Source organism: Dama dama, chromosome 27 (genome assembly GCF_033118175.1).
Source record: "Dama dama isolate Ldn47 chromosome 27, ASM3311817v1, whole genome shotgun sequence".
NCBI lineage: Eukaryota > Metazoa > Chordata > Mammalia > Artiodactyla > Cervidae > Dama > Dama dama.
In genome coordinates, this window is record NC_083707.1 from 2,814,736 (window position 1) to 2,932,356 (window position 117,621).

Below are 117,621 nucleotides of genomic sequence, written 5' to 3' on the forward strand. Positions count from 1 at the left end.
AGGTTCTCAGGTACTCCACAAAGGCACAGACTCGGTTGGGCCTGCGTTTTGTGCCCTTTCCAGGTCCAAGGAGCTCAGGCGACCAGGTGCTTGGTGAGCGCACTGTCCCAGGTGGACCATGCATCTTAATCACCTCCCTGGTCCCAGCTGCTCAATTTCCCAGATGCGCCATAATAGCACCGCCTCAGGTGTCCCATGTGTCTCCTCTGGGAAGCTGGTCTCAGGCTATGACCCTCCTGGCAGATGTCAACCGTCCAGGATCCCAGGAAGACTTCATTAGCCTGCTCACAGTTTGGTAAAGGATGCTATCTCTGGGGCCGAGTTTGCCCTTTGCCTTCCGGCTCTGGCTGTCTCCAGCCTGCCTCTCTGCCTCCAGCATGGGGATGGGCCAGTCTGCAGCCCGCTAGCTCTCCTCTGGTATTGGCCCAATCCTTTGTTCTGTGAGCCGGCCAGACTGTGCCTTGGGTTAGAGCTTTTCATGGGAAAGTTCTCTCTCTCACTCTCTCTCTCTTTTTCTCTCTCTCTGACTATCCCATAGTTTGGGTTGCTATCTTATGTTAGCTCCTTCAGACTGTCCTCAGGGCATTCATGCCCAGTCCTTACCCTCATCATGCAACCCACATCTCCCCTGCTCGCTGGTGGCAGACACAAGCATCTGGGCTATTTCTCCACTGGGAGTTGCAGTTAAAGCACATATTCTATGGGGTCGTTTTTTTGTTTGTTTGTTTGTTTGCCCCCTTCCAGTTATGTTGCTCTCTGAGATTCCAAAACTCTCCACAGACCGACTGGTGAGAGGGTTTCCTGGTGTTCGGAAACTTCTCCTCCTTCATGACTCCTTCCCTGGGACAGGTCTCTGTCCCTAACTCTTTTGTCTCTCTTTTTGTCTATTTTGTCCTACCTCCTTTTGAAGAGAATGGGCTGCCATTCTGAGTGCCTGGTGTCCTCCAGGCACCAGGCACTGAACACCTCCACCAGTGTTCAGAAGTTATTTTGTGGAGTTTGCTCAGCATTCAAATGATCTTTTGATGAATTTGTGGGGGAGAAAGTGGCCTCCCCATCCTATTCCTCCACCATCTTAGGACCACCCCCACCCCTTCTGTGTACTCTTGCCACCTCTTCTTAATATCTTCTGCTTCTGTTAGGTCCATACAATTTCTTTCCTTTATTGTGCCCATCTTTGCACGAAATATTCCCTTGGTACCTCTAGTTTTCTTGAAGAGAGCTCTAGTCTTTCTTTCCCATTCTATTGTTTTCCTCTATTTCTTTGCATTGGTCACTGAGGAAGGCTTTCTTATTTCTCCTTGCTATTCTCTGGAACTCTGCATTCGAGTATATCTTTCCTTTTCTCCTTTGCCTTTAGCCTCTCTTCTTTTCTCAGCTATTTGTAAGGCCTGCTCAGACAACCATTTAAGACAAACCAGAGTTGGGCAGGAAGAAATGCTGCCGCCTTGTGGCCATTTCCCATAACAACAATTTTAAAACGGGTGCAAATGATCTAGCATTCAGAAAACTAAGATCATGGCATCTGGTCCCATCACCTCATGGGAAATAGATGGGGAGACAGTGGAAACAGTGTCAGACTTTATTTTGGGGGGCTCCAAAATCACTGCAGATGGTGACTGCAGCTATGAAATTAAAAGACGCTTACTCCTTGGAAGGAAAGTTATGACCAACCTAGATAGCATATTAAAAAGCAGAGACATTACTTTGCCACCAAAGGTCTGTCTGGTCAATGCTATGGTTTTTCCAGTGGTCATGTATGGATGTGAGAGTTGGACTGTGAAGAAAGCTGAGGGCCGAAAAATTGATGCTTTTGAAGTATGGTGTTGGAGAAGACTCTTGAGAGTCCCTTGGACTGCAAGGATCCCACCTAGTCCATCCTAAAGGAGATCAGTCTGGGTGTTCATTGGAAGGACTGATGTTGAAGCTGAAATTCCAATACTTTGGCCACCTCATGCGAAGAGTTGACTCGTTGGAAAAGACCATGATGCTGGGAGGGACTGGGGGCAGGAGGAGAAGGGGACGACAGAGGATGAGATGGCTGGATGGCATCACCGACTTGATGGGCATGAGTTTGAGTAAACTCCGGGAGTTTGTGATGGACAGCGAGGCCTGGCGTGCTGCGATTCATGGGATCACAAAGAGTCAGACACAACTGAGCGACTGAACTGAACTGAATGATCTCTGAATATTCACAAGGCATGCAGGGCTGGAAAGGACACTTGCTTTCACGTAAAGTCCTTGGGGTAAATCACCAAAAAAAGAATTCAAAACAGCATCAATGTTCAAGAAGCCAATTTCAACAGCACACTGTACTCTCACTGTATAAGATCAAAAAGCACACGGAAGCATACTCCACATGACTAATTATCAAATCAATGTAAATCAAAACACAGGGAGGAATTACCCCACTATGGTCAGAATGGCCATCGTCAGAAAGATCCACAAATAATAAATGCTTCAGATCTTGAAGACAAAAGGGAATCTTCCTACACTCTTGGTGGGGGTGTAATGGGTGCAGCCACTGTAGAAAACAGCATTCAGTTCAGTTCAGTTCAGTTCAATCACTCAGTTGTGTCTGACCCCTTGTGACCCCATATACTGCAGCACGCCAGGCCTCCCTGTCCATCACCAACTCCTGGAGCCTACTCAAACTCATGTTCATCGAGTCGGTGATGCCATCCAACCATCTTATCCTCTGCCATCCCCTTCTCCTCCCACCTTCAATCTTTCCCAGCACCAGGGTCTTTTCCAGTGAGTCAGTTCTTCACATCATGTGGCCAAAGTATTGGAGCTTCAGCATCAGTCCTTCCAATGAATACTCAGGACTGATTTCTTTTAGGATGGGCTGGTTGGATCTCCTTGCAGTCCAAGGGACTCTCAAGAGTCTTCTCCAACACCACAGTTCAAAACCATCAAATGTTCGGTGCTCAGCTTTCTTTATAGTCCAACTCTCACATCCATACATGACTACTGGAAAAACCATAGCTTTGACTAGATGGACTTTTGTCTGCAAAGTAATGTCTCTGCTTTTTAATATGCTGTCTAGGTCGGTCATAGCTTTTCTTCCAAGGAGCAAGTGTCTTTTAATTTCATGGCTGCAGTCACCATCTGCAGTGATTTTGGAGCCCCCCAAAAATAAAGTCTGTCACTGTTTCCATTGTTTCCCCATCTATTTGCCATGAAGTGATGGGACTGGATGACATTATCTTAGTTTTTTTAACATTGAATTTTAAGCCTACTTTTTCACTCTCCTCTTTCACTTCCATCTAGAGGCTCTTTAGCCCTTGTTCACTTTCTGCCATAAGGGTGGTGTCGCTTTCTGCCATAAGGGTGGTTTCATCTGCATAACTGAGATTATTGATATTTCTCCCAGCAATCTTGATTCCAGCTTGTGCTTCATTGAGGTTCCTCAAAAAACTCAGCACACAGGTACCATATGATCCAGCAATCCCACTCTTGGGCTCAGATATGGAAAAAATCATAATCTGAAATGACTTGTGCACCCCTATATTCAGAGCAGCACTATTTATTAGAGCTGAGATAGAGAATCAACCAACAAGATCAGGAATGGAAAAGTGAAGACTAAGCAAGACAACTAGATACTGGAATACTCCTCACTCATTAAACAGAATTAAATAAATAATGTCCTTGGAGCAGCCGAGATGAACCAATACATGACCATGCACAGTGAAGTCAATCAGAGAGAGAGAAATATCATCAGATATCACTTACAGGTGGAATGTATCAATTTATACCAATAAACTACTATACAAAAGAGTAACAGACTTACCAACTTTGAAAACCAACTTACAATTACCAAAAAAAAAAAAAATTAGGAAGAAGGATAAATTAAGACTTTTGCATTGTCACATAAACTAATATATATCCAACAGATAATCATAAAGGACATACTGAGTTGCACAGAGAACCCTACTGAACACACTGTTCAGAGAAAGAATAGATACACATCGACATATATCTGAATCAAGTTCCTGGACACCTAAAAAAACACATTGGACACCTAAAAATCCACATTATTCCAATATATAATAAAGAAAGTCAATGAAAAAGAATATTCAAAATACCATAAAATTGCACTCATTTCACATTCTAGCAAGGTAATGCTCAAAATTCTTCAAGTTAGGCTTCAACAGTACATGAACCGAGAAATTCAATGTACACACTGGATTTATGAAAAGCAAAGAAACTGGAGATCAAATTGCCAACATCCATTGGATCATGGAAAAAGGAAGGGAATTTCAGAAAAACACCTTCTTCACTGACAACACTAAAGCCTTTGACCATGTGGATCACAACAAACTGTGGAAAATTCTTCAAGAGATGGGAATACCAGACCACCTGACCTGCCACCTGAGAAACTTGTATGCAGGTCAAGAAGCAACAGACATGAACAGTTGCTGGACATGGAACTGGACATGAAACAACAGACTGGTTCCAAATTGGGAAAGGAGTACATCAAGGCTGTATATTGTCACTCTGCTTGTTTATCTTATATGCAGAGTACATTATGTGAAATGCTGGGCTGGATGAAGCACAAGCTGGAATCAAGATTGCTGGGAGAAATATCAATAACCTCAGATATGCAAATGACACCACCCTTATGGCAGAAAGTGAAGAAGAACTAAAGAGCCTCTTGATGGAAGTGAAAGAGGAGAGTGAAAAAGTTGGCTTAACACTAAACATTCAAAAAACTAAGATCATGGCATCCAGTCCCATCACTTCATGGCAAATAGATAGGAAAACAATGGAAACAGTGAGAGACTATTTTCTTGGGCTCCAAAATCACTGCAGATGGTGACTGGAGCCATGAAATTAAAAGACACTTGCTCCTTGGAAGAAAAGCTATGACCGACCTAGACAGCATATTAAAAAGCAGAGACATTACTTTGCCGAGAAAGTTCCATCTAGTCAAAGCTATGGTTTTTCCAGTAGTCATGTATGGATGTGAGAATTGGACCATAAAGAAAGCTGAGCATCAAAGAACTGATGCTTTTGAACTGTGATGTTGGAGGAGACTCCTGAGAGTCCCTTGGACTGCAAGGAGATCCAACCAGCCCATCCTAAAAGAAATCAGTCCTGAGTATTCATTGGAAGGACTGATACTGAAGCTGAAGCTCCAATACTTTGGCCACCTGATGTGAAGAATGGACTCATTGGAAAAGACTGATGCTGGGAAAGATTGAAGTTGGTAGTGTTGCCGAAACCAGTACTTGAGAAACCAAGCACCACACTTGGAGAGCTGGAGAACTCAGGTTTATTATGCCGCCGGGCCCAGAGGAGTTAACACTCCAAATTCTGAGCCCCAAACAAAGGGATTACAGAGTTTTTATAGACCTACTATAGAGGGCAACACTAGCTGTTAAAAGGCTGGTTTAAACTAAGGGGTTTCATGCACGCGGGAACAGTGGTCAAGATGGGGAGGTGGATGCCTGACCTGGACAGCCATGATTAAGCAGGTTTGCAGGGGTTGGGTGGCTGCAAAGAGTGTGTGAGATAAACTCCGATTCCTATTATCTCAAGTCCCCACTTTCTAAGACTGCTTGACCTATGTGATCCAGACTTTGCAAGGAGGAAGCTGAGTTACAGAGGCAGAAGAAGGTACAATTTTAACTTTTTCTCTTCATTCCCTCCTCTTGATGCTTCTATCACTCGTTGTAGAAAGCATCATCTCATGTTTTAGTAGGACATTCAGAGCTCCCCATTGTTTAGGGGGCTATATTGAGCTATTACCATTTGTAACTTTATGGATTCAATCTGAGAGGTTATGAACTGGGTAATAGTATTGAGAATAAATACAAGGGCCAAACAAGAGCACCACAAAGAACATGAGGAGAGGACTGGTTAAAGGGAGAAGCCACGATGTCCAGCTCGAGATATTAGTCCAGTTACCCCAGGAATTTACTTGTTCCTCTCTCCTTTTTATGGTTCATTTCCCTCAGCTGTTGGGTTATGTCCCTGATTATGCCTGATTGGTTTACATAAAGGCAGCATCTTCGTTCAAGGAGAGGCAGAGTCCTCCCTTTTCAGCTGCCAGTAGATCTAACTCCCTCCTACTCTGTAAAACCACCTCAGCCAGGGAATCCAGTTGGTCCTGTAAGGCCACTAAAGATTTGGCTACTCTCTCAATGTCATCTGTGAAGTCCTTGGACAGTGTAAGGTAAAAGGTGGTTGATGAAGCAATTCCTCTTATTCCCAAACCTATCCCAGCTGTGATTCCCAGACCAACTAGTAGGGATATAAACTGGATGGCTCTTTTTGACCATGTATGTGCTGTGAGAGGCACGGTGAGAGTCTGGTTGTTAGGGACAATATTCATCTGGGGAGTGAGGAAGGCTAAGGTGCAGATACCCATCTAATTGTCAGGTAGACATAAGTAAGCATCTGCCCCACAAACAAAGAAAAGGCCTTGATTGGGGCGACACCATCTGTTATAGCAAGGGACACCAAAAGGCTGCAAAGCAGCCTGCACATAAGACATAACTGAGCACTAGCAAAAGGTTTTCTCCCCGTCTTTGGGTTTTCATGGCTATAGCAACTGAGCCTATCATGAAGAGCGGTCAGTTATACTGTGGGGCAATTTAGTTAATAGGGAGAATTTATCATAAGAGACATCTAATAAGAATGGGGCTTCCCACTACAGTGAGATAACAGACAGCTAACCACAGCTTCTGACCCAAATCCCAGTCCCAGTGTGTGACTGAAGCTAGTCTTGTAGCAAAGAGCACAGCAATAATAGCAATCAGGAGGAGAGTCCAGGGTTGACAATGAAAATCCATTGATATTTTGATAGCCAGACTCTCAAGCTTCCACTGTGCATTGATCAGTCAGCTGCTGGAGTGTGGCTGGAGCAAGGCTGTAGAATCCTCAAGCTTCTGCCGTGCATTGTCTAGTCAGCTCCCAGAACGACTAGAGCAGGGCTCAGCATCCTTCGTGGGTGAGGGTCGTTGTTTTTGGAACCAGACCTTGAGGAGGTTTTTGGGGTCCCTAACTGCTTTTCATGTGTCCTCATCACAGGAAGCTGTTGCCTCCTTAACTCTGGTGTGGTGGATCCAAGGGATGACGCCTGTAACTTTATCAGCAGTAGGGGTTGCCAGGACGACCGTGTGAGGGCCTGTCCAAACTGGCTGAAGTCGTTCCTTTTTCTAATCTTTAACCCATACCTCATCTCCTGGCTGATAGGGATGAACCCAATTACCCAGTGGAATGGGTGTCCTTTCTCAGGTTTCTCAGGTGATATGGCAGAAGACTGTTCCCAGGGCCTGGAGGTTGGGACATCTCCAGATCAGCTAGTTGTTGGTGGTCTCCCTTGAGCTTTTTTATCACTGGGGGTGGTGTGCCATATAAGATCTCAAAGGGAGAATAGTCTAAGGACCTCTGGGTTGATTTACAGAGGGCGATGAGAATAAGGCAGCTTGTTCTGGCAGCACCGTCTGGGTGTTGTCCGGGGGATATTCTTGTCGTACTACTACTTGGAGAAACAAACTTAACAAGAAAGTTAAAAATATATGGCCCAAAGATTAATAGAAGTAGGAAAGCTGCCAAGGCACTAGCTAAGAGAACCAGGTCCAGACACTGGTTCATGACATTAGTGCTTCTCTAGGCATGAGAAGATGTAAGATGAAATCCTTACCTGAAAACATCTGACTATCCAAAGGCCTGTTTTTCTGGGTTTTCCCAGAGCATAGAATGCCTTATTTTTTGAACTCCTGAACTCCTTTCAAGGCAGCTTTGAAGGTTGGCATCTTGTAGTGGTCATGATTTAATCTTTGTAGAGGCAGCTGGCAAGGGCCAACTTCCAGTCAGCAGGGCCCCTTCATAGTCATATTTGACCATGTTTTGGGGGCATTTCATGGTCATTGTGTCCTGCAGTGATGGGAAGGCTCATTCCAGAACTAACAAAGATTCCATTGACAGGTCACTCAATGTGCTGTCACTAGACCAGGCCTTGTAAGTAGCAAGTCTCTGGACCATACCTGTCTTACTAGCCTCTTGGTCCAGGAAAATATTTCCTCTTGTTGCTTCTTCCCATATCTAGAGTTACATTATTATAATTATTGATCTCATATGGAACCGCATATCAGCATTTTATCATAGGCTCAGTCACACGTTTGGTAACATAAGAAATAATCTTCTGAAACAAGCTACATAGAAAATAATATAACTAGCAGTTATTAGTAAGGTCACAAGCAAGAATTTATGTCAAGAATTTTCATTGGGTATAGCCCAATATACCCCAGGTCATCTGTCTCAGTTAAATGATTATAGCCAAGTGTTAATCTCCTGGTTGTACATCATGGAGCATCTGACCTTTATCCAAAGACTGGTTACTGAGATAAGCTTTGGAAACAATCCTAGGGTGTCCTTTTTAATAACTTAATTAAAACTTTTAGCAAAATAACATAACAAGGAACTATCTCAGAGGTGAGTCTTAGAAAGCACAGACCTTAATTAACAAAACTAGAACTTAATATTTAGTGACACATAATTTTTTCTTTTTTCTTTCTTTCTTTTTTTTTTTTTTTTTTTTTTTTTTTGGAGAACTCATTGTGAGGGCATTAACAGTGTAGCCAGGTAAGGCTTTAACCCATCAAAGAAAAATAAGGTCTGTCAGGGAACTGGGAAAAGCCAAGCAGCCATCTTGGATTTCCCATAGCCCTGGATCTTTGATTTTCAGTTGTTGTTTATTCATTTTTAATTTCCTGATTTAAGAGCAGACTATCACCATGTTTTAAGGACATCAAGATAGCAAAAGTCTAACCATTTTGCAGAAGCAGAATGAGCTTTGTCCACATATACCATAATCTTAAATAATGTTTATTTACTTTACCAAAGTAACAAAAAGATTTTTAAAACAAATATAAATCACTTAAAGGCAAAGAAATTCATAATCTGTTATTGAAAACTGCACTTTAAGAAAACTTTGTTCTCTAAACAGAGAGAAGACAAAATTCCAGTCTGGTACCAGTTTACTGTTAATAACAAAATTTGTTTATCTGTTTAATCTTAGAAAGTCTTTTCACCGAGGAAACCAGATCTGAAAGAGACACGTGCAACCCAATGTTCATCGCAGCACTGTTTATAATAGCCAGAACACGGAAGCAACCTAGATGCCCATCAGCAGACGAATGGTTAAGGAAGCTGTGGTACATATACACCATGGAATATTACTCAGCCATTGAAAAGAATTCATTTGAATCAGTTTTAATGAGATGGATGAAATTGGAGCCCATTATACAGAGTGAAGTAAGCCAGAAAGATAAAGACCAATACAGTATACTAACACATATATATGGAATTTAGAAAGATGGCAACAATAACCCTATATGCAAAACAGAAAAAGAGACACAGATGTACAGAACAGACTTTTGGACTCTGTGGGAGAAGGCGAGGGTGGGATGTTTTGAGAGAACAGCATCAAAACATGTATATTATCTAGGGTGAAACAGATCACCAGCCCAGGTTGGATGCATGAGACAAGTGCTTGGGCCTGGTGCACTGGGAAGACCCAGAAGGATCGGGTAGAGAGGAAGGTGGGAGGGGGGATCAGGATGGGGAATACATGTAAATCCATGGCTGATTCACGTCAATGTATGACAAAAACCACTACAATATTGTAAAGTAATTAGCCTCCAACTAATAAAAAATAAATGGGAAAGTCTTTTCCATAAATCTTGAAGAACTAGCAATATTCTTCTTTTTTTTTTTATTTTTTTTTTTGGGGGGGGGGTTGTCATACATTGATATGAATCAGCCATAGATTTACACGTATTCCCCATCCCGATCCCCCCTCCCACCTCCCTCTCCACCCGATTCCTCTGGGTCTTCCCAGTGCACCAGGCCCGAGCACTTGTCACATGCATCCCACCTGGGCTGGTGATCTGTTTCACCATAGATAGTATACAAGAAACTAGCAATATTCTTCTAAAAGCATGAGAGTAAAACCATAGAAGACATGTTTAAAATCTGATTCTATTGCAATTGACAAAGAAACCTGGTCATAACACTTTAAAATGATAACTAGAATTATAATTGACCATATTTTATCAGGGCATATCAGATCTATATGAATTTCACATAATTTTAGAATATTTGTGTTAGTAACATCAACCATACAGTATAACCTGAAAAGATTTTTCATCCCTTTAACAGTACTTCCCGTGTAATTTAACATGTCCAATGAACCCAGGTAGCTTAATAGCTGTTTGGGATGTCTCAGGGGCCCTCTGAAGCATCCCAAAGTTAGCTAGAAGTCAAGTTATTTAGGAAGTTTTGTCAATAAATATCAAAAGGGTTTATAATACTCAGTCAGGTAGGATCATATAAGTGAAAGTGAAAGAAAGTGAAAGTGAAGTCATGTCTGACTCTTTGTGACCCCATGGACTGTAGCCTACCAGGCTCCTCTCGCCATGGGATTCTCCAGGCAAGAATACTGGAGTGGGTTGCCATTTCCTTCTCCAGGGGATCTTCCCAACCGAGGGATAGAACCTGGGTCTCCCACATTTCATATAAGTTACCATGAAATAATAGTTATTTACTTAGCCAACGTTAACAAAAGATTTCAAAGACAAATATAGAACAGGTCAATTAAGAGGTTAAAAAAAAACTTAAATCTATTATTAAAAGCAGTTCAACATCTGAAGAAAGTATGTCCTCTTAACAGAGAGAAAGGCCAAATTAAAGTTTTTCCACCAGCTTACTTTAAGCTCACTTAAGTAAACTTAATTAAATTTATTTTAAACTTAGTCAGTCCTAACCATGCACAAAACTTTTTCAGGGTCCACCTTCCACAAACCTTTTAATCACTTTCTGTAACAGCCACCTGTAAATCAGACCTACTTTCTTTTCCTTTATAAAATGTAATTTTATTTTTTATATTTTCTTTATTAAAAACATACATCCTACTTTCTTATTAGATTACCAAACATTAATACTAGATATTTAACATTGAATATTTCCCAGTTCACTTGAATCTGAAATTTATTTAGGTTAATTTTTCTTGTATTTAGAGTTGTTTGATTTGTAAGGGCTTACTCTTCTTTAGGCCAATTAAATTAGAACTCATTTAGAACTTCAACAATATTATCAGAAAAAAAACATATAGTGAGACGTACATAAATCCAGACAGACTGACTGACAGAGATCTTATAGTTTTCTGTTTGAGATTTAAAATATATCTTTGACCCTTTTTTTCCCTTTGGTTGAAGTTCTAATTTGCCCAAGGTTGAGGTCTCAGGCAAAGCTGGCTGTGTATTTCAAGGACATGGAAAGGGTTAACTTCAAGCTTTTCCCTGGGTAGGTTTTTTTACAAGCTAGTTGTTTTTAATTGCATATGCAAAAAGAATTGGTTTTGCAGTTTCCAAAAAGAGAAATTTCTCTCACTCTGTTCAATCAGCAATCACGCATTCACAATCATTCAGAGGCTATCACAATGCTTCCCTTACCCTGACTCCCCAGGTCTCCCTATCTGATGCTCCCTTCCTGGGAGCCCAACGAGGTGATCAGTCTCCTCTTCTGCCACTGGGGTAGGTTCCTGCCTGGGGATTGGCCCTGGCGCCCTACCTTATCCTGTGGCCATCCCCGGTGAGTTGGTCCATCCCTCCAATGAGTACAGTTGGGGCTCAGCCATCTGGAGAGTCGGATCACCAGTCCAAAAGAGAACCCAGAATACCATCAGGTGGCACGCCTCCTCAATCTCCTCAGGGTCCCTTCACTCCGGCCTGACCGAGCCACCAGTCTGGCACCTCAAGGGGCTGGCGTGGTTGGAATCTTGCTGGGGCCTTCAGAAATGTTGCAGAAACGAGTACTCAAGAAACCAAGCACCACACTTGGAGAGCTGGAGACCTCAGGTTTATTACACCAGCGGGCCCAGAGGAGTTAACACTCCAAGCTCTGAGTCTGGAACAAAAGGATTACAGAGTTTTAATAGACAGACTGTAGTGGGCAACACTAGCTGTTAATAGGCTGGTTTAAACTAAGGGGTTTCGCACACATGGGAACAGTGGTCAAGATGGGGAGGGGGATGCCTGACCTGAACAGCCAGGATTAAGCAGGTTTGCAGGGGCTGGGTGATTGCAAAGAGCAAGACAAGAGTGTGTGAGATAAACTCCAGTTCCTAGTATTGCAAGTCCCCACTTTCTGAGACTACATGATCCAGACTTTGCAAGGGGCAAGGTGAGTTACAGAGGCAGAAGGAGGTAAAATTTTAACTTTTCCTCCTCAGGAGGAGAAGGGGATAACAGAGGATAAGATGGTTGGATGGCATTACAAACTCGATGGACATGCATTTGAGCAAGCTCCGGAAGTTGGTGATGGACAGAAAAACCTAGCATGCTGCAGTCCACAGTGTTGCAAAGAATCAGACACATCTGAGTGACTGAACTGAGCTGAACTGGACAGCAAAGAGATCAAACCAGTCAATCCTAAAGGAAATCAACCCTGAATATTCATTGGAAGGACAGATGAGGAAGCTGAAGCTCCAATATATTGGAACCAGATTTGAAGAGCTGACTCATTGAAAAAGACCCTGACGCTGGGGAAGACTGAGGTAGAAAGAGAAGGGGGCAAGATGGTTGGATGACATCACCAACTCAATGGACATGAGTTTGTGCAAACTCTTGGGTTTAGTGAAGGACAGGGAAGCCTGGTGTGCTGCAGTCCATGGGGTTGCAAAGAATAGACACAACTTAGCAACTGAACAGCAATAAAAATGAAATTACCAAAGAAAAAAAATTGGCGCATGAAGAAATGCTGCCACCTTGTAGCCATTTACTGTAACAGCAACTTTTAAGGTGTGTTTGTGGCTCAGTAGTGTCTGATTCTTTGCGACCCCATTGATTGCAGACTACCAGGCTCCTGTGTCCATGGAATTTCTCAGGCAAGAATACTGGAGTGGGTATACATTCCCTTCTCCAGGGGATCTTCCCGACCTGGGGATCGAACCCAGGTCTTCTGCATTGCAGGCAGATTCTTTGCCATCTGAACCACCAGGGAAGCATTTAAAAGGTGTGCTGATGGGCATTTAATGTTCACAAGGCCTGTGGGGCTGTAAGTAAAACTCACCTGCCCTCAAGAAATGTCCTAGGCATGGTCATCAATTTTAAAAAATCCAGAAGTTCAAGAAGCCAACTTCAAAAGACATGTTTCACTCACACCCTTTTAAAAAATCACATGAAAAGAAAGATGTCAGCATTGCTAAATATTAGAGAAATGCAAACCAAACTACACCAAGGTATCACCATAGAGTGGTCAGAATGGCCATTGGCAGAAACCCTACAAAGGATAAATACTGGAGACAATATGGAGAAAAAGGAACCCTCCCACACTGATGCCGGCAATGCAAATTGTGAATAGCCACTCTGGAGGACAGAGTGAAGCTTTCTTAAACAATGAAAAGGCCAGTGAAATTAGAATGCTCCCTAACACCACACACAAAATTAAACTCCCAACAGTTTAAAGATCGAAACCTAAGGATGGGTACTATAAAACTCCTGAGAAAATATAGGGAGAACACCCTTTGATGTAAATCACAGCAAGTTCTTTTGGGATCTACTTCTTACAATAATCAAAAACAAAGCAAGAATAAACAAATTGTACCTAATTAATCTTAACAGCATTTGCACAGCAAAGGAAATCCTAAAATAAATTCATTTCTTCTTCTCCAAAAGATAATTTAGGATGCACTGTAAATGTAACCACAAACTGAGTCAAATATTACAGTAATGCTTTCCTATTATCCAGACAAAACATATCTTAGAGATATTTTCTTAGGAAACATATATATATGTCTGATATATATACAGATCTGTGTGTATATATATATATATATATATATATGTCTGATATATAGATAGATAGATTACAGATATATATATACATATATATCTGTAACAGATATTCAATCATAGAAGAGTCACCCACTTGATTTTTTCCTAACCCCTACCTTTACAGATTAAAGCCTTGGTGACCAGTGACTATTTAATAAATACATTTAAGAAACTGTTGGCAGAGATGGCTCTTTTAAACAATAACTTAAACAAAATCCCTTGCATTCCTATATGCTAACAATGAAAAAACAGAAAGAGAAATTAAGGAAACAATACCATTCACCATTGCAACAAAAAGAATAAAATACTTAGGAGTATATCTACCTAAAGAAACAAAAGACCTATACATAGAAAACTATAAAACACTGATGAAAGAAATCAAAGAGGACACAAACAGATGGAGAAACATACCGTGTTCATGGATTGGAAGAATCAATATTGTCAAAATGGCTATTCTACCCAAAGCAATCTATAGATTCAATGCAATCCCTATCAAGCTACCAACGGTATTTTTCACAGAACTAGACCAAAGAATTTCACAATTTGTATGGAAATACAAAAAACCTCGAATAGCCAAAGTAATCTTGAGAAAGAAGAATGGAACTGGAGGAATCAACCTGCCTGACTTCAGACTCTACTACAAAGCCACAGTCATCAAGACAGTATGGTACTGGCACAAAGACAGAAATATAGATCAATGGAACAGAATAGAAAGCCCAGAGATAAATCCACGAACCTATGGACACCTTATCTTTGACAAAGGAGGCAAGGATATACAATGGAAAAAAGACAACCTCTTTAACAAGTGGTGCTGGGAAAACTGGTCAACCACTTGTAAAAGAATGAAACTAGAACACTTTCTAACACCATACACAAAAATAAACTCAAAATGGATTAAAGATCTAAATGTAAGACCAGAAACTATAAAACTCCTAGAGGAGAACATAGGCAAAACACTCTCCGACATAAATCACAGCAAGATCCCCTATGACCCACCTCCCAGAATATTGGAAATAAAAGCAAAACTAAACAAATGGGACCTAATGAAACTTAAAAGCTTTTGCACTACAAAGGAAACTATAAGTAAGGTGAAAAGACAGCCCTCAGATTGGGAGAAAATAATAGCAAATGAAGAAACAGACAAAGGATTAATCTCAAAAATATACAAGCAACTCCTGAAGCTCAATTCCAGAAAAATAAATGACCCAATCAAAAAATGGGCCAAAGAACTAAACAGACATTTCTCCAAAGAAGACATACAGATGGCTAACAAACACATGAAAAGATGCTCCACATCACTCATTATTAGAGAAATGCAAATCAAAACCACAATGAGGTACCATTACACGCCAGTCAGGATGGCTGCTATCCAAAAGTCTACAAGCAATAAATGCTGGAGAGGGTGTGGAGAAAAGGGAACCCTCTTACACTGTTGGTGGGAATGCAAACTAGTACAGCCGCTATGGAAAACAGTGTGGAGATTTCTTAAAAAACTGGAAATAGAACTGCCATATGACCCAGCAATCCCACTTCTGGGCATACACACTGAGGAAACCAGATCTGAAAGAGACACGTGTACCCCAATGTTCATCGCAGCACTGTTTATAATAGCCAGGACATGGAAGCAACCTAGATGCCCATCAGCAGATGAATGGATAAGGAAGCTGTGGTACATATACACCATGGAATATTACTCAGCCATGAAAAAGAATTCATTTGAACCAGTCCTAATGAGATGGATGAAGCTGGAGCCCATTATACAGAGTGAAGTAAGCCAGAAAGATAAAGAACATTACAGCATACTGACACATGTATATGGAATTTAGAAAGGTGATAACGATAACCCTATATGCAGAACAGAAAAAGAGACACAGAAATACAGAACAGACTTTTGAACTTTGTGGGAGAATGTGAGGGTGGGATATTTCAAAAGAACAGCATGTATACTATCTATGGTGAAACAGATCACCAGCCCAGGTGGGATGCACGAGACAAGTGCTCCGGCTTGGTGCACTGGGAAGACCCAGAGGAATTGGGTGGAGAGGGAGGTGGGAGGGGGGATCGGGATTGGGAATACATGTAAATCCATGGCTGATTCATATCAATGTATGACAAAACCCACTGGAAAAAATAATAATAATAATAAAAATTAAAAAAAAAATAAATAAACAATAACTTGTAGTTATATCTCAGAAAATAATTTGCCTACAAAAAACACTTTAAGTATCGGGAAAGATTGCTTCTGTTTCCCTCGGCTGCAGGGATGGCTACAGTGGGGTGCAGTCTCCCCTCACGCATCACCCTGGGCAGGCCTAACCTTTGGTCACCCGCTGGAGCTCAGCTACAGGGCTGGCCCAAGGCGTCTTGAGCCTCTTCTGTCGAGGGGGATTCAGACTCATGCTCCCCTAAGAGTCCACAAAAGGTGGAGCTAAGAGATCTCACTGCAGCCCCCAGGCACCACATGGTCTCATGAGGAGCTACTGTGGGAACAGAGGCGGTTCAGGCCTACACTCCAATTTACCAACTCTGATTTGTGTCCTGAACTGCTTTTCTTTTCTTCTTCTTCTTTTAGAAAGCTATTTTTCTGGTTTTATTTATATTTGTTTATTTATTGGTGTCACCATATGGTTTTTGGGATCTTAGTTCCCTGACCACACTGGTGCCCCCTGCAGGGGAAGCAGGGGAAAAAACCACAAGGGAACTCCCGGGAACTGCTGTTCTTGGGGTGGTACTGCTGTGTCTTTCACCGTTTAATTTTACATAATAACCATTAGAACAAGTTTGTAGTTGAAGACAAAAGGATGATTTTTCACTGGGAATTAGCCAGTTATTTTGCAAATCCCTTGGGAATTTAAACAGTGGTGGGTATTCCTATTTGCAAACAGTTATTTATGCAAGACTAAATGCCATGTTACGTGGTTAGACGATGTTGTCAGGCAGAATCCACTTGCATACAACAACTTGCACCTGGAAGGACCCAGAAATCCCAGGCCTCACCTTGTCCCAGGCCCTGCACCCACCGAGGCTGGGGACATGTGGAGAGAAAGGTTTGCCCTGCATATCCTGTTCTAGGACCGCCAGCCCAGGATCCAGGCAGCTGCCCATCAGTCAGCCAGCACACCCAAGGGAAATTTACATCCAGTGGAAAGGATGGACAGAGAAACAGAAAATGACACTGTGGTGTGGCACGTGCTATGAGAAGAGACATTCAGGGGAACAACTCAGACAACAGGAGGGCCAACGGGGTGTGCAGAGCCGGCCAGACCTGGGTGGAGCTGTAGAGGCTCGAGGAGGTAGACACAAAGGTTTCCTTGAACAGCTACAGGGGTCGGTGTGACCAAGAAACGACCAGCAGGGGGGACGCTGAGGGGCTGACCAGGCACCAGGAGGAGACGACAGCTGACCCAGCTCAAGACAATCAGCCAGCACCTTGGGTCACCCAGGCCTGCTCTGGCCTTCTGTTTCCCCGGACATAGGCCACCGAGACAGCTCTGAGGAAAACTGTGTCCTCACCCACCTCCACCCAACTCCCTCCTCACCCACCTCAGGTCTTACTGAGCCCAGAGCACCAGGGATGCCCACCATCCTCCCAGTTGAAGCCCACTAGCCAGCCCTCCGGGGTTCTGCCAACACACTCATATGGGTGGTCACAAGATGCAGCTGGAGTCCAAATCTCACAGTCCACTCATTTCACCTTGAGTTAGTAGGAAACAGCTCTTTACCCATGAATCATGCTTTGCATTTGTACTTTCATGCATCTCTGGTCCTTTACAAAACACATTTTCTTAGGGACTTTTACACCAAAGTGTCTTTTGCAAAGCAAATGTTCAGCTATAACATTTATTTCAATATAGTTTCATTTTATGTGCATAGATATGTAGTTAAAGAGGGCCATGTTTAAAACGAGCTGCTTAGTTTACCATTTCTTTGAAGTCTGAGGCACCTGAGGGTGAGCTTGCCTGGTGTTTAGGATTGTTTTCTTAGAGTACTGTCTTCCCACCTTCATCTCCAGACACAACGGAGATGACAAAACAGGTCTGCATGCTGCAAAATGCCTTCAGGAATCTTCAAACCCAGCTTCTTCCAGGAGTTCAAGGTTAGGAACCAGGACAGCAAAAGGGTGTGTGTGGGAGGGAACAGCAAGTCACCGAAACCAGGTGTCTGTGACCAGCCCACCTTCTGTCAGGAGAACCACCTGGAGCTGGTCTCTGCAGGGTCTAGCCCTTGTGCTGAGATGGGGGGAGCAGCTGACCCCAGAAACCACCAGCTAAGTGCCTGTGAGACCAACTGTCAGCTCCGAGCTAAGGTTAGACCATAACTATATTTACTTGTATATTTACTGTGACCGGCAATGTGCTCAGTACTCTGGGTGACTGTATTCTCCCCTATTCTATCTATTTTCTATAAACCCATTTTAAGAAGGTATGACTGACATACAGAAAGCTGAGTTTGGAGATAGGTTACATCCATGAAGCCATGATCACAGTCTACACCATAAAAATTTATTGATAATTACCAGTATCATCATCATTTATGTGTACGGTAAGAATACTTAAGATAGGATCCATCCTATCTGTAAATTTTAAGTACACAGTACAGTATTGTGAAGGACAAGACCCATATTTAACAGCCAATCTCCAGAACTTATTCATCTGGCATCACTGAAATTTGTGCCCTTGCACCAGCACCTCCCAACTTCTCAGGGACTCAGGAAGGGTAAGTATTGCCTTGGGCATTTATAGCTGGGATTGTAGCAGCAGAGACTTGGTGTCTTCTTGCTCTGTCCAGACCTACTTGAGGTTGGTAAATGCCCTGCTCCCAGCCCCAGCCCCTTGCTCACACACTGTGGTATAGAGCCCCAAGTTTGGACCCCACGCCCACCCATGCACAAGCAACAGAAGCCCTTGCTCCCTGGACCTCTCTGCTCCTGTTTCCTGGTCTTCTCTCCCCCTAACATGCCCCTCCTTGCTCCCCACCGGAGAAGGAGCAGGTGGAGAAAAGTGAAGCCAGCAGGCCACAACAACAGCTCACACGTGGGTGTTTCCCAGCGTGAGCGGATGCTCTGTGTGCCCTGTGGGGTCACACATTTATCTTCATGACAACCTCGTGAGGGGAGATCTCATCATTACGTCCACTTCACAGATGAGGGCCTGAGGCAGGGCAGTGCAGGAACGTAGCCAACCTCGCACACAATGAGACCCAGACATCCTTCACCTGTGGCTCACCTGGCCTCAGCCACTGCCTCCTCGGGTTCTTGGAGACTCTGCTGGGTCCTTTCCACAAATCCCCTCAAGACTTACAGGCTCTTAACTAAACTATGCGGGCAAGTTACTTCAAGTTTGCCTGAAAAACAACCCCAGGCAGGTTTCTACCCAGCTATGAGCACACAGAAAACTGAAGACAGATGGGAGAGCCCAGCTTCCAGCAGACAGGAAGCAGCTGCTTTCGCTGGAAAAGCAGAGGCAGGCCTTGGGACTGGACAAGAGGAAGTGGGCCTGGGGAGGAGGGGCAGCGATACCCCCTCACAGCCCCGTTCTCCACTCGAGCACAAGTCCACAGCAGTGTGCTGGCTCCACAGTCAACACGCTGAAGACGACACGCCCTGTGGGCCAAGGCCAAGTGCAAGCCAACGTCCACAGAAGCGAAGAAAAATATAAAACAAAGAGCTGTGCTCTGAGTTTTTGAGACTGAACTGTGATGGGCAACACCAGCATCACCACTCTCTAGCACATGTCTGTGCCCAGAGCAGCATTCTCCAAGGGCAATTGTGGACATCTGTGGAACATTGTTGCTGCTGTTGTTCAGCTGCTCAGTCGTGTCCGACTCTTTGTGACCCCACAGACTGCAGCACCCCAGGCCTCCCTGTCCCTCACCACCTCCCGGAGTTTGTCCAAGTTCATGCTCATTGCATCCGCGATGCTGTCCAGCCATCTCATCCTCTGCTGTCCTCTTCTCCTGCCCTCAATCTTTCCCAGCATCAGCAGCTTCTCTAGTGAGTCGTCTGTTCCCATCAGAGGTTCAAAATCCTAGAGCTTCACCTTCATCATCAGTCCTTCCAGTGACTATTCAGTGCTGATCTCCCTTAAGATTGACTTGTTTGGCCTTCCTGCTATCCAGGGGACTGTCAGGAATCTTCTCTAGCCTTCTTTGAACCATGGTTCAAAGGCATCAATTCTTTGATGTTCTGCCTTCTTTATGGTCCAGCTCTCACACCCGTACATCACCACTGGGAAGACCATAGCCTTGACTATATGAACCTTTGGCAGCAGAGTAATGTCTCTGCTTTTCAACACTGTCTAGGTTTGTCATCGCTTTCCTGCCAAGAAGCAATCATCTGATTTCATGGCTGCAGTCACTGTCCGCAGTGATTTGAAGAAGCTGAGAACCACAGAACTCAAGTCTCCCAGAAAGGAGCGTGCCCTGTCTACAGGTTGTAAGTTGTTTCAGAAGGTCAGCACTGCAGGCTAGGCCCCAACTTCACACAGGGGATCATGTCGGGCAGGATCCCTTTGCAAAGCTGCCCCACTAAGCTTCCACTCTAACATGGTCTTGATTACAGAAATGTATACTCATGCAGATGTTTTTACAATGCAGAAAATAATGGAGAGGAAGTCAAAACTCCCTATGACTCCATCCCGAGAGATACTCGACATCAACCTCGGGATCCATGTCCTCTCCGCCTCAGGCTGACTGACCCCTCTGACCTGGACTTTAGTCTGGGATGGACATCACATCCCTCACTACCCATAGATGTCCAGGGCAGAGCTGGCAACACATTGAGGGTCGGGGTAGGGGTGTCTAGCTGGGAGAGCCGTCTGAAGGGGCATACTCTGAAGGACCTGGGCTGCAGAGTGTGAGTCTGTGTCCTCATCAGACCTCTGTTTATCAGCTGACCCCAAAGCCAAGTGACTGAAGGGTGCTCCACAGAGCAGCCACGACCTCACTACTAACTGGCCCAGTCTGTCTCTTTCTACCCCAAATTCTACACTGTGTACTACCAGTGAGACCAAGACCAAGCCTGCTAGCACCAAGCCCAGCAGCACCCCCTGACTTTTCAGACCCTGCTCCACAGCAGAGGGGAGGGCAAGGAATCGGGGGGCTAACCAGGACCCCGATTTCCAACTCCTGAGGCCGGGCCACCAGGTCACTCACAAACACTGGACAACAAAAGGTCCTTAAGTCTCACCAAGCTACAGGAGAGGCTTGTCCCTGACTCGTGGGCAGGGAGAGGAATGGGCTGTCCTCCTTCTCTGCAGGCCGGCACTAGCGCATGCCTAGGTGTCTCCCCCTCGGAGTTGCTGACATTCTGGACTGAACTGCTCTGTGTAGGGCTGTCCTGGGAGCAGCGAGGGCCACATGGTTCTGCTCTGGAGCCCCACACTTGCGCCCCTGCTCTGGTCAGCCCAGGGCGCCCTCAGGCAGGACTCACCAGGCACTCTGGAGTTGGGGGTGGGACTGGAGTCTCTTCTCCACTGCAGTTGGCATCCAAAAATCCTAACCTCTGATTCATGTGAGGTTGACATTTCTCCTCTCTGTTATCAGGGTCTTAAAAACAATTTATCTCTGTGTTTTCATTATTAAATCCCTTTTCATTCTGATGAAACACCTTTGGTCTTCAAATACATAGAAGTTTTTTTTTAAGATATCCTTTTTTTTCATTTATTTATTTGGCTGCACCGGTTCTTAGATGCAACATGCAGGACCTTTAGTTGCAGGATATGCTCTCTGGGTTGCAGCCTGTGGGATCTAGTTCCCTGACTAGGGATCGAACCTGGGCCCCCTGCATTGGGAGTGTGGAGTCTTAGCCATAGGACCACCAGAGCAGTCCCTAGAGGTTAAGATTTTAAGTCTATTGCTACTTCCATTTTGGATACTGACAACTGTGAGGGCATACCCAGGACTTTGGGGAAACATATTTCCCTGGGTCTGTAGCATGTTTCCTTTGATACTGAGGGGATGGGGTACCAGTTTCGGATGGGTTATTTGAAGCCATAGACACGAGGAGGACTGCACCCCTACACCTGCCCGTTTTCCTTCTTGGTCTCTGTCTGTAACTAGTCTGTAACCATGTACACATGGGGAGTGTGCATCTCTACAGCTGGGCCTTCCGTGTAGACACACCTCTGCTGGGCCGTGCACACTCCCAAAACCCTCTCCACACGACGCAGCTGTGGCCCAGGGAAGGTGCAGCCACTCTGACTGACAGGCCTCTTTAAAGACTTCAAAGTGGGGCCACATGGTGTCCTTTTGCTGCCAGGATACGGCCATAAAGTGGGTGAGCCACTTTATGAGGGAAGAGCCACGGAGCCCACCTCACAAAAAAAGAAGGCCAAGGCTCAGCCGAGAGGACAGTCCAAGCTCACCTAGACCCAGGCCCCTCATAGTTGCCTGCAGGATGCACAACTGAAGTAAAAGGCCTCCCCACGCTCCCAGCCCTCTGCTGAGGGCCTCCTCATTTAACTGCACTCACAGCTCTGGACACCTCACTGATGCAGCCAGCTCAGTGATAACTAACAGAACTGCATCTTATGTCAGGCTTGTGGGGCAAGTGTGTACCTGCCAGCCGCAGACACCCTCCCAGTGAGGCCTCCCAAGGCTCCGTGACCCCATGGTGCCAGTCAGGTCAGGATGCACAGGGAGGTTTTCAATCAAGCTTCTGGACTTTGAAGAGATTTTCCCACTGGAAGACTCTGCTAGGCAAGTTGATTGTCTACACTGAACCCACACACAGGCTTGAAGCCCTCAATGACCTTGTTCAAGTCTCAGCTGAACGCTCAGCCTCCACGCGCAACCAGCCAGCGTTCCCAGCCTTTCCTCCTGCTGATCGCACCAACCAACGAGAGACTACAACAGAGGAGAGGAGAGATGGGTAGGAAAGGCCACAGCGGGCCTGGGGGTCACTGACAGTGCCAAGCAGACATGGCGGGGCTCTGACCACAGGCCACCAGCATGGCAGAAGTGACCGCTGCTCCACCAAGTCCTGTGGCCTCAGCCTCCTCTCTCCCCCACCGGGGGAGCTGGCATCTGCGCTCAGCCTCTTTCCCTCCTTCTTAGAATTTTTGGGCGGGAGCACCCCATGAGCACGCCCGGAGCTGCTCCTACCCCCAGAGGACGAGCGGCAGCAGCAACCTGCGACTGTCTGTGGGGCCAAAAACCTGCATTCAGCTTAGGAAATTTCCCTCTCAGAGAAAGCCATCACTTCTGTACACAGTTTGCTCTGCTACTTGCCCAATGTGTATCTTTGACATTTTTTGGTTCTACCTGGAATGTATGAGACTTCTTGTAGATGACAGGTTGATCCCAGTCCTTTCTGGCTGTCAGAACAACGCTCATGCTCAGTGTGCTGTCTGGAATAGTCTCCTCTTGACTGCGGAAATCTCTCAGCATTTCTTCTGTCTGTCTGCTTACTTCGCTTGTTCTGGAACTCAAGTTCTGGCCAGCCTGCTGTTTCTCTTAAGAGCAGGGACTGTAAATCGTTGCCTCTCTGATCAGAGTCCCTGGCATGCAACAGCATATTTATTAAAAGGAAATAAAAATTAAGTTTAAGTACTGCAATTCTGCAATCTGTATTGAAGAGGTTAGAGATATGTGTGCTTTATGGCCTAGTATTTTCATTTTTAGGAGTTGATTCTAAAGAAATCAGAAATAAGTAAATTCAAGAAACAGCATTATATAAAATCTAAACATTGGAAACATTCTAAATATCCAGTAATGGAATGATTAAAGTTATATCTATATTCAAATATTAAAAACAATATTTTCTAAGAACATTTAAAGAAAATGCTTTTTATATAACGAGGTAAAAAATAGATCAAAATTTTGTAAGATATATCAATATATATGCAGAGAAAGAAATAAAGATAAAATATACCAAAAGGTAATAGAATTAATTGCTAAGTAGTATGACTATAAGTGATTTTAATTTTTTCTATTTGGTGTTTGAATTCTCCAGATTTATTTCACAATGAATTTATGGGCTTCCCTGATGGCTCTGCAGGTAAAGAAAGAAAGTGAAGTTGCTCAGTGGTGTCCGACTCTTTGCAACCCCAAGGACTGTAGCCTACCAGGCTACTCCATCCATGGAATTTTCCAGGCAAGAGTACTGGAGTGGGTTGCCATTTCTTTCACCAGGGGATCTTCCGACCCAGGGTTCAAACCCAGTTCTCCTGCATTGCAGGCAGACAGAGGTTTACTATCTGAGCTGCCAGAGAAGCCCCAGTGGGTAAAGAATCCACCTGCAATGCAGGAGACAATGGAGACACAGTTAGATCCCTGGAGTGGGAAGATCCTCTGGAGGAGAGCATGGCAACCCACTGCAGTATTCTTGCCTGGAGAATCTCACGGACAGAGAAGCCTGGCGGGCTATAGTCCATGGGGTTGCAAAGAGTCGGACACCACTGAGCAACTTAGCACTGCACAGTGCTCTTTAACAAAGGTACAGTAGTTAGTTTCACATTCTATTTCCTGTCATTTTATTTTGTGAATGCTAATCAATGCAGTATTCACATGTATTAGATCTTCATGTTGGCATACCACCATTTTCATTATAAAGGCTCATCATGTGTGTGTGTCCCAAAAAATAGAGCCTTTCACTTAAATACCATGTAAGAGATTCCAAAGTCTGGTGAAAAGAGTTTATACCAACTGAGTAAACTTAACAGGAATAAGGAATAACATTATCATTAAAAAAAAATTTTGTCCATATAAGTTATTTTTTTTTAAATCCTCTCATCTGTGGTATCTCATTTCCATTAAATAGGGTAATGTCTTTGTCCCTAAAGCCACATAATCTTAAATTAAAAACCCCATTTTCTCTCTTTCACTGACATTTTAAATTTCATCCTTTCTATGTCACTTTCTTGTAGTTGTATCTCCTTTACCATTTTTGACTGGGTATTACTTAATGAACAAACCTGAAAGTCTTACACTAGGTGTGTTTTATCCCATCCACGTTTATAGGCATGCAGATATATATACTCTCAGTTCCTATTTATTTTACGCTGTGTTTTCTGTCTGTGGAACTGCTTTCTGGCTGCAGGGCTCTGCACTACAGTCTGCAGCTCCTCCTGCTGCACATGCACCTTTAGTTGCCCAGCAGCATGTGGGACCTCGGCTGCCTGGCCAAGGATAGAAACCCCGTCCCCTGCATTGGAAGGGAAATTCTTAACCACTGGGCCACCAGGTAAATCCCTATCTAGAGAATTTTATAAGTATTTCACAATATGTTTGCATTAGTTTCACACTTTATATATACACAGAATGTTCTGAAATTTTGGGAAGGCTATATTTTTGTTCTAATTCTGTTTTTTATTACATTTAAAACCATAAATTTAACTAATACACCCCTCTGTATGTATAATTAACACGTTTGTATTTCTTCTTCCTTTTTCTCCTATGAATGCAACTACGAAAAAGTGATATAATCTACTAAATTGGATTGTAAATTTGTGTAGCATGCTTCACAGCAGTGTTGAAGCACCTACTTGTCCTGTGTTCTTGGATTCATCAGAGATTCCTCTAGAGCGAGGATTTCGGTTTCCGCAGCCCCGCTTCCAGAGCGCTCTAGATAGGAAGCACCCATGACATTGCTCACAACTGACGACGTCTTTCTTCTAACAGTGTCTTGCTTCTACCAGCCCTGGCAGAAGTCTTCCTTCTCATCAGACAGGCCTATAGGTGCTTCTGACCCTTCCGAACCCTTTTCCTTTAGCCTGTGCTAGACTACGCCTTAGGATTTTGCCTCCTTGCAGAACCTCTGCCCAAACCATCTACCACCTGTCAGCTCTAACGGACAGGTGGACCCAAGGGGGTCAGGCCTCCATGAGTCCGGTATCACCCAAGACAACGTTAAAAATCAGCCAAAACAGACCCCTTTCCTGGACGACAGGAGGATGCTAACAAAATCTGGGCGGAAGCGAGCAACGGAGAAAAAGTGTGGGCGCCGAGGTGGGAATGGGGCGTCCCGGGTGGGTCAACCGGGCTTCTCTCCCCGGCTCTTGATTTTGCGGACGGGAGTGAGCACCCACCGGGGAGTGGCGTCCTCGGGGGCGGACCCGTGGGCGGGGCTCGGGGAGGGGACTGGCGGTGACTTCTCCGGGGGCGGGCCGACGAGCCCTGGGTGGGGCGTCTGGTGAGTCCTTGGGACGGGGGGCGGATCCTCTAGACTCGGAGGGTGGGTCCTCAGGGCGGGAGGCTGGGCCCTGAGGCTCGTGGGGCCGGTCCCCGGGATGCGAGCCGGGTTTTCTCGGCGCCGGGCCGGTCCTCGGGGAACCGGATTGGCGGCTGGTCTACGGGGCGCCGAGCGGGACGTGGGCCCTTGGGGCTCGTGGGGCGGGTCCTCCGGGCTCCGGGCGGGTCCTCGGGGGACCGGTGCTCTGGGCCCGGGGCGGGGACTGGCGGCGGGTATTCTGGGCGCTGGGCAGGGATTGGTGGTGGATCCTCCGGGCTCGGGGCGGGACGTGGGTTCTAGGGTATCGGGGGGCGGGTCCTTGGGGCGGCGCGCGCCGCCGTACCCCGCTCCTCCCGCGCGCGGCCCCTGGAGTGCCCAAGGCGCGCGGCCAGCCCTGCTCGGGCCGCTGCACTCGAGCTGCCCCGCGGCCGAGCGAGCGCGGGCCGGGGCCGGGGCCGGGGCCGGGGCCGCGGCGGCGGGTGGCGCACCCAGGGTCCTTCTGCAGTCCCCATAGCGAAGAGCGAGGGCGAAGCCGAGGCTAAGCGGGGCCGGAACCATGAACCGGAGTTTCCACAAGTCTCAGACCCTGCGCTTCTACGACTGCAGCGCGGTGGAAGTCAAGAGCAAGGTGAGACGGGGGCCGGCAGTCTGCGCACCCCCCCGCCCCACGAATGAATGGGCACCCCGAAGGGGACTGGGCGGCGCGAGAGGGGCCGGCGCCGGCCACAACTTCGGAGCGCGGCGCGCGTCCGTGAGATGCGCCGGGGTCCCGCAGTCCTTCCCGCCCCTGCGCGCGCACAAAGCCCGGCAGCCCGGTAAGGTTCGGCTCGAGCCTCGGCGCTCGGAGGGCCGCGCGGCCGCCGGACCCTTCGCGAGAGTGGCTCTTTTGTTCCACAAGCCGGCGGCGATCCGGCGCACCGCGCGGTGGAGGAGCGATGTTTCCGGGGCGACCCGGGGGGCTGAACGGATTCAGGGCCCTGGAGGGGCCTTGGGGGCCCGGGCCGGGGGAGGGCCCTGGCTGCGCCGCCTCCTACGCAGCGGAGGAGCCTCGGAACCGGCGAGGGGGAGACAGGCAGCGGGTCCTCGATCCCCGGACCGGACCCCCGGTCCCCGGCACGGCCCTGCGTACCAGCCCCTCAGCCTCCCGACGCGCCCAGGCCCAGATTCCCCGGGCGCGCCGGACCGGCGGCCCCTCCCGCTGCCCGCGCCCCGGCCCAAGCGTGCCCAAACTTGCGGGTGGCTGTGCGCGTTTGGATAATTGGCTGATAGGATCTGGCGCTTCTGCCCGTTGCGGGGGCGGCACCTTCGCGGCAGAAGCTTTTGTCTGCTAGGGTCTCAGGGGTGGACCTTGCCGCAGAGGAAGAGCAGCAGTTGTTCAGGGTCCTGGAGGAGGGGCCCTCGGGCTTACTGCTGCCTGAGATGCGGCTTTCGCCCTTTCTCTGCGCTCCCCCAGCCTGGCTTGGTCAGGCAAGGAGGAGAACCTGAGTGGTGGCAGAGGGGCCAGACCCGAGGGTGGGCTCTGACCTCCACCTCTGTGCACACTTGGTCGCCGGCGTGTGTGCTGTCTGGTTAGTCTCTGGGAAGACTAACCCGGTGGCCTCTGTCTGGGCTGCCCGTACCGGTCAAGGTGGGGTCCTTTGGCGTAGGATTTCCAGGGCTTCCTCCGAGGATGGGGGTTCTCTGCGGGAACATATTGTTGGGCAGTCTATTTATGAAGCCTCATATCTAATTACCTCCAATGCTAATTCTGTGACCCTGGCCCAGCACTCATCTCTTTTTAGCCCCAGAACGCCCCACACCCCCAAATCAAAAGTGACTGCTGTGAGTTGTGTGGGGGGAGGAACCGACAAGCCTGAGTGGGAGCACCAAATAACTGACGTTTCTTCAACTCAGTGGGAATGTGTCTTCTTAGAACTCATTGTCCCTTGACAATAGCCACTGAGCACCCATGGCGTTTCGCTTTAACTATGTTTTGAGATCATCCTAGATTAACAGGCAGTTGTGAGAAGAACACAGAGACTTCCTCACAGGTGCCATCTTGTATCACAGTGTCACATCCAGGACCTGCGGTGTTTTCAGGTCACAGTTTGTCATGCATGCATTCCTGAGGCCCAGCAGTCTCCAGGAGGACCACTTCCATCGTGAGGGGACCTCCTGGCGGCCTTTCACCCTTGCAAGGTGGCTGTTTGGTTGTAAGTGATGAACAGCACAGGCTGTTCACGAATCTCACTGGCCGAATTCCCTGGGCTCCGCAGCCATGGTGGCCGGCGTCTGCCTGATCAGATGCAACTCTGGAGGGCTAGCCCTGGAGGAAATGCCCTCACCAGCCTCTATCCTGTAGTCCTGCACTCTGGACACTGTGGACCCCTGAGGCCTGTAGAGTATGAGTCTGCCTTTGCGTCTCCTGGGGAACTGGAAGCCGTGGGTGTGCTGGTGGCCCAGTGGGTTACCTCAGGCTGCCCCTCCTCCTTGATCCCGAGTGAAGAAGGAGGGCTGCCCCATGGCCTGAGCCTGGGTTCAAGTTCAGATGCAGTAACTGCTCCGCCAGGGGTGAGTGGCAGAGGGGGGAAGTTTTGGTTGAATTTGGGGACAGTCCTGGAGGGCCACAGCAGGCTGGGCCCTGCTGGGCTGGCTGGTTATACACACACCACCACCGCCCCAGACCCTTTAGGATAAGGTGGCTTGTCTTACTGTTTGTCCAGTGGGGCCACATGGCTCCCCGTTCTGTACCACTCTCTCACCCACTCACAGGGTCCATCTCTGCAGGGAGCCTTATTCCAGCTGCTCTTGTCAAAATATGGGAGGCAAACCATTATGACAGTGAAGTCTTTATCCAATCTAAATGTTTCACCGTAACACCTGGGTTTGCATATGGAGAAAATCGTGCCAAAATCCAGCCAGTTCTACCACCAACCTTGTGAGCTTTCAGGCAAGTCATTTAACTTTTCTGAGCCTTAGCTATTTCATCTGTACAATGGTCATTGAACCTATTCTGGTAGCCTGGCAGGATCAAATGAGGCAATGAATGGGAAAGCACCTCTAAACTGCAGAGCACCCACAGTTGTAAGAGCTAGGCACTGCAGATCAGGACTCTGTGGCATTTTAGGATATCGGGTCTGAAAATTGTCTCTGATCCTCTCAGAATTGTTGGTGTTAGCCCTCTACCACAGCTGGTCAATTCCCAAAGCCTTGAGACAGAGAAACTGTCTGGACCTGGTGGCTCTCCCCCATCAGGTAGTCCCTAACTCTACCCAACATTTCTGTCAAATACTTGTGATTTGTCTGTTCCTCTCCCAGCCAGCTGCATGCACTTCTGACTCCCCAGTTCTGGTAACGGGGCTGCCATTTCACACTCAATCTGACTTTTTCCTCTCTTCCCAGAAGACCTGCAGTGGGAAGGGGCTATGCAGATGTCTGGGGAGAATGTCTCAGGCCAAGGGGAACAGTCTTGGCCCTTCAAAGGTATAGCAGGAAGTCCAGTGCTGGGGAGGAGTCTACAGGGGCCAAGTAGTTGGAGTTGACTGGCAGTGTGAGGGGAAGACAGAAGGCCACACAGGGCCATTGTGAACTCTGTAGTGGCTTTCACTATATGACTGTCTCATCAGCCCCACCAGTATCTGCATACACCTGAAAAGTCTAAAGGAACGCAGCTTCCCCATCTCCACAGTGCACTCTACACTGCGCCCCCCCGCCCCCGCCTTAAGGGAGGTCCATGGTGTCCCAGCTTCCTTAGCAGGCAGGTCTCTTCCATCTTCTCTTTGGCCTCTGGGGCCCTGGTTATGTGGCTTCCCGCACCTGAAGTGTTTTCTCAAAGAATAGGCGCTATCCTGACATTCCTCCTGCCAAGCCATCTGACGTCTTTGCAGGCCAAGCATTCTCCATCCTGCGCCCCTTCCCCATGTTTCTCTCGTTTTGTGGCCTTGGTACTGATGACCAGGGCCCAGGGCTATGTGACACACCCGTGGCCTCTGGTGTCCATTGTGTGGGGGGAGAATAACACCACTAAAGGTTTTAATCCAGTTTTGGCTGCTTGGTTTAGATACTGAAAAGTGAAAGTCGCTCAGTCTGACTCTTTGAGACCCCATGGACTATACAGTCCATGGAATTCTCCAGGCCAGAATACTGGAGTGGGTAGCCTTTCCCTTCTCCAGGGGATCTTCCCAACCCAGGGATTGAACCCAGATCTCCTGCATTGCAAGCAGATTCTTTACCAGCTGAACCACAAGGGAAGCCCAAGAATACTGGAGTGGGTAGCCTATCCCTTTTCCAGCATATCTTCCCAACCCAGGAATTGTACTGGAGTCTCCTGCATTGCAGGCAGATTCTTTAACCAACCAAACTATCAGGGAAGCCCAACTGTTGGAGGCTTTTCTGGATTCTAAACAAATACACTATCATTGTAGAAAATGTAGAAACCACAACAGGCACAAAACAGAGGTAATTCTCACATTCCAAGTGTGGTCGCATGTCCTTCTGACCCTTTATGTGCATCTGTACATGCAGATGTCTTCGTTTGACAGAATCAGGGTCATGTTTTATAGGTATATTTTTCTGTAGCCTTCAACTTTCCACTTTCAACTTAACAGTGAAGTGTTTTGTTTTATGTCATTAATATTTTCAGAAGACATATTTTTGAAATGACTACATAGTATTCCATCTTATATGTGAACAATAATTAACCTAACCAATATCCTATTTGGGTTATTTTCCATTTTTTTAGAGTAAACAATGTATTGAATAACAACTTTGCATTTGAATGTTTGTATAAACAGTACATATAGAATATATATCATATAAAGTATATAAAGCATCTCAGGGATTGAAGAAGGAAATGGCAACCCACTCCAATACTCTTGCCTGGAAAATCCCACAGACAGAGGAGTCTGGTGGGTTACAGTCCATGGGGTCACAAAGAGTCGGACGCGACTGAGCACACTGAGTTTATAAAAATATTGATTCTCTTACTTCACTGCAGGACTTTTATTGTTTCTTTAGGATAGATTCTTAGAAATGAAATTACTAAGTGAAAAATATGCAAATTTTTAAGACTTTGAATACATATTGTTGAATTTTCTTCCAAAAAGTCTCTTCTATAAACGTATACACCCTGCTTCATGTCTATCCCCTCCCTCCCTCTCTCTGGTATAGCCTCCAGTACTGGGTATTTTCTTATTCTTTCCAAATTAGATAAGTGAAGCACTACCCCACTGTTTTAATTTGTAGTCTTGGGTTATTGGTGAATAGAAAATTCTTATGTGTGTTAGATATCTCTATGTCTATTTTTAGCTGCCATATTCTTTCCTGCATTCTTTTGTCAGTGATCTTATTCTTCATTGAGTTATGGACCTGCTCATCCGTGGGGGATTTTCCAGTCAGTGCAGATGCTGCTAGGTGTCAGTGTCCCCAGTGGTCCCAGATCTTGTCTCTGCCTGGCCATGCCTTTCCATCTGGGGGCTGGAGTGGGGGCCATTCCCTCCCCACTCGATGGTTGGGCACTTGCCTCCCGTGGGCCAGATGAGAACCGCCTGACATGGTTTGACTCACCTCTGTGTGCGGCTACACCCTTTTAAGATTCTGGTTTTGTTGTATCGTGCACGTCTGTGTTTAAACAGGTTCGGTGACTTGATTTGGGAAGTTGAGTCCAGAGGAGACTGTCATCAGAGACCCAGGTGGGGAGTGTCATCTGGTGGGCATGGACGGTGGTGCTGCCCACACCCTGTGAGCAGCAGAAAGCCCCTGTGGACCTTCCTGGGGGCACCCAGTTAGCAGAGGTTCCAGCCCTTTCCTGGGACTCGTGACATTTCAAATAGAGGGGTCTTCCAATTTTAGGGCAGGGAAGGCATGTCAGGGATTTGGAGATGCAACCATTCAAGTTGCTTTGAGGAGTCAGAAGGTTAGGGTCAGGGTTAGGGTTAGGGCTACTGTTTGTGAATCAGCAGAAAGAGCAGCATCTTGCCCCTTTCCCACAGAGGGGCCTCCTGGACTTTTAGAGGCAAGCAAGGAGGGAGCCCAGAGTGACATCAGAGCATCGCTGAAACAGACCTCGGGGGCCAGGGAGGTGCAGCACGGTTAGAGTCCAGTGGGCTGCGTACCTGCTTACTGCTCCCCACGTCCTCTCGCAGGTTTCTCCTACTGTGATCCTGAGGAGCAACGAGAGGTGCTGTACACCTTCCAAGCCCCAGTACATACCCTGCAACCCTCCTCTGAGGCGCCCCTGAACACAGGGTCCAGGTTGGACACTGCCCTCTGTGAAGAGATTGCCTCCAGAAGTATTTCTTTATACATATATATATATATATATAGGCTTCCCAGTTGGCACTGTGGTAAAGAACCACCTGCCAGTGCCTGATACATCAGAGACATGGGTTCCATCCCTGGGCTGGGAAGATCTTCTGATGGAGGGCATGGCAATGCACCCCAGTATTCTTGCCTGGAGAATCCCATAGACAGAGAAGCCTGGCAGGCTATATAGTCCATACGGTCGCAAAGAGTTGGACATGACTGCTTTGTTTAGATACTGTTTATATATATAAACATATATATATATATATATGTTTTTAAATTTTCCTGCACCAGGTGTTAGTTGTACTGTAAAGATCTTTTAGTTGTAACATGTGGGATCTAGTTCCCTAATCAAGGATTGAACCCAGGCCCCCTCCATTGGAAGCATGGAGTCTTAGCCACTGGACCATGAGAGAAGTCCCAGAAGCATTAAAATAAGTTTAACCACATATATATATTCATAAATACATTTTAGTTGCAAATAATAATTCATTACCCTCCATCATAACCTTGCCAGATAGGTTCTGTTATCACCCCCATTATACCCTGAAAAGTCCGGGGGGTTCCACTCAGCTGGCCCAGGTCAGAGAACTCAGGCAGTTCGGCTCCAGCCTCCAGTCTCTACCATGCACTGTCTGTGGCCCTAGTGAAGGAGAATTCCTGCCCCGCCTCCTCTGACAAGCCCTGAAGTCCGGTCCAGATACTGACACAGGTATTCCTACGTAGAATGAGACAGACCCCTCGGGCTCTCTGGATCCAGAGTTTGAAAGGGTTTGGACTAGTGCTCTGAGGAAGGAAGTTCTATTTTGCTTCCATCCCTGCAGGAGGTTTTAGCTGTGTGACCTCAAGGGAAGTACACTCTTCAGTAGTTATTCTTAAAAGTCTACCATCCGGGAGCCTTCCCTGGCGGTCCAGTGGTTAAGACTCTGTCTTGCAATGCAGGGTACGTAGGTTCAATCCCTGGTCAGGGAACTAAGATGCCACCTGCTGTGGGGCAATCCCTCACACCACAATGAAAGATCCTTGCAAGAGGCAATGAAGATCCCACATGCTGCAACTAAGACCCAATACACCCAAATAAATCAATAAAGTTTTAAAAAAAAAAAAAAAGTCTACCATCCATTCGTGTACTCATTTACTGAGCACCTACTGTGTGCAAGCCATGGGGTTCATGCTGGGATACAAAGGTAACCAAGGTAGCCACTATTCTCAGCTTAAAAGTGAATGGCCCAACGACGGTCCAGCCGTGTGTGGGCAGACTGGAGTGGGTGGGCGTGGGCGTCCTTTATCCTGATGCCCAAAGTATCGCCAGAGCCACAGGGTCGCAGCTGGAGGCTGAGGTCTCCGGTCCGCCTGCCGCCCGCCTGCACAGCAGGAGCAGGCATGGTGCTCAGGCCTCCAGGAGCTGCTCTCAGCTTCTTTGGAACCAGCGGCAGCGGTGCCTGCGTGGGCCACCTGGAGCTGAGGCAGAGCGCCCTCTCCCCTCCTTGCTTCCAGGAGCAGCTGGGCTCTGGTCTCCAGTTTTCCTCACCCGGGGACTCTAGTTCTCTCCCAGCCCTGCGTTTCTCAGTAGTATGCTCCAAGGAAAGATTCAGCATCTAAAGTGACCAGCAGGGCTTTGCATGCAGTAAGTGCCCAGTAAATGTCACTCGAGTTAAATTCAGATGAGAAACAACGGGTTTTCCAGATAGCTACTAGTGCAGGAGATAATGAAGAACAGGGGACCCTGGTGTGCTGCAGCCCATGGGGCCTCAAAGAGTTGGACACGACTTAGAGACTGAACAGCAATGGCTAGTTCAGCAGTGGTCTTTTACGGTACTTTAGAAAGGAACTGCTTTCTGAAGAAGGTGACCAAAGCGGGATTCACTAACTGACTTAGCCCCAGGGCATCTCTGAGAGGGCTCAGGGGCCTTGTCCCCTCCCCACTAGTGCCATGGAGGGAAGGAAAAGAAGCGGTACAAGATGAGCTAAACAAAAAAGAGGAACTTTGGAAGTCCAAAGGAAGCTGATTTAAAAGTCCATGTTGGGGGCTTCCTTGGTGACTCAGGCAGAAAAGAATCTGCCTGCCAATGCAGGAGACACAAGTTCGATCCCTGGTCCAGGGAGATCCCACAGGCCAGAGAAACTAAGCCCATGTGCCACAACTACCGAGCTTGCGCTCTAGAGCCTGGGAGCCGCAACCAGAGAAGCCCCTGCAGTGAGAAGCCTGCGCCCCACAACTAGAGTAGCTCACCGCAACTAGAGAGAGCTCACGCAGAAATGAAGACCCAGCACAGCCAATTAAATAAATAAAAAAAAATTTTTTTAAAGTCCACATTGATAATGTTGCCTAATTTCCTTAGTTCTAGACTCTAGGCTGACAGCTTCAGGGGCTCAGGGCACCTCCTCAGAGCCAGCCCCACACATCTCCCTGCACGGTGCTCACTGGCTCCTCCAGAGCCCCCAGGCTGCCCTGTTACCCGCAGGATGGGGTGGGGCAGGACTGGGCACTCACTGTTACAGCTGGGGCATCAGTGACCTTTAAAACCTCCTCTCCCCATCCCCTCGTTCAGTGCTCCTCTGGTTCCTGGGCTCTGGGAGGTGTGTCCCACACCCCACCGTCCAGCTCTCTGACTTCCAAAGGCTGTGCTCCTCTGGGGCTCTGTGAAGGTGCTTGTTGGCAGAGAAGACAAGGGAATGGCTCCTTTCACCATCCCCAGCCAGAGCATCTACTCTATATTTTGGGGAAAGTGTGTAGCATTTTACTTGAGGAAAGTAAAAAAAAAAACAAATGTTGCTGCTTAAAGAGTTTGAAAACCACCTGGACCCTTCTGCACTGCCCATCCCTGTTAATTCTTCATTTGTCGGCCTCCCCAGGTCCACAGGCCACCCTTCTGCACCTGATCCTCTCCTGCATTTCAGTTCAGTTCATTCAGTTGCTCAGTTGTGTCTGACTCTTTGCGACCCCATGGACTGCAGCACGCCAGACCTCCCTGTCCATCGCCAGCTCCCAGAGTTTACCCGAACTCATATCCATTGAGTCGGTGATGCCATCCAACCATCTCGTCCTCTGTCATCCCCTTCTCCTCCTGCCTTCAATCTTTCCCAGCATCAGGGTCTTTTCAAATGAGTCAGCTCTTCGCATCAAGTGGCCAAAGTATTGGAGTTTCAGCTTCAACATCAGTCCTTCCAATGAACACCCAGGACTGATCTCCTTTAGGATAGACTGGTTGGATCTCCTTGCAGTCCAAGGAACTCTCAAGAGTCTTCTCCAACACCACAGTTCAAAAGCATCAATTCTTTGGCGCTCAGCTTTCTTTATAGTCCAACTCTCACATGCATACAAGACTACTGGAAAAACCATAGCCTTGACTAGATGGACCTTTGTTGGCAAAGTAATGTCTCTGCTTTTTAATATGCTGTCTAGGTTGGTCGTAACTTTCCTTCCAAGGAGTAAGCGTCTTTTAATTTCATGGCTGCAGTCACCATCTGCAGTGATTTTGGAGCCCAAAGAAATAAAGCCAGCCACTGTTTCCACTGTTTCTCCATCTATTTGCCATGAAGTGATGGCTAATAGAGTTTTGCCAAGAGAACACACTGGTCATATCAAACATCCTCTCTCAACAACACAAGAGAAGACTCTACACATGGACATCACCAGATGGTCAACACCGAAATCAGATTGATTATATTCTTTGCAGTCAAAGATGGAGAAGCTCTATACAGTCAGCAAAAACAAGACCGGGAGCTGACTGTGGCTCAGATCATGAACTCCTTATTGCCAAATTCAGACTTAAATTGAAGAAAGTAGGGAAAACCACTAGACCATTCAGGTATGACCTAAATCAAATCCCTTATGACTATACAGTGGAAGTGAGAAATAGATTTAAGGGACTAGATCTGATAGAATGCCTGATGAACTATGGATGGAGGTTTGTGACATTGTACAGGAGACAGGGATTAAGACCATCCCCAAGAAAAAGATCCTCTCCTGCACTTGCCCAGAAAGCTCTGCTGTGCCTCGAGGCTGAAACTGCTGCCTTTCAGGGACCTGCTCACATGTGAAACCGGAGTCATTCCTGTGTGGAGTTCAGTGTGCATGGCAGTGTGTGTGTGTGTGTGTGTGAGTCGTGTCCAACTCTGCAACCCTATGGGCTGTAGCTCACTCACCAGGCTCCTCTGTCCATGGGATTCTCCAGGCAAGATACTGGAGCGGGTAGCCATTTCCTTCACCAGGGGGTCTTCTTAACCCAAGGATCAAACCCTGGTCTTCTACATTGCAGGTGTATTATTTACCATCTGAGCCACCAGGGAAGCTATGCATGACAGTAAAACACACTAATCTCAGGTGCGCAACCTGATGAAATTTTACGTTTGCACACCTGGTGAACACTGTGCACATCACAGTAAGTGTGCAACATTCCAGTGTTTGAGAAGGTCCCTCCATGTCAGCACCCACCCCCATTGTAACCACCATCAGGGCTCTGTCACCAGTGAGCGTGCTCAGACTCAATGTCACAGTGCACTCTGTGTCCAGAGGGTCCACCCATGTGTGTGCATCCAGAGATCAGTTTTTTTTAATGGATTCAGAGTATTCCTTATGCATCTGTCTGTATGGATGGAGATTCAGGGGCCCAAAGCCTCCTGTGAGCTCCTCTTCAACACACTTGTGGATTCCACTAGCGGTTCTCGATGCTGCTGTGAGCTAGCTGGGCGTAGCCCTGGTCAGCCTCCTCCCAGCCCAGTGTGCTGCCCCGGAGCCCTGTACAGACCCCAGCCCTGGACTTGAGTGGACCGGGGTGGAGCAGCTGCTGTCGGAGGTTTGAGGGTTCAGGAGTTCCTGAAGGCCTCAAACCACAGCTTATTAATTACTTGTCGATTAATAAATCAAAACAAATCAGGGATTTGTTTACAGAATTGAAAGGCTTTCCTAGCCCTTCCTTTAATTCTGCACTTTGAGTCACAGCTTTCATGTCGTCCTGTGCATTCTGTCACCCTCTGCAGCCTTCCTGGGGGCCAGGTGTCATGCGAGGGGCTGAGACACCAGGTGAGCAGGGACGAGCCTGGTGCTGCTCAGTGGGTCCAGGGCAGCACGGGCCTTTTGAAAGTTGTCTGAGTTTCACGTATGGAATAAAGACCCCACAGCAGCCTTGATGGTGGTGGGCTGTGGGGCCACGCATTTCAGGTGGCCTTCACTTGGGGTTTGCCTGTGTCATCCTGCAGCTTCCCACTCGCACACCTGAGGGTGTTGGTGAGTCACATCCTTTGCCTTTGGGAATTTGTTTGCTCCTCCTAAAAGGCCTGCCTAGTGATCGGGTATGTTTATTTTCTGCTTCATCACGTCAGTGTGTCTGTTGAAAGCTGGACTGTATGTCCGTCGGTCTGTAGAGCGTATCTCCCTGTGCCTTTGCTTCTGAGACAGGACACAGGGGACTGATCCACAGGCCCAGAAAGCCCCCTCAGACAGCCTGTCCTGGGAGGTGTGCTGTTGTGCATGGGCCCTGGGTAGGGGCCATGGAAGAGAACCACGCGGGCCGCTAAGGCTGTCGTCTTTACACGGTCGTCTGTGCTAGAGGAACTGGGAGACTAAAGCACTGTTCACATCCTGTTTTCCGTGGCTTGGGGGCTAAGCCACTGGCTCCCCGCCCACACGTCGTGACCTTGCTTCCCTCGCCAGTCTGGAATAATACCCGGGTGTTGCTATGGGACAAAACAAACGCTCTGCCTGTAGCGTGGCCCCTCTCGTGGAGGAGGAGCCCCTGGCTCTGGCAGCAGCTGCAGGGATGAGCAGGGCCCCCAGCCTTCACAGGAGCTCGCTCCTTTTGCCTGGAAGGTGATGCCAAGGCTCCAGGGGTCGGGATGTTCTTGTGAGAAATGGTGTGTTGGGGCAGCTGTGCTCCACCCTCAGGAGAGGAGCTGCCCTGGAGCAGCTTTGTTCACCTGGAGCTGGAGTCACTGCACTCTCCCACCCCAAACTGGCAACAGTTTCCCAGGAATGTGACCCACTGCTCGCCAGTGGTGAGCTGAGGGTCCAGGAGGGGCTGGGGAGGGAGGGAGAACGACACGCAAGCATCCACACCAGATGGACGTTGTCTGTCTTCTCACAATGCCTCTGCTCTGCCCACCTGGCCACAGCCATTCATCGGAGGAGGCACAGCACTGGCCCTGGAGAGTAAGCCAACGTGCACTGTTGAGGTTGCCCTGTGGTTCTTCCTGGAGGGAATTCTGGGGTACCACAGTCTCTGGGCTCCCTCCCTGCCCCAGGAGCTCAGTCCAGCCTGGTAGGAGCAGTTGCCACCCAGTCACATCACCTGAGTCCTTCTCTTGGCTCATGGTTATAACATCCTTTCTTAGAGCATCAGCTCTTTGCCAGCCCTTCTACTGGGCACTCAGCTCAGGTGCTTCCATGATGCTCGTGACACCATACCTGTGGGCTGCAGAGAGGAAGATCTGGGGTCTGGACCAGGCTGCTAACTCGCCCCAAACAAGGCTCCAGCAACCTTCCATTGCTCTGCCATCCTGCTTCTCACCTAGTTCTCGTTATCCCCTGATTCCACCTCGTGGAAAACGGACACCACCTACCTGGTCTGGACTGATCTGCAGCCACAGCATGTATCGCTCTTCCTCCCTCCCCAGCCCCTCCAGGACACCGGCTCAGGGCTGCACTGCCTCTTGAGTATCCCTCCCACATCCTGGGAATCCCGTTCTCCGAGGCCGCCCCATGTGCTTTGGCCTGTGTGCAGTCTGCTGGGGGCAGAAGGGGTGCTGTAGGCAGAGCACCCCCTTTGCAGCTGTGCTCAGAGTATCAGCAATGACCTAGCAGAGGCCCCTTGGGCTGCAAGGGTGGGGTGGGCAGCATCTGCTCAGCTCAGCTCTGAGTCCCCATCCAGAGACTGGGGTTAAGGTCATGCCCCTGAGCACCACTTTTCTCTCACAGAGTAATAAAAAAGTGGTTTCCTTGTGAAAAAAAAAAACCCTGAAAAATAACTGCCAGTGATGGAAGGGACAGGGCCTAAAAAAGTCATGACTTGTATTCAGAAATTAGGAAGGTGGCTTAATTGAAGAGGGGCGTGCTCCTATCGGGGCACGCTTCCTGCTCTGTCTTTTATAAGCCACACGGGCAGAGGTCTCCCTGTGGGTGCTTGCAAGTCTGGGGTTCGCGAAGGGCTCAGGCAGCCCTGGGTGCCTGTGGAGCCTCGTGTGCCCTGTGCGCCTTCTCCATGTGCACTTGGCCAAGAAGAGCAAAAGCTCTGGGACAGGGTGACTGAGTGCAAGCTGCTGTTCAATGGACTCTCACTCAGAACAGGACACGGATTTGATTCAGGACTCACAACAGCCCTCTGGGGAATATACTGTGTCCTTCTTTTACAAAGCAGGAAATATGCTTGGAGAAGTTTAAATGATCCAGAGTCACCAGCCAGTTCAAGGTGAGTCAGAAGTTTGAACCTAGGTCTCCATCCGGGGCCTTGCCTCTTGCTACCTCTGCCTTCTGTCTGCTAAGGCACCACTGACCCAGGCAGCGTCCCCCTCAGCCCATCCCTTCCCTGGACACTGCCTCTTTTCCAGGCGCTTTTCCTGAGCTCAGGTCCAGATGTGACCTTGCTTCCCTACTCAGGCTGGGGCTCCAGGAATGCCTGAGTGCATTTCTGTTCTGGGAAAGTGCTATGAAGGAGAGACAGATAAGCAGCCTGGCACTGACCTGCACACTCTGGCCCAGGTGGACCCTCCAGCCCACCAGCTCCACCTCAACAGCAGGGTCTCCCTGCACCTTTACCTCAGCTTCTAGAGCAGCTGGTTCTGGTCTGTGCTCTTCCGCCCACCATGTGTGTTAAGTCACTTCAGCCGTATCCAATTCTTTGTAATTCTGTAGACTGTAACCCACCAGGCTCCTCTGTCCATGGAATTCTCCAGGCAGGAATACTGGAGTATTCCTGCCATGCCCTCCTCAAGGGGATCTTGAGTAACATTGAGTTACTTTTCTTATTGGTACGTTTGTAAGAGAATACCAGGTATTAATTTAATAATGAATATTTCCCAGTTGAAGTGAACCTGAAATTCATTTAACTTCTCTTGTATTTAGAATTGTTTGATTTGTAAGTACTTACTTTACTTCAAGCCAATTAAATAGAGCTCATTTACAAATTAACCATAGTAATATTATCCAAAGACATATACTGAGACATACATATATCCAGACAGACACAAGAGACTTAGCTTCATTTTCTAAACTTAGTCATGAATCAGATATCACAATGTAAAATTCATGACTTTATAAATAACAGTTGGAATAAATAAAAATTTTAAAGGCTTCTTCTGCCCCCCATGCCCCCCTTTGTCCATGCTGTCAGCTGGTCTGGGTGTTGTCCCTTCCCACATGGGGCGTCCCTGTCCCGTGCAATTCTCACACCCACCATTGGTGCTTGTTAGATCTTGTCTAGATCCTCTCCTGTATTAGCCTCAGTTCCTTTCTGTGCTAGTAGCCTTGTGCTTGTGCACAGTTGTTGAACCTTCTGGGTCTCAGCTTCCTGGTCTGTAAAGTAGGAACAGCGACACCTCTGGGGTGCTGTGAGGAGAGCTCGGCCCGGACCACACCTTCTCTCCCACCATGGAAATCCCTGCCAGGTCGGGACCACAGTCGTGTCCCGAGATCTCTCTGCTCCCTTCTCGGCCCTGCCCCACTCCTACATTCAGCAGTCCTGGATCCACAGGTGCAGATCACACTTGTGACTGTGTGGAGCACACGCAGGGCTCACACAGCCCCCGGCTGCTTGGCAGCCTCACGCAGGAGCCGCTGCTTGTCTGAGCAGTTCTGCAGGTGCTGACGGCTACGCCATCACTGCTCTGGATTGAGGTGGGTGGACGGGGCACAGCAAGGGGCCAGGCTTGGCTGTCCGCTCCACCCCATCTGACTCACAGCTCTGTGGCCTGATTTTAAACTGTCCCGACGTGTCCGCCCCAGAGGTCACCCCCTGGCAGGTCCCACGCTCTGACAGATGCCTCCTGAGGTTGGCAGCCTGTGCCTGATCATCCCATAAACGGCCGTCTCTCCGTGGTTTTCTACACGGCATGCGTGTGTGCGCATGCTCCTTGGCCCTGTCCTGAAGTGTCCCTGACGTGTTCGTGCTCCTTCACAGTTGGATGTGTTGTGTCGATTGTGACTCCAGGAACCACCCCGATGAAGAGCAAGCAGGACGTGAGGCATCACAGCCCACGGGGCTGCCCTGAGGCCTCTGGCGCGCAGTGAGGTCCTGCCCCCCGGGTCCCGGGCCATGGTGTGGGGTGCACTCTGGCCCTCTCTTCATCTGATTACTACTTTCCTCATACACTCAGTTTAAACCAGAGCCTACGTCTGTCATACAGCATCTTTGTGTACTTTTCTCAGTTTGTCCTTACACATTTGCACATGCGATTACTGTTCAACATCTCAACATTGGGCTCTCAAACAAACCGTCAGCCTCGTGAAGACACTCAACACTAGCCCAGGGCCATACTGGGCATTCAGTGCAATCTTAATGAATGAATGAATGGGTACTAAAAACTAGCCCATAACAGTAACTAGCAAGATGCTTACTGGGGTGTTCATGACACAACTTTTTAGACTTTAGTATGCACCTGAGTCCCTGGGGATCTTGTTAGACTGCCGATTCTGAGTCCCTAGGCCTGAGGCCTATGGTCATGCATCTCCAGCAGGTTCCAGGTGTTGCTGGCGTTGCTGGTTCAAGGAACACACCTTAAGCAGGAGCTGGAATGTGGCGCAGGCAGGAGTCCAGGCCTGGGGCTGGGCCTTGCTCCTTTGTTCTGTGTTCAGCCCAATACAATATTTTTTGATCTGATTGGGTCACATTGTAAACTTACCCTTGGGTTGTGTTTTCTCTCCATATTGTAAAGGCTTCCTTGAGTCCTTCAACCCTTTCTAATACAGCACTTCTGTTGGCTTCATCCTGGGAGCATGCTTCATGTTTGACGAGCTTTTACAGTTCCCACTTTTCACCTTTGTGCATATTTTGATGATGATTTTCCATCAGAATCTACCTGTGCTTCTGATGTTCTGTGATTGCTTTCCCCTGAGAGGCCTGGGGTGGAGCCTTGGTATGGATGGGGCTTCGGGGTGGGGCCGCGGTGGGCGGGGCCTCGTGTGGGGGCGGGGCCTCTGCTGTAGGGTCCGGAGTGCTGGGCTGGGTTTCTATCTGCAGTGAGGAGCTTGGAAAGATGAGTAATGTGTGGCCTTCCTTTAAACTCCGCGTTGTAAGACAGATTTTTAATTACAAGGGGTCGTTGGTCTGTGAAAGAACACAGTAGCTCCCTCGATGCCCTGAGTATGTTCACGATAAACACAGCATTTCACAACAGGAGACCAAGCTGAGGAATCCTGGGTGCTATAGCCCAAGGCCCCTGCCAGGGAGCAGTCGGTGGGTATTGGAATGTCTAGGATCCTCCTTGGTCCCTCAAGACTGGGGCAGTTTCAGGATCACTGGAAGAGTCTAGCCCTGAAGGATTTTCCAAGGAAAGTACTGCTATCATAGTAACAAGATGTCCCTGTGGGCACTTATAAGACAGGAGCCAGACGACTTGACCTTTCTCGTGTTCAGGAGCACCTGCAAGTTCAAGACACCAACCTACCTCATAGGACTGTAAGCATCCAGCAAAAGAATGTTTTTCAAGTATAACAGATAAGTGAAAGAAATCAGAGTAGACCAATGTGGACAGCGTGCCGCTTGTCAGAGAAGAGGGAGAGTGGATACAGACCACAGATGCTCCTCTCGCGTGCACGAGATGCCTTTTGAAGGAACAGAGGACTGAAATCATTGGTTCCTGTGGAGACTGTTCACTGAATACCTTTTGAATTTTGAGCTGTGTGGTTCTATTCCATTCACACCATAAAGAAAAATATACCAGGCTCTGTGATCCTAATTTTTCTTTTAAAAGAAAAAAAAAAAAGCATGTTGGAGAAAGTTGAGGAGTGTCCTCTCCCCCATGCAGAGCTCTCAGTCACTGGGCCTGCCCAGGTGGGGCTGGGACGGCTGCAGGACAGTGAGCCCTGGGCGCCCAGGGCTCCTCAGTGTCACAGCAGACGCTGGACCTTGATTTCCTTCCTTCTTTTCTGTCCATCGTGAATCTTGCTGTGTTCTCCAGAGTAACTGTGTTCACCAGCACATGTAATCAGCTCTGTGGACTGCCTCCAAGGTGAAGATTACCATGAGCTGTACGCAGGAGGGAAAAGAATGTTGTTGTGTTTTTTTAAGAGTATTTTAAGGAAATGATGAAGGAGGATAGAAATTCAGAGTTGCAGACATTTGTCCTTAAAGTTCAGTTCCCCCTTTTTATGAAAACCAACCCGAAAGGGGAGGTGAGCTGGGGGTTGGGGGTCGTTGAGTCAGATGTGGTGGCAGAGAGTGACCAGAAACATCTCTGGATATCAGTCACCGGTATCGGGGATCGAGAAGGAGGCAGCTTGAAAGCTGCAAGAATGCGGTGTGCTGCCTGCCCCCAAAGAGCTGTCAAAGCCACAGCCCCATGTGCACCGTCACCTCTCACACCTCTGCCCAGGGATGCAAACAGTGGCCCTGGGGCCACCACGCGGGGTCAGGTGTAGGAGCCCTCCCCAGACAGAAAGACAACAGCATGAAGGCCCAAGGTGAGAGGACAATACCATTTATAATTCCCTTCCCCTCCTTTGATGTTAGATCAGCAGGAGGATGCTTTACTCAGACTAGGTTTCTTTGGGAATGGTGTTCCGGTATTAAGCCAGAAGTGCATCTTAATCGTCAAAAACATGCTAGAGTTTTTAAGTGAAAGTAACTAAGTGACTTCAAGATGAAATCTGGGGACCATGATTTCAGTTGTAAAAAGAATGAGCTTTTTGGTTGGTTTGAAGTGTCAGTAGCTTAGTGCTGCAGATGGAACATAGGACCAGAGTCAGGAGATGGGGTCTGTTTCCAACCTGGAATCCAGCAGCTCAATGGCTCTGGGCAGATGTCTCTCCAAGCCCCTCATCATAGGAGTTCTGAAGTGCACTTCTAGGGGGAACTTATGGTTTAGTTGTGGGCATGAAGACAGCCAGTAAGACTTGCAGTGCACACCAAATGAGCCTGGCATGTGCTGAACTAAATATGTTTCCATACAAAAGGGATTTGTTTAAACACATGGATAACTGTAGAGAGAACTCCTCAGGTCTCAAGAAAAAGAAAATTTTACATTTTTAACCTGGAAAGTAAGAGATAATTATGGTAGTGGTAATGAATGAACCATAGAGTGACGTGACTTTGGATGATGAAAATACATTTGTATTGTCAGAGACTTGTGGCTCCAAAAGCATCATTCATAAAAAGTTTTAGCTTCTACATTGGACAAGAGGGCCTGAGAGCCTTTTGCAGTTTGGGGTCAGGGTGGAGATGGGCATGTGAAGGAGGCAAGTCCTACCCTGTTCAGAGTGCCTGCCCTCTGTCTTCCCTACCGGTTCAACACTGTTGGACCAACTCAAACTGGAAAAGCTTGCCCTTCCAGCTTGGATGAAGTCTCACATCCTGTTCTCCTCTGTAAGGGCCAGCAGTAATGGTAGTGGGGGCTTCCCTGAGTTCTTAATACGTCTTCATCATCTAAACTGTGTGCTGATGGGGGATGCCTGGACCCTTAGTCTCTTAGGGTTTTCCATCTGCCTGGAGCAAAAGCAGGTCCTCCATGAGCACCAACCAGTCTACCACAACCTTCTGGAGTTTCCATATTTCTCAACACAAACTTCCAAAAAGCCTTCAATTGGCTGTTAAAAATAATTATTCTTAGGCTTCCCTGTTGGCTCAGTGGTAAAGAATCTGCCTGTCAATGCAGGAGTTGTGGGTTCCATCCCTAATCCAGGAAGATCCCACATGCTGCAGAGCAACTAAGCCCATGCCCCACAACTACTGAAGCCCGAGACCAAGAGCCCATACTCCCTAACAAGAGAAGCCACCACAGTGAGAAGCCCATGCACCACAACTAGAGAGTAGCCTCTGCTCGCTGCAACTAGAGAAAAACCCAAACAGCAACGAAGACCCAGCACAGCCAAAAATAAATCAATAATTTTTAAAAATTATTCTTTGAAGTGAAAGGTAAAAAAGCCCTATAAACTACAATTCATATGAAATAAAATTCATACCTTTGAAGTATAAATTCAGTAGGGTCTAGTATTTTCCGAGTTGTGCAGTCGTTACCATTATTTAATTTTAGAACATTTTCTTCACCCTAAAAAGAAACCCCATACCCATTAGCAGCCATTCTCAGTTCCTTACTACTTCTAGTCCCTAGAAACTACTGCTCTACTCTCTTTATGGGTTTGCCTATTCTGCGTATCTCATATAAACAGGATCATACAGCATATGATGTGATTGATGTGTCTCATGTCTTTCATTAAGCATAATGTTTTCAAGGTTCAAATTTGTCATACTTATTTCCTTGTCATGGATGAATAATATTCAGGAATAAGAGTATGTATGACTTTTGGTTTAGCCATTCATCAACTGAGTAGTTTTCACTCTTTGGCTATTCTGAATAATGCTGTTATGTACGAGTTTTTGTGTGGATCTATGTGTTTCTTTATCTTGGGTACATACCTCGGGGTGAAATTTCTGGGCTATATGGCAATTCTTTGTTCAACATTTTTAGGAACTGCCAAACTGATCACCAAAATAGAGACATATTTTATATTCCTACAAAAATGTGTGAGAGAGTCCAGATTCCTCCACATTCTTACCAACACATTGTCATTTCTCTTTTTTTCCACATCAGATGGCACATAGGATCTTACTTCCCTGACCAGGGATCTAACCCATGCCCCCTGCAGTGGAAGTGTAACATCGTAACCACTGGACAGCCTGGGAAGGCGCTGTCCCCTATCTCTTTGATCATAGTTATGCCAGTGGATGACATGGTGGCTTATTACAGTTTTGATTTGTATTTTCCTAATGACTAATGATGTTGAGCATCTTTTCATGTGTTTATTGGCCATGTGTATATCTTCTTTGGAGAAATGTCTATCAAGTCCTTTGCCCATTTTTAATAAGGTTGTTTGTCCTCATTGAGTTTTAAGGGTTCTTTATATATTTTTGGTGCAAGTCCATTATATATATAATTTGAGAATTTTCTCCTATTCTGTAGATTACCTTTTCACTTTCCTGATGCACAGAAGTTTTCAATTTTAATGAAGGCCAATTTATCTAATTTTTTTCTTTTGTTTCTTATGCTTAGTATCATATTGAAGAAATTACTGCCTAACCAAAGTAATGAATTTAATCCTATGTATTCTTCTAAGAGGTTTATAATTTTACTTCTCACATTTATGTCTAGGATCCAGTTTTAGTTTATTTGTATATAATATGAAGTAGGAGTCCAACTTCATTGCTTTACCTGTGAGTATCAAATCCCCACAGCACCACTTGTTGAAAAGATTATTCTATGCCGCCATAGAATAGAATTGTCTTAGAATTCTTCTCAAAATCAGTTGATCACAAATGTAAGGGTTATTTTCCTGGACTCCCAATTTTATTCTGTTGATTATATGCCTACTTTTATGCCAGCAGTACACTGTAAGTTTTGAAATTCAGAAGCGTGAATCCCTGCTGTTCTTCTTTTTCAAGAATCTTATGGATTTTCTGGGTCCCTTGCATTTCCATATAAATTTTAGGGACAGCTTGCCAATTATTGTAAAAAGGCAGCTACTATTTTGATAGGGCTTGAAATGAATCTGTATTGAATTTGGGGATTATTGCCATCTCAACAGTATTAACAGTCTTCCAGTTCATAAACATTGAATCTTTTTTCCCCTTCCTTCCTTCCTTCTTTCCCTCATTCCTTTCATGCCATAAGTAACCATCTGCTTCCTGAAGATGTTTGCCAATAACTTTGAGAAAAATACTTGGCAAAATGGGAACTCATCAGAGAATTAGAGGTAATATATTAGAAATGAAGAACAAGACGGCTGCTGTTCCAAAAAGTCTGACTTTATGAAGTAAAGACTGTTTATTTTGTCCTTTTTACATGTCTATATCTGTGCTCACACTATTCAGGTCTTCTTTAATTTTTCAACAATACTCTGTACACTATAGTTTTCAGTGTATGAGTCTTTCACTTCTTTTGTTACATTTATTCCTAAATATTTTAATCTTTTCTGATGCTGTTATAAATGAAATTTTCTTAATTTCATTTTCAGTTGCTCATTGCTAGTGTACAGTAACAAAATTTATTTTCACATGTTGATACTGTATCCAGCAATCATACTGAACTCATCTATTAGGTCTAATAAGTAATTATTGCAGATTCCTTAGAGCTTTCTACATATAAGAATGTATCATTTGGGGACAGACATATTTTTAATTCTCCCTTTTCAATCCAGATGTCTTTTATTTTCTTCCCTAGGTGCCCTGGGTAGAACCTGTAGCACAATGTTAAACAGCAGTTGTGAAGTGGAAATTCTTTCCTTGTTCCACAACTCAGGGTGAAAATCTCTGTCGTTAACCATTAAGCATGAGGTGTTGGGACCTTCCTCATGGCTCAGATAGTAAAGAATCTGCCTGTAGTGCAGAAGACCCAGGTTTGATCCCCGGGTCTGGAAGATCCCCTGAAGAAGGGAATGACTACCCACTCCAGTATTCTTACCTGGAGATTTTCATGGACAAAGGAGCCTGGTGGGCTACAGTCCATGAGTTGCAAAGGGTCAGACACAACTGAGCAACTAACACACTTTCAGGGTTTATTTGGAAACAGCAAAAAATTGCAATTTGAGCATGCAATCTATGGCAAACCACAGGCATGTTCAGAGACCAAAGAAAGGGAATCTGCTTTTACAGGGAAAATGGGGAAGTTGCAGGGTATGTTCTAAGTGAAAATTCATTGGAGGAAGGTAGAAGTTCAGACTGGGATGGCTTCTCATTGATTGAGCTATGATGTTTCTCATTGGCAGGACTTGCTGAGCAAGGAGAAATTCTTCCTTTGGGATAGTAATGTAGTCACTTCCTGTTTGGGAGTACAAGGTATGCTTCTTCCTGTGGGGTGTGCACATGAAGATCAGTGCGTGCAAATGATGGTGAGTGGTAATGCATGAGAGCTCCCTCCGCAGGTCATTCCTGACACTAATTTTAGTTGAGGTCTCCTTTATTAATTTCCAGAGGTTCAGTTCAGTTCAGTCGCTCAGTCGTGTCAAACTCTTTGCAACCCCATGAACTGCAGCATGCCAGGCCTCCCTGTCCATCGCCAACTCCCAGAGTCCACCCAAACCCATGTCCATCGAGTCGGTGATGCCATCCAACCATCTTATCCTCTGTTGTTCCCTTCTCCTCCTGCCCTCAATCTTTCCCAGCATCAGGGTATTTTCAAATGAGTCAGCTCTTCACATCAGGTGGCCAAAGTATTGGAGTTTCAGCTTCAACATCAGTCCTTCCAATGAACACCCAGGACCGATCTCCTTTACGATGGACTGGTTGGATCTCCTTGAAGTCCAAGGGACTCTCAAGAGTCTTCTCTAACACCATAGTTCAAAAGCATCAATTCTTCGGCACTCAACTTTCTTTATAGTCCAACTCTCACATCCATACATGACCACTGGAAAAACCATAGCCTTGACTAGATGGACCTTTGTCTGCAAAGTAATGTCTCTGCTTTTTAATATGCTGTCTAGGTTGGTCATAACTTTCCTTCCAAGGAGTAAGCGTCTTTTCATTTCATGGCTGCAATCACCATCTGCATTGATTTTGGAGCCCAGAAAATTAAATCAGCCACTGTTTCCACTGTTTCCCCATCTATTTCCCATGAGGCGATGGGACCAGATGCCATGATGTTAGTTTCCTGAATTCAACAAAGCTTTAAGCCAACTTTTTCACTCTCCTCTTTCACTCTCATCAAGAGGCTCTTTAGTTCTTCTTCACTTTCTACCATAAGGCTGGTGTCATCTGCATATCTGAGGTTATTGATATTTCTCCTGGCAATCTTGATTTCAGCTTGTGCTTCCTCCAGCCCAGCGTTTCTCATGATATACTCTGCATATAAGTTAAATAAGCAGGGTGACAATATACAGCCTTGACATACTGTTTTTCCTATTTAGAACCAGTCTGTTGTTCCATGTCCAGTTCTAACTGTTGCTTCCTGGCCTGCATATAGGTTTCTCAAGAGGCAGGTCAGGTGATCTGGTATTCCCATCTCTTTCAGAATTTTCCACAGTTTGCTGTGATCCACACAGTCAAAGGCTTTGGCATAGTCAATAAAGCAGAAATAGATGATTTTCTGGAACTCTCTTGCTTTTTCGATGATCCAACAGATGTTGGCAATTTGATCTCCGGTTCCTCTGCCTTTTCTAAAACCAGCTTGAACATTTGGAAGTTCACGGTTCATGTATTGCTGAAGCCTGGTTTGGGGAATTTTAAGCATTACTTTACTAGCGTGTGAGATGAGTGCAATTGTGCTGTAGTTTGACCATTTGGCATTGCCTTTCTTTGGGGTTGAATGAAAACTGACCTTTTCCAGTCCTGTGGCCACTGCTGAGTTTTCCAAATTTGTTGGCATATTGAGTGCAGCACTTTCATAGCGTCATCTTTCAGGATTTGAAATAGCTCAACTGGAATTCCATCACCTCCACTAGCTTTGTTCGTAGTGACGCTTCCTAAGGCCCACTTGACTTCACATTCCAGGATGTCTGGCTCTAGGTGAGTGATCACACCATCATGATTATCTGGGTCGTGAAGATCTTTTTTGTACTGTTCTTCTGTGTGTTCTTGCCACCTCTTCTTGATATCTTTTGCTTTTGTTAGGTCCCTACCATTTCTGTCCTTTATTGAGCCCATCTTTGCATGAAATGTTCCCTAGGTATCTCTAATTTTCTTTACCTATGGATTTTCATAGAAGCCCTCTATCAGGGTGGAGAAGTCCCCTTATATTCCTAATTCATTAAGTATTTTAGATCATTAGAATGTGTTAGATTTTGTCAAATGCTGTCTCTGCATCTACTGAGATGATCATGTGGCTTTGTTCTTTATTACTATTATATACTACATGATGCTCAGGTGTTAAACTGATCTTGCATCCCTGTGATGAATCTCACTGGTCATAATGTATTGTTCTTTTTGTATAGTTCTTTACTGGATATGGCCTACTAGTAATTTGTTGAGAATCTCTGAGTCTATTCACAATGGATGTTAGTTTGTAGTTTTCCTGTAATGTCTTTTTCTGGCTTTCACAGGGTAATACTTCAAAGAATAAGTTGGAAAATGTTCCTTCTTCCTCTTTCACGTTTTAGAAGATTTGTGGAGAATTGGTGTTACTTATGTAAATGTTTACTAGAATTCACTAGTAAATATGAAGCCATATGGACATGGGCTTTTCTTTGTGGGCAGTTTCAAAATTACTAATTAAGTATCTTGTAATAAGTTTAATCAGGTTGTCTATTTCTTGTTGAGTCAGTTTTGGTAATCTGTGTATTTCTAGGAATTTATCCTTTTCACCTTGGTTATCAAATTTGTTGACATACAGTTATTAGTAGCATTCCTTTGTCATACTTTTAAAAATAAAACTTTTAATTTTAGAACAACTCTAGATTTATAGAAAAGTTGCGAAAATAGTACAGAGAATTTCCATATGTATACCATGTCAAGTTTTCTCTGTTATTACCATGTAATGTTAATAAAATCTAATGGTACATGTGTTATAATAGATCTGTAAATATTGATACATTTCAATGGAATGCATACTTTAATTTTCTTTAGTTCTTATCTAATATTCTTTTTAGCTTCATGTTTCAAAATCCTGTACAAGATACATTATATTTGTTGCGCTGTCTCCTTAGGTTCCTCTTGACCATGAGAATTATGCTCTGTTTTTTATTACCTCTATAAGTTGAATGTTGAATTTAATCCATATGTGGAACCCCTAATCCCCAGTTTGATGGCATTTGGGAGCTAATTAGGGTTACATTAGGGTCATGAGGGTGGGGACCTTGTGATGCAATTAATGGCCAGAGGAAATGACACAAGAGTGCCCCAGCATGTGAGGACACACAGTATGAAGGCAGCCATCAGCAAATCAGGAAGAGAGGTCTCACCAGATACCAAATCTGCCAACACCTTGACCTTGGACTTTCCAGACTTAAGAACTGTGAGAAAAAAAAAACTGTTGTTTAAACTAGCCAGTCTATGGTATTTTGTTATAGCAGCTCAAGCAGGGACCTGAGCAGTTTTAAGGAGTGTTGGTCACTTTTTTAAAATCCGCTATCCTTTGTGGATTGTCCTTCAGTGAGATTTGCCTGTTGGGCTTCTCATTACTGTGCAGAGAGTACTGGTTTGGGGAGGAAGACCACAGAGGTAAAGTGCCATTTTCATCACATCTTATCAAGAGTGCACACTGTCAACACGGCCCATTACTGTTGCTGTTGACCTTGATGACACGGCTGGGAATATTTGTCCCATTTCTCCACTTATTCTTTCTCTCACTTTCCATACAGTATTTGGGATGAGCTCTGGGTTATGTTCTATCTCCTTGAAGCTGTGTATCTACATCAATTATTTGGAGTTAGTCTGCATGAGAGATCTGTCTATTCTCTCCCAATTACTGTTCAGCCATTTATTATGTCATTATGGACATGTGGACATTTATTTTGTACATTGAGTTTAATCCAGTACCACTACTGATTTTGTTATTCATACTATTCCAGCTTCAGCAATTGGGAGCTTTTTCAGTTGGTTCCTATTTCTCTTTGACTTACCCCCATGATTAGGTATTTTGTTTTCAGTACTTTCTTACTGTCTGGTATTATAAAATTTCCCAGGCTCATCTTGTGTATTCTGTATACCATTCTTCAGGAAGTTTCTTGGGTGTTAGGTATGATTGTTACTACTGGAATGCTTATGATCCTTCTTAATTCCTTAAGCTCAATAGCAACGTTTCCTCTTTCATTCCTAATTTTAGTACTCCAAATCTTTTCTTCTTGACCCCCCCTACCTAAAATTTGTCAATTTTGTTGATCTTTGATCTTTTCAAAGAACCTATTTTTGCTTTTGTTATTTTCTATATTTTTTCTATTCTCTATCACATTCTGTTCTAATCTTTATAATTTCTTACTTTCTACTTGCGTTGGATTACTTTTGTGCTTTTTTAGTTTCTAATGATGGTAGTTTTCAAAACTATGGTTTTCCAGTAGTCATGTATGGATGTGAGAGTTGGACTATAAAGAAAGCTGAGCACTGATGAATTGATGCTTTTGAACTATGGTGTAGGAGAAGACTCTTGAGAGTCCCTTGGACTATAGGGAGATCATGCCCATCAATCCTCAAAGAAATCAGTCCTGAATATTCATTGGAAGGACTGATGCTGAAGCTGAAACTTCAATACTTCGGCCACCTGATGCAAAGAACTGATTCATTTGAAAAGACTCTGATGCTGGGAAATTGAATGCAGGAGGAGAAGGGGACGACAGAGGATGAGATGGTTGGGTGGCTTCACCAACATGATGGACATGAGTTTGAGCAAGCTCTGGGAGTTAGTGATGGACAGAGAAGCCTGGCATGCTGCAGTCCATGGGGTTGCAAAGAGTTGGACAGATTGAACGACTGAACTGAGTGGTGGTAGTTTAGGTTATTGTTTTGAGATCTTTCTTTTTCTTTCACTATGGCTATTTATAGCTGTGAATCTCCTCTAAGCACTGTGTTAGCCAAGTCCCATAAATTTTTGTATGGTGTGTTTTCATTTTCTTTAATCTCTCTGTGTTTGCTAATCTCTATTGTGATTTATTCTTTAACCCATTGGTTATTTATTGAGTGTGTTGTTTAATTTCCTCATATTTGTGAATTTCCCCAATTTCCTTCCATTGTTGATTTCTAATTTCATTCCATTGTGGTTGGAATTATGCATATTTTGTATTATTTCTGTCCTTTCAAATTTATTAAGGCTTGTTTTAGGGTCTAAAATATGATCTATCTTGGAGAATGTTCCATGTGACAGATTTGCCTAGCTTTTGCTTATTTGGGAATGTCTCATTTTTCCTTCATTTTGAAGGATAGTTTTGCTGGATATAGAATTCTTGCTTGATTTTCTTTTCCACCCACAACTTGGAACATGTCATTCTGCATCGTTTTAGCCTCTGTGGTTTCTGATGAGAAGACAATTGTTAATTTATTGAGGATCATTTGTACACAACAAATTGTTATTCTCTTGCTGCTTTCAAGATTTTCTCTTTGGCTTTGGGTTTTGATAGTTTGACTATAATGCATCTAAATGTGGGCCTGAGTTGATCCTACTTATAATTTGTTGAACTTTGGATATATAAATTAAACTTTTATCAGATCTGGGAAGTTTTTGACCAGTGTCTCTTCAAATATCCTTTAGCCTTTATTTCTCTCAGTCTCCTCTAGGACTTCCTGATGTGTTTCTTGGTATGCTTGATAGTATGGCACAGATAGTACATCTCTAAGACTGTTCATTTTCCTTCATTTCTTTTTCTTTTCTGCTTCTCAGACTGGATACTCTCAATTGACCTACCTTCAAGTTTGCTGATTCTTTCTCGCCATGTCTAATCTACTGTTGAGATTAGGGAAATTTTTCATTTCAGTTATAATTTTCAACTCTAGAATTTCTAGTTGGTTCTTTTCAAACAAAAGATTTTCACCTCTATTATTCTCTATTGGTGAGACATCATTTTATGGTTTCATTTAGTTCTTTGTATATGGTTTCCTTTAGTTATTTATAAGTATTTATAATAGTTTATCTAAAAATCTTTGTCTAGTATGTGCAACTTCTGGGCCAGCTCAAGGACAGTTTGCATTGAGTGTTTAACTCTATTTAGACTTTTTTCCCTATTTCTTTGTATATCTCATAATTTTGTTGAAAACTAAATATTTTAAATAATGTGATATGATAACTCTGAAAGTCAGATATGATATGATAACTCTGAAAGTCAGATTGTTCCCTCAAAGGTTTGTGGTTGTTGCTACTATTTGTTCAATAACTCTCCTGGGTTAATGCTGTAAAGTGTATTATTCCTTGTATGTGACCACTGAAGCTCTGCTCATTTAGCTTAATGGTCATCTGTTGATTGGACAGAGATTTCTTTAAATGATTTGAACCAATAAGTCTCCTGTCCTTTGGGTTATATGTATGTACTGCGGTACATCTTCAGCACTCCAGCAATTTACAGCTTTGCTTTAGCCTTCAATTCCTGATTGCACAGAATCTCTCAGTCAGCCAGCTATGAGAGATTACAACATTCTCAGGTCTTTCCTGACCATGCCCACAGTCCTGCACAGGTATGTGCACTTATATATTTCCAGGAGTATATCAGTGCTTATCAAAGCCTTCTTCAGACAACTCATTCCCCAGCATTTCAAAAATATTCCTCTATTTTTCTATTGTAGTAAAATACACATAATATAAAATTTACCATCTTAGCCATTTTAGAGGTACAGTTTAATGGTATTAATGTATTCACATTGTTGTGCAGTCATCACACTATTATACTCATAACTTTTCATCGTGTTAAATTCAAACTCTGTACTCGTTATAGGCTTCCCAGGTGGCACTACTGGTAAAGAATCTGCCTGCCAGTGCAGGAGCCTCAGGAGACATGGGTTAGATCCCTGGGTTGAGAAGATCCCCTGGAGAAGGGCATGGCAACCCACTCCAGTATTCTTGCCTGCAGAATCCCCGGCAGGCTACAGTCCATAGGGTCACAAACAGTCAGGACTGAAGCGACTTAGCATGCATGCATGCATACCCATTAAACAGTAACTTCCAGGGGTTCCCTGCAGTCTAGCCATTAGGGCTTTACGCTTCCACTATAGGAGGCATGGGTTTGATCCCTGGTTGGGGAATTTTTTGAGGAAACTCCCTACTGTTTTCTACAGTGGATGTATCAGTTTACATCCCTAACAACAGTGCTCTAGGGTTCCAATTTCCCCATATCCTCACCAACACTTGTTTTCTGATTTTTTAATGTTAGTCATCCTAACAGGTGAGAATCACCAGCATTCCTTTTTATTGTCTTTGTCCTAGCTGATACCTTGACTCAGGTATTTTTGTGGCAATTCCTATGCCCTATGCAGTAATCTTCATATATTACAACCCCGTGAAAAGAATTTTGAGAATTACCTGTATAGTGAAGTGAAGTGAAATCTGCTCAGTCATGTCTGATTCTTTGTGACCCCATGGACCGTAGTCCATGGAATTCTCCAGGCCAGAATACTGGAGTGGGTAGCCTTTCCCTTCTCCAGGGGGTCTTCCCAACCCAGGGATTGAACCCAGGTCTCCTACATTGCAGGCAGATTCTTTACCAGCTGAGCCACAAGGGAAGCCCAAGAATACTGGAGTAAGTAGCCTATTGCTTCTCCAGGGAATCTTCCCAACCCAGGAACTGAACTGGGGTTTCCTGCATTCCAGGCAGATTCTTTACCAACTGAGCTACCAGGGAAGCCAATATATTTTGAAGTTTACATCTAAGTTTTCTTGTAATAAATGTAGTTTATTACTCCAGGGGCTGTAGACTACCAGGCTTCTCCATCCATGGGATTTTCCAGGCAAGAATACTGGAGTGGGTTGCCATTTTCTTCTCCAGGAGATCTTCCTGACCCAAGAATTGAACCCAGGTCTCCTGCATTATAGGCAGATGCTTTACCATCTGAGTCACCAGGGAAGTCCCTAATAAATGTAGTTACAAAAGATAATTTCTGGGGATTTCCCTGGTGGTCCAGGGGATAAGACTCAGAGCTCCCAATGCAGGTGGCCTGGGTTCAATCCCTGGTCAGGGAACAAGACCCCACATGCAGCAACGAAGACTGAGCATGCTACAACTAAGACCCAACACAGCCAAATAAATAAAGATTTTTTTAAAAAAAATAATAATTTCTATCATGTTGTAAAAATTCCATTTAAAAATGAAACTTGTACCATATAATCTTTATTCATTAAACAACTGCTGCTGATTGTTCTTAACAAATGTCCTGAGGAAAGGGCTTTTCCCAACAAGTGAGTTCTGACTCAAGTCAAATAAAGACAAACCCTGTGAACAGGGCTTTTCTAGGGACCTGTGAAACAGGTTTAATGATGACAGCTGTATGCATATGGGGCTCTGTGGTGAGCTCCCAGTTCTGGCCCCTGTAAAATTATTAGGCTGCTGGTTTTCAAAGCTGAGGAACAGAGGACAGGAAGTTAAAACACCATAAAGCTTGCCATTCTGAGATTCAGCTACTTTTCTGGAATAAACACACCTTGCATTGTTGCTTCCAAACCTTTGATTAATTTCCAGAATTCTCAAACAGTTGGATTTTTTTACTCTCTTTGCCAGTGCTCTCATTGCTTTTAGGGAGGAGCAGCTTTTTGCTGATCATTACTCCACTGTTTTAGATATACTTCAAGGTTAACTTTTAGGACAACAAATAACTGTGTTTCCCAAGTTCTTAGATTTATTGGGTTTCTACCACTCTTTTTGCCTCCTTGCTTCTTGGCCAAGGAAAAGCTTCTCAGTGACAAAGAATTTTATTGGAAACATAGTTTACTCAATAGCATATTATGTTTGTAGCAACTAAGTTCTAGGTATTATTCATTCAACAAGCATTTGTCAGAAGTATCCCTTCTTCCTGAAGGAAAAGAGTGTCAAAATAGATAAGATAGATATAGATAGATAAATCTTTGTTTTGAAATTATAATGGTCATTTTATTACTTATTTAATATTTTAAAGGAAATAAAAGTGAGTTTCATTTAAAGACTGATTCACTTTTGCTCACTGACTTCCTTATTTCATTTGAGATAACTAAAAATTTTACAGACGTGAACTCCACCCTCCCCTGCCATTTTTACTATTCTATTGTAGGAATAACAGGTATGGTCAGCTGTACAATTCAATAAATATTATCAAGATAATAATGGAATAACAATTTATTTATCTGGAAGCAAATAAGGAGTTGTTACATCTGTGAATTTCCCAATAATTAATGATGTTAGTTTGGGGGAAATGCTTGATTCTTTCTTTTTATTAACTTATTTTCAAAATAGTAGTTTGGGACTTCCCTGGTGGTACAGTGGATAAGAATCCACCTGCCAGTGCAGGGCACATGGGTTCAATCCCTGGTCCAGGAAGACTCCACATGCCACAGAGCAATTGAGCCTGTACACCACAACTACTGAACACTCAACTACTCAACTACTGACTACCGTACTCTCAACAAGAGAAACAACTGCAATGAGAAGCCCACGCACCACAACACAGAATAACCCCCACTCACAGCAACTAAAGAAAGCCCACACAGTAATGAAGACCCAGCACAGCCATAATTTAAAAAAAAAAAAAAAAAATTAGTAGGTTGGTTCCTAGGAAACTTCTAGAAATTATCATCCTTATCAATGATAAACACAAATGATCCACTGTTGGGAGATTTTTCAAACTACTTCCTGAGTCCTTTTGATATGATCCTAATAGTCTTTGATAATTCCTTGCCTCTTAGAAGGATGAGACTCATAGGCTCATACAAATTTCTTGACTAATATCTAGAATTAGCCAGTTTGATAAGGAACCCTAGATCTTTTTTGAAAAATTGTGTTAGAATACACAGAACAAAATACACAAAGCTAATGGAGGTGATGGAATTCCAGCTGAGCTATTTCAAATCCTAAAAGATGATGCTGTGAAAGTGCTGCACTCAATATGCCTGCAAATTTGGAAAACTTAGCAGTGGCCACAGGACTGGAAAAGGTCAGTTTTCATTCCAATCCCAAAGAAAGGCAATGCCAAAGAATGCTCCAACTACCGCACAATTGCACTCATCTCACACACTAGTAAAATAATGCTCAAAATTCTCCAAGCCAGGCTTCAACAGTATGTGAACCATGAACTTCAGGTGTTCAAGCTGGTTTTAGAAAAGGCAGAGGAACCAGAGATCAAATTGCCAACATCCGTTGGATCATCAAAAAAGCAAGAGAGTTCCAAAAAAACATCTATTCTGCTTTATTGACTATGCCAAAGCCTTTGACTGTGTGGATCACAACAAACTGTGGAAAATTCTGAAAGAGATGGGAATACCAGACCACCTGACCTGCCTCCTGAGAAATCTGAATGCAGGTCAGGAAGCAACAGTTAGAACTGGACATGGGACAACAGACTGGTTCCAAATTGGGAAAGGAGTACATCAAGGCTGTATATTGTCACCTGCTTATTTAACTTATATGCAGAGTATATCATGAGAAACGCTGGGCTGGAGGAAGCCCAAGCTGGAATCAAGATTGCCGGGAGCAATATCAATAACCTCAGATATGCAGATGACACCACCCTTAAGGCAGAAAGTGAAGAAGAACTAAAGAGCCTCTTGATGAGAGTGAAAGAGGAGAGTGAAAAAGTTGGCTTAAAGCTCAACATTCAGAAAACTAAGATCATGGCATCTGGTCCCAACCACTTCATGGCAAATAGATGGGGAAACAGTGGAAACAGTCACAGACTGTATTTTCTTGGGCTCCAAAATCACTGCAGATGGTGACTGCAGCCATGAAATTAAAAGACGCTTACTCCTTGAAAGAAAAGTTATGACCAACCTAGACAGCATATTAAAAAGCAGAGACATTACTTTGCAGACAAAGGTCCATCTAGTCAAGGTTATGGTTTTTCCAGTAATCTTGTATGGATGTGGAGTTGGACTATAAAGGAAGCTGAGCATCAAGGAATTGATGCTTTTGAACTGTGGTGTTGGAGAAGACTCTTGAGAGTCCTTTGGACTGCAAGGACATCCAACCAGTCCATCCTAAAGGAAATCAGTCCTGAATATTCATTGGAAGGACTGATGCTGAAGCTGAAACTTCAGTACTTTGGCCACCTGATGTGAAGAGCTGACTCATTTGAAAAGACCCTGATGCTGGGAAAGATTGAAGGTGGGAGGAGAAGGGGATGACAAAGGATGAGATGGTTGAATGGCATCACTGACTCAATGGACATGAGTTTGAGTAAACTCGGGAGCTGGTGATGGTCAGGGAGGCCTGGCATGCTGCAGTCCACGGGGTTGCAAAGAGTCAGACATGACTAAGTGACTGACTGAACTGAACTGGAGTTGATTTAAAGTATGGGGGTGTGGAGTGTGTGTAGGTTACATTCAAATATTGCAGCATTTTATGCAAGGCACTTGACCTTCTTAGGATTCTGCTGGAACAAAGGTAGGACTGTGCTCACCACTTTTCAAAGCCTTTTTACCCTGTGGATGGTGTCCTCTGATGAATAAAATTAAGTTTTTAAGAATTCTACTGTCTTTTTTTTTATTTTGTTACCTGTGCCTTTGGTGTCATATCAAGAAATCATCACCAAACTCAGTGTCCTGAAACTTTCGCCCTATGTTTTTGCCCAAGAATTTTATAGTTTTATGTCTTATATTTAGGCCATGAATCCATTTTGAGTTAATTTTTTATAATGGTGTTAGGGAAGGGTCCATCTTCAATATGACAAAACCATTTTATTTTTTAATTTTATATTTTTACTTTTCCATTAGATCAGATCACACAAGGTTCCACTGAAGGAATTAGCTGGCACAATTCATTGCCATATAATTCTTGGTATAATTACAAGAAATTGAAAAAGTGAATGGCTTTAATGACTGGGCAATAAATCTTCCAAGTCACATACTTTCCAAATCTGTTTTCAGCAAACTTGAATGTGGTCCTAACTGAACTGTTGTCTAATAGACGGTTGAAATAATTCTAATCTTAGGCTGCTCTATGGATATTTCTGGCACAAGACTTGGTGAGACTCACAAGCTGAGCATCTTTGTGCCTTCAGAGCTCTCACTGCTGTCTCCTCCTGTCACATGAAAGTCCTCTCAGTACCAACACCATGACAATGAGAAGCAGCAGAAGAATCAGTGCTACCCGTGCCACATTTAGCAATCAATACTTCTCATTAAACTAAAGATTTTTATAATGTTTACTTTGGAAGACTAATAATCATTTGTCAAATCTTATAACTATGTTCCAATTTGATTTAATAATTGCAAAGACTCAATCTAGAAACTTTACTGTAAAAATCTTTTTTTTACATTACTTGATTTATAAATGTGATAAAATACACATGCATAAAATTTACTATCTCAGCCATTTTTTAGCGTATAGTTTGAAGTGAAGTGAAGTGAAAGTTACTCAATCATGTCGACTCTCTGCGACCCCATGGACTGTAATCGGCCAGGCCCCTCTGTCCATGGAATTCTCCAGGCAAGAATACTGGAGTGGGTAGCCGTTCTCTTCTCCAGGGTATCTTCCCAACCCAGGGATAGAACCCAGGTCTCCCACATTGCAGGTGGATTCTTTACCAGCTGAGCCACCAGGGAAACTGACTATACAGTTTAGTAGTGTTAATAACATTCACATTGTTGTGCATCTACTCAGGAACACTTTCCATTTTTTCAAAACTAAAACTCTATACCCAATAGAAACTACTTTGAAATATTTTCACAGAGAGAGACGTATGGCCTCAGGGGTAATGTTTAACTTCAATTTATCTAATTTTGTTGTAGAGAAGAGTGTTAGGATAACCAAGCATAAATTAATAGGATAAAATATTAGTATTAAATTCTCTTGGGGCAATGCAATGGAAACCAGAGAAAAAAGAACCTTGTTGGATTTTTTTATTGTTATAAAAGAGCTCGTTCATTCTATTTTAAAATGCATGATGGTAGTATCAAATGACTACGGCATTTAGATTTCATTGTCTATATTTAAAAGATCATATGATAAAATATTTATTTTTAAATAAAATATTTACAGCATGCTGGAAATTAGGGCTTCCCTGGTGGCTCAAACAGAAAAGAATCCACCTGCAGTGCGGGAGACCTGGGTTCTACCCCTGGGTTACGGAGATCCCCTGGAGGAAGGCATGGCAACCCACTCCAGTATTCTTGCCTGGAGAATCCCTTGGACAGAGAAGCATGGCAGGCTACAGTCCATGGGGTCACAAAGAGTCAGACACGACTGAGTGACTGAGCACAGCACAGCTGGAAATTATATCCTTTGCAACTATTTGTTTTTATTATGAAAAATTTAGATGCCAACTTAAAGATGTGTTATCCCTTTTATACTAGTAGGTTTTCCAAAATTCTTGACGGGATATGTCACATATGAAGACCACTGCATTAGGGGAAAGGGATCCCTATGGAATACCTGAACCAAAACTGAAATTCACTGGAGACTCACATCCTAAGGTGTTCAGCATCTCACTGTGGACTGTGTCTCCACAACAGGACTCATGAAAGGGTAGCCGCTGAGCTTCACCCTGTCATCTGTTACATTATTCCATAATCAAACCTGTAAAGCAGCTACCAATTTCAAGGAAAGTTTTAAGAAAAACTTGCATTACTGTGCCTGGCCTAGGTTAGGAAGTAAGTTACACAACAGTATCAAAAGTCTATCTTTCCCACCCAGCACCACAGAATAAAAGACAAAATGGGAGGAGAGGTTTACAAATCATGTATCTGATAATGAATTATATGTGTGTGTATATATATATATATATATATGTATATATATATGTGTGTGTGTGTGTGTGTGTGTGTGTGGAGAGAGAGAGAGAGAGAGAGAGAAATCTATACATATGTAGAGAGAGAGAAAAAGCAAAAGCACAGCGGTGGTTGCAGGGTCAGGGAGCCAGGAAATGGTAGTTACTGCTTGATGGGAGCAGAGTTTTAGTTTTATAAGGTAAACAGTGAAGGCGGATAATGGTGGTGTTGGTTGTACAGCAGTGTGAATGTACTTAATGCCACCGAACTGTACACTTAAGAATGGTTAAGATGGTGAATTTTATGTATATTTTGCCACAGTAAAAAAAGTTCGAAAAAAATGCTTTTATCATCTCACATTTCACACTTCTTTTTGCCCAACTTTGGAACTCATTCAGCATGTGAAGTATAGCCAACATATAGCTGGACTGACAAAGCCAGCCTCTTTATCAAACACAAACCAGACTTGCTTTCTGTCAGGAAAAAGTCAGAATTCATCTGCATTTCCAATTAACATGTATTTTGAGGAAAAGTACTAAAAGAACTATGAAACAAGTTGGATTTCATCTGAGATTAATACCAAGTACAGTCAGGACTATAAAACTGCAGAACTAACCTATCTAATACATGCTGCTTCTCATTACTTAAATTATAAGATGTGGCCTAAGGCTAGTAGTGGGGAGAGGGACAAGATGTCTGATGTCCCTTGGAGGGAAGTGAGTGTGTTGTGTCCAGTTTGGGGGAATATTTGACTGAGAATTATAGGTAAAAGTCAAAAATATTCTTACTGGTTTCATTAGATATGATTAAACTCTTCTTGTGTATTTAGTGAAAATGAGGCAAGTGCTGATAAAAACTAATTGCTCTGGAAATTAGCATATGTGAGATATCAAACAGGAAAGATGATGGGTGACTGTTATTGAAATAAACATCATGATGTGACTGGATAACTGATTATGAAAGAAATCACATTAAACTTGTGTTGTCTGCTTGATCTCGTGTCTTGAAAAGTTTTGCCAGCCCAGGATGTCTCCCTGTGTGTAAGAGGGGGTGTGCCTTGCTCCCTGGCAGCCTGGCAGCCTGCTCATGTGTGCATGCTTGGAGAAAATATTGAGATGTAATGGGGAGAGGGCAAGGGGATAGAGGAGAGCATGCCCCTGGACCTCAGCGTGTGGAGCAGTCTTTAGTTTAATTAGCCACTGAAGGTGGCTTTTCCCAAACTTGAAATTTTTTATTCCAGGGGCAATGAAGAATGGTGTTTTCCTTTGCTTTTTAAAAGGGAAATGGGATCTGACACTGCTTCTCAGAGATCTGTGTAAGTTGAGGTCTAGAGATATTCCCTTTAAGTCAGTGGTTTTATCTTCATGATTCCCAGACCAGCAGCATCAGCTTCTCCTGGGAACTTGTGAAAAATGCACATTCTTGGGCTGCGTTCCAAATTAGCCAGTTCCAGAACTCGGAGGTCTTCCATGACTGATGCCTCCCCAAATTTTAGAGCCACTCACACCTGCATGGTTTGAGTTGCATTGCCCTTGTAGTTGACATAATGTCTAGGTGATGTAACTATTAGTTTTATGTAAACATTAGACATTTCATTTTTGTGTGTTTTGGAACCAATGTAATTAGTTTTCAGTTATATAGAAGAACACAAAGTCTGTCCTGCCTGATGAATAAAGTTCCCTTTTGCCAAGTGAGGAACAACAGCGTGTCCTAAGCCAGCAGCCTCAGGCCAAACAAATAGGCGGTGTCCTTAGATCACTGGACAGGTCAGCCTGCGGGAGGTGACCCAGGGTACGCCTAGCAGGTGGGCTGGAGGTCTGCAGGCAACACTGTGAGCATTTGAGCCAGAGCCAGAGGCTGACAGGAAAGAGGTGGGCCCGGCATGTTTCCCAGAGCAGGGCAGTGAGCTGCATCTTTTTTAAAGGGACCTGCTTTGTCTTTTTAGCCAGAACCCATGCTCCTGCCTCCCAGAGGTTTGTGAAGCATGGTTTTTACCAGGTTCTTTTCTTCTTTCAATTTTGCTGCCACTTCTGATCCTTTTGAAGTGCAGCCATTTGGTGTTTTTAAAATGCAAATCATATCCAGTCATTTCCTTCCTTAATATTAAAACTGCCCAGGACTTCCCATTCCCCTTAGGGGAGAGTTCAGAAGTTGCAGCTGGCCTTTGCTTCACTCGCACCTCTGAGTGTTTGATGGCTGTCCCGGGCTGTGCAGATACTGTGCCCCAGCCTGGGGATGCCCCAGGATCCCCAGTGAGGCAGGGGCCGCCACCCTACAGCCTGAGCTGCGCACCTCTCCTGGGGTCCACAGGACAGGGGTCCATGCGCATGAACTGTTCCCCCATGCTGCCGTCTCCCTTCTCTCATGGGCTCCACGAGGACTGGAGTGCTGATGCAGCTATGTCCAGGCCTCCAGGAGGCCCAGTCATGATGCCTCATCTCCGATGCCCATCCCTGCTATTCACGCGCCCTCTATGTTTCCTCCTAGTTTGGAGCTGAGTTCCGAAGGTTCTCTCTGGACCGCCAGAAGCCTGGGAGGTTTGAAGACTTCTACAAGCTCGTCGTGCACACCCACCACATCACCAACACTGAGGTGACCATAGGCTATGCGGACGTGCATGGTGACCTGCTGCCCATCAACAACGATGACAACTTCTGCAAGGCCGTCTCCAGCGCAAACCCCCTACTCAGGGTTTTCATCCAGAAACGAGGTACTCAAGAGGCTGAGCCCATGCTCCTGCTTGGCGCTCATTTAAAAAATAAATACACTTTCCAATTTTGTCTGTCATTTCAGAACCATGTTATTCTGATTTCTTTTTATAATTTATTTTTTAATTGGAGGAAAATTGCTTTACAATGCTGTGTGGTTCCTGCCATACAAGAACACAAATTATATATATATATATATATATCCCCTCGTTTTGAGCCTCTGCCCATCCCACTTACTCTGTTTTCTAGCCTTTGATGAGAGACTGAAGAAATTAAGATCGATTTGGTCAACATTAATTTCTTAGAAAATATTCTTAACAATATTTAAACTGCATTTTCCACCTGAAATTGTGTTGACTCATGATTTTTAAATACTGAGGGAAAATGACATCGATATTTTCAGTTTTTAACTGGAGTCATTAGCCTGTAACCCAAGAATTAAAGTAAAGGTTGTTAGTATATGTTTTCCACTGTCTTTTTAGCGTTGGAAAAAAAAATGTAAGCTTTAGATTATAACTTTGGTTGGTTTTTAGCTCTGAAGGCCTGTAACAGCAGTATAATTTATGTGAAAATAAATCGCTAACACAGGTTAATGGTTGAGGTGGGGGGGCACTCCAGTGGATTTACTCCTCAGAGCTGCACATTAGACTTGTTTTCCTGTCTCTGGACTTGGGAGAACCTTAACAATTCTAAATACCGTCCTGAAGAGAAGGACACTAGAAGGGGAGGCCTGGTGTGGGGAAAGGGCGCTTTCCAATTCCCATGTGGTGACTGTCCCTCCTTCCCTGAGGGGCCTCTGCGCCACCCTGGGGGAGCAGTGTGGTGGGCGGGGGCACCTGCTCACCGTGTTCGCTTCTTTGTACTCCACCGTCTGGGGAGGAGGGAGACTGGCTTTCGTCCATGGGGCTGTGGGCTCTTCCCGGAGACCGGAAGCAGCAGCAGTGCGCGGGCGGAAGGCCCTCCGGGACGTAGCCCAGAGTTGCTGGCGTGGGGCCAGGGACCTGGTTCTCTCTCCTCCACCTGAGTCCCTGCTTGACTGACAGTGTTCTTACATCGCTCGCCACCAGTTGTCCTGTGGCGAGAGGGCCACACATGCAGAGCGCGCTGAGCGTCGGCCAGCGCTGGTCTCCTGTGTGCGGTGTTGGAGGGGACGCGGAGGAGGGCCCGCGGGGGGGCCGCTGACCTCACCTCGGTCTGGTTCTCTGGCGCCAGATCAGAAGCGCTGCGTCCGCGGCCCTGGCTGAGCCGGGGTGTCCTGCTGCCGGTCCCGAAAAGTCAACACAGCTGCCACGGCCTCACGGTGACGGGGTGGGGCGGGCGCGGGCGCGCCTGCGCAGTCGCCGGGGCTTCGGGCCCTCCGCGGCCCTCCTTCTGTGTGGCTACACCTGCACCCACTGCCCCTCACGTCTGGTGCCTGTTCTCCTGCGAACCGCTCGGCCAGGCCTGCTGATTAGCCTGCATCCCCGCCATCCTCCCATCGCTTTATCCTGGCTTCTCCGTGTTGTATCGTCAGTTGCTCCCAGGGCTGGTGTGTGGTCCAGATCGCAGGTCCACAGCTCTGCCGGCCATCCCAGGTCGTGGCGTCGTCTCCCGAGGTGAAGCCGTGCACGTGTGTGGGGAACCGGTCTCTGTGCCGCTGGCACGTGCGGTGGGGTGGGAGGCACTACGGGCGCCCTTGTAACACACCTGTGCCGTCGGCTCACCAGGGGAGGCGGGACGCTGCCCGCGGGGCTCTGCTGCTCGGCGTGTGGGCTCATCCTGTCCTTTGTACTTTTGCTTTTTCCCTGGCCTCACGGAAGTGGCCCAAAGATTAACCAGCTGCCTCAGGGCTCTAACCCTCTTGTAAGCGTTTCGAGCGCGGGGGCTTCACCTCCAGCCGCTGCCTTTCTGTTCGGTGACCTCAGGGGGCACACTCACCCCCGCCCCCAGCACTCTCTCAGGGACCCTAACAGAAGGGGGCGCTCACCACCCCCCAGCACTCTCTCACGGCCCGGCGTCCCCTGAGCCTACCGTTCTCACCGGTTTTGTGCGGGAGCCCACCTCGGGTTGTTGTCAGGCTTCAAGAGGAGAATGTTCCCATGGTGTAGGAAGCCTGGCCCCTCGATTCCGTCGCTATCGCCGGGAGAGGCAGGGGTAGCTGCGCTTCTCCGGACGGCAGGCGGGAAGCAGCACCACCCTGATGCCCGCCGTGCTCAGGAAAGGCCCACCAGCCCTGTGATGGGGCCGGCCTTCCTGGGGGCCTGAGAGTCCTGGAGGGAACACTCCAACCCCACGTCCTTTCCCACAGCATGGGCTCTGAGCTTTGGGTCACAGAAGTGCTATTTCTATGATTTTACTGTAACCACACCTGCTTTGTCATCTACTTCATAACTTTCTGTACATTGATGGTGGATAAACAGATAAACGAAATTCGGTGTATCTGCCCACTAAGGTTTTATTCAGCCATAAGAAGGAGTGAAGCGCTCTGGGGTCCAGCCTGCAGTACAGATGGGAAGGAAGGCCTCGTGTATGAAAGCGGCCTGTGTTGTAGGACTCCACGCACGATCCACCGCGTCGTGTGCGGGTTCTGTTTGTGACCGGTTTATCTGTAACAGCGTTTTCACGGCAATCTGTAGACACGCACAGGTTGCCAATGCACGTTCCCGCGGAGGCAGAGTAGGCGCTGCTCTGCCTGCCTGTTCAGCTCACACTGTGAACTGTGTGCTTTTCACAGTTTATTTAGTGCCACATTTTCCACATTTTTCTTTTTTTTTTTTAATGTATTCAAACACATATAAAATTTAGCAGTGTAGGGGCTTCCCTGTTGATTCAGTGGTAAAGAATCCACTTGCCAATGCAGGAGACACAGGTTGGATCCTGGATCCGGGAAGATCCCACATGCCGCAGAGTCCCCAAGTCCATGTGCCGTAACTACTGAGCCTGCCCCTAGAACCAGGGGCGCAACCAGAGAAGCCACCACAATAAGAAGTCTTTACACCACAACGAGAGAGTAGACCCCCATCTCCACAACTAGAGAAAAGCCAGCACAGCCATGGAGACTCAGCACAACCAAATAAACAAATAAAATTATAAAAAGAATAGTTTAGCATTGGGACCATTTAAGTGTTCAGCTCACTGGCATTAAATATGCTCCTGCTGTCGTGCAGGATCATCAGCAGCCACCACCATCCACCCCTGTAACTTCATCTCATAAAACTGAATCACTCTACCTGTTAAACACTGACTCCCATTTCCCCTACCTCAAACCTGGCAACCACCACTTTTTGCCTCTATGATTTTGACAAATCTGAGTACCTCATATAAGTGATATTAGACTGTATTTGTCCTTCTGTACTGGCTTATTTCAGTGACTGAGCAAAATGCCCTCCAAGCTTCATCCATGCTGTAACCTATGTCACAATTTACTCTTCCTTTAAGGCTGAATAACAGGTCATTCTGTGACTACCACATTTTGCTTTTCCACTCATCAGTTGATGAACATGTGGTTTTCTTCCACGTTAAGCTATTGTGAGTAATGCTTCTGTGAGCATGAGAGACAAACAGCTCTTTGAGACCCTGCTTTTAATTCCTGAGTATGAAATTAGAAGTGCAATTGCTAGGTCACATGGTAACTGTATTTTTTATTTTTCTGAGGAAGCCCCATACTGTTTTCCACAGTGGCTGTTCCATTTTACATTCCCACCAACAGGGAATAGGAGTTCTGGTTTCTCCACATGCACACCAACACCTGTTTTCTGGTTTGGGAGTAATAGCCATCCTGATAGATATGAGCTGGTAGCTCACTGTAGTTTTGATTAGTGCTTCCCATTATTACTGATGTTGAGCGTCTTTTCACTTGCTTAATCATCATTCATATGCCTTCTTTGGAGAGATATCTATTCAAGTCTTTTGCTCATTTTGCACTGGGTGGTTTGTTTCTAGTTGTAGAGTTTTGGTTCTCTCTTTATCTGGATATTAATCCCTCATTCAGATACATTATTTGCAAACATGTCTTCCTGTTCTGAGGGTTGTCATTTACTCAGTGGACTGTGCCTTTTCTAAGATATAAATGTACCTTTATCTGTGCCACATCTTAGTTGTGGCATGCAGCACATTTAGTTGCAGCATGTGAACTCTTAGTTGTGGCTCCTGGGATCTAGCTCACTGACCAGGGATCAAACCCAGGCCCCCCACGCCCATAGCCCTCACATCTGCAGGTTTCTTTCCTTCTGCATTTACTAGACGTATCCCTCCTCTGTCCAGGGCTGTCTACTGTTACACACTGTGCAGGTTTTCCCCTTGGATGGGTAAGAGATGTCACTGTACCTTTCACTTTAATGCTTTGTCAACTTAAGAATAACAGCAGTCCCCAGAATGAAGTACTCACAGTGGAGGAATCCAAATCCGGTCAAAAACCACACACCCCCACCCCTGCACACTCCTGTCCTCCCCGGGCCTGTGAGAACAACGGGAGACTGGCCCAAGGTGGAGGGAATGCAGGAGGAGACCAGCAAAGGCACTGGGAGTGTCTCTATTTTCAGCAGAATAAACAGGAAGTGCAGACAGTCACTTGTCACCACTTCCCCACAAAATAAACCCTCCCAGTACTAGCGACCCCTGTGTTCCTATCATCTATGAGATGGGCCTGCACCCCTCAGGCCCCAGACCACGACTAGAAGAGGGGCCCTAATGGAATTTCAGTGGCTCTCTGCCCTGTGGTAAGGGGCCTCCTACAGTGCCAGCGGAGGCTTAATAACTTAAGTATACCAAAAGATTTCCAGCATAATTAGAGGACTTTCAACTATTTACTTTTCAAATAAACATAAATGTGGGTCATTTGATTGTGTCTGTTAACTGTTCTTGGCATTCTGACATTCTTTTGGGTTCCTAGAATGAGGAACATACATTTTAAAACTTTTTTGGTTATCAGAAACTGCACGATTGGGGGGTAGGGTAGGGAGGTAAGGGTATTTGCTTGTGATGTCACTTAAGTGAGTTGCCAGAAAAAGTAATTAAGGGATGTTCTTAAAAATAAGTTGGTTGCCAATTTGGTTATAGATACTGGCAAAATCTATAATTTCTGCTTTATAAATGCTTTTCTTGGATTCTGCATTAAGTAGTAGGAGGTATGTTTGGTTTTGAGTTAGGGGTTTACTGCTGAGCAGGAAGCACTCAGTGGGTGTAACATGTTAAGTTGCCACAACTGAATTTCTATATTTTTTTCCACATTTTATTCTGTTTCCTAAGATACTGCCTAAGGTTTTGAGGCTGTGTGTTGAGGGTAGGGTAAAGATGTAATTTCACTGAATTCACTTCCTCTCTGTGCCCACACTTTCCAGAACAGGCGTAGAACCTGCAGATGAACACCCTCTGCTATGGGAGATGTTTCACAAGACACATTTGCTTTTTTGTCACTGATTTCTAGAAGTTTACATGTTTGGAGAATTTCCTTTTATTTTCTAATTATAAAAAAGGACAAAAACTCTCCCACTGCTCTACCGTGGGAACATGCAGAAAACAAAACGCCTGAACCCCACGTTCACCCTGGAGTGGGAGTGGATGTGGGGGAGAATGTGCTGACGCAGCTCATTAAAAAGCAAACAGAGCCCGAGCCACACATCATCCAGAAGAGTCCAGGGCTTGTCGTGGGGAGGCTGGCCACTCTGCAGGCACTGTCGGACAGCCAGGCCCAGCCCATCTCCTGGACATGCTCCCTCCATCCGTGTCAGTGCCTTTTCCCCTCCAGTTGGGCCTTTGGGACAGAGGGGAGACAGAGCTGGCTGATCCTGTTCTCTGACCGCCCCAGAGACACCTTGTGTGTAAACAGTGAGCATTTACACAGATGGAATTGGAATCCACTCCTTTCTTACTTACTTGCTAGTCATATATACTTTTCAGTGTTTTCAAGCCCATAGTATGTGAATAATTTGGATTCTTTTTAAAATCTTTACATATCACAAACACATCCTAGGTCATTAAATCCTTTGTAAAACATTTGTTTTAAAAACATGTTTTGTTTTGCTTTTTTCTGGGATGTCCCTGGTGGTCCAGTATAAGAATCCACCTGCCAATGTAGGGGACACAGGTTCAATACCTGGTCCAGGAAGACCCCACATGCCACAGGCAACTAAAGCCCGTGTGACACAGCTTCTGAGCCTGTGAGCCACAGCTTCTGAGCCCCTGTGCTGCAACTACTGAAGTCCGAGCACCTAAAGCCTGTGCTCCACAACAAGAGATGCCACCATAATAAGTCTGTGTACAGCAACGAAGAGTAGCCCCAGCTTGCCACAACTAGAGAGAGCCCTTGCACAGCAACAAAGACCCGGGTCAACCAAAAATTAATTAATTTAAAAAGAAACATTTAAAAAAATTTTTTTACTATTTATAACATATTTGTAAAAGAAAATCCAAACAACATGGAAATAACTCCACCACCCTGACGTGACCACTGTTAGTAGTTTGGTGAGGTGCCTCCAGACCCCTTGGTGTAGATACAACTCGTTGAATACAGTTTTATATAAACAGGGTCATAATACACATACTACATTGATTATTTTAGTCTCGCATCACATTTTTTACTCCTTGTAGATTATATAGTATTTACCATCTTTTTACCAGACATAGCAATTGTATGAATGTAACAAACTGTGACTAATCCCATATTAATTTAAACTGTTCCAATTTTTCACTATAGTAAACTGTGTTGTACCTTTTATATACATGTCAGATTCAGGATTAATTGGTAGAAATGTTCTTGCTGGATTAAAAGGCATATTTTTAACTAAAGTGTATTTATGCCAGTGAGCCTCTCTTTAGCAGGGCATTAAAATGACATTTGAATTGGGTCTTTTAAACTCACCTTTGAAGACTGTTCTTATGTGGCATGAAAACTCATGAGCTTTGAATTGACCCTCCTGAACGCTGCAGTGAGGCCAGCAAGGCTCTAGCGGTGCTGTGGGGTGAGGGGCTGCCCTCGGCTAGGACAGCACCACCTGGGGCCACTGGGGACTCCAAAAGTCCAGCCTGCCCCCACCACCCCCCCTACCCGAGTTCAGGGAGCCCCTCCCAGCCAGGTCTCCCTGGCGGACCTTCAGGACGGGGCTCCTGGGGAGAGACCGTGCAAGGGGGACTGTACCTACTGAAGCAGCGTGCTTCCACAGGGGCCAGAGGGTTATGGGGCTGAATGTGGTCATGGTGTTGTCTTCCTGTCTGGTCCAAGCGGGTTTGTGACAATTAACACGTGTATTTAAGCTGGTTCTCAGTGAGCATGAGCTCAAGGATTTCCAGTCTGATGGGAAACAAGGCCCAAAAACAGAAGCATGGTTGAGGCTTTCTTTTCATGTTTGAGCTGATAATCCTGGTTGTCAAGCTGCCAGTGTGAGTAGGATTTCTCTTTGTAAAAATCTGTCTAAACACAAAGCAGCAGAGTCCTCTGATAACATAACAGGGTCGTGTTTCTGTTTCCAGAGTGAGTTAGGGTTATGTGCCATTGCCCATTTTTAGAAGGGAGAGATTCTTTGGCCTTCTGGAACAGCCCTGCCTGTAGACTCTGCGACTGCACCACCAGCCTCCCCCGTGTGCCTGGCACTGGGGCACCTCCCACGGAGGCAGAGCCCCAGGGCTCACCTAGCATTCAGGCCGGCAAATATGGCTGTTCCTTTCTGGACTTGCTGAGTCTCCAGCGCTGTGGCGAGCAGGTTGGTCCTGTTTGTCCTTTGCGGGGGCCGGTCGTGGGACCACTGCAGCTCCAGAGAAGGGCCAGGTCCCGCAGGCTGTGCAGGTTGTGCCAAGGCTGATGCAGAACCATGGAGAGGTTTAAGCAGATGCTCTGTGAACTGATGAAGTGTCCTTGTTTATACAATGGCTGGTTAAAACAGGGATTTCCCTGGTAGTGCAGTGGATAAGAATCTGCCTGCCAATGCAGGAGACGTGGGCTTGATTCTCGGTCTAGGAAGATCCCACGTGCCATGGAGCAACTAAGGGCGAGAGCCACAACTACCGAGCTTTGTGTCACAGCTACTGAAGCACAGGCACCCTGGAACTCACATGCTGCGACTGCTGTGCCCACGCACTAGAGCCTGTGCTCCGAAGCAGAAGAAGCCATCCCCGTGAGAAGTCCCTGCATCGAAACAAAGTGTAGCCTCAGCTTGACACAGCAAGAAAAAAGCTAAGCAAAACAGCGAAGACCCAGAGCAGAAAAAAAAAAAAACAGTGGCTAGCTAAAACATCTTTTGTTTAGGTGAGAAATAGTTGATGAGTATTAATCTGAAATGTTTAAAGATCTTAAGCATTTTGCATTTGATGCATTTTTGCTGGAAAAAAGCCCCAGGATACTGGAAACTTAAGTCTTCTTTCTTACCCATCTAGTCTACACCTGCCTGTGTTCTCACGGTCAGTGAGCTGAGGAAGCTGTTTTCATTCCTGTTAGTAACCACTTTGAATCCAATTAAATGCCATTCCATTTGGAGGGAAATCTTTCAGGGAGAGAATGAAGACAGCTGGAGGAGAACCTGCACTTGGTGTGGGCTCTGTAGGAGCCCCCAGGGAGAAGTCTGCACCCCGGAGCAGCTCCCGTGAAAGCGCCCCACACAGAGACACTAAGGGTGCTCTTGGGACAGGCCCCTTTAGCTCTGTGTGGCTTCTCATGGCAGAGGTCAGCTGTGGAGACCGGAGGCAGGTGGAAATCCAGGGGGTGTGTCTTCAGCCCCATCTCTATGGTGATCCAGCCTCAGTGGGGCTCACCAGCGGAGAGGAGGGAACCGTTGTGAACAGGCAATGAAAGGAAGGCCAAGAGAAGGAAGCCCTGCTTTCAAAGAGTGGCCCCAAGCCCGGGATGAAGCTGCTCTGTGCCGCCTTCCTCTGGCCCGAGCTCACAGCTCTGGAGATGCTTGGTGCTCCTTTTCACCTTTTCCTTCTCCTTCCTTCCCAAACTCTGGCCTGGCTCCCAGCGTTGCAGACTGTTTCTCAGTCTTCTGCCTGTCTTGCCTCCTCCTCTTTGGCTGCACTGTGCTGGGCTGGCTCCCTGCCCATCGCTCCCTCCTGGTTCCACAGCTTAGAGGCAGGACTGGCCCCTGACGCACCGCCCGGCCCCGCAGCAACCTCGGGGATCCTCGTCACATTCATATTACAATGCATCAGGGCGCCTCATGTGGGCATCTCACACTGTGGCTTCTGTATGTTTATGTTGTTGCCTGGTTCCATCGCAGCCTGCTTGTTTCCCTTTAACATCCATTCCTGCCTAAGATCCATTGCTGTTACCTGCCTGCTCAGGGAGCCCTTAGAAGTAGCACCCACGTGGTCTGGAGACCACCGGCATCAGCGCCCCAGGGAGGGGAGGGGCTTGTGAGACACATGTCCCAATTGCAGCCAGGACCCCCGGGTGAAGGTCAGAGCTGCTCCTCCAGCACCTCGTGTTCATGGCCCCAGAATGCACCTATCCCTTCTACTCTCATAACAAATGCTGGTTTAACAGTTTGTTGTTGACCAAGGACTTTCCAGCTATCATGTGACTCTCACAACAAACAAGGCTGTATGATTGTTCTCATTTTGTGCATGATGAAACTGAAGCTTCAGAAAAGGTTAAAGGTTCCAAACATAATTCTCAACTGAAGTTGTTTGGAATCTATTTAAAGTAGCTCCTGGTGAGGGCTTATCTGGCACCTTTCAACAAAGGATGTACAGGGGTGACATCCAGGCGTTTCACTGTGATGGGTGTGACATGTGACTGTCGGCAGTCAGAGGAAGCCCCAGCCTTAGAAGCTGGAACTGAGGTGGGCCCCCACCTCATGACCGTGTTGTCTTCCTGTCGCCAGGAGAGCCCTTATTTAGAATACAGTCAACTTCAGTGGGACCTCAGCGCGAGGTGGTTATCATGGGAATGGCTTACCTGTGCTGGTTTGGAGTCCAGAGATTAACATTTCCATCGTGAACTTTTCTCTTTTCCAGAGACGTAAGCAAGATTTGGATTTCCTCTTGCATAGTGATCTGTCTTCCTGTTTTTGCCCTTTTCTCTGTACTTTCCACCCTCTCTGGTGGGAAAGTGATTCAGCCCAGAGCCCTGTCTCCGTTAGACTCCACCTGCACCCGGGGTCTCGTAAACCTGAGCTATCTTGTAGCATTTAACAGGTGCAGGCGGACATTAGGGCGACACTGATGGTTGGCTCTGGAGCTGCTCACTCCTGCATTGTCTTCCATGGGGAAACCAGGGCAGGCCATGCCCCCAGCCCACGCTCCACACTCCCCATCTCGCGAGAACCACAGAGGGAGGGAGGTGCCCTGGAGAGCTGAGCCTTGTCGGCCTGCAGAGGAGAGTCCTGACACCACCCACATCGAAGGCTGTTTCATTGTGAGAAAGCATAGGCGACATGACACTGACCATTTTACCCGTTTTTGAGCTTGCGGGTCAGAGGCACTCAGCACATTCACATTGATGTGCAAACACCACCCACCTCCTGAACCTTTTCGTCTCCCAGCTGGAACTGCACCCGTTAAAAATAGTGTGTTTTAGTGAGTTAAATCAAATGCTAAAAGTACCTCTGTCCATGTAAGTATAAATCCCTATAAAATGCCCATAGGGCACATTGATAGCTGATAAACGTCTACGGTCTTAGAATTTCTAATCCAAGGTGAGGGATTACACTTTTTCAAACAGTAAATCACTTAGGAAATGTCACTTGCTAGTGGAGTCGTCACATCTCTGCAGAGATCCCACGCCCTCCTGGGGGCTATGTCTGCGGCCGACCCTCCCCCTGGTCCCCATGCACTGGCCGCCCTGGCCTGGAGGCCGGCAGTCGGGACTGTGCTTCTTGGACTTCAGCTGCATGTGGAGTCTCAGCAACTCCGGACACGGCAGGGCGTCAGCGGTGACTCAGAGGGTCGAGCGCCCTGACTGGTCTTCCTCTTCCTGGGACCCCACTGAGCTGGCAAGTGCAATCTGTGTCATGACAGTGTTTGCGTGTTGGGAGTAGAGGCCCATGAGACACAGGGACCCCTCGGCCAATAGCTGTGCTGCCTGTCTGCCTCGCTGCAAACCTTCCTCCTTCCACCTCGCAGACTCAGGAGAGGGGAGTCAGGTGACGGCCAAGCCCGCATGGCTCCCACCTGAGGCTAATAAGCCTTTGACCTTGGAGCCACCCCAGTCTCTTTAAGCATCTTTCAGTGGATGAGATTTCTTTGTGGAGTTGACACTGAAAATACCAGATGCGTGTTTCTGATGCTCAGGACCCTCAGAGGGCAGAATCTGAGACTGAGGTTTAGATTCAGGGTTTGTCAGCGTGAAGAAGAGAACCCCGAAACCATCTCTCCAGCAGCTTTCTGGCGGCCCTCATTGTCGAGGTGCGTGGGCACACTTAGCTAGCGCACACTGACAGATCTCCTGCGCCGGTACAATCAGTGGAATCGCCATAATTCAGAAGGTTAGGGGACCCCGCACTGGGTGCGGCAGCTCCCCAGGCTTTGCACGAGGAGGTTTCCAGATCCCGCGGCCCTGGGTCTTCCTCAGGCCCCTTGGGAAGCACTGTGTCATGAGGTGCTTCTGAAACTAAAATACGTCTTCCTCACCTTTGTTACTTTTTAAGTCCTCCTCCACTGGTGCCGCAGACCAGTTAACTTCATGTGCTGTGAGCTGCTGGTGTCGCTCTGCAGACACTCTCTGCCAGGCCTCATGGTAACTGACTGGCAGGGGTCCTGGCATCCCCAGGATGGGGGTGAAGGGAGTTGCAGAGACTGTGTGTGTTTCATCAGGAGTCAGGTGTCAGGTTCAGGTCCTGTTTCCTCCAAAAGGAGGTGGTTTTGTCGTGTGGGCTGCAGGGGCCAGGGAAGACTGCTGGGGCTGCGGAGCCTTACAGGCAAGTCTGGCATCCTCGAGTCCATGGTCTCTCTGAGGGGGCTGACCTGTCCCTCCTTTACAAAGGACAAACCTGAGTCCTAGAGAGGTCGTGTGGCTTCTCAGAGGTTCAGGTGTCTCTGTGTCTCCTCCCACGGCTGGAACTGCAAGTGAAGGAGACTGTGGCTCTCTGGGGCGGTCAGCAAAGGAGCTGGGCACTTGCACAAGCCTGACCCACAGGCTGCAGTTTCCATGGGCCTAAAAGCGGCATCAGAAAGTGTCCTTGGACAGACCATAAATTCCTCTGGAATGCAAGAAGGACGCACACTGTGGTTCCTGGCTGCCATGGTTTTTCCGTCTTGGATGCCCCTGCTGTCCAGCCCCTCTGCTGACCTGGCTTGTTGCCGGGGTACCAGGCAGCTCTTCAGAAACAGCAGGAAGATGACCTATCCAGCTCTTAAAATCTGGGTCCTCAAGATGTACTGAGGAGAAAACACAGGGTGCAGAATTGTGTGCACACGATGTTACACTGAGCAGGGGGTAAGAGTCTGTGTTCATACCTGCTCATATTTGCATAGACAGACTCTGGGGTGATTGATAAATGAGCCTCGGGTGGGGGTGGGGAGCAGCTGAGGCCGTGGGGTTTGCTCCTGGGTGATGACCGTGCTCTGGAATTAGGCGATGGTGACGGCTGCACAGCTGAATGCACTGTCATCGAGGGCCGCATCAAACGTGGCTCAGCCAGCAGTGAAAGCATCTTCTTGAGGCAGGTGTTTCACTTGACTTTGAGCCTCTGCCACATATATAACACGAGCTGGTCTTTGACTCTGCTCTGGATTCTTGGACTGAGGGCCCCTGTGAAGCTGTGCCTTCTGAAGGGTGTTCAAGGTGTATGGAGTAGAGGACCAGTGGAGGGCTGGCCCGAGTGTGTTCAGGGTCCTGGGTCTGCTCGCAGGCATTCATCCTCAGGGGCTGCTGGTGAGGCACCCGGGTGGCGTGGGCAGCCTTTGCTCACGGAACAGACATCTGCCTGTTGGCATCACACAGTGCCCAGAGGCCTCTGCTGAGAAAGGGCTGCTTCTGTGTGTAGGCACTCAGCTGGCGTGTGCTGTGAGGCTCACAGTGCCTGGAGGGCACAGAGCCGGGCCAGCTGAGGGCAGGGGCGAGGGCCTGTACCCCCTACCCGGCCGCGCTGTGGCACATCCTTGCCCTCCTCTGCTGTCGGGCCCAGCCGTGGGAATTGCTGAAGGAGGTCTGCTCTAAGTATGGGCTTTTCTGCCAACAGTTATTTTCAGCTGTTTGAATTACAGTTGTCCCCTCTGGTAACCACTGTAGCGTCCTGTAAATACAGGCTGAATCACAGCCCCAGGCAGGGAGGGTGGACACGTGGATGGCTCCACTCCTCCTGGTAGGGCTAGCGACCCCTGAGGCCTTAAGTGGCTGCTCCGTGGCAAGGGAGCCATCGGACATGGCCCTCTCTCTCTGATTCAGTCCTGATACTGTTCCCACACCCTCTGCTCTGCAGCTGAACCAGAAGCCCACCATGAGCTGGTGGCAACCCACTGGCTCCAATGCGGTCGGAGAGCCAACTTTTCAGAAGTGTTCAACCCCGTTCTGCCCCTGGCAATCCCATCCTGCTCCTCAGACAGACTCCTGAGAGGCCCTGTGTTTTCCTTGGAAATTGAAGGTTCATTTTTCATTTCATCTGACCTCTTGCCTACTTCATAAAAATGATTAAGTGTGAGAGGGTGGGAGACGGGCACAGCTCTTCCTGGGGTCGATGTCCACAAAGTGGGGGGCCTGAATCGGGCTTAGCCCCCAACATGGTGTGCTGGGGCTGGTGAGACAAGACCCAGGGTCTTTCATGACTGTTAGTCTTGGGGTGTGGTGTCTGGACCACGAGCCAGCACAGCAGCCCCAGCTGGAGGTGAGGGTGGAGGAGGTGAGGGAGAAGGAGGTGAGGTTGGAGGAAGTGAGGAAGGAGGAGGTGAGGGTAGAAGAGGTGAGGGAGGAGGAGGTGAGGTTGGAGGAGGTGAGGGAGGAGGAGGTGAGGGCAGAGGAGATGAGTTGGAGGAGGTGAGGGTGGAGGAGGTGAGGGAGGAGGAGGTAAGGGAGAAGGAGGTGAGGGAGGAGGAGGTGAGGTTGGAGGAGGTGAGGGCAGAGGGCAGGGCTGGCATCAGGGCCCCTGGTTCCAGGCTTCTGAAAGTGTGCCTCTTGGGAGAGACACCAGCTCCGTCTCCTGATGCTTCGTGAAGCGATGGGTCCACAGGACGGCCGCTCACAGCCCGCTCCCTGGTTGCTGAGCTGGAGCTGTGGCTTGACCACACTGTAGGAGCTGAGTCTTCAGTTGAGCTTCTTGGCTGAGGTCAGCACCTCAGGCCCAGAGGCAGGAGGCTCTGGAAAAGACCTGCCTGGGGACCCGGGGAGAGGGAGCAGGGCACTCATCAGGGCCCCACCATTAGCCCTTCTGCAGTGACACTGGGGCCTGTGACCTGTGGCGGGCAGGACACAGTCCTGGCAAGGAAGGACTGTTCTCCTGCAATGGCCGGAGGGCGGGAAGCATGTTGCTGCAGGTTGGGGTGTGCGCGCCCAGCTGAGAAAGATGACTTCACCTGCCCTGGCCTTGAGTGTGTCTGAGGCGGCAGCCCCAAGACACACCTGAGTGATTTCAGATCCCGGAGTAACCAAGTAAAAATGTTCCCCTCTAGTCAAAAATACGACTGCAGCCCTCCTACCAGGCCCTCCCCGTGGGCTAGGCCATGGGCACAAGGCCGGGAGGCTTGGCAAGAAGTTCTCCCACACGGGCTTGAGGCGGGAACGCGAGTTCCGATTGGTGCTTTGTGCTCAGTCCCCCTTTGTGGCTTCTGCAAAAATGTAAGAAATCGGGCGGTTGGCTCTGTGTTTCCCTTGACTCGGCATGTTCTTTATTAACCATCTGCCCAGGCTGGGTTGTCCTCCTCCCTCTTCTTCCCACGAGGAGGAGCGAATGGCCTGCAGCCTTCAGGCTGTTTGGAATTGACATGGCCCCCCAGGTGGGAGGGGAGGCTGGGGCCGAGGAAGGAGAGAGCACGCCCTCCTGGCAGCCTCTGCAGCTTGGCTTGGGGAACGACATTCAAGGAAGCCATGCTGGATACCCCGAACTGTGTTCCCTGCCCCGTCCATCTTAGATCCACGCCCTCTTGGAGCAGCAGAGCAGTGGTCCCCAGCCCCTCCCATGTACGTGGTCTACACTGCAGGCCCTGGAGTCAGCGCCAGCAGTGACCCCAGAGGACCCATCCTCCTCTATCTTGCAGGCTGATCCTCACCACAAACCCAACCTCTTCTCTCCTCCCAAAGCCCCTCCTCCAGGAAACCTCTCAGGATTTCCTGTCCTCTGACCAGAAAGACATCACAGTGTGTTCCTGGGGCTCGTGGGCAGTTAGGGTCACTGGATTTAGAGATGCTGCCTGCAGTGACATCACAGAATCAGGCCTGGGGTGGCTCACCGTGTGTTTTGACCCAAAGCTCAGCAGCCCCACTTCCAGGAAGAGCCCACACAGAAGCACGCAGAGTGGGGGCCCGTGGGGGGCCCCCACATACAGGGGGGTCGCATGGGTACAGAGGCCTATCCCTGCAGTGTGCACTAGACATTGCAGAGTAACAAAGACCTGTCCCACACGGATGGTGCTCAAGATACAGTAAATGAAAAGAGCCAGCCGTGAACTGTGCACATGCAACACAGACTGAACTCTGTCCCAGAGCCGCACATGAAGCCCTAACCCCAACGTGAGGGTCTTCAGGAGGCAATTAAGGTTAAATGAGGTCACAGGAGGGGGCCTGTGTCCTTCTAGGAAGAAGAGGAGCGACCAGGGCACCCCTTCCACTGTGAAGAGGCCTCACAAGAACACAGCACGCAGCACCAAGTGCAGCTGCAGCCCCCGGACTGAGAATAAACTGCCTGTGGTGCTTTGCACAGCAGCTCCAGCCGGCAAGCTAGCACAGCTCCCCATTCTGCACAAAACATGAAGTGTTACTGAGTGTATTTTCTGCATTTGTGTCACGATGGTTAATCGTACGTGTCAGCTTGACTGCCGTGAGCGACACCCAGAGAGGCTGTGTCTCTGCGCATGTCTCCAGGAGAGATGGGCATCTGAACCCAGGACTGTCTGGGGCCAGTCTCCACCACCCCACCGGCCAGAGGACCAAATGAGGACAAAGGTGAACCAGGGGGTCCTCCCTTCCGGGGCTGGAGGGTCTGCCTTTCCTGCCCTCAGACATGGGGGACGCACGGCTTCCATAAACACCCCCACGAATTTCCTCTCCTGTCTGCGTCCACATGTGCTATCAGCTCCATGTCTCTGGAGAACCCCCGCCACACAGACACGTGTTAGGTACACGAAACAGCCTGGGAAAGTTTGCACGAGACATTTACTAGGGAGGAGCAGGACTGTCGGGGCGTTTTCTTTCTGTTTTGTGTATTTAATCCACTTGATCCAATCTGTTTAGTGTCAGCTCCCGACAGGTGCCGAGTACTTTCTCTCTACGTTGACTGAATGAACGAACCAGCAGGAGGGAGTGAGTCTTCCTGACGCTATCTTCACTCCTGCCACCTCCGGAGCAACGTGCAGGCAAGCACCAGGGTCCAGTACCTAGTGGTGTCTGCTTTTAGCCTTAGAGGGAGGTTCCCTGGGCCTCGGGAGTCCTGACGACCGACCGAGGAGGAAGGGGTGGGATGCTCTTAGCCAGCTCAGCCTCCAGGAAAGGGTGTTCCCAGCTGATGTGGCCTTTCCAGGCCTCAGGAAAGTCACCCACATGGCTCCTGACCCCCTGACCTGCCCATGTCTGTGGGCCTGAAGCTGGGCCCTGAGCACCTGGAGTGGGTTGGAGAGGGTGGTTCAGACTTCCTGGCTCCATGCGCCTTTGCTTTCTTGCTCTGGAGCCCCGGAGAGGTGGAGGGTGGCTCAGAAGGAGCACCGTGGGCTACAGTGACCCAGCTGGGCCTCAGCCTGGCTTCTTCCATGTCCTGAAGCCATAAAGCTTCACTGGTCATTGACCTCAGAGGTCCCACCAGCAATCTGGACCCTGAATCTCGGTGGAGAATCTTGGGTGCTGCCCAGAACTGGCCACGCAGGACCTAGAACTGCTCACAGTGGGCTTTGACGGCATCTCAGCTGACTCTTTGGGGAACAGATCAAACATCTCGCAGAACTTGGGCATGGCTTCCTCTTGGCAAAGAAAGGTGTTTCAGAGTTGACTTTATTTTCACTTTGAGGTGCTTTCAAGATTGATCTGTTTGAGGAAATTTTTAACAGAAAACACGGAGTCTTGTCTTCCTGGTAAACTTGTTCAGCCTCCTGGCAGGCGTCACCCTCACATGAGGCTGGGAAACTGGGAGGGAACGTCGTGCTTAACTTTTCAAATTAGGACTCTGTGCATTGTGTGGCTGCATTGCTCATATTCTCATCATGCTGGTTCCAGCAACTTCTATTAAGGCATGGTATTTTGTGTTGGGCCTCTTCTGCAGGGCAGACAGAAAACAGCTCCTCAGACCAGATCCCGCACACATGGTGTTATTTATGTTTCTGTTTTTCAGAACCAGGGCCATAGCTACTTTTGTTTGCTGCTTTACTTAGAAATGCACAGGGACATGACCCTGGGTTAGGCGATGGCTTCCTAAATATAATACCAAAAGCACACCCAACAGAAGGGAAACTAGATAAACTGGAACTCATCAAAATGTAAAACTTCTGTGTATCAGGGGACACTATCAAGAAAATGAAAACCCAAGTCATATATCTTATATTTGTATCTAGAATAGAAAGAAAATTCTCACCAATGACAAAAAGGCAAAGGATCTGAACAGACATTTTTCCAGAGAAGATATTCAGATGCCAATAAGCACATGAAAAGATGAAGACAACAAGAAACAAATGTGGAGAAACTAGAGCCTTCAGGCCCTGCTGATAGGAATATAAAATAGCATAGCCACCACGGAAAACAGTTCAGCGATTCCTCAAAAAGTTGAAATTATGGTTACCATATGACCCAGCAATGTCACTCCTAGCTATCTACCCAAGAGAAATGAGCACGTGTGTCCACACAAGAACATTCACACTGCACAGTTCACAAAGGCCAAAAGTGGAGACAAGCCAAGTGTCCATCAAGGATGCATGAATTTTTAAAATGTGGTCCATCTGTACAGCGGAATATTATTCAGCTGTAGATAAGAAATGAACTTGAAAATATAATGCTCACTGAAAAAAGTCAGACACAGAAGGCCACATACTGTATAAGTCCACTTATATGAAGTGTCCAGACTATAGAGACAGACAGTAGGTGAGTATTTGCTTGGGGCTGGAGGGAGGAGGGCATTTTGAAGGGTGGTGTTTCTTTCTGGGGTAATGAAAATGCTCTGGAATTAGATACTGGTGGTGTTTCCACAACACTGTGAATTTACTTAAAACCTCAGGATTGTGCATTTTTTAAGTGGTTTAAATGGTGAATTTTACGTTATGTGAATGTTATCTCGAGAAAGCACTTTCAAGGCAAACGCTCAGGGGAGGAACATGGGCTGGTGAAATACACAGCTGGGCGGTGCCACCTGGTGCTGGGGCATGGACTGGGGCAGGCGTGGGGGCCTGCAAGCTCCTCTGTCTTAGAGATTTTGCAGGGGAGGAGGGTGGTGTGGAAACATCCTCCTGGGGTGGGGATACCCTCTAGCTGCATCCATGCTCACCTGCTCGAGGGGTTCACAGGGGAACAGGCAGGCACGGCCTGAGACAGTTCTCATGGGAAGAAGATACCCCGACAGGGGTAACCAAGCAGTGGGTTATGGCTTTGGGGTTTTTCCAAGGAAAATTTAAACTCTATCCTGCTGATTCCTTCCTTGTGTCTCCTTGTGTATCAGGGCCAGCAACACACACTCTGTGCCCTGGACTTGGGGTGGGGAGCAGTCTAAAGAATTCTATGTCCAAGTTACCAAAAACAGTACCCAGGGGAACACTAGAACAGCTGACCCTCTGTATCCGCGGTCTCACGTCCACGGATTCAGTTGAACTGAGGACTGAAGAGGATGTGGATGCAGAACCCACAGACATGGAGGGCTGACAGCACTGGGCCATTTAAGGGGCCTGAGCCCTCAGACACCCAGGAATGACTTACTTTGTTTTGTTTTGTTTTTCGTCAAAAGAAAGCTTGTTGTCAAGTGCCCAGCCTTTCTGAAGCTCACATGAGAGGGGTTTACTTTGAAAGAACATGTTTTAAATTGAGAGGGAAGCAGGGCTGGCAGACTGGCGAGCTTGTTAGGGAGGGTTTCTCCCAACTGGTGCTCTAGCCTCCACCCCCCACCACCACCGTATGAGTTGGAGGTGCTCCTTCCCACCTTCCCAGCCCTCGATGGGCACCTGTGCCCTGCCTGTTTTCAGGTTTCTTTGGCCATCTGCACACCTAGCTGACGGGTGTGTCTCAGCCCACCTGCCTGCGGCTGATGCTTACCTGAGCACCCCAGGGCAGCTTCCAGACCTGTCACCTGCTTGGCAGATGTAGGACCCGAGGTGCTACTCTGCCACAAGTTGGTTATAATTGAGTACTGCTAATAATAAGGGACCAAAGAGTCTTAGAGTTTACCAAAAAGGGTGGATCCACAGGTGTGATTATAAGGAAGCTTTGTCACTCAATCAGCTTTTGGGGTTGGGGGAGGAGGCTGCTGGCCATCCCACAACCCAACCTATGTGGGAGACAGAGAGGCTAGGAAGCTGGTTAGTCCCTGGCCCCGATGTAGGTGGAGGCCGCTGCCTGGGACCTGCTGACCACCATCTACAGTTTGGTCAACCGAGAGCCAGTCTCAGGGTTGACAGAGCCTGTCCTGCTGAAGTTGCAGGGGGGTGGGCGGGGGCAGGGGGCAGGCAGGCAACTGGCATCTCTTGTGGAAGGAGGAGGGGAAAAAAAAAAAAACAAGAAAATCAAGCAACTGGGAGCAGAACACAAGCATACAAGACACCTCTGTGCTGGTTAAAACAGATGTTGTCACCTGAGAAGCACAAGCCCCAAAGGCCAACTCTAGTTCATGGACACAGTTCAGGGCCCCTGCCTGCCCTGGGACATGGAGCTCACAGCCACTGAGAAGGCCATACCCCGGGAGCCCTGTGAGCGGCCCTCAGCCCTGCCTCCAGGTACCCTCCTCCCAGGCTCCTGACACTGGTCTGCAGGCGTCTCTGCAGATGGCACAGACAGTGGACCTGTCTTCCTTCGTCCCCCAGATGGCCCAGTGACCCAGGGCTACCAGGGCTTCCCTGCTGGGATGATTAGCAGAGATGCTTAGACACATGCTGAGTGTCCATGGCGAGCCCCCCAGAGCCTAGGCACCCCCTGCTAGAACAGCTGTGTCTGCTGTCGGGAGGTGCCACACCGTGAAGCAGCCCCTTCTTCCCAGAAAGAATTGAAATGCAGGTTTACCTCTAGGAGGGGTCCTAGGACCACAGCTCCAAGAGGGGTCCTGACTGGCCTGAGCCCAACCCCAGCCCCACCCAAGATCTTGGTTCCAGAACTAGCTGAACCATTGCAGGGCAGGAAGGGACAGATGGACACAGACTGGCAAGTGCCGGGCTCACTCTCGGCTCCCAAGCCATGCATCCTTGATCCTTAGAGCAGTTTACTGCTAGGAGATCTTTAAGACTCACTGCCCTACACCTGACTCTGCATTTATTTTGAGTCATTTCTTCAAAATCCTCTTTAAACTTCCTTTGATTCTGGAACCAGCCCTGATAAAAGCAACCATGATGCCAGAGCAACACCTGGCGCACAGTCAGTGTGTGGCCCTTGGGTGCCACTGGAGCCGTCCACCACGCTTCCTCCCACAGGGGCTCAGCAAGCCCAGGGACTGCACTCCTGGGGGAGATGGGGGCTCACAGGACGGCTTCCTTTGAGGAAAACGGGGAGTGGGGCTGGGGGGGCCAAGACGGAGCATCTGGAAGTGGCGTCTGAGTCCCTGCAGCCCAGCAAATCGAATGAGCTGGGGGTAGAGAGAGCTGAGTGCATGGGGTTGTGGGGGACCCTACAGGGAGTTCTGGTCACTGCAGGAACTGAGTTTATCAGGGGCACTGAGGGAAAACAGTCTAAGGAGACAGGTCTTGAGGCTTCAGGACAAAGTGTGTGAGGAAAGAAAACTGCAGGAGTTTCAGATTCCTTTGCAATATGTGGCACATTTTATTTTTCAGCTTATGTGGCAGGCTTTTTTTTTTTTTTTTTTTTTTTTTCATTTAAATGTTAACGTTTCCAGTGTCTCTAAGAATAGACTCGTTCTGACTTGTGTTTGATCCAGCGGTGCAGCTCTTCCGGGAGGTTTGCATGTCTGCTTAATCATGGGCAGGGGAGCTGCTGGGCCTTAGATACCCTGGACAAGCTCAGACTGGAGGCGGTGTTTGCACGCAGCTGGGTGATGGCTAATTAAAGTCCCCATGTGAGCTTCTCAACCTGTGTGGTATGCGTCACTGAAAGGTAGAAGGATGTTCTCAGGCCACTCCCCCCCCACCTTTCCCCTCTGTCCTCTCATTTCTGTGTCTGGAATCCCTTCATTTGTAGAATTCTTTTACGCAGAAGCCAGCAGTCTGCTCGCACCACTTCCTGTGCTGTGGGTCTGGGTGCTCCTCCGGTGACCATGCAGCAGAGTCACGGGGGCTCTCTTGTGATCCTGACAGTGATCAGACTCATTCCTGAGCTCTTCCTTCTCTCCATGACGCTTTAAAGCCGGCTAACTCTGCTGGGAGGAAAGGAGACCGCCTCAGCTTGTGTCTGGAGAAACTGAGTCAGCAGCACAAGGCGGAGGACAGCAGACCCAGCTTACTGGACGGCAGGCGGGGCGCCCAGAGAGGCCCTCCCCTCCCCGCAGGCCTAGCCTAATCGGCAGAAAAAGCTGAGGACACCCCGCCAAGCGCTGGGGCGGGGGCTTTCTGCCAGGCGGGCAGAATGCACCTTGGTTGCTACATCTGTCTGGAGCTTCCCAGCTTGAGCAGTTACAGGAACAGCGGGGAGTGGGTGGGTGGAAGCGTGGCCTGTAGATGTGAGGTCAGGGGCTGAGGTCCGGCACGGCTTGGCCAAGGCCACAGCCACCTGCCTCCCACACTTTATTTGAGGGCTTTTTATTGTCTCATTGATCTGTGTCTGTTCTGTGCCAGTACCATTTGGTTTTGATTAGTATAGCTTTATAACAGCCTGGACTCAGGGAGCATGTTACCTTCAGCTCTGTTCTTCTCAAGATTGTTTTGGCTATTCGGGTTTTCTGTGTTTCCACACATATTTTTTAATTATTTGTTCTAGTTCTACGGAAAGTCTCATGGGTATTTTGACAGGGACTGCATTAAATCTGTAGACTGCCTTGAGCAGTATGGTTATTTTCACAGTATTATGATGACTCTTCCAATCAACAGCATATGTTTCCTTCTATCTGTGTCATCATCAACTTCTTTTGCTAGGGTCTTCTAGTTTTCCAAGCACAGGTCTTTTACCTCCTTGGATTTATTCCTATGTAATCTATTTCTTTTTTGATATGACTATAAATGAGACTGTTTGCTTAACTTCTCTTTCTGATAGTTCATTCTTAATACATAGAAATGAAAGATTTCTGAATATTAATTTTGTATCCTGCAACTGTACTGAATTAATTGATGAGCTCTAGTAGGTTTTTGGTGGCATCTTTAGGATTTTCTATGTAGAAGATCATGTTATCTTTAAATAGTGACAGTTTTATTTCTCCTTTTCCAATTTGGATTTCTCTTTTGCTTTTTCTTGTCTTAGTGCTCTGGTTAGGACATCTAATACTATATTGAATATAACTGGTGAAAGTTGGCAATCTTGTTTTCTTCCTCATCTTAGGGAAAGTGCTTTGAGCATTTCACTGTTGAGTATGATGTTAGGTGTGGGCTTATCCTATATAACCTTTCTTCAGTTCAGTTCAGTCACGTCCGACTCTTTGTGACCCCATGGACTGCAGTACGCCATGCCTCCCTGTCCATCACCAACTCCTGAAGTTTACGCAAACTCATGTTCATTGAGTCAGTGATGCCATCCAACCATCTCATCCTTTGTTGTCCCCTTCTCCTCCTGCCCTCAATCTTTCCCAGCATCAGGGTCTTTTCAAATGAATCAGCTCTTCGCATCAGGTGGCCAAAGTATTGGAGTTTCAGCTTCAACATCAGTCCTTCCAATGAACATTCAGGACTGATTTCCTTTAGGATGGACTGGTTGGATCTCCTTGCAGTCCAAGGACTCTCAAGAGTTTTCTCCAACACCACAGTTCAAAAGCATCAATTCTTCAGTGCTCAACCTTCTTTATAGTCCAACTCTCACATCCATACATGACCACTGAAAAAACCATAGCCTTGACTTTTGTTGGCAAAGTAATGTCTCTGCTTTTTAATATGCTGTCTAGGTTGGTCATAACTTTTCTTCCAAGGAGTAAGCATCTTTTTATTTCATGGCTGCAGTCACCATTTGCAGTGACTTTGGAGCCCAAAAAAATAAAGTCTGCCACTGTTTCCACTGTTTCTCCATCTATTTGCCATGAAGTGATGGGACTGGATGCCATGATCTTTGTTTTCTGAATGTTGAGCTTTAAGCTAACTTTTTCACTCTCCTCTTTCACTTTCATCAAGATGCTCTTTAGTTCTTCTTCACTTTCTGCCATAAGGGTGGTGTCATCTGCATATCTGAGGTTATTGATATTTCTCCCAACAATCTTGATTCCAGCTTGCACTTCATCCAGCCCATCATTTCTCATGATGTACTCTGCATATAAGTTAAATAAGCAGGGTGACAATATTCAGCCTTGACATACTCCTTTTCCTATTTGGAACCAGTCTGTTGTTCCATGTCCAGTTCTAACTGTTGCTTCCTGACCTGCATACAGGTTTCTCAAAAGGCAGGTAGGTGGGCTGGTATTCCCATCTCTTTCAGAATTTCCCACAGTTTGTCGTGATCCACACAATCAAAGGCTTTGGCATAGTCAATAAAGCAGAAATAGATGTTTTTCTGGAACTCTCTTGCTTTTTCGATGACCCAGCGGATGTTGGCAATTCGATCTCTGGTTCCTCCGCCTTTTCTAAAACCAGCTTGAACATCTGGAAGTTCACCATTCACTTATTGTTTAAGCCTGGCTTGGAGAATTTTGAGCATTACTTTGCTAGCATGTGAGATGAGTGCAATTGTGCAGTAGTTTGAGCATTCTTTGGCATTGCCTTTCTTTGGGGTTGGAATGAAAACTGACCTTTTCCAGTCCTGTGGCCACTGCTGAGTTTTCCAAATTTGCTGACATATTAAGTGCAGCACTTTCACAGCATCATCTTTCAGGATTTGAAATAGCTCAACTGGAATTCCATCACCTCCACTAGCTTTGTTCATAGTGATGCTCCCTAAGGCCCACTTGACTTCACATTCCAGAATGTCTGACTCTAGGTGAGTGATCACACCATCATGATTATCTGGGTTGTGAAGGTCTTTTTTGTAGAGTTCTTCTGTGTATTCTTGCCACCTCTTCTTAATATCTTCTGCTTCTGTTAGGTCCATACCATTTATATCTTTTATTAAGCCCATCTTTGCATGAAATGTTCCCTTGGTATCTCTAATTTTCTTGAAGAAATCTCTAGTCTTTCCCATTCTATTGTTTTCCTCTATGTCTTTGCACTGATCGCTGATTGCTGAGGAAGGCTTTCTTATCTCTCCTTGCTATTCTTTGGAACTCTGCATTCAAATGGGTATATCTTTCCTTTTCTCCTTGCGTTTGGCTTCTCTTCTTTTCACAGCTATTTGTAAGGCCTCCTCAGACAGCCATTTTGCTTTGTTGCATTTCTTTTTCTTGGGGATGGTCCTGATCCCTGTCTCTTGTACAATGTCACAAACCTCTGTCCATAGTTCATCAGGCACTCTATCAGATCTGGTCCCTTAAATCTATTTATCACTTCCACTGTATAATCATTAGGGATTTGATTTAGGTCATACCTGAATGGTCCAGTGGTATTCCCTACTTTCTTCAATTTAAGTCTGAATTTGGCAATAAGGAGTTCATGATCTGAGCCAAAGTCAGCTCCCAGACTTGTTTTTGCTGACTGTATACAGCTTCTCCATCTTTGGCTGCAAAGAATATAATCAATCTGATTTTGGTGTTGACCACCTGGTGATGTCCATGTGTAGAGTCTTCTCTTGTGTTGTTAGAAGAGGGTGTTTGCTGTGACCAGTGCGTTCTCTTGGCAAAACTGTTAGCTTTTGACCTGCTTCGTTTTGTACTCCAAGGCCAAATTTGCCTGTTACTGCAGGTGTTTCTTGACTTCCTACTGTTGCATTCCAGTCCTCTATAATGAAAAGGACATCCTTTTTGGTTGTTAATTCAAGAAGGTCTTGTCAATCTTCATAGAATCGTTCAACTTCACCTTCTTCAGCATTACTGATCGGGGCATAGACTTGGATCATGGTGATATTGAATGGTTTGCCTTGTAAACAAACAGAGATCATTCTGTCATTTTTGAGACTGCATCCAAGTACTGCATTTCGGACTCTCTTGTTGACTATGATGGCTCCTCCATTTCTTCTAAGAGATTATCACCCACAGTAGTAGATATAATGGTCATCTGAGTTCAATTCACCCATTCCAGTCCATTTTAGTTCACCGATTCCTAAAATGCTGACGTTCACTCTTGCCATCTCCTGTTTGACCACTTCCAATTTGCCTTGATTCATGGACCTAACATTCCAGGTTCCTATGCAATATTGCTCTTTATAGCATTGGACCTTGCCTTCATCTCCAGTCATATCCACAGCCTTGTCTAACTCAATGAAACTATGAGCCATGCCATGTAGGGCCACCCAAGATGGAGGGGTCACAATGGAGATTTCTGACAAAATGTGGTCCACTGGAGAAGGGAATGGCAAACCACTGCAGTATTCCTGCCTTGAGAACCCCATGAACAGTATGAAAAGGCAAAAAGATAGGACACTGAAAGATGAACTCCTCAGGTTGGAAGGTAACCAATATACTACTGGAGATCAGTGGAGAAATAACTCCAGAAAGAATGAAGAGATGGAGCCAAAGCAAAAACAACACCCAGTTGTGGATGTGACTGGTGATGAAAGCAAGGTCTAACCTTTCTTATGTTTAGGTATGTTCCCTCTATACCCACTGTGGAGAGTTTTTATCATAAATGTTGAATTCTGTCAAAAGCTTTTTCTGCATCTATTGAGATGATGCTATGATTTTTATCCTTCAAATTTGTGAAAATGGTATGTCACATTGATTGATCTGTGAGTGTGGAACCATACTTGCTTCCCTGGGATGAATCCTGTGTAATCGTAGTATATGATCTTTTTAATATATTGTTGGATTCAGTTTGCTAACGTTTTGTTGAGAATATGAGTGTCTATGCTCATCAGAGATATTGGCCTATAATTTTGTTTTTTGATATCTTTTTCTTGATGAGTCTTGCTAAAAATTTATCAATTTTATTTTTCTTTTCAAAGAACCAGCTCCTAGTTTCATTCGTTCTATTTTTTAAGCCTCTATTTCATTTATTTCTGCTGATCTTTATGGTTTATTTCCTTCTCCTAACTTTGGGTTTTGTTTGTTCTTTTTCTAGTTCCCTTGCGTGAAAGGTTAGGTTGTCTGAGATGTTTCTTGTTTCCTTAGGTAAGCTTGTATTACTGTAAACTTCTCTCTTATGTTTGCTGTGTCCCATAGATGTTGGATCAGTGTGTTTTTATTTTCATTTGTCTCCAAACATTTTTTTATTTCATCTTACTAAAGATCCATTGGTTCTTTAGTAGCATATTGTTTAGCCTCTACATGTTTTTGTCTTTTGCAGTTTTTTTTTTTTTCCTTGTAGTTGGTTTTGTAGTCTCATAGCATAGTGGTTTGGAGAAGGCAATGGCACCCCACTCCAGTACTCTTGCCTGGAAACTCCCATGGACAGAGGAGCCTGGTAGGCTGCTGTCCATGGGGTCGCTAAGGGTCGGACATGGCTGAGAGACTTCACTTTCATGCATTGGAGAAGGAAATGACAACCCACTCCAGTGTTCTTGCCTGGAGAATCCCAGGGATGGGGGAGCCTGGTGGGCTACAGTCTATGGGGTCGCACAGAGTCGGACATGACTGAAGCGACTTAGCAGCAGCAATATAGTGGTTGGAAAAGATGCTTGACATGATTTCAATGTTTTAAAATTTGTGAAGACTTATTTTATGGCCCAGCATGTGATCTATCCATGTGCACTTGAAAAGAACGCATGTTCTGATGCTTTGGGGTGGAATTATATAAGTCCATGTAATCTAATGTGTCATCTAAGACCAGTTTCCTTAATGATTTTCTGTCTCATCTGTTTATGTTGTTGTTGTTTAGTTTCTCAGCTGTGTCTGACTCTTTGCAACCCCATAGACTGCAGTCTGCCAGGCTCCTCTGTCCATGGGGTTTCCCAGGCAGGAATACTGGTGTGGGTTGCCATTTCCTTCTCCAGGAGGTCTTCCCAACCTAGGGACTGAACCCACATTTCCAGCATTGGCAGGCGGATTCTTTACCACTGAGCCACCAGGGAAGCCCTTGTTGATGTTAGTGGGATGGTAAAGATCCTCACTATTACTGTGCTACTGTCAGTCTCTCCCTTTATGTCTGTTAATATCTGCTTTCTGTATTTAGGTGCTACTGCATTGAGTACATATATATCTACAACTATTACATCTTTTTACTTGAGTGATACCTTGATCATTACTTAATGTTGTTCTTTGTTACTTGTTACAGTCTATCTTAACATCTATTTTGTCTAGTATTCTTATCTTGGCTTTATTTCCATTTCCGTTTGCATGGAATAAATTTTTTCTATCCCCTTTCAGTCTGTGTGTGTTTTTAGATATGAAGTGAGTCTCCTGCAGCATACACATGGCTCTTGTTTCTGTAGGCATTCAGCCATTCTGCATCTTTTGATTGGAGGATTTAGTCCATTTACGTTGAAAGTAATTATTAATAGGTACATACTTATTGTCATTTTAGTTAATTTTGAGTTGTTTTGTAGCTCTTTTTTGATCCTTTCTTCTTTTGTTCCCTTGTCTTTTGATAGCATCTTTAGTGTTATATTTGGAAAACTTTCTCTTTTGTTTGTATTATAGGTTTTTGGTTTGTGGTTACCATAAGGGATGATAAATTGTTGATCTCACAATTCCAAACACATTTAAACAACTCTGCAGTTTCACTCCCCTCCCCCCACAATTACTATTTTGACATCACATTTTACATATTTTTTTTTCTATCCCTTAACTACCTATTGCAGATACAGATGATGTACTACTTTTGTCTTTTAACTTTCCTACTACCATTGTATGTGGTAGGTTTACTATCTTTCCTATATATTTGGTTTTACTGGTGAGCTTTTTTCCTTTAGTAGTTTTCATGTTTCTCGTTGTAGTCTTTTCTTGTTTGCTTAAAGAAGTCCTTTTAACATTTCTTGTAAGGCTGGTTTCATGGTGCTGAACTCTTTTAGCTTTTGCCTAGCTGTAAAACTTTTGATCTCCATCAGATCTGAATGAGAACCTCGCCAAGTAGAATATTCTTGATTGTAAGTTTTCCCCTGTCATCAATTTAAATATATGGTGCCACTCCCTTCTGGCTTGCAGAGTTTCTGCTGAAAAGTCCCTTGTGTGTTGCTCTTGCTTTTGCCTTTAATATTAATGTTGCCATTAATATTCTCTTTATCTTAATTTCTGCCATTTTAAATACAAATTATCTTGGTGTGATCCTCTTTGGATTGATCCTGTGTGGGCTTTCTACTTCCTGGACCTGGATGTCTGCTTCCTTTCCCAGGTTAGGGAAGTTTTCAGCTAGTATATCCTAAGTGTATTTTCAGTCCGTCTTTCTCTTTCTGGGACCCCTTTGATGCAACTGTTAGTACAGTTGATATTATCCTAGAGACCTCTTAAACTGTCCTCATTTCATTTTTTTCTGTTCAGCTTCCACTACTCTGATTTCCACTACTCTGTCTTCCAGCTCGCTGATCCATACCTGCATCATTTAATCTGCTGTTGATTCCTTCTAGTGTATTTTCATTTTAGTTATTGTATATCTCTGATCACTCTTTATTTTTTCTTGCTCTTTGTTTAAAACTTCTAACTTTTCAATCTGCTCATCCATTCTTCTCCCAAGTTCTTTGATTACCTTTATGATCATTACCATGAGCTATTTACCAGGTAAACTGCTTATCTCTATTTCTCTTGGTTCTTCTGTTTTTTTGTTTTTTTGTTTTTCATTTGGAATCTGTTCCTCTATTGCCTCATTTGCTGTTTTTATTTCTGTGTATCTCATATGTTGGTTACATTTCCTGATCTTAGAGAAGCAGCCTTTTTAAGGAGATGTCATATGTTCCTCACAGCACACACCTCTCTGGTCACCAGAGCTATATGCTGCATGAGGGCTTGTGGGCCCTTTTGTTGCGGCAGGATGACTCTATGGGCAGTCTGGTAGGTGCAGCTGGCCCCGTCTGCTGGTTTGCCAGGCTCTACTCTGGGTGGAGACCACTGGCCTCCAGGTGGCAGAGCCAGGTCACAGGGCAGCTGGCTGCAAAACCCTGGCTGCTCACAGGTCTGGTGCTCACTGTTGGGCAGAGCCTCATTCCAGGATGGATAGATGGCTGGAGAACCAGAGTTACTGGATCTAGTGTTGGCCTGTTGGTGGGTAGGTTCTCCAGTATCCCACAGCTGATACTGGCCTGCTGGTGAGTGGGACTTTCTCCTTGGGCAGCTGGCTGAGGAGTCTAAGGTATCTCAGAGCCGCTGTTGGCTTTAAGGTGGGTGATTCTGGGGACTGGGGGTCCAGGGGCTAGTTCTGGCTCACTGGTGGTTGAAGCCAGATCCTGAGGCCTCTCACTGAAAGGTCATTGGGGTTTCATAGCAGGTTTCATCCCACTGTTGGGTTGGGAGCGGAGTGTTGTTGACGACTGGATCCTGAGATATCCTAAGACTATTGTCAGCTTGCTGATGGCCTGAGACCCGATAAGGCAAGCTGCAGTAATTCTATGGCCAGGGTCTACCCACTGGCAGGCGAAGCTGGGTCCTGGAGTCTCTAGTTGCAGTGTTCCTGGGGCTGGTGTCTGTACGCTGGTGGCCAGGACTCAGGGGGCTCTGAGGCTCATTGGTGAGCAGAGCTGGGTCCTGAGTCTCTAGCTGCAGTGTGCCTAGGGGAACACTGGATGTAGCTCCAGTGTGTGATGCCAGGGCCTTCTGGTGGAGAAGGTGTTTGCAGGAGTGGCTGTGGACTCAGGAGGTCTTTAGGCAACCTGCATGCTGGTAGGTGGTGCTGTGTCCCTGCCCAGCTCCCACTGCTGGTGCCTACAGACTGTTAGGCAGGGGAGGGGCTGGGTCCTGAAGCTAATAAGCTAGAGGGAGAAGCCAAAGATGGCACTTTCTAGTGCTAGAGTCCACGTGACAGAATGAGTTCCCCTAAATGACTGCCACCAGCATCTGTGTCCCTAGGGTGATCTGCAGTCACCTCCTACCTACCCAGGACTCTCTGAGATCAACAGTTGGGTCTGCCCCAGCCTCCTTTCATATTACTGCTTCTGGGTTCTGGAGCATGTAAAATTACATTGTGTCTTAATTAAGCTTGATTATATTGTCATCTTGGGTCTCTTTGACGTCTTCCGACTTAGAGGCTGTTGAGCATGGGCATTTACATTTGCACATTTCATCACATTTGGGAGTTTTTAGCCATTGTTTCTTCAAATAGTCCCTCCACCCTTTTCTCTTCTCCTTCTGAGACTCTTGCAAACTACATGTCAGTTTGCTTAATGGTGTCCAGGTGATTGCTTAGGCTCTGTTCACTTTCCTGTAACCTTTTGTTGTTTTTCCTCAGAAAGGATAACTTCTACTGTCCTGTCTTCAAGTTCACTAATTCCTTCTTCTGCCTGCTCAAATCTGCCTTGGAATCCCCCATTCACTACTTTCCATTATTGTAATTTCATCTCCAGAATTTCTGTTTAGTTTCCTTTTAGGTTTTCTGTCTCTCTATTGATATTTCCATTTTGTTCACACGTTGTTTTCTTGACTTGCCCAGTATCTTTTTGTTTTTGATCATGTCTTAGGCCATTGTTTTAAAGTCTTTGTCTAGTAAATCTGCCATCAGGCTGTTTCAGGGGCAGTTTCTATGATGATTTTCCTTTGAGTGAGGGCACACTCTTGTTTCTTTGCAGGCTTTGCGATTCTCTGTTGTTGTTGAACAATGGGGATTCAAAATGTGGTAGCTCTGGAAATTAGATTGTACCCCTTCCCCAGGATTTGCTACGGTTGTTTTTTTTTTTTTAATTGCTGTAGACTGTCTGTGCTGAGTATCAACATTAAAGTGTGAACTTAAGGTCTTCTAAGGTCCTTTCTGAGCCTTTCCTTGAGCATGCACAGTCACTTTCTGACTTTCCCTACATATGCAGCTGTTTTTAATGTCCTGGACTTTAAACTTTGGCTCCCAAAATGGGAAAAGGTGAAAAATGAAGGGAGAGAAAGGGTGCCAGTCCTCTCGCTCTCTGGGATGTTCCTTCAGGTGGAAGGGGAGGGGCTTGCAACAACACAGGGAGGTGCAACAGTAGCCACCCACCCCTCTACACCTTTGTGTGGAGGAGGAGCAATCAGTAGTCGGAGCAGATACCTGATGTTTGGAGGACAGGTCCCATAAACTGCCCCAGGATCAGGGCACAGCTGCCTGCCAGGGTGCTGGGGGTGGACTAGGTAGCTGCTATTGTGCTAAGAGTTGAAATTACCCAGAATTGACTGCCATTAGCATCCAGCTCTTCCCTTGGAAGTTGAGCCTTTAACAGACTCTCAAGTTCCAAATTAGTTACATCAGACAGACTCTGCCCCTGCAGTTGTTGTCCAGGTGGGGGCCGTTCCTGGTGTCTCTGCTCCCCTATAACTGCAGAACCCAGTCAGGCACATTTAAACCTTGCATCTGTTGTTAGTTGTCTTAACCTTCCAACCATTCTGTTGGTTGCCTGTAGAGCTGAATTTAGGGAGGTGATTGTGCTTGAACTTGGCATCCAACATTTGCCTGGTGAATATTGCTGGGCCAGTTTGGCTGATGCACAGGATTGCTGTAGGCTCATCAAAACCACTAGTGGAGTTATTGCAGCAGCCTGCATGTCATCCAGGAAGCCGAGACTCTCCCAAAAGCTGACGTGTGACAAAATGAATTGATGACTCAGCTCCAAGGCCTGCGTGGGAGCTTTGTGTTTCAGCTGGTTCTTTACACCATTTGACTTCCTCACCGTCTCAGGCTCTCTGGGGTCACACAGCACGTCAGAGAGGTGGTGGGGGGAGAGGTGCGGAGAGTCAGGACTTAGCCGACGCTCTGCGCGTTCGGCGCAGCCTGACTTGTGCTTCCCGGCGCCCCCGGTCCGTGCGCTCACTGTCCTCTCTGTGCCCTTCCAGAAGAGGCTGAGCACTGCAGCTTCGGGGCGGGCTCGCTGTCCAGGCGGCGGCGCCCGCTGGCCCTGCGGGAGGACGGGCCCCGCCGGCGCGCGCACCTGCACATCGGCCTGCCGCACGACTTCCGCCCCGTGTCCTCCATCATCGACGTGGACATCGTCCCCGAGACGCACCGCCGCGTGAGGCTGTACCGGCACGGCTGCCAGAAGCCGCTGGGCTTCTACATTCGCGACGGCACGAGCGTGCGCGTGGCCCCGCAGGGGCTGGAGAAGGTGCCCGGCGTCTTCATCTCCCGCATGGTGCCTGGCGGCCTCGCCGAGAGCACCGGGCTGCTGGCCGTGGACGACGAGGTCCTGGAGGTGAACGGCATCGAGGTGGCCGGGAAGACCCTGGACCAGGTCACGGACATGATGATCGCCAACAGCCACAACCTCATCGTGACGGTCAAGCCCGCCAACCAGAGGAACAACGTGGTGCGGGGCAGCCGCGCCTCAGGCAGCTCCGGCCGCTGCTCGGACAGCACGGCCAGCCGCCACAGCCTGCCCGCGGCCCACGTCCTGCAGAGCTTGCCCCCGGACGAGACGGAGAGCGACGAGGAGGCCGACGTGGTCCTCGAGGGCGTGCTGGAGCCTCGGCTGGCGCCCAGGCCGCCTCCAGGCAGCCTCACGCGCATCAACGGCGCGGGCCTGGCGCCCGGCCTGCACAGCCCCGGGCGAGAGGCCAGCGTCCAGAGGCTTCTCAGCTCGCTCCGCTCTGACCCGCGCCACAGCCTGGCCCTGCCCCCGGGAGGGGTGGAGGAGCACGGGCCGGCGGTCACCCTGTAGGGCCAGGCACCAGACAGCTCAGTTTACCAAGGAGAGATACTTCTAAAATTTTATTCCAATTTTAAAATAAGAAAAAATTGTATACTTCATTCCTCCTATTTGTTGTTTTTACTTATCCCTCCTTTTTCATCCATAACCCTATTCTTTCAACTCATGAATAGAAAAAAAAAAACAAAAAACTATTTTTATAGTTTCTCTGTAGAACATGAAATACACACACATGCACAGTCTATACTAGCCCAGGTATAGGGTCCAGCACCTTTGTGAAGTGGTAGAAATGACCTAAATGCAGAAAATATTTCATTTTTAAATTTTAAAAACATACTTTTTTAAATGAAGCCTTTAAATTACTTTTGTATTGGGTTGGCCAAAAATCTCATTTGGGTTTTTCTGTAAGATTCTCTGGGAAAGCCTGAAGAAAGTTTTTGGCCAACCCAGTAAATAGTTGTCACTGTGCTTTCCTGCAGACTTGCACTGATCCTGCTGATTGGCCAGAAGGCTGTGAAGGCAGAATGTGGCAAGAAGGCAGAGACTGGAATTTAAAAGCAAGTGCACACAAACCTGTACTAAGCATGACTGCAGAGGATTAATTTCAGAATTTCACAGTTTGTAGTCCTGTCTCAAATAGCCACCTCACAGGGAAGAGAGAACCCATGTGAAGTGGTCATGGTGGTTGTGGTGGCGGACTCACCCTGTGGGCAACTTTGTGAGGCCTTTGAAGGTGAATTTAACTTTGGAAGAGAGTGGGAGGTTCAGCTCACCATCTGTGATCAAAAGCCATTACCTACTCTGAGATAAACACCAGTCAGTTCCTGGGACTGTGACTCTGAGGGTGGTTATGACGTGTTTCCATGAGGAATGGTGGCCAAGCCAGCCACACGTCACTCGGGCTTCTGAGAGGTCTCAGCCATTCAGATGTGTGTGTTCTGCATCTTTGCATTTAAATAACAAGTCACATGAAATGTAAAGATTTTTAACACAGAGTAAATTCATTATCACTTCCCTTTGATATTCTACCAATATTTACATATTTAGTCATCTTAAAGTTTATTCATGTTTCATCCAAATTTTATATGAAGTGTATTTTTTGCTTGAACCCAGTGTTGAGGAGAAAATGTTACATTTATCCTTTGAAAACTAAACTTTTTCACCCAAAAAGTTTTCATGTAAATACAGGTATTTTTGTAGGTTGCCCTTTGGGAAACTATGCAGCTGCTTCTCCTGTGGTCTAGCACTCCCTGCTGGTCAGTGGCAGAACTGACTTTATGGATGTCAGTTTGATAACATGTCAGTGTATCACAATGTTTTTATTTCTCCTGAATTCATTAAGTGAAAAGAAAATTATTTTTGGAAACTATTTATTGGACATAAATAGCTTTTACTGAGTATCTATGGTCTCCTGCACCTTTGTTTTTGTTATTTGTATGCCAGGATCACTGTCTGTTTTGGTACTAAAATACAGGGAAGACCAAAGATGCTCCCCCTCTGAGGTCTAGGACCCCCCAAGTTTGGGGCCCCAGGAGTAGGAAGTATTTCTTTTACTATGACAAGTGTCATAGAACCAAAACTCTAAGGTAAAGGTTCTATCACTAAGTTATTGCTGGTCACTGAATATCTTCTCAAAAAACAAGATGTGTTACCAAGAAGGAAAGTTATGTTTCTTACCATATCTTAAGTTGTTAAACAAATGTGAATAATTTTTTAAAGGAAAAAAAGGCTTATGCTGAGATTTGTGTGCTATTGTTCATAATTTTAGGAGTTACAAATTGTCTTGAGCAGCTGCTTGAGTGTATTTTTCTACCCAAGTCTATATTTCTGCAATTTTCTTCTTAAAAAAAAGAAAAAGAAAAAAAAAAAAAAAAAAAACTATGTTGTATACACATGAAAGTTTTCTTGGTTTTTATATATCAAAGAATAAAAACTCTTTCTTTGCTTTTAATATTTTCCAGCTGGTTCTAAATATCAGAGAGAATGTGTGTTAATGATCAGCAGAGATAAACTTACCCCTCAGGATGAAACACCTCTAATGTTTACCAAGTGCCTCTCGTGTGCCAGGTTTGTTCCCTTAATGCTCACACATTCTTCACAGGCAAGCAGCAGTAGTCCCATTTTACAGAGGGAAAAATGGGATCAGAGTGAAGTAGGCAGTAGGGCATCTCAAATGACAAATTGCACTCGTATTTGACAGGAGGTGGTTGTGTCTTAGGTCCAGAAACTTCTTTGGAAGTCAATATGAAAAAGCTTTACTGAAAAACTAACCATGCAGCTGTTTGGAAATACACCCTGGTTTGAAAAATTTCCAATAACACTTATACATCTAGTACTGTCAATGATAAATACATCAAGATCCACTCATGCGGTAAATTACAAATGTCAAGGTGACAGCAACAAGCACCAACAATTCCTGGAAGAAATAGCACATATGCTTTACCAGCATGAGGCATTGCACTACACCCTCCCCGACGCTGGGCTACAGACAGCCCTTTCCATTGGGAGGGAACACCAGCAGCACTTCTAGAGTGACCCCACACTTTGAGGGGCAGCTGGAGAGGCGGGTACTGAGGCTGGATCCATGTTCTGAGTTGACTCAGGGGTGGAGTCAGAGATGCAGGTACCTGGCTGACCAGCTGGGGAGTGCAGGTCACGTGACCTTGTAGTGACACATGTTGCCAGCCCCAGAGCCTGCGACACTTCAGGAGAACCAGCCTTGCAGCCGACAAGGAGACCCTGTCCACCAATCAGTGGTTATGTAGTGTCTCAGTTTTACACAGAGCAGCCAAAGACTGGCAGTGGCATCTTGTGGTAAGTCACAAAGATGTCTGGAAAATGCTGGTGCTGAGATCATAATATCAGATAACCTTCAAGAAGCGTTTCCTGATGGGCAGAAATACTATTCGGTGGTTAACTTTTTCTTCCAACATCACACCTACTCCTTTCTGCCTCTGACATCAACTTGCTACATATTTCTTACCCCAAAGACCTCCCAAGTCAACACACAAGTTCCTTCTCCATGTTTCCTCATTTATCTTATTTTCTTCAGCATCTTCATAAAAAGGTAACCGTCAGGAATTGAGAACTTTGCTTTACCAGACAGTTTCCTAAGGAATGGTGCCCCCTCCATGAAACAAGCACCATTTTCCACATTCCCTTTCCCAGGGAGCTTTATAAGGAAACATTTCTTGAGTTGAACCCTCTTGATCCCAAGCTAGTGTGGCGGGGGAAGAGCTCTCTCCACACAAGTGTTGCTTCTAGTGGATCCAGCAATTGCGTCAAGCAAGCCCACATGTGTTTCATGGCAAACCGAGGGTCTGTGTTATTCCTCCAGAGCCAAATCACAGTCTTCATACAAGCCTATCCACACGAACTGAATATAAACTGAAGCAACTACCAGGGAAGCACTGCAAATTCCACACAGAATGGAATATTACTGTACCCACACACAATGGAATATTACTACACAAACACACACAATGGGATATTACTACGCACACACACAGTGGAATATTACTACACAAACACACACAATGGGATATTACTACACAAACACACACAATGGGATATTACTACGCACACACACAGTGGAATATTACTATGCACACACACAATGGAATATTACTGTACACACGCACACAATGGAATATTACTACACACACACAATGGGATATTACTACACACACACACAATGGGTTATTACTACACACACACAATGGGATATTACTACACACACACACAATGGGTTATTACTACACACACACAATGGGATATTACTACACACACACACACAATGGAATATACTACACACACACACACACACACAGTGGGATATTACTACACGCACACAATGGAATATTACTACACACACACAATGGGATATTACTACACACACACACAATGGGTTATTACTACACACACACAATGGGATATTACTACACACACACACACAATGGAATATACTACACACACACACACAGTGGGATATTACTACACACACACAATGGAATATTACTATACACACACACACAATGGGATATTACTACACACACACACAGTGGGATATTACTACACACACACAATGGAATATTACTATACACACACACACAATGGGATATTACCACACACACACACAATGGGATATTACTACACAAACACACACAATGGGATATTACTACACACACACACAGTGGGATATTACTACACACACACACAATGGGATATTACTACGCACACACACAGTGGAATATTACTACACAAACACACACAATGGGATATTACTACACAAACACACACAATGGGATATTACTACGCACACACACAGTGGAATATTACTATGCACACACACAATGGAATATTACTGTACACACGCACACAATGGAATATTACTACACACACACAATGGGATATTACTACACACACACACAATGGGTTATTACTACACACACACAATGGGATATTACTACACACACACACAATGGGTTATTACTACACACACACAATGGGATATTACTACACACACACACACAATGGAATATACTACACACACACACACACACACAGTGGGATATTACTACACACACACAGTGGAATATTACTATACACACACAATGGGATATTACTACACACACACACAATGGGTTATTACTACACACACACAATGGGATATTACTACACACACACACACAATGGAATATACTACACACACACACACAGTGGGATATTACTACACACACACAATGGAATATTACTATACACACACACACAATGGGATATTACTACACACACACACAGTGGGATATTACTACACACACACAATGGAATATTACTATACACACACACACAATGGGATATTACCACACACACACACAATGGGATATTACTACACAAACACACACAATGGGATATTACTACACACACACACAGTGGGATATTACTACACACACACACAATGGGATATTACTACGCACACACACAGTGGAATATTACTACACAAACACACACAATGGGATATTACTACACAAACACACACAATGGGATATTACTACGCACACACACAGTGGAATATTACTATGCACACACACAATGGAATATTACTGTACACACGCACACAATGGAATATTACTACACACACACAATGGGATATTACTACACACACACACAATGGGTTATTACTACACACACACAATGGGATATTACTACACACACACACAATGGGTTATTACTACACACACACAATGGGATATTACTACACACACACACACAATGGAATATACTACACACACACACACACACACAGTGGGATATTACTACACACACACAGTGGAATATTACTATACACACACACAATGGAATATTACTGTACACACGCACACAATGGAATATTACTACACACACACAATGGGATATTACTACACACACACACAATGGGTTATTACTACACACACACAATGGGATATTACTACACACACACACAATGGGATAGTACTACGCACACACACAGTGGAATATTACTACACAAACACACACAATGGGATAATACTGTACATACGCACACAATGGAATATTACTACACACACACAATGGGATATTACTACACACACACACAATGGGTTATTACTACACACACACAATGGGATATTACTACACACACACACAATGGGATAGTACTACGCACACACACAGTGGAATATTACTATGCACACACACAATGGAATATTACTGTACATACGCACACAATGGAATATTACTACACACACACAATGGGATATTACTACACACACACAATAGGATATTACTACACACACACACAATGGGATATTACTACACACACACAATGGGATATTACTACACACACACACAGAACAATGGAATATTACTACACACACACACAATGGAATATTACTCAGTCATAAGAAAAAAAGGAGTCACTGCCATTTGCAGCAACAGGGGAGGACCTAGAAAATACACTTAGTGAAATAAATCAGATGGAGAAAGGCAAATACTGTATGATATTTATTTCTGGAATATAAAACTAATGAATATATATATCAAAACTGAAACAGACTCACAGATAGAAAAAGTAAACTAGTGGTTACCTCTGGGGAGAGGGAAATGGGGAGGGGCATGTTAGCAGTATGGGACTAAGTTACAGAAACTACTGTATATAAAATTCATAACCAGCAAGGATATATTGTACAACACAGGGAATTATAATCATTACTTTGTAATAATTTTTAATGGGGTATAATCTATAAAAATATGTATTCACTATGTTGTACACTTGAAACTAATGTAATATTGTAAATCTATACTTTAAAAAAAGCAGCAAGATAAAAACAACTTATATACAAGAGAAGCCCCAATATACCATCAGCAGTATTTTCAGCAGAAACTTTGCAGGCCAGTAAGGAGTAGCACAATATATTCAAAGTGCTGAAAGAAAACATTTCCAACCAATAACACTCTCTTGGCAAAGTTATCATTCAGAACTGAGAGAGAGAGATAAAGAGTTACAGCCAAGCAAAAAGTAATAGAGTTCATCACAAGTAAACCAGCCTTACAAGAAATGTGAAAAGAACGATTTTTAGCTCTAATTAGTAAAAAGAAAATATATGAAAGTCTAATTCTCACTGAAAAAGGTAAAGGTAGTGGATTGTTGTTGTTCAGTCACCAAGTCGTGTCCAGCTCTTCAGGACCCCATGGACTGCAGCACACCAGGCTTTTCTGTCCCTCGCCATCTCCCTGAGTTTGCCCAAGTTCATGCCTAACTTGAAATTATGAGCCATGCCATTTAGGGCCACCCAAGATGGATAGGTCACAGTGAAGAGTTCTGAGGGAATGGCAGACCACTCCAGTATACCAGCTGTGAGAAGCCCATGAACTGTATAAAAAGGCAAAACGTGGATTTATCATTATAAAGTTAATATGAAGGTTAAGAAACTAAAGTAGTAAAAATAACTCTTAACTACAGCATATACATAATAGAAAGGAATCTAAGAAAAACACTAAAGAAAGTCATCAAACCGCAAGGGAGAGAGTAAGAAGAAGCAGAGAAACTACTAAACAGTCAGAAACCAGGTAACAAAATGGGTATGTGTATATACCCATCGATAATAACTTTGAATTGGTTAAATTTTCTAATCAAAAGACAGACTGCTCAGGGCTGGTGCACTGGGATGACCCAGAGGGATGGGGTGGGGAGGGAGGTGGGAGGGGGGTTCAGGATGGGGAACACATGTAAATCCATGGCTGATTCACGTCAATGATGGCAAAAACCACTACACTATTGTAAAGTAATTAGCCTCCAACTAATAAAAATAATTGGGGAAAAAATAAAATAAAAATAATTTAAACTAAAAAAAGAAAAAGACAGACTGACTTAAAAAAAAAAAAGACAGTGGCTGATGGATTAAAAAAAAAAAAAACAAGACCCATTTATATGCTATCTATACATCAGATGTAAGAACAAACATAGGCTGAAAATGAAGGGGTGGAAAAAGATGTTCCATGCAAGTGGAAACCAAAAGAAAGCTGCAACAGCTATATTTTAAAACAAAATAGACTTTAAAACAAAGTCTGTGATGAGAGACACAAAGGGCATCACACAATGATAAAAGGATCAGACCACAAGAGGATATAACATTTGTAAATATTTATGCTGGAGGAGGAAATGGCAACCCACCCCAGTATTCTTGCCTGGGAAATCCCATGGACTGAGGAGCCTGGCGGGTTACAATACATAGGGTTGCAAAGAGTAAGACACAACTTAGCAACTAAACAACAAGAAGTACTATTTATGCACCCAACATAGGAGCCTCTACATATATAAAGAAAATACTAACGGCCTGGTATAATTATATACATAAATTTTTCATTAATATATTTACATAAATACATATATATACAAAGGAATACTACTCAGCCATAAAAAAGAATAAACTCTTGCCATTTGCGACAACATGGATGGACCTGAGGGCACCACGCTAAGTGAAGTCAGTCAAAGACAGACACGCTGATCTCACTTATGAGTGGGTCAATTGGATTTAATCACATTTTCCAACTGGTAACACTGTAAGATGACACACCCCTTGTATTTTTAAAGAACTGAGTGAACACATCAATTTGTAAAGTACAGAAAAACACCAAGAAGGGAGTCATGGCTCGTCTTGCACCAGGTGCAACTTGCCCTTCTCTCAGGCCATGTGCACCTCACAGCTGACCCTCACCGGAGCCCGTATGCCCTGAGCATTAAGTGAAAGCAAACGCGTGAGGCCTTTGGGCACCCATGTTCACGGCCGCCTTGTTCATGGAAGAACAGGTAAACAGAAAATGGAAATACATAGAACGGAATATCATTCAGCCTTTAAGAGGAAGGACACTCTGACACACACCACAACATGGATGAATCTGGAGGACACTGTGTTCAGTAAAATAAGCCACTCGTAAAAGTACTAGCACTGAATGATTCCATTTAAAGGAGATCCCTAGAGTTGGCAAAAATCATACAGAGAGACAAAAACTAGAATGCTGGGTTCTAGGGGCTGGGGGAGGTGAGATTTGGGAGTCAGTGTTGAATAGAGACAGCATTTCAATTTAGGAAGATAAAAATGTTCTGGCGACTTGCCTGGAGATCCAGTGGCTAAGACTCTGTGCTCCCAGTGCAGGGGACCCAGGTTTAGCCCCTGGTCAGGTATCCCACATGCCGCAAAGAAAACCAAAGACCCTGTGTGCCACAACTAAGACCCAACTCAGTCAAACAAATAAAATGTTTTAAAAGTCCCATCAACCCATAAAATAAATATTCTTTTTAAGTTCTGTGGATGGTGGTGGTGACAGTGGCACCACGATGTAGAAGTATTTAATGCCACCAAACTGTAAGCTTAAGTGTGGTTAAGATGGTGGGTTTTATGGTCTGTATATTCTAACACAACGTTTAAAACTGGGGGGAGAAAAGGAAAGGAGTCCAAACTTCTGGTCCTAAGCCATCTAGGAATATGCTTTGGACTCTGAGCTGATTCGTTCATTCGGCTCCTTCCCCGTCTCTTAGGCTGCCTGAGTACAAACATCCATTTGCACACACCCTACCCTGTTGACCTGTGGTCTGATAACCAGCAAAATGTGGAGCATGAACCACTCTGGGGTCCGTGCTTGAATGGGCCTTAAAGATCACATGACACTTTCCTGGAGTACCTTAATTTCCCAACAACGAATCTAAGGATAACGCTGGTCCTTCCAGAGCAAGGAACAAAGTAGCTGATTGAGGCATCATTTGGAGCATTCCAGGCAGAAACAGAAGGGCAACGAGGTCGGAGGACGAGAAGTAACTTGAATATGATGTTTCCTAACTGAATGCAGAATTCAGTACCCAAAGGAAAAGCACGGAATGAACCCCAGACCCCTACAACAAAGATGAGACTCATGCACCATATTCCAACTGCTTAAAAAAAGGAAAAAAAAAAGTTCTTTTCAGACTTCCCTGGTGGCTAAAGGTTAAAAATCCGCCTGCCAGTGCAAGGGACGCGGATGGTTCCACACGCCGAGGGACAACTGAGCCCACGCACCACAACTGCTGAAGCTCAAGCACCCCAGAACCCAGGCTCCCCACAAGCCTCCCAATGACAGAGAAGCCAGCAACCGCAAGGGAGAGCAGCCCCCTCAACCGCACCTCGAGAAAAGCCTCAGTGCAGCAAAGGAGACACAGCGCGGCCACCAGACAAGTAAATGACGTTTCACACGTGCTTGGCACAAGGCCGGCCGGCACGGCGACCAGGGTGCCAACACCCACCTTGGGAGAGGAGGCAAGCCAGCCGCCCGGGACCAAGCGGGACTTGGGCCGCGGGGTCTCCCGGAGCCGGAGGCGCAGACTGGGATTCTCCCCGCACCTGAGGGGGTGAGGCCGACGCGGGAGAGCAGGCGGCTCCGGGCCGCGGGCGCGGGCCACTCACGAACACTCAAACCTGACCGCCGACCCTCCAGGCACAGCCTGTGCAGCCCTCTCTTCCCGGTGTTCGCAGCAGGGCCCGCCCGGTGGCAGGCCGCGGGCGGAGATACCCCAGCCCAGTCGGTGATCCGCTTGGGCGGCAGCACAGTCCAGCTCGGAAAGCGGCTCCTTCTCACCCTCCTTAGCCTCGGCAGGGTGTTTCTGCCCTTCCCAGGTTGAAAAGCGCAACTGGAGAATATGAAAGCCAATAGACCTTGAGTCAGTTGGCCAGTCCCTTCCCTCCGCGGGGCTCACGGGCTGGGCGCGGCGGCAGGCCCCTTTCCTGCTCGCGGCCGCCCCCCGGCGCCCCCGCCCTCCACGCGGCTTCGCGGTGCTCTCGGCGCGGCGGTCCGGCCTCGCGCTGCACGGCGGGGCTGCACGTGCCCCGATGCACGTGCTCGGCCAGCAGTCAGTCACCCCGCACTCCGAGTCAACCGGCCTGAGCAAAGGCACGCATCCCTCCGTGCGAGCTGGCTCTTCCCCAACTAGGAAAGCCTAACCTCTCTCTTCCACAGGATCTACAAGAGGCTCAGGTGAGCGGCCTGCAGGCATTATGCAAATACACACTCTCCGGAACCATTTCTATTGAAATGAAAAAACAATAAAAAAACTTCACACCTGTTTCTTATTGGGACTCTGAAAACTTGCCTTTAAAGAAAGGCTCATTTCTCATCAAATGAGAAGGCACAAGGAGTTATGAGCCTGTGTTAAGAAAGCTGCTCAGATGCTGGGCTCCAGCTCGGGTTACCCAGAGGCGAGTCTGTTTTCTGCCCCTTCACCGAAGCGGGGATGATGGACAAAGGAGTGACGTCCCCGGCAGCCACGCTCGCTGTCTACGGCCACTGCCAGTGCTGCGTCTCAGACATAGCAGGCACCACTGCACCAAGAGTTTAATATGTATCCTTTAAAATTAATACAAGTAGAAAGAACCTCGGCCCCTGCTCCACTATTCCTGGCAGGTTTTACAAATTGCGATAATGGAAACAACGTGTTAAATTAACACTTCTATTAAGCAACCCTATCAACTTAAAAACAAACATTCCACGTGAAAATAGTTTTGCAATTCAAATTACCTAGTTAATAACACTACTCTTCGCACAGTTGTTAAAAACTTTTTGTTCATAAATTCAATGCACAAATTTAGCTATTCCTAAACTAACTCTGAGCGACTGAACCGAAACTAATGTTTCCTTATTACAGAACAAACCTTCAGATAAGAGTCTTGAAGACCGTCTAATAAGAACTGATGAGTCTGTGGATATGTTGGATTATATCTTAAACACTGCTGTCATTTAAACACTAAGATATGGTCATATATTCAAATTACCAAGATATATGGATTTTTAACTAATCTATCCAAATGTTCAGGTGCCAACTGAACTTGCAACAATAACAAAAAAAGCTATTTGATCTATTTACCATCTTTTCATTTCAGATTATGATTTTGTAACCAGCACCTGGCAAAGAATAAACATTAGGATCTAAATCTCTAGGGCAGTTCATGCTTTCAGTCTGGGGCAGTGTAACGCCAACTCACAGGTGGGCTCAGGTGAACCATACAAGGACCAGACCCACATCACACACGTGTACAAACTCCACAATCCTCCAGTGATGAGGGACTGAGCTACTGACCTCAAAGGGTCCAACATTAATTAATGGCTGATTTTGACAACTTTTAGAAACCTCTAATACGTAATACAGTAATGAAGACCATATTTACACAAAACATCAGAGTAACTTCTTGTAGGCTCACCCTTTTCTTTTAGAGTTTAGGTTTGCAACAACTCCACACGACTAGTGAAAGTGCATCTCACACCCTAACCCACTGAAGTGAGGCAGACACAGACCTGCACACACTTGATGTGTGTAAAGCTTTCTGAAAGCTTCAGAGGGGCTCAAGTTGAAGCACTTGCTTCAACAAGCTCCATAGTTGAAGCACTTCACCTTGTTTCACTGGGGCTCAGGTTGCCCTTTGCATTTTTATTACCATCTTTCTACTCCTGGACATGTCACTCCCAATCAAGATAAGCTTTGATAAGCAGACAGATGTACACAGCACATACCCAGGAAAATCTGGACCAAAGGTACTTTACTGCTTTAAGGACAAAGGTCTGCAACATCACCCCTACAGTGAAATATTCATAAAAGGATGTTACTGATGCTCTTAGGGTGTGCACACAAATAGTCTCTCAGCCATGATAAACCACTATTAGAAGATTGTAACATTACCAAATGTAGGTAGCAGCTTAACTTTTAAAACAAATATTAAATTTTAAGTCAAAGAAAATTAATCATTCTGGCCCTGTCTTCCTTCAAATCGCTTATCTTCATGGGCAGAAGATCCTGACCATAAGGAGTGCATGAAGAAATATAAGAAAAGACAACTTCCTAGACTCTTATGCTATTCTACATAGTTTTGAGGCAAGAAAATGATGTTGCGTGCGCGCGCACACACACACACACACACACACACAGTAAATCAATTGGAGATTCATTCCCTGTGGACCAAAACTCCCAAGACAAGAAGAGTAGGACAATTAAGGGAGGAGGCTGGTCCCTGCCCAGACCACAGATTTCTCCTTCTCAAAGTCAGAAGACCTCCGTAACCACATATGTGCAAAAAGGCCCCCACTGGAGGTCAAAGGGGAGTGATGCTAACTAATGCCAGGCTACCCACAGGCCTCTTCAGTAGAATCCATCGTGGCTAAGAGATGCGTGTGAACACATGGGAGGATCCTCAGTTCAGTTGCTCAGTTGTGTCCGACTCTTTGCGGCCCTATGGACTGCAGCACGCCAGGCCTCCCTGTCCATCACCAACTCCTGAAGGTTACTCAAATTCATGTCCATTGAGTCAGTGATGCCATCCAACCATCTCATTCTCTGTTGTCCCCTTCTCCTCCCGCCTTCAAGCTTTCCCAGCATCCGGGTCTTTTCCAGTGAGTCAGTTCTTCACATCAGGTGGCCAAATATTGGAGTTGCAGCTTCAGCATCAGTCCAATGAATATTCAGGACTGATATCCTTTAGGATGGACTGGTTGGACCTCCTTGCAGTCCAAGGGACTCTCAAGAGTCTTCTCCAACACCACAGTTCAAAAGCATCAGTTTTTCAGAGCTCAGCTTTCTTTATGGTCCAACTCTCACATCCATACATGACTACTGGAAAAACCATAGCTTTGACTAGACAGACCTTTGTTGGCAAAGTAATGTCTCTGCTTTTTAATATGCTATCTAGGTTGGCCATAACTTTTCTTCCAAGGAGCAAGCATCTTTCAATTTCATGGCTGCAGTCACCACCTGCAGTGATTTTGGAGCCCCAAAAAATAAAGTCACTGTTTCCCCATCTATTTGTCATGAAGTGATGGGACCAGATGCCATGATCGTAGTTTTCTGAATGTTGAGCTTTAAGCCAACTTTTTCACTCTCCTCTTTCACTTTCATCAAGAAGCTCTTTAGTTCTTCTCCACTTTCTGCCATAAAGGTGGTGTCATCTGCGTATCTGAGGTTATTAATATTTCTCCCAGCAATCTTGATTTCAGCTTGTGCTTCATCCAGCCCAGCATTTCTCATGATGTACTCTGCATATAAGTTAAATAAGCAGGGTGACAATATACAACCTTGATCCTGAAATATACCAAATATGGACTGTGAACCAGGCAAATCAAAATGATTAGCCAAAGGAAACCCAGAAGTGCCCTACAGAAGTAACTCAGACTGCCACCAGGGTGCAACTCAGGGACTCTGAGTCCACCCCTTCTCTATCCACATGTACTATATTCTCTTCCTAATAAAAACTTAATTTGCTTCACCACTTTCCGTCTGTGTAAACTTTTTTCTGCAAAGCCAAAGGGCCAGTAGCCTGGTCACTGACCACTGGCCTAGTGGATAGGATCTGGTGCTCTCATCACTGCAAGCCAGCCTCAATTTCTGGCTGGAAACCCAAGGCCTGCTCCAACCTGTGGCAGGCTGAGGCCACCACAGATCAGTCTGAATTACAACCAAATGATCTGGACTGAGGTGGACCTTATATTAGAAGGCAAAAGACCCAGGGTTACCCTCTAGTATATAATGTTTTCTGAACTCTGAATCTGTCTAGTTTAAATTGAAGTATAGTTGATTTACATGTGTTAGTTATAGGTGTACAGCAGAGTGACTAGGTTTTTTGCAGACTATATTCCATTATAGGTCATTACAAGATATTGAGTGTCAAAAAAAAAGAAAAAAAGATATTGAGTGTCTCATGTTTCTTTGTAGCCACTCTGTCAACCCTGTGGGAGAGGAAAGCATAGATACCAATGAATCTGTCCTTACACAGGTCACTGCATGAAAGCAGCTTGCTAATTAGGTGTTCAGGAAGCGGCAAAGACTTATTCTCTTTCTAGTGCACTGAAAATAAAATATGGTTATACTGAGGCCATTTTTTATGAAATACAGAGTAGTCACCTCTCCACACATGCATTTTGCAAATGGAAAAACAGGCATAATGTGGTCAGAACCTGGTGTAGATTCTCAGATGGCAGAATAAGGTTAAACAGCTCATACCCTGGACTTCTTAGGAAGTTAGAGTGGGGATATCATTTAGTTATATGTCAATCCTCAGACATTACAGGTGGATCCTGGAAATAAGATGTTTCTTTAGGACAACACTGTGCAGTTCTGGGAATTCCCGGGCGGTCCAGTGATTACAACTCCATGCTTTCACTGCAGAGGGCGTGGGTTCAATCCCTGGTTGGGGAAGTAAGATCCTGCAAGCTTTGTGGCACAGCCAAAACAAACAAAACAGAAAAAAAGAAAAACCAGTGTGCAGTTATAAAGGTATATTTAAAGATTCATTTCTAAGTGGGACTCAAATATATAAGAACTTGCAATCATGGTAAAGTTCCTAGAAAATCTAAATTCATTACTGAATAAATCTCATAATGAATTTACCAAGTTTTCCATTTTCATTTTTCTGAATTGATCCTGTGTTGTCAGTAACGTCTATTTTCAGTATCCCAGCTTCCCCTTTAGTCATCAAGTCATTTAACACAGAACGTCATATAGAAGCTAAAAAGTTGGCAATGCCAATAGCTAGGATATGGTTAGAAAATACAGTTAGTACTGGGTGTTGATATACGTGTATTCTGCTTACTTCTAAATTAGCAACTTATTGGACCAAGACGGTCACCACCACCATCTGTGAATAGAAACAAAGTCAGCAATGAAATACACAGTGATAAGGAACCACTGTGGTAACAATGAGTTCTGGTGTGAGGTTACTGATTTTCTAATAAGTTATTAGAAAAGCACTCACCTTAGAGCTGAATATAATTAAAAAGGCCTCTGCTAACATCTTGGGAGTCATGTGACTTGAGCTTCCCCAGTGCATTCCAAAAACTCCTGCACAGATACCGTGCCTTCCTTCTTTGTCTACAGTTGTCTTATTGATGTAATCACTCGTTATTTGAGAGCATGTATAAAATCCAAACAAAATTAAATTTTAAAAATAACCAAAAACTACCTCTCCTGCAAAATGCATTTCTTTAAAATGATCTCGTGAATTCCCTGGTGTTTTCTTAAGTCATCTTCCACAAGACAACAGCAGAGGCTAAATCTCCTGTCCTTTTTAGGACCAAAGATACTTTCCTTGTTGGAGAAGGCAATGGCAACCCACTCCAGTACTCTTGCCTGGAAAATCCCATGGGCAGAGGAGCCTGGTGGGCTGCAGTCCATGGGGTTGCAAAGAGTCAGACACGACTGAGCGACTTCACTTTCACTTTTCACTTTCCTGCATTGGAGAAGGAAATGGCAGCCCACTGCAGTGTTCTTGCCTGGAGCATCCCAGGGACGGGGGAGCCTGGTGGGCTGCCATCTATGGGGTCGCACAGAGTCGGACACGACTGAAGCGACTTAGCAGCAGCAGCAGCATACTTTCCTTATGAGACCTTAAATCTGTCTGCATGGAAACTCCTTCCAGAATCTGAGTGTAGTCTGTTTGATATCATACTAACATGTGTGTGTGTCAGTGTCATTATTTCATAGACAATGTAGGATTTTCTGGGTCTTCAAACAGTTCTGAAAGCTGCTCCATTGGGGCTGGGGAAGCAAAATGAGTCAACTGATCTATAAAACCCTAGCAAAACTGTTGTTTTTATTGATTTTACAACTTAACACTCAAGATAGATTTATAGAGAAACATTGTTTTAAGAAACACTATTGAACCATTATAGACTGCTATTAATTATTCAATTTCCTCTAGCTTAGGCAAGTGGTAAATTATCTAACATCATATTAAACTTTCCATATCATGCATTGTAAACCATAAGAAACTAATTTTTGAAAAAATATACTCATTTATGACAACTAATTCTGAATTTGCATTTGATAATATGACCATGATTTTAGTTTATCCATAGCAAACATATCTATATGGCTGAAATAGCATTAATAAAGATTAATAAAATTTTAAATGTTTTATTACTTATTTAAAGTTTTATCTCTGAAAAGGAATTTATGTAGTTTTTGTTTGCTTAAAAGTAAACAATCATTGCTCGTATTTTATGGGTGGGATTTTTTAAAAAGTGGTTTCGGAAGCACCTTCTTTAATAGCATGTGGGAAACGAATGTTACCTAATATTCAGCAGCGTTATTATATACATTTTACCTTTTGAAAGCTGAGCTAGGTCAGCTGCGTGAATGGTGTTAGTGTTTGTTTTCCACCTGCCAACATAGCGGCCTTAGAGATCCCAGTCATAAAACAGATTTTTATTTTGATTTTAATCTACTTTAAATCTACTTTACATGGTGATCTTCCTAGATACCTGATCCCAAATAAGCATACAGTTTAGGCTGCTTTCATATGTCAGTATCACAGGTCTTTAAGGTTGACAGTGCCGGTAAACTGGCATCTTAACAGTGTATTATAAAAATCTGGTAATTTAGACTTAAACTTTCATCAGTGTTAACACTTTTTACTCAGATGGTTCATGGATCACAAATTTTAAAACTCCTGGGTTTAGAATCTGAAAGTAACTAGAACTACTGGGCACTGTTACAACTAACATGTTCTCGGGGCTCACTCATTATAGAGTTTCCCTGTATAAAATTTTCATTGCTAAAATGATTTCTAAATTTTTAAACTTTAAAAACTAGGTAATAATTAGTAATAGTGTAATTTCATACATGTCCAGCAGCAGGAGTGCTAAGGTAAAGCTTTGTATTAAGGAATGTGTTTATATGTTTACTCACCACCTACAAAAAAACAAATTGGTTTGAGGACAAAGATGATATTACGTTTAAGTTTTTAAAACTTAGTTTTCTGGCAGTACCTCTAGTTCTAACTTGTATTCCTTGGTTGATAGTTCAGCAGGGGCTCTGTTTAGTAACATGGGGAGACATTCCAAAATACTGAATGAAATAGCAAATTTGTATTTCTTTTTTGTTGTTCTAATCAAGACTTCCCTCCTTTCACTTTTCATTCAAAAAATTTCACCTCAGTGAGTTCATCGCGCGCTCACACAGTACCCGGCACACAGGGCCCTGCTCCTGTCGCTGCTGTAACCATCCAGGGCAGGGTGCCCTGCGCCTCCACACCAATAGGGCGACGTGCACGCCCAGAGAACGGATCTTTATTAGCAATAGTACCGCATCCCTTAAGTGATGTGTCACTGTGGGGAGGTGAACTGACCTCTGGGTAGGGTGACCAACTTGTCCCCGCCTGCCTGGATATTCCCAGTGTTGGTACTAAAAGTTCAGAGAAATCCCTGTCGTAGGCAGACTGCGACAGCTGGACACACTACCTTGGAATCCTCATCTTCACCTTGAAAACACAGGCAAAATAATACCTACTCACAAGAGTACTGAGGCTTAAATAGGGACCTATTAATACATGAACAGAAGAATGGAGCATAGCAGCACGACCATCACCTCCCCACTCCTTCCACCTAACTAGCTCCCTGCCTCGGGCAGCTCACTTAACCTCAGTTGCCTTTATATGGAAAAAGGAAAAAGAACTTTCCGTTTTCCTTATGTATGGATACTACCATTCACCTCGTAAGACTGTTGAGAGTTAAAATGCATGTAACAGCTGCACCAACACAGACCAAGTAAGGAAAGCAGATCATCACCATCATCATTAGAATACTCAGCCCATGTCCTAGCAACAGTAAACTGTTGGTAAATGTTTATTACTTACTAGCAAGGTGGTTTAAAAACAATGTATAAACTTGGTTAGTGTTTTAGGGCTCTTTTTTCTTTTCTTAGTGAGAGCTGTTGCTTCCTCTAGTAAGAAAGAGAGAGCTGCACGTAAGCATCAGATGTGAGGCTGTTGGAAAGGGTAACAGAGGTGGATGACCACCCACCTTGGTGCAGTGGTCCTTGGGGACGAACCACCAGCTCCCGCAGGCCTGGCGCGGCTGCTGCTCTGAGAGCAAAGGAGGGTGGCTGAGAATCAGCCACACCACAGCATTCCCAGAGGCCTTACCGCAAAACTGAGTGAAGAACCGCAACTGGGTGGCTTCTGCAGGGAGACGGACCTGGCCTGAGCCTGAGGGAGAGGACTACATGTCCACCCCGCCCGCCCCAGGAGGCCGACTGCAGGACTAGTGTGAGCAACAGTCCTTCCCTGGGACATACCTGCACCAGGGCTTCCCGAAGAGCACCTCTGCCCAGGATGCCAGTCCAGTGGCAATACAGCAGCTGTTTTTGTGGTTACCTGGTGGTATGTGGATGAGGGTCTCCTGTCCTGTCGGCTTTCGGGACCAGCCTGGCTTCTTCACTGACTGGCTGTGTTCTGTTTGATCACATTGATGAGGGTGAGGGGGCAGGAGTGGGCGACCCTGTGCCAGGTCATCGCGCTCCTGTGATGCCGACACGGCCCTGGCACCAGCGCTGTCCTTGGCACAGCATCCCGCAGTCTGCGCCCTCACACCGGCCTGTGGCCCACAGCCCAGAAGCTGGAGACATGACTCCCGCAGCTTCGCTGGGGTCTCGCAGCTTGTGGCGCAGTCAGTCCTGCAAGGCCTGCTGCCCGCTAAAGCCGCAGGAGCCACACTCTGCCTGTCCGACCTCACTCGCCTGCAGCTTCTTAAAGAAAACATTCAAGGGCCTTAGGATGAGGTGACATCAAAGCTGACCTGTTCCTCAGCTGAGTTACCAATGCAATCTGACAAAGATCCGCAGAGCTCCATTCTGGAAGCAGCACGCTGACAGGCGGGTGGGAGAGCAGTCACCAAAAGAAAAATCAACCACAGGAGCGGTGGCGAAGGGCCTGCCCTGTTACCAGGTGGATGAAAGGCCTTCTGGGGCCTCCCGAGTTCTCCTCATTTACTATTCACTGTAACAAATGAAGTGATGAGGTTCCTGGCTGTTAAAAAATAACATATCCCAAAACCATGGTAACAGAATTCAGAAATTAAATGCTACATTCTAATTTGTCTTTCACCGAATAGACTTCAAATATGTAATTTGGGGGAAGATGGAAGGAGAAAGAAGGATTTATTACTTGAAGCAAAAACACTGGGGATATTTCCCAAAGCAGTGTCTCCAAATATGTAATATTTTTAAAGTTCATGCATAGATTAAAATTTAAATATATACCTTTTTGAAACCATGAAAATAAAAAAGAATTTTCTTTCCTTCTCAATTTCCAATCTTTTAAATGATAGCATAAAAATCCCCCACCACTAAACTATTAATCTATAGTTCAGTTTTTCATTTTCAAATAATAAACTTAGGGAATTCCCAGTGTTTAAGAGCCCACACTTCCACTGCAGGGGGCAGGGGTTCAGTCCCTGGTTGGGGAACTAAGATCCCACATACGCACAGCATACCTAATAATAAATTTACTCATTTTTTTACAAGAACTCCCATATGCTTTTGAAGCTCAGTTTTCATCAAATTTTGATCTAGAAGCCTAAAAAGTGTTTAATAGCCAGTAACTAGCATATAAAAAGACTCCACATCAAAAGCTGGACTACAGCTCGCAACCAGAATTCCTTCATCACAGAGTTTCTGCTCAGGGCTCCTCCTCTCTGCCTGGAGGGACACAGCCGGGGGAGGGTGCAGGGGCCACAACGGGGAGGGAAGAGGCTGGCGACGCTGCTGATCCTGCAGTGGACAGGATGGTCGGCCCGACAGGCTGACCAGGCCCCAAACGCAAACAGAAGGGGTGCAGGTCAAGCCACACAGAT

At 45.9% G+C, this 117,621-nt stretch overlaps 1 protein-coding gene and 1 long non-coding RNA gene across 2 annotated transcripts; one reads left to right on the forward strand and one right to left on the reverse strand.

Annotated features, from left to right (window-relative positions):
- The first annotated feature begins 26,471 nt into the window (after window positions 1-26,471).
- PARD6G (par-6 family cell polarity regulator gamma) lies at window positions 26,472-99,421 on the forward strand. The gene is made up of 3 exons (XM_061131026.1): window positions 26,472-26,644; window positions 64,225-64,447; window positions 96,662-99,421. The coding sequence occupies exons 1-3, from the start codon at window positions 26,573-26,575 to the stop codon at window positions 97,480-97,482; spliced, it is 1,116 nt and encodes a 371-aa protein (XP_060987009.1). The 5' UTR covers window positions 26,472-26,572; the 3' UTR covers window positions 97,483-99,421.
- Window positions 43,365-66,282, reverse strand: LOC133047661 (uncharacterized). Its single transcript, XR_009690808.1, has 3 exons — window positions 65,290-66,282; window positions 45,410-45,495; window positions 43,365-43,478 (listed from the first exon to the last, which is right to left on the reverse strand). It is a non-coding gene; the product is annotated as an uncharacterized LOC133047661 (long non-coding RNA).
- Window positions 99,422-117,621: the final 18,200 nt, after the last annotated feature.

What these genes read in the sequence shown, in the direction of transcription:
- PARD6G (XM_061131026.1), top strand. Translation starts at nt 26,573, where the DNA reads ATGAACCGGAGTTTCCACAAGTCTCAGACCCTGCGCTTCTACGACTGC. An exon ending in CGGTGGAAGTCAAGAGCAAG is followed by an intron (nt 26,645 to 64,224) that starts GTGAGACGGGGG and finishes GTTTCCTCCTAG; the next exon opens with TTTGGAGCTGAGTTCCGAAG. An exon ending in GGTTTTCATCCAGAAACGAG is followed by an intron (nt 64,448 to 96,661) that starts GTACTCAAGAGG and finishes GTGCCCTTCCAG; the next exon opens with AAGAGGCTGAGCACTGCAGC.